Source organism: Peromyscus leucopus, chromosome 1, assembly GCF_004664715.2.
Source record: "Peromyscus leucopus breed LL Stock chromosome 1, UCI_PerLeu_2.1, whole genome shotgun sequence".
Taxonomy (NCBI): Eukaryota; Metazoa; Chordata; class Mammalia; order Rodentia; family Cricetidae; genus Peromyscus; species Peromyscus leucopus.
The window spans coordinates 100,944,701-101,088,879 of record NC_051063.1 but is presented as its reverse complement, the minus strand read 5'-3'; the positions used below and the strand labels follow the sequence as shown (position 1 = coordinate 101,088,879).

At 36.6% G+C, this 144,179-nt stretch overlaps 12 protein-coding genes and 1 pseudogene across 12 annotated transcripts; 6 read left to right on the top strand and 7 right to left on the bottom strand.

Moving 5' to 3' along the window:
- The first annotated feature begins 5,028 nt into the window (after positions 1-5,028).
- On the top strand, positions 5,029-5,982 carry LOC114706608 (olfactory receptor 51I1-like). The gene has a single exon (XM_028889079.1). It carries the CDS (start codon positions 5,029-5,031, stop codon positions 5,980-5,982), a length of 954 nt encoding a protein of 317 aa, XP_028744912.1.
- A 13,140-nt stretch (positions 5,983-19,122) lies between these two features.
- Positions 19,123-20,064, top strand: LOC114706590 (olfactory receptor 51I1-like). Its single transcript, XM_028889045.1, has one exon. It carries the CDS (start codon positions 19,123-19,125, stop codon positions 20,062-20,064), a length of 942 nt encoding a protein of 313 aa, XP_028744878.1.
- A 2,646-nt stretch (positions 20,065-22,710) lies between these two features.
- On the bottom strand, positions 22,711-23,664 carry LOC114706587 (olfactory receptor 51G2-like). The gene has a single exon (XM_028889041.1). It carries the CDS (start codon positions 23,662-23,664, stop codon positions 22,711-22,713), a length of 954 nt encoding a protein of 317 aa, XP_028744874.1.
- A 16,083-nt stretch (positions 23,665-39,747) lies between these two features.
- On the top strand, positions 39,748-40,713 carry LOC114706665 (olfactory receptor 52Z1-like). Its single transcript, XM_028889155.1, has one exon. The coding sequence runs from the start codon at positions 39,748-39,750 to the stop codon at positions 40,711-40,713; it is 966 nt and encodes a 321-aa protein (XP_028744988.1).
- An 8,581-nt stretch (positions 40,714-49,294) lies between these two features.
- On the top strand, positions 49,295-50,251 carry LOC114706674 (olfactory receptor 52Z1-like). The gene has a single exon (XM_028889165.1). It carries the CDS (start codon positions 49,295-49,297, stop codon positions 50,249-50,251), a length of 957 nt encoding a protein of 318 aa, XP_028744998.1.
- Positions 50,252-62,294: 12,043 nt separating this feature from the next.
- On the bottom strand, positions 62,295-63,236 carry LOC114706714 (olfactory receptor 51V1-like). Its single transcript, XM_028889204.1, has one exon. It carries the CDS (start codon positions 63,234-63,236, stop codon positions 62,295-62,297), a length of 942 nt encoding a protein of 313 aa, XP_028745037.1.
- A 1,168-nt stretch (positions 63,237-64,404) lies between these two features.
- LOC114706611 lies at positions 64,405-65,209 on the top strand (annotated as a pseudogene).
- A 14,874-nt stretch (positions 65,210-80,083) lies between these two features.
- On the bottom strand, positions 80,084-81,028 carry LOC114706576 (olfactory receptor 51V1-like). The gene has a single exon (XM_028889030.1). It carries the CDS (start codon positions 81,026-81,028, stop codon positions 80,084-80,086), a length of 945 nt encoding a protein of 314 aa, XP_028744863.1.
- Positions 81,029-92,044: 11,016 nt separating this feature from the next.
- On the bottom strand, positions 92,045-92,998 carry LOC114706575 (putative olfactory receptor 52P1). Its single transcript, XM_028889029.1, has one exon. It carries the CDS (start codon positions 92,996-92,998, stop codon positions 92,045-92,047), a length of 954 nt encoding a protein of 317 aa, XP_028744862.1.
- A 14,833-nt stretch (positions 92,999-107,831) lies between these two features.
- Positions 107,832-108,888, bottom strand: LOC114706700 (olfactory receptor 51B6-like). The gene has a single exon (XM_028889189.1). It carries the CDS (start codon positions 108,848-108,850, stop codon positions 107,876-107,878), a length of 975 nt encoding a protein of 324 aa, XP_028745022.1. The 5' UTR covers positions 108,851-108,888; the 3' UTR covers positions 107,832-107,875.
- Positions 108,889-119,219: 10,331 nt separating this feature from the next.
- Positions 119,220-120,170, top strand: LOC114706693 (olfactory receptor 52A5-like). The gene has a single exon (XM_028889183.1). The coding sequence runs from the start codon at positions 119,220-119,222 to the stop codon at positions 120,168-120,170; it is 951 nt and encodes a 316-aa protein (XP_028745016.1).
- A 6,409-nt stretch (positions 120,171-126,579) lies between these two features.
- On the bottom strand, positions 126,580-127,529 carry LOC114706579 (olfactory receptor 52A1-like). Its single transcript, XM_028889032.1, is given in 2 exon segments — positions 126,580-126,725; positions 126,728-127,529. Coding segments are annotated over 2 exon segments (948 nt in total).
- Positions 127,530-134,867: 7,338 nt separating this feature from the next.
- LOC114706698 (olfactory receptor 51G2-like) lies at positions 134,868-137,608 on the bottom strand. Its single transcript, XM_028889188.1, has 2 exons — positions 137,595-137,608; positions 134,868-136,216 (listed from the first exon to the last, which is right to left on the bottom strand). The coding sequence occupies exon 2, from the start codon at positions 136,141-136,143 to the stop codon at positions 135,184-135,186; it is 960 nt and encodes a 319-aa protein (XP_028745021.1). The 5' UTR covers positions 136,144-136,216; positions 137,595-137,608; the 3' UTR covers positions 134,868-135,183.
- Positions 137,609-144,179: the final 6,571 nt, after the last annotated feature.

Here is a 144,179-nt window from a genome sequence, read left to right as displayed (position 1 = left end):
CATTCACCCTCATTTATCTTCCTTCTATGCCCAAAGCCCATCCTCACCTCCCCTGTTCCAGATTCCTTCCTAGATTTATGACTTCTGGTTTGTTTTGTGGCCTGTTTGCGTTTGACTAGGGCCATCTGTGTGACTTTCTCATTGTATCTATGTATTAGAGGCTGGTAGGGGCCCCACTGGACACACTACTAAAGGCATTGTCTCCACTCCCCCTGAATCTCTCAGTAGCAAAGAGTACAGCTAACCCCACACTGATCCACATAAGAACCTGCCAGTGAACAGTCAGCCAGGCATAGATAGAGGATGGGCTCAAGGTACAATCAACTATTGTTATTATTATTAATTTTAGTTTTAGGATTATAATTAAATTGTTTCCTCTTTGTCTTCTCTTCCTCCAGTCCCTCCCATATACCCCTTCTTACAACATTTCAAATTCATGGCCTCTTTTTCATCAAATGTTACACGCACATATGCATATGTACATACACATAAAAATACATAAAAATTACCCTTATGTATAATTTATACTTTTGGATAACCAGCTGGTGTGCTCTTTATGTTAGTAGAAACTTGACTTAAAAACTTAAGTAGAGCCAGGTGGTGGTGGGACACGCCTTTAATCCCAGCACTCGGGAGGCAGAGGCAGGTGGATCTCTCTGAGTTTGAGGCCAGCGTGGTTTACTGAGAATTTCCAAAACAGCCAAGAGTATTTTCCCGAGAAAACCTGTCTTGAAAAACAAACTTAAATGGAAAAGAGTAAGTGCAATGGTATTTGGGTTACTGAATTTTTTAAGAACACAGATAATAAACACAGATAAAAGTGATTTAATGTTGGATGAGATCACTGAAGAGTATATGCCAGATGTTTCTGTGATAATGTCATGGGCTATTGAAAGAAAAAGCTGAGGAGAGAATAAGTGGAGGTATTTTTTCACATTTGCACAAAACTCAAAAGTAAAATTTTAAGTAAATATGGTTTCAGGCTTATTTAGTTATTTCAAACTAAAATAACAGATCAACTATCTAAGGCTTCTCATTAGGAGAAATTCTAAAAATCAAATAGAAAATGAAACTTGTAAGTCAACAAGGTGATTTAAAGTAGTATATTTAATATCAAATATATTACATTCAAGACATTATTCTATGTTACTCTTAGGGAAGAGAAATAGGTATGTGTGCTTCAAAAATCACATGAAGTAGCCACGTATTTTGACATTGGAGAGCATAGGCTCACGTATTTTTAGCAAGATTTCTCCTAAGTGAGTCTCTTACCTATTCAAAAGTTCATTACTTCCTAGAAGCTTGACCACATCTAGGTATATACAGCACCTTAACACGTTTTCACATCAACTTGCCCTTCATATAATAAAGGAAGAAATGGACCAGATCTTCAGGTTCTAATGAATGATACTTCTCCATCTCCCCAGTACAGCCGAATACTAAGACAGGCTCTATAAGAAAAGCAGTCTCCTTCTCAGATCCCCTGGGACAGAAAATAAATTTGAGGGTTTTTTTCTTTTTTTGCCTCAGATAGTTAGGAATTCCCTGAACTTTTAAAATCTCAGTAGAGCTTGTCAGGTACCTGAGAGACCCTTTTGCTAGTCTATAAATCAGTACTAAACCCTTGAGGTAAGACTCTTCCTCTCCACTTTTGAGTGAAGAGCTTCCTGTCTCAAGGAGGAGAGCCCTGCAACAGATCCAGCTGAACAAGAGGAGGCTGGATGCTTCACGGTGAGTGAAGTATTCTGGGAAGAAGCGATAGCAGCTACTGAACTCCGAGGAAGTTCACTCAAACCATGCTGTACAAAATAACCACTGCTTATTTTAATTTAGAACCTAACATTTCAAAAAATGTCATCAGGAATTTGTTTCCCATGATAAAAATGATCAAAGCAGGGGTTGTGTTGTTCAGTTAGAAAGTATTTGGCTTGGAAATTATATTAGAGAATTTTATGTTTGAATGAATAACAATTAAGAATTAAATTATCGATTAGTTGTATTTTCTATGTACTATTTATTATATTTGCCAATAGTTTAGTTAAGAGTCAGTGCTATGAGTGCATACTGTGTTTAAAAAGCTGAATGGACTGTGTGGTTTTTGTTTTGTTTGATAATTTTTCTGGGAGTCAGTTTTTCATGAATATGCCCTTCAAGCGTGCATAAGAATTATATAAACCAATCATCCATTTCATGTGGTGCTTTAGAGAACATGGCATGCTTAGAAAGATGCCTCCCATGCAGCAGTTAACCCAGAGAAAGCCCTTTTTCTTTAATATAAATATTTCACTCATGCTTCCTAATGACCTGTTCTTTTATTTGCAAATTCCAAGATATTCAAATATTCAAATTGTAACCAAGACTATTCCAAGCCAGATAATAATTACCAGTTTAAAAAGAAGACTCAGGATTTCCAGACTTGACAGTCCATTTCAGCCTTGCGTACGTGCTTCTGTTTAATCATTTTCATGAGTTAGTAATTTGCCTCTATCAGGTGAATTCTCACTCAAAACATGTGTGAGAACCTGTGTGATACTATAGTTAGACTTCGATGAGGAATATCTGTATAGCTCTATAAATAATATATTATTCAATATCTACATATCCTTATCCCTTAGGTTTATTGACACAAACTATCAATAGAAATTATTTAGTCTATGTGTCTATAGGAACTCCAGTATTACATGTAGTAAAAATGTTGCAACTTTACCACTGAAATATGGAGATGGACCATTTACATTAACATTGTCTTTCAACCATTATATATTTAAGCTAAAATTAATGACTAGAAAGTGGATAAAATATATGAGCTTATTTTTGTACTTTACTCTCAAAAATATAAATGATTCATAAAGATGATTTATATATTTTATGTATTCTAATATGTATTGTATGAATACATATAGTTACATATGTATGCACATATGTCTATATATATAATCTGACTCATGTACACAATTTACATTTTGCAGTATTATGCAGCATTTTAATGAGTTCATATATATGTATACATTTATAGTTTTAATTATATCTTATATTTAATTATATGAAGATTTTATTGATTTAGAAAATTAAGATAGAACTTTATGTATGCATATAATTTACCTGGATACGTTGTGTTAAAGTGAATTCTGTGACAGAACAGAAAGGATTGCTAACTGATTAACTTTTAGGCAGTGCGCTATATTCTTTTCCTCTATTATTTCATAGAATTAATCCACGCAGCAACATTGAAATATAGTACTTTTGTTATAAACTTAACTAATAGAAATAAACAGAATTTGTTGAAATCATTTTACTAAGTTCAATCATTTGAATTAAGTCAGATTTATATACATTTATAAAAGTCTCATTGATAATAATCCCTCATATATTTCAGGAAATATGTCAAAAAAAAAACCCAAAAAGTTGTGAAAGCAAATGTTTGAATATGAGTGGGTAGTGAGAAAAACATAATCAAAATTCTAAACCTTAAGAGTGTTAGCTATAGAACTAAAAGTTGTTCATTCTATGTCAGGTGATTAGAAGATGTTCTTTGGAGGGGATAAAATTGTGTTTATTTAAATGTTAATAAAATTTAATCAGAATTTCACTCAATGGGTTTGAAAGACACAAGAAAGAGTAGATGGCCCAGTCACAGCATTGGGCTTGAGAGAATGGATAAATTCACAAACTGATAAACAGATATAAATTTAGATTTTATGAGCAACGAGTTTATCAGTATTAATCTCTACTGAAGTAATTTATTCTTTCATTTCTGATTTCAAGCCTATATGAGTCAAATAACAATATTCTCATTCTAAAAATAGGGACATCAGCACAAAGAAATAACCAAAGACAAACCCTCCCATGCATTGTAGATCATGATTCAAGTCCATTATGATTCTTCCTGACTTCTTATCCTCATAACCACAAAGCAAGTTTAATCAGGCATTTCATGTGTGATTATATCACTCATTTTTCTGAAGAAAATACAAAAAAAATCTATACATATTTAGACGAGTTAAAATAACTAAAAACTATATATTGTACAATATGTGTCCAAAGAGATCTTTGAGTATGGAAAGCATTAGAGAATACATGCAAAGATTTAGGACTTTGAATAGAGTAAACATTACAAAATAATTTTTAAACAAAAATGTTGATGAGGTCACAGAGCTCTGTTAGTTTACTCACTATGGTGAGGGGCAATCTACAAGGGTCTAATAGCTGAGAGTGTAATACACAAAAGCCCAAGGTTTGTCCTTGACATAAAAAAGTTTACTCTACTGAGAGTCTAGCAATTTTACAAACATGACAAGCATTTCCTTTAAGAATCAGTTAAAGGACGGGATTATGGAAGAAAGTACATACATCTTCCTAAAGGCTCACTAGTGGTGTACGTGTATAGTCAGCCACATTCCTTACAATCAGTCACTCTCAGTCTCTGATCAGCTGTCCTTGAATTTGATGCTTTATTTCTTCATGGATATTAGATCATGCAGCATTCCTATTTTGTTTTTCTCTTTTTTTTCATATGACATAGTGAGCAATTCCTATTGTGTCTTTCAGTGATTTCTTCCTTTTGAAATTTAAATTATATGGATCTCTTGTTTATTTATTCATTTAACAATAAATGTATAATCATTTTCTTCTCATTTTTGGCTATCATAAATAGTGCATAGGAATAATTCTATATAAGTCTTTCATGAACATGTATTTTCAATTCTATTAAAGAAATTCAAAGTAATGCAACCACTGTCATGTTCAGGTCATTATAAATCTGTATTTTACTTTAAAAGAAACTGTCAAATAATTTTCCAGAGAGGCTGTGCAATTTTACATCCCATCAGCACTTTCTAAAAATTCCAGTTGTCCCACAATCTCTGCCTAAAATTTGATGACCTAGTTTGAAATCTCCATGCCTCAATTTTGCTGTTCCATGTATAAAATTATCATTTTACTTACTACTCAGTTTTGAAGTTCTCTGGCTTGATTTCTCTTTTACAGGTCTGTGAGTGTCCTGGATTGCAATCCCACCTACAGTTCACCATGACAGGTTTGAATAATACTCCGATTTGGCCCACTTTTTCCTTCATTGGTATCCCTGGTCTAGAGGCTGCACATATGTGGATCTCTATCCCTTTCTGTCTCCTGTACCTGATAGCACTTGGGGGCAATGTTCTTCTCCTCCTTCTAGTTAGAGCAGAGCAAAACCTTCATGAACCCCAGTTTTACTTTTTGGCTATGCTAGCCCTCACTGATCTAGGCCTTTCATTGTCAACCATGCCTAGTGTCTTGGCCATATTCTGGTTTGACATCCATGACGTTGGTCTGGATGCCTGTCTGACTCAAATGTTCTTTATTCACACTCTCTCCTCCGTAGAATCAGGTGTTCTGGTGGCCATGGCTTTTGACCGCTTAGTTGCTATCTGTGCTCCACTAAACTATACAAGGATCCTGACCCACCACGCTGTTGTCTGCCTCAGTGGTGCTGCCTTCATACGGGGAGCCACGCTATTGGCTCCTCTGCCTTTTTTCCTCAGGACATTTCCTTTCTGTGGAACCAACATCCTATCACACTCCTACTGTTACTACCCAGATATGCTGAACTTGGCTTGTGGGGATGTCACATTCAGCAGTGTCTATGGGTTGGTCTGTGTAGTCTGCACCTTTGCGGTGGATGTGATCTTCATCGTAGTCTCATACATGAAGATCTTGGGCACTGTGATGAAATTGGGGATCCAAGATCGAAACTGGAAATCCCTGCAAACCTGTGCCTGTCACCTCTGCACGGTGCTGGTATTTTATTTACCACTCATCAGCCTTGCCGTACTGCATCGTTACACCCAGGAGACTTCTCCACTTCTCTACACCACCATGAGCAACGCCTACCTCCTCATGACCCCACTGCTAAACCCTCTGGTTTATAGTCTCAAATCCAAGCAGATCCAAGCTGCCCTGCGTAAGCGATTTGGGGTACAACGTGTTGTTGCTGGGGAATGAGAATTTTCTATATATGAGAAACTGCAATGATCTTTAAAATATTACCTGAGCTTTATCATGTGCCAAATTGTATTTTGGGCACCATGAATTCTAACACTAAAAAGTACTTATTCCCCTAAGTAAGGAAAGTATGGTGGAGAAGATGGGCAGAAAGCTTTAAAAACAGCACAAATTATGATTGTGTTTGCTGATGGATGGTGGTTGTTTGATAGTAATGAGGACGAATCAGTAGGAATCCAAGTTCAAAATTACTGGTTGTGGACTAACTGAAATAATTCTACCATGGCTGAGAAGTTGATGGATCAAGCTCTGTGTGGTATATAACCCATGGAAGTCTGGTTACATAGAGAAACCAAGATATCACATAATTCTTGATTTCAATGTTACTTAAGACATTAAAAATAAAAATATATGACTATATATTAAATATTAATTGATGTTCTCAAAGTTCTAGTGATCACTAAAACTATATAAATGTACTGTCTGAAAAGGAATTTTAAGAAGCCTAAGTAGTGGTTAGTCTTATTCATTAAGAATTGATATTTTACTCAGACCTTGTTCTGTTTTCAATTGCATGTTGAAGGTAGGCATTGGAATCTTGACTTCCAAAATAGAGATGTATCTCTTCTCTAACATTCCAGAGGGGATAAATGAATTAGCTGTTAAAGTTAGAGGTGTGTGTAAATGAAGAATTATTATTCATAGGTCAAGGTTAGAGGCACAGGAGGAAGAGAAAGTCAATTGTCTCTGATGATAAATAAGCATGCAGCAGAACAGAAAAGATCTGAATCTGCATGAAGAAAGTTTTAGGGCTGACCATGTGTATAGGTCGGCCCTGAAAACATACATACAAGTAACACTGAGGAGGTCGTATTTAGGAATATATATTATATAATATGCATATATGCATGTAACAATCATTAGTTAAAAAAAAAGGTCATGAATTTGAAAGCTAGCAAGGAGGGCTAAAGAGGAAAATTTGGAGGGAAAAAAGGGAAGGTGAAATTATTAATTATATTATAATCTGAAAAATAAAAGGAGTAATAAAAATGAAGAGAAAAATTTAAATGAGTTTCTAAATGATAGCTGAAGTCATTGATCATGAAATTTTTAATATCTGTTTGACACATTAGTGTGTATCAGAAAAAGAAGACATAATTGTCATACAGCTTCCACTCTAGTACTAAAATTAGGACAAAACTTGTAACGAAACAATTAGTGGGGCCTGAGCTTGGTTTGACTTGGTATATGAAGAGGGGGGAGGAGTGAGAACTGGGCCAAGAGCTTCTTGGATGATAGAAAATAAAATATTGAAGGATTGGTATTGTTCCCAATTCCAAAGGCATTCACTCTATTAGACATTTACTGGCTAGAGGGGGTGTTTTGACAAGCAGTAGGTGTGGCCTTTTTTCTGAGAAAGAGATCATTTGAAGAGCATAAGAACCACAAATGAAAGGAAATTCTCTCTCAAACAACTTTACCATTTCAACGTTCAATTATGATGCTTCTCTACATAATGCATCCTTCTCTACATGCTGCATCTTTCTCTACATGCTGCATCCTTCTCTACGTGGTGCATCCTTCTCTACTTGATGAATCTGAATCCTTCTCACCAGAAGCTTCTTGGCTCTGACTTCCCCAAGCAAAAGCATAGAGATCTGCAACAAGATATCAGTAGTCACCCAGTGTTTGAAGACAAGAGACAAATTTTCTTTTGGAATTTCTCACTTGTTTGTAGAATGTGTGTGATATCTCTACCATCAATATTGTATCAAATGCATTTCTGGTATATCATCACAAAGATTTAAACTTGAATATGAATTCATGTTTTACGCTAGACTTATTCAGTGCCAGACATGTTCCTTTCTGTTTGGAGTGTGATAAAGAAAAGATACAAAGCAACCTCTTGTATTCACTTTTCCCTGTGATTTGAAAGCTATTCTCAGATTAAATAATGAAAATATGACAATAAAACAAAGTGGAAGTAGATATGGGAGGTGATTCAGAAAGAAGAAAAGGCCTAGTAGTAATGAATCATTAGCGCTCCTTATCTTTGGATTCACAATGATATTGTAAATGTCTAACACATTTTTTTAACTTACAAAAAAAGTAATAAGGCAGCTTGAGGGCATGTTATGTTTAGGTGAAATGGACAATTGATCTAATTTTATTTTACAATATGGCAGATTTATTCATATTTCATCTCATTCACTACAAGGGCATTGTTTTCCCAATTCAGCTGACCCTAAGAATTGACATGACCCTTAGAATGGTTGTGCTTAGAACATAAGAGGAGAGCAAAGAAAAATGAGAGGGACAGATAACAAAGAAGGAATCATAATCACTACATCAATAAATTAGATTTGTGAATAAATGTCTGTATTATGTGATTAACAATAGATAGAGGAGTGGTATTTGGCTCTGGCCCAGGGCAATTCAATTGTAGGTGGCATTATTATGAGCACTGAATATGATGCCTGACTCTGATCTGCAATTACAGTATTGAACAGGAAAAAGGTATTTGACATACACAATTACAACATATATAAAGCTAACTCTGAAACTGTTTGAAATAGATATATTTTATGAAAAAAACCAATGTAACTGTGAAAATAAAGCATATTTTTACCTGGAAAAATCACTATTATTATCTTGTACCTTCAATATTTCACCACATGACTAGCATAAAGAGTTATTATTTGATCTTTATTATTAAATTCTAACATGACCTTTGTCTTACTATATTTTGACTTAGAATTGTTAATCTCCATTGAGTTTTTACTATGTATCAGGTAGTGTTATAGAGACACTGGATAAGAACCTGAAAAATGATTGGGCCTTAAAATTGCTTGGCACTCTTCCAGTGGACCCTAGTTCAGTTCCCCAAACCAACATTCAGTAGCTCACAACCACTTGTAACTCAATCTTGAGAGGAGTGGATGATTTTTCTGGCTTCCCCTAGGCGTTCACACGCAAGTGGCATACAATCACAGAAGAATGTGTACGCACATGCATGCACACACACAGGCACATACACACAGAAACACACACAGATGAATAAAAATAAAATAAATCTTAAAAATAAAAATTCATTGTATAAATTACCATATTTCTTCTGTCACAATACTTACAGATAGGATGCCACTAGTTAAGTCTCAACTGAGGAAACATTCAGGCACAGCCAGGGCCACAGGTTTTTCTCAACAACATATCATATAAGTTTGGAGACATTTTAAAATTACTCATTATATTCTTGGGTTTTTTTTCATTTCTTTTTTTATTTAAAAAATTTTTTATTCATTTTACATACCAACCACAGATACCCTCTCATGCCTCCCCTCTCCGTTCCCCTCCCCACATCTCTCCCCCATCTACCCATCATTCCCTCCTCCAAAAGGGCAAGTTTATTGTGGTGGTGCACACCGGTAGGATTTGCTGAAGGAGGCAGAGGCAAGAGGATCACAAGTTCGAGGCTAGCCTGGGCTACACATTTCTTTCTCCTCACCTCTTACTTACTCTTGTTTTTACTAAATGTGATATGCAATTTAGTATATTCTAAAGAAAACCAGTACCTGCTATCTAGATGACACGATATATATATATATATATATATATATATATATATATATATATATATATATATACACACACACACACATACATATATATATACACATACATACACACACACACACACACACACACACACACACACACACACACATATATATATATATATATATATATACACACACACACTAACTTATTGCACTTTCTTATTAAATCTGTATGTTAGAAAAGCTTAAATCAGGATGGGTTTACAATAAGAGCTCAGCCGGGTGGTGGCGGAGGCAGGCGGATCTTTCTGAGTTCAAGGCCAGCCTGGTCTACAAACTGAGATCCAGGAAAGGTGCAAAGCTATACAGATAAACCCTGTCTCAGAAAAAAAAAAGAAAAAAAAGAGCTCTAAAATACATCACATAAACTTTGAAAAATAAACCCTATTTCCTAACATTTGGAGTATTTCCTCTAAAAACGTTATTGCATTTCTCAAATTTCCCAACAGTAGTATGTCTTAACAATATAAATAATTCATTTTAGTCAAATTTGAGCCATATAGCTGTACACAAGGAATTCTCACACACACACACACACACACACACACACACACACACACACACACACAACACTATTTTAAATGGGTCATAGGGATTGAACATCAGTTCCAGGAATGACAAACAGGTTAGTTTTGGTCATTTATTTTAAACAGGAAGGAAATCTAATTTCTAAAAGAAGTATAGTAATGCCATACAGATAAATACTCTGCCCGCAAGGAAAGTACTTCAGCACACTGGCCAGAAGTGAATGAAAGACCTTTACTCCTTACTCCTCTGTTTTCAACATCCTTGCTACCTTTCATCCTACCCTAAATGCAAACAGTTTACAAAGCACACTCTTCAACTCTTGTTTTCGTGCTTTGAAGCCTTGTGTTGAATGCATTGTGACAGGGGTGAAGAAAGGATCAATACTGGGCACACATCTCCATTGTGCACAATTTGCCGGGGAGACAAAAAAATGGAAGGCCAAGTTAGTAGTATTTATTAATATGAATTTCCCTGGTATCATCTCAAGGCTGAGGAGGATCTACAGGTGTCTTAGAGAGTGAGACTTTGTTCCCCATGGCAAAGATAGGAGGCAAGATATGTTTTCCCTTTGTAAATGTGTATCTTGCCTGCTTGTAGGCAGAGGGCAGAAAGCATCCCTGCTTATCCCCCTCTCTTCTTTTCCTTTCCTCCTCTGTCTGATACAGTCTTGCTTTGTTGTCCAGCCTGCCTCCTTCTCTGCAATGCTGAGATTTCTAGTATGAACCATCATTTCTAACCACTCCCATGCCTTTCTTAAGAAAAGAAAACAGAATTTAGCTAAGAGACTCACTGACTTTTTAAACTTAGTTTGTGTTCTTACATCCCAACTGCAGTTTCCCCACCCAGTACCTACCCCTCCTGCCACCCCCAACCCCATCCACTCCTCCTCTGTTTATCTTCAGAAAAGAGCAGGTCTCCCATGTATATCAGCCAGACATGGCTTATCGAGTTGCAGTGAGATTAGGCACCTCCTCTCTTATTAAGGTATGACAAGGCAATCCAGTAAGCAGAAAGGGTCCCAAAAGCAGGCAACAGAGTCAGAGACAGCCCCAGCTCCCACTGTTAGGAGTCCCCCAAGAAGACCAAGTTACACAACTGTCACATATATGCAGAGTACATAGGTCAGTTCCATGCAGGCTCTCTGGTTGTTGGTTCAGTCTCTGTGAGCCCCTATGAGCCCAGGTTAGTTGATTCTATGGGTTTTCTTGTGGTGTCCTTGACCCCAGTGGTTCCTACAATCCTTCCTTGCCCTCTTCCATAGGATTCCCCGAACTCTGTCAAATGTTTAACTGTAGGTCGCTGCATCTATTTCCATCAGTTGCTGGGTGAAGTCTCTCTGGTAACAATTGGGCTAGGCACCCATCTTTGTGTAGAGCAGAATCGTTTCATTGACTTTCATAACAACATAGTACTAGATTTGTGAAAAGATACAGCAGATAAGTTGTTTTATATATTTATTGAGCTTTAAATTTATTGTGTTTTAGGTAATCTTATATTTCTACATTTTCCCAAAACTGACAGAACTTAAAATGTTTCTTGTCAGAGACCATCGCAAAAAAAGTCTTAAAGAATATTTATGTTTAAGGAATACTCACTTTGTATATGATTTAGCAATCATATTGCAAGCATTTATTAAAATACTTTTAAGAGCCCTATTTCTCAAATATTTGTTGAACTTTTATCATCACCTTTATACATCTTTGATAAATAAAAATTAATGAAATTTTTTTGGTTTTTCGAGACAGGGTTTCTCTGTGTAGCTTTGCGCCTTTCCTGGAACTCGCTTTAGAGACCAGGCTGGCCTCGAACTCACAGAGATCCACTTGCCTCTGCCTCCCAAGTGCTGGGATTAAAGGCGTGCGCCACCACCGTGTATCATTATATATTTGTATTAGTAACTTCATTTTTAAAAAATAAGTATTTGTAGCCAGAATGGTGATGGCACACACCTTTAGTCCCAGCACTCAGGAGGCAGAGGCTGGCAGATCTCTGTGAGTTCGAGGCCAGCCTGGTCTACAAAGTGAGTTCCAGGAAAGGCGCAAAGCTACACAGAGAAATCCTGTCTTGAAAAACCAAAAAGAAAAAGAAAAAGAAAAAAAGAAAGAAAGAAAAAAGAAAAGAAAAGAAGAAAAAAGGATTTGTTTTCATTTTATGATGAGTGTTTTGTCTGCATTTACATATATACACTATATGAGTTTCTTTTTCTACAGTAGCCAGAAGAGGGCATCCAATACCCTAAAATTGGAGATACAGATGGTCGTGAGGCATCACATAGATGCTGAGAACCAAACCTAGATCCTCTACATGTACAGCACATGTCCTTAATGTACCAAGCTCTGCTGACTCCCCATGGGAAGCCTTACCTTCTTGTAGGAGGGAATGGGAGTGTGGGTTAGAGGAGGAGGCTAGAGGGGTGAGAGAAGGGAAGAGGGGAATATGAAACCATATCAACATTTTTCAAAGAAAATCTGGGAAATAGTATACTCTAGAATAAAAAACAAGTTTGAGAAACCTCATAGGTCACATTCTTTTTAAAAACTAATTTTGTTTATTTTACATCCTAACCTCAGTTTCCCCTCCCTCCTCTCCTTCCAGTCTTTTCTCCTATCTTCCCTTTGCCCCTCCCCCAACAATCCACTCCTTTATTTCTGTTCTGGAAGGGACAGACCTACCATGGATATCAACAAAACATGACATATCAAATTGTAGTAAGACTAAACACCTCCCCATGTATTAAGACTGGGAAAGCCGGGCGGTGGTGGCACACGCCTTTAATCCAGCACTCGAGAGGCAGAGGCAGGCGGATCTCTGTGAGTTCGAGGCCAGCCTGGGCTTCCAAGTGAGTCCCAGGAAAGGCACAAAGCTACACAGAGAAACCCTGTCTCGAAAAACCAAAAAAAAAAAAAAAAAAAAAAAAAAAAAGACTGGGAAAGGTGACCCAGCTGGATGACTAGGGTCCCAAACTTCTTAACTGTTAATAGGTTGGGAATCCCTCATGGGTATAGAGCTTACCAAGGATGCCCAAGGCACTGGATTGATCACCAGTAGCATTGCAAAACAAGACAAATGAATAGCTCTACAACTAAGATAGCTCAAAATGTAACATGATTGATGTTTTCAGATGTTGTTCTTTGACAGGAAGTTATGACAGAGATCAGCAGAAAGATGAATTTAATTCTGATGTTTCATGCTTCAATCTACTGGAAAGGACAAAATTATCATGTAACTAATTTAATCAATAAAAGGAAGCAAATTAATTAAAATAAAATAATAACAGCTAAAGAAATACTGTGAGGTGTTGATTTTATTGAAAAATTTCTACTCATAATTTCATTATGAATGTACTTTGTATAGTTTCAAGGAATTATTTTCAGTGTATGATTATCTTCATTTTCTTAACTGTATCAAAAACAAAATGCCTTAAAATACAATATTTTATAAAAGAAAATCTTCTAAAAGTTTTGTTGTTTTAAAATTCACAATTAAGTCTTGGCTGTTAACTCTTGGTATTAAACTAACAGTCCTCTTTTTTTCTACATGGATATTGTGTTTTATCAGCAAGATTTGTTGAAAAGATCAGAACTTGACCATTTTGTTATATTTCTTAAATTATTAAGTTTATTTGGTTATTTATTTTTTCTGTGTATGTGGAAGTCAGAGGATAACATGCAGAACTTGGTTTTCTCCTTCCAGCATGTGGGTCTCAGAAATGGAATTCACTTCTTCAGGCTCTCAAGGAACTGTTTTTATCAGCTAAGCTATCTTGCCCTTCTGCATTCAATTATCTTGAATCCCACTTTTCAGAAAGGAAGTTATATATCTCTTTGTATATAAACCAATTAATCTGTTCCAATGGTCTATGTTATGCTACTATCTCTCTGTTTCAACTGAAAAGCCACATTAGAAAAATCACATACTTGAAGATTTTTCTAAGCTTATAATTTTTCTGATGAACTACAGTACAGATACTTTATAAGATTTATCAATTAATTGATAGTCTGTTTTGATCCCCAATTAATGATTGAAAATTGATACTTACTTTTCATGACTCATCTCTAGAGACAAGTCATATTTTAACCTTGATGGTCTTCTTTCCTATCATTACTAATAAAATTAAAGTCTTTTGATTTTAAATGTTTTCTTCCTCTTAATTCAATAGTCTCAGAATATCATTAGTTTGTTTTATTTGATAATCCTGTTGTTGATCATCCTTAAAAACTCTTGTCTCACATTATCATTTATTCTGAACATTGGTAGAAAAAGTAGGAACAGTGTGTGTATTCATATGCATATTTTATTAATGAATAAAGTGGTAAGTGGAGAGAGAAAGAGAGAAGAAGGAAGAGAGAAGTTGCCATGTAATACCCTTGGGAACATCTGCCAAAGAAATAAATACTCCATTGACAGTTCAGACAGACCTACAATGCCAGCTTCACTCAACATCTGCAGCCATAGTCACTGAGGTAAACCTAAACCCTGGAGTGCATGGGACTCTGGATATGGATGGATAATAGGCAATAAGAAAATGTAATATAAATGTAATGGTCAGAATTTTTTTTCCTTTACACCAAAGATCTCTTTTACATTAAGGCATAGCATTGTTGTATTGGTCTTAGTCTATTCTGAGTAATATTTATATGCTAATATAGGGAATAACTTACATATTAATGAACAAAAATCACTAAGCGCATTATGAGAATTTGATGTTGTACCAATGATTAAAAAAACCACACTGAAACTATTCAAAATATAGGTGGAGATCTTTTGCTTTTAGTCATGTAAGCAAACACATCCTAGTCGTGGTTCTTCCTCGGGGAATTAAAATAAGCTTAAAATGTATCTTTTCATCTAGTTTTCCCCTCTTGAGTCATTTTCTAAAGACCAAAAAGAATGCATTTACAAAAATGAAAATGAGTTCACATCACTGACTTTAAAACCTTTGGTAACTGAAAAGCTCATTATAATATTGTCTTTGTAAAGTTTATGCAGCGCTGTCATTACCATCTTAGCATTCTCTTCCTCCCATGAGCCACTCTCTTCCTCTCAGTTGAATTCTCTTTCAGCTTATTTCTCACACACATCAGAGATCAGTCTCTTGGCCCTTGGTTTCTCACCTCTTTTCTCTATGTATGGTCCTTATGACTTCTATTATTGTTCTCCTTCACACACTTGCATCAATATCTTCAGCTCTTAGCATACTTTAAGACAACAATCACATGTGCCTAGTGTTCTCATCTGTGTAAATGGTTATACAGTGTTCAAGTTTTTCTTAAGTGTAATTCTTTCTTCAAAGATTTTGAAACCTTTTATGATAAAGTTGAGAATAGGTTGTTTGGTTCACCTCTAAAATATTAATATGATTATACAGTGTGTGTTATGGCAAGTTTAAAAATTAGTATGAATTACACTGCAAGCAAAAATGTTTTATAGGTATATCCTACCACCATAGAAAAGTGCCTCGAAATGCTCTGTTCACGAAACATATAATCAGCTACTGAATTAATGAATCAATGGATTCCAAAAGACAGCAGCCGATTTGAAAGTGCCCTTGAGGGAAGTTAGCTTTAGCCTGCCATTCAATATGAAGTCTCTCCTACATAGTTTCTTTAATATTCCAGTGGAGGAGACATCAACCTCCCTCCTTCCATTCTACATGTGTCTAGGTAAGTAGACAGGAGAGGACATACGGGAAGAAAGGAAAGTGAAAAATATGTCAGTTGGTAGCCATCCTCAGTGAACAGAATTTTAATGACTCCAACTCTGACTCTATTTTCTCTTGTGCTCACCAGTTTTCTGTATTCCTATCTGAACTTGGGAACTCAGTGGTTCTGTGAAACAAAAACTTATGTTTTAATGGAAAATTTGCCATAAATATTAGACAGGTGCTTTTTATCTCTTATCTATTTCTGTTTGCCTTTGTTGTAAAAAAGTGTAGAATTTACTCTTTAAATGAACGGACACTTTCTTTTTTGACATTTTAGTGTATGTTTAATTAATTTTCACGTATTATAAGTGTGAAGGAAAAATTGACATTTATTTACAGATAAAGAAGAGATTAAAACAGAGACAAAAATTTACATATAGACAATTTTCTTTATTTGAGATCTCTATAAAGTTATTTTAAAATATATTTAGTATTCTTGTATTTGAAGTCATACATTTTATTTACCCAGATCAATATTTTTGAGTAGTAAGAAAGTTACCTAGTTAAAATTGTGCTGGCTTTTTAAAAATAACATTATATAATTATTTTTTTCTTATTAATATTTCTTGGATTATTTCCGAATTTATTTTCTTTTTCTCTTTCTTTCCAAATGACTTTTTAAAAATGATAAATAGAGTTTTCTCTCAAAAAAATACCTCCTAACCACAGTTTCCCCTCCTTCCACTCTTTCCAGCTCCTACCCCCATCCCCCAGCTCCTAGCCCTCTATACTCCCACCCCTTTACCCCCATCTCTTCTCTCCCCTAGATCCACTCACCTTCTGTCTCCTTTAGAAAAGAGCAGGGCTCCAAGACACAACCAAACAGGACAAAACAAAATACAATAAGACAAGGCAAAATCTGTCACATCAAAGCAGAACAAGGCAGCAGAACAGGAGAGTCCCAGGAGCAGGCAAAAGAGTCGGGGACACTCCCACTCCCACTGTTAGGAGTCCCACAAAAGCACCAAGCTAACGACCACAACATGCACACAGATGACTTGGTGCCGACCCATGTGAGTCCAGTGCTTCAGTCTCTGTGAGCCTATATGTGCACTGTTTAGTTGATTTAGTGCCTTTTTTAAAAATCATGTTCGTTTATTGTTTAATTTAAAAAAGCAATAATTCAAGATCAATTAAACTTCTGATATGCAGTGATATATTTAATTAATGTAAGCTAGATATCATTAATTGCAGCTAGGATAATGACTAGAGATTACTAGATGGACAGATCACAAAGACATTTAAAACATCTAACTGTGTATGTAGAGAGTGGATTTAGTTTCAGAGATTCTAAATTCAAAGTTGTCTGGAGGTAATGTTAGAGCACTGGCTCTCAACCTTCCTAATGCTGTGACCCTTTAATGCAGTTATGTTGTGGTGACCCCCAATCATAAAATTATTTTCATTGATACTTCATAATTGTAATTTTGCTGCTGTTACTAATCATAATGTAAATATTTTTTGCAATAGAAGTTTGTCAAAGGGGTCATGACCCACAGGTTGATAACCAAGATGTTAGAGATTAAAATAAAAATATGTATTGGAAAGCATCTAGAATCAAAAACTAAATGTAATTAATTATGAATGAAGAAATGATTGATACTAACAGTAGTTGTTTCTTAATGCCCATAGAAAAAGAGACAGTTAAAAGTATAGAAGAATAATTCATTAAAATAGAAATATTTCAAAAGCCTTTAATTTTTTATGGAAATCAAGAAAGATAAATTCTCACAAAGAAAATATTTTAGATGGTCAAATATTTTTGAAGACCAAAGAAGGGAAATATATTACTAAGTGACATAGCCTATTTTTAAGCTTCTAATTCTTTATCAAAATAATTATTAGAAATTATCATCTAATTATTGTAAATAATACTAACATGTTTTAAAATTATATTTCTACCATAGAAAAAAAAGGCAGACTAATAAAGATAAAATGGCACATGTTAAATGATTATATATTTACTTTATGTAAAAATTTAAAATAAACAAAAATATAAATATATACATTAAAATTATTTTAAATACTATAGGTATATATATTCTGATGCATTTAAGTATATTTACATATCATTTAAATAACACTAACAAAGACAAAGAATCAGTGTGTGCTTGGAATGGGAATTTGGGTCCAAGATGAAGGAATTTTTATCTATATTCTAGAATGTAAATAATTTGAGCTGTGTAAAAAGAACTTGGGTATTTCACTGAAGAGGAGAGTTGAACAAGGGGTCAGAATGAAATGGTTAGAGTTACACTCCAGCATTGGTTGAATGAATTGGGAAATGATTATCATTCATTGGCAACAGTGAGAACCTCTTCTAAGTGTGAAATCGGAGTACAGTATACAATGCCAGTATATATACTTGTTTATAAGTAGAAATTTTTCCTTTCCAAAAGTGTCACAATGAGTATATCTCAAGACACAAATATGAGTTCACATACACGTGTGTGTGAGGGGTTGATGTTTGTTTTCAACTCAGATTTTGTCTCCAATCGTAAGAAGATAGAAGCACTGGGTACTCTGCTACCCAAGGTAACCTTTTCTGCTTTTATAATTGTGTGTGTAATCGTGAACATATATGTTCATGCCACTGTGCACAAGTATACAGACAGAATATTAAAGTTGACATAATATGTCCTGCTTTATCACTCTCCACCATATTCCCGTGAGACAAGTTCTCTCACAAAACCTGAAGATTGGCTTGTAGCCAGTAAGTCCCATTGGCTTGCCTTCTCTCTCTGATCCCATAATGCTGAGGTTACAGAAACCTGCCACTATGCTTTGCTTTTTTCATAGTTCTGGGTATTTGTAATTAGGTCCTTATGTTAGCACAAGGAGGACTCTTAGCTATGGAGCTATTACTCCAACACCATGTCTGTTTGTTTTTTCATGCTAGGACGTTGAAGGAATTATTTTGTAGAGTACTTCTACTTGTGTTTGCTGTCTCACAGATTTTATCCTAAGTTCTTGGATCCAGCTGGCTTGGGGATGGGCTGAACACAAAATTCACTGTTCATTTTCACTGCCATCTTAACTGACTCATTTCTGTATGGAGATCAGTAATGAAGGATTGCATATCCTCAAGGCAGTCTGCGGAGAACATTTGTTGCTTGGTATAATTATTAAATTCATCTTACTCCCAATAAGCTCCTTATCGTTAGACTGTATCCTTCACAGATGACATCTCGAGTGTTCATTAGAACTTCCTGAATTTGACATCTAACTTTTGCTTCCTTCTAGGGTTCAATGTCAAAGGAACTGTTTGCACAGTGATTTTCACAGTCGCCCATGTCTGAATTCAATACCACATTTCAACCTTCTCTCTTCATCCTTACTGGTCTCAGAGGGCTGGTGGGTGCCCGTCTGTGGCTAGGACCACTCCTAAGTCTGATGTACATCACTACAATGGCAGGGAACTGTACTGTAATTTACTTAGTGAGGACTGAACGGAGTCTGCAGGAGCCTCAGTACCATTTTTTGTCTATGTTGGCTGGGGCTGACATTGTATTGTCTGTCTCCACACTTTTCTCTGTGTTAAAAGTCTTTATCTTTGACCTCTATGAAATTGCATTTGATAGTTGCCTTGCTCAGCTCTTCTTCATCCATACATCCTCTTCCATGGGCTCAGGAATTCTGTTGGCTATGGCTTTTGACCGTTTTGTGGCCATCAGTCACCCCCTGCAATACACCACAATACTTACCAACTCACGAGTCATCAAGATGGGACTGGCTGCCTTTCTGAGGGGTGTAGCACTCATGACTCCATTGCCTATTCTGCTCAAGAGGCTACCATTCTGCAAGGGTCAGATGCTGTCTTATTCCTACTGTATCCACCCAGATGTCATGAAACTAGCTTGTGGCCAAGTCAAAATCAATATTTTCTATGGGCTTGTTTTAGTTATATTTTCCTTTGGGGTAGACTTTCTGCTCATAGCCATTTCTTATGCTCTGATATTTCAAGCAGTCATGGGAATTGCTTCCAGAGAAGGTCAGATGAAGGCACTCAACACTTGTTTGTCTCATGTATTTATTGTCTTTATTTACTATGGCCCTTTGCTGGCAATAACAGTAATGCATCGAATCAGCCACAGAAGTTCTCCAGTAGCACACGCAGTCCTAGGAAATATCTACCTCTTTATGCCCCCAATGCTCAACCCAATTGTGTATAGCCTGAAGACCAAGCAGATTCGTTCTGCCCTGAGAAAGTCTTTGAAAATCCACATAAAATGAACAGTTCAGAAAGTTAATGCAGACAGTTTCAGTGAAGGAAATTACAATTCTCAATTACACAGTTAACATGATTGCTTATTTTGTTGTATTTTTACATCCGGGATGTGTATATAGATATGAAATTGAGATGAAATATTGAAATTATAGCTTTTATGAATAAAGACATTGTATTTGTATACTCAAAAAATTTGTTTTCTCCTACATGTCTTAGTGTATGATTTGATAGACTTCACAAACTAAACAGTAAAAAAACAACAAAAAAAAAACTGTTCTTAGATATTTCAGGTTAGCCTCTATTCATAGATAAGTTCACTATATTTTTATAGTTGCAAATGAGGGTTATAATTAAAAGAATTTTAAAATTCAGAAATTTCAAAAATCCCTAGTCCCGTTCTTGTGCTTTCGGCTTTGTTTTCTTTCCTAGTGGTTTTGCTCTATTTTTTTAAACTAAAATATCCCCCTTCTTTCTTGCACTGTCTCCCTGAGAACAACATTTACAGCCATCTTCTAGACCATTTTGACTCCCTCTGCTATAGAGTGTGTGGGGCATAGCAGTCAGTTAGAAAATTGTTTTGCTTTTTTCCCCCTCAAATACTCCCACATCTGCATCCACATCCTTTAGAAGAAAAAAAAAAGATTATTCTGCTTTCCTCTGTTTTACACCATTGCTGACTAGTTTTGTATCTCTGATTTGCTCCACATTTACAGAACACCCATATAGTCATTTTCAGAAGCTTGTTTCTGATCTTCAGATGGGCGTACACACATGGATATGCTCTTGGTAGCCATAGTCTTCAAATCCATGAAAACCAAATTAAATTCATGAACTTCTTCAAATGCATTTTTCCTCTCAAATTCCCTCTGTACACAAGTGATGACTATATTTTTTATGTTTCCAGAGTAAAAAAAATTAATGCTGTTATCTCTACATATCTTTTTAATTTCTTCTTCATTAATGTCATTACATCTCCTAAATTTATTTTAAATGCTTTTACTTTTCTACATCTCAGTATTAGCTCCACTAATTTAAGCATTCTAGATGCTCTTCTTTATGTAATGTGGAGTGAATTCTAAACATCTAACCTTACCTGGAGTTTAAACTGACATTTATTGTGTTATATAAAAGTGTTTTTAAACAAATATAATTGTGCTAAATATTTATTTCCAAATTACTGACACAATACATGTTTGTTTTGACAAGTTTAACCAAATCTGTATGTGAAGCTCTCTATGATCCAACCTGCCTATCATTTCTTTCATACTCTAATCTTACCAAATAATCTTAGTTTCTCAGCACAGTAAATTTATTCAAGACTTTTTTTTGTCTGCTTCTGTTTATGGCTGATAGTACAGTTTTTTTCTTTCCCTAATAAAGTACTTAATCATACTTTAAGAATTGAACTAAGATAGTTAGAATTCTGTAGCTGCCAAGAATTCAATCAAAATGTCAATGAGTAGAATTTCATTGTTCATCCAGTGTCCCTTAAATTGACATAGCCATTTAATATTTAGCCCTTGATTATTTGTATCTGATGCTCTTTCTAGGTAGATACTATTACAGAATTTAACTGAATCAAAGGACACTCAGCTAATTTTCACTGGAAAATGACCCACTTGTTATTTGGGAAATTAATATACCAGACATCAGGATTTTCTATGATGTGTTAAATGATGCTCTAAGTTTTGGGAAACCATTTTACTTTGGTTTTCCTTATATTCTTGGATCATGTGTATGATGTGTGAGAGAAAACTAAAAAGGAGAAGGATATTTACAAAATATAACCAAAAATAATAACAAAATACTCTATACTAGACTTCAAATATAAAACTCTTAACAATAGTCAAGTACTGAATAATTTCAAAATATGAACATGGAACGATTTCCTAAAATACCATCAGGATAACTGTATTATGGGAGTGCTGTTATAGTGAGAGCATTTTCCATACAAGCAAAATACTACAATGGCCTGGAATAGTAACCTTAGTAAAAATAGCATATAAATCAACTTTATTTATTAATTAAGTAAATAAATATAAAAGCTGATGGATGTTCAGGGGTCCACTATTTTATTGACCTTCATCATGCTTCCTCCAGAGGACTTCTATTATTATACTCTAATTCCTCCAAGTATAACATTATATTTTATGTACCACTCATTGTTCTGGCCCTAATTCACAGGTCTCACTCTCACATCTCATAATTTGCTGCTGTTTTTGATTCTTTAGATTGATAATTTAAAATTTAAAAGAACAATTTTATTTGCAATGTTTCATATTAAAATTTAAAAATAAAAAACAAACACTTTCCCCATTATGTTAGCTAAGCTTGTTTTTTTCTTCCAAATATGAGTAGCATCTACTTGGTTTTCATATCCCTTTAAATTTTGTCTAGCTCATGAGTTTTATTAAAAGAAGTAACCAAAATAAATATATACATATCTCACACTGAATCATTTACTCTCATTTCACAAAGTAGTAGATCAATATTTCTTTTTCAGGGTTAATCAAAGTACTACCTTCTTCTTAGAAGACAAGAATATCACAGTTCTCACAATATTATACTTTGAAATAAAATCATGTTTCTGAGAAGCAGGTAGATGACAGGGCAGAAAAGTAAGGCATCTCTTTCTTTAAGGCTGTATGTGACTATTTGAGCAAATTTCTTCTATCTTTGAATACTTTACACACTGCAGACCTTATCTGTTTGGTTTTTAAGCTATAAACCAAGGGGTTCAGAACAGGAGTCAAGAAGAGGAAGAGATTAGCCATGGTGACATGGAGGAGAGGAGATGTAAATGTACCAAACCTGTGAATTAGGGCCAGAACAATGAGTGGTACATAAAATATAAAAACAGTGAAGATGTGGGAGACACAGGTGTTGAGCGCCTTTAGTTGACCATCACCTGAGGCAATACCCAACACTGTTTTCAAAATCAAGATGTAAGAAATGACAATAAATACAGAGTCAACTCCAAAGGAACAGAGGACTAGAGACAATCCATATATGATATTGACCTTGACAGGACCACAGGCCAGCTTCATAATATCAGGATGGTAGCAGTAGCAATGGGATAGAATGACACCTTTACAGAAGGGCAACCGCTTGAGCAGAATGGGTAAAGGTACCATTAACATCACACCCCTAACAACAGCTGCAAGTCCCATTCTGATAATCCGAGAAGGTGTTAAAACCACAGTATAGTGTAATGGATTACGAATAGCTACAAACCGATCAAAAGCCATGGCCAATAGAATGGCTGACTCCATGGATGAGAAGGTATGGATGAAGAACATTTGTGTCAAGCAAGAGTGGAACTCAATTTCTCTGTGATTCAGGAGGAAGACATTCAATACCGTAGGCAGAGTTGATACAGACAGACCCATGTCTGTAGCTGCCAGCATAGATAGGAAGATGTACTGAGGCTCATGCAGGATGGAGGTGGTTTTGATAATAAAGAGGATGGTGCAGTTTCCTAGAAGGGCAATTAGGTACATGACACATAGTGGGATAGAGAACCATATCTGAACATCTTCTAGTCCAGGGATGCCTGTCAGAAGAAGGGTGGGTGGCTGGAACCAGCTACTGTTTGTAATCTTCATAAAGGTATATCTTATCCAACCTATGTTAGCTTCCAAAGGTTTCTATTATAAGACAAAAATGGTAAATTTTAAGACAAGAGATAATTCATAATATTCCTCTGGGTCAACATTAACTCTGACATGTTTATATGAAAAAAATCAGGCTTCTAAACCTATCTGAATAGCTGTTTGCAGCTTGGAAAATAAATAACTGCTATTGAATGTAGGAAATAGTAGGATTCCCTTGACTTAGCATACTCAAGCTAATAATACTGATCAAGCATAAGTGAAAATTAAGGACATAATTTATGTGTGTCTCAATGGTGAAAACAAAGTATTCTCAAAATCTTAATTTGGTGTTATTTAATTATGTTTCTGTCTGCTCTGTTTGCACTGAACTTATCAGAACTCTCAAAATAGTCCTTGTACTTTCTCACATATCAGCATCATAGTTAGCAACACTCAAGGATCTGGGAACATTATTTTTCTGATATTTGTTTTGCAGAAATAAAATGCAGGGTTATTTTAATAACTGTTATAATACCTAAGTCATCTGGCCAACGTCCTTTACTGACCCTCATTCTTCCAATGAACTTCTATGTCATTTGATATTTTCTTCTAGAATGATAGGTTTATTATTTCAAAAGAGGAAGTTGATCAAAATATGAGAAAGTAATGAAATAACTGAAACAGTGATTGTTAGTTTTCTTAGCCAGTGCTAGAACAGGATTGGACACCAACAAATAGTTTCTTAGAAAAAATGGAAACATGTGTTTGCCAAAATACAAATAATATATTAGTGAACAAATAATAACACTTTAGTATTTCAAATCAGCATCATCAACAGAAAAGATGTTATTTTATATCTTTATTTTTAAAGACATGGGAACAGATACTATCTCTTATTAGGTGAATTATATTTAGATTATGTACTCATAATTTCCACTTTCCATATAGGAAAAAAACAGAAAATATTGATGTAAGTACAATTGAATATGAAGACAGGATAAAAAGAGAAGTGAAAAACTATTAAATAAAAAACTATCTTTTAAAAAAGCCTAGAATCCAAATACAGTGCTTTTTATAAAATTACACTAAATATAACTATGGCCGAATATTTTAAAGAGCACCTGAGGATCAAATAAATAGAAAGAAATAAGGCATTCTTTCTCAGAGAAAAGGGCATAGGAAAGAGACCTAGGGTAGCTGGGGGATGGCTTGGCCAGTGAAGTGCTTCTTGTGCAAGCTTCAGCCTGGGTCCCTATCAAAAGCTGGATATACAGAGTGTGTCTGTAAACCAAGTGCTGGGAATAGAGACATGACAGGCAGATCCCAGGAGCTCATTGGCCAAACAGTTTAGTGAATCAGAAAGTTTCAGGGACAGTGGGAATAACGAGGAGAGAGACTAAAAAACTGAACTGGTCTCCAAAAGCTGTCACACATACACCAACATGTACACATGTAGACACTGACTACACACATGCACCAGACAGGGAGAGAGACAGATAGACAGACAGACAGACACAGAGACAGAGAGGGAGAGAGGGAGAAAACAAATACACATGCAAAGATTGGGACAAGAAACTTCATTTTTCCCTTAAGAAGATCAGAATTCTGTACTATTTTAGAAATATACAAATGTAAAAACATCACAGACGTTATTTTTTAAAAGTGTAAATATGTCTTTGAAGAGAGGTTTCTTGGTGAGTCATGATATGTACCCACTGCTATCTAGACCTCTATTACATTGTCCTGCATCTGATGGCTCTGGTGCCTTTACATAGTTTTATGGCATCAAGAACTGGTAATGGGTTTTGCAAAGCCTGTCTGTTCTTATGATACAGTTAAAAGGAACATGTGTAGCCCCAGAGAAATAGACTCCCTGAGGACCTAAGACACTAAGAACAAGGTTATCTTAATGCAATTTTCTGATTGGCTTACCTAGCCTGCAAGATTAACTTAAGTAAATGTTTTTAAAGGCACAGTACATACTGGACTGGAGTATCCAATCATGCGACAAACCAACCATGCTCAACCATTCATCCCACTGAGTCTTACCACACTAAAACAAAGAACATTCTTACAAACCACACAACACTCCTATATTAAACCAACACAAATGCATGTAACCACATACCTGCAGGTTCCTACATAAATGTATAATAGTCTCTCCCTTTGTTTTAACTTTCTTCCTGAATATGTTGGAATTTACTGTCTGTATTTCCCTTTCTTTCCTGTGCTTAGTATTGACCAGATCTCAAACACTACTAGATATTAAGATCACCATCCACACCCTTGCAAGGTTTAGTGTAAAACTCACTATATGCTTAGTCTGTATCATAGCTTATTTCATTTTTTGCTATTGTTCACAGACATGTCACTGGTCCTTTTCCATGAAAGTATGTTTAATTTCAACTGATTTGAATAGATTTTCATTATTTTGGAGTCTGATCACATTGGATGATTTAACACACTAGACATAGCTTACTCATTCTTACATTAGACTTTTTGTTACCTTTTGATTATGGCAACAAACAACACTGTGCCTTAGCTCTACTGACAGTAATTAAATCAATTTAATGTTTAGTTTCCATTCAGCCTTCTACTGAAATATCCCTAGATATTTTGGATCATGAGAATTACTCTAGCCATTAAATTCCCACCAAATATCTAGTGTCGCCCCTATAATTAACATTTAGCACATTTGATTTTATTTTTTCCTTTTTTTGTCACCTAAATAGATTTTCTTACTTAATTTACTTAGTGTCATTAATACTGACATTATATACTCCCAATAGTTTTGTGAAGAGAGCCATGTTTTTTTTTATGGATACAAGTTACATAGTGAATATTGCTTAAATAAATAAACTAATTAATTAAAAATTGTACATTCCTACTTATCATATGTATATTAGCACCCAGGAGACATAAATTCACTGGTAACACAAAATCCATTTTAAGTTCTAGTGTAGAAAAATGTTTGGGGGAATCATAAGTTGGCAGGGAGCATTAAAACTGAAGAGTAAGTTACAGTAGACTAAAATAAGGAAAAAGCGATTGTCATCTGAAAGGTCAACTTACTCAGTTTCTGACTTCCAGGTGTCCTGGTGTCAGAAAATAACTTTATGATGGATTTCTCAGATTAGCCAAAACATTATTCTTCAATTTGTACTTGAGGATTCAAAGTCATTTCACCATTTCAACTTTCCGATGGCTATGACTGACTCATTGTAGCTTCCTCAAATCCTTTTGTAGCATCATCTCCTTTCCCCAGTCTTCTTTCAAGTCCCCAAGCAAGAACTTAATCTGCTGTTTCTTTTGTATGACTTCCATCATTTGAATCCTTACCTACTGCAATGTTTTTTCTCAGTTCTTCTATTAGGCATCTCTGTTTTCACCATTGCCAATCTCTCTTTCCTCTCATTTACTAATGATTGCAAGTTTTATTTTAAAATGGAGCAAAACTTCAGTTAGGAAAATCCTGAACAGAAGGCCTCATTTCTGCTGTGCTAATAAAAACACCATGGGAACACTATACCATAAAACCTGAACTCTCAGATTGGCTAACTAGTTCAGAAACACATTTCTCTTCCCTTTCCAGCTTACCCACCTGGGCATGAGTGAAGGATGTGTGGATTATTAAGGAGATAGGCAAAGCCTCTACTAAGGGAGGCTTTAGCTGCTTGGCATGAGAGTTATTTACTACAATACATGGAGAAATAGACAGAAGGTACCAGAGGGAGGCTATCAAAATATTCCCATGAGAAAGTGGCTTCTCCATGCCACACATGAGATGACACAAAACCAATTACTTGGAACTGAGGCCTTCCTAACTTTTCTCAATATCTCAGAGTCTTTATATTTTGTCACACACTCAGTGATGGAACCCTACTGTCTATTGCTAACATGCCACAGGCTTTACATTATAGGTGATGATTTTCTCACAAGTGATATTTTGGTGTCTAACCTTACTTTGAATAATTTTTTAAGTGGATAATCTTTAAATATATTTGTTTCATTCTTCCTAAGAAAATAAAGGTTACAATCACTGTAACAATTCATCAGTATCATATTCTTTCACAACAGTGAGATGCTATATATTCTTGATAGGTCTATGTCCATTTACACTGAGCTAATGGTCTCATTATAAGTATTGTTTTTCTCTTCTTTTCTTCCCATAAAATTATTAACAATTTTCCAATTCATATCTGTCTATCTATCTATCTATCTATCTATCTATCTATCTATCTGTCTGTCTATCATCTATCTATGCAACTAACTCCAAAACATTGGTATATAGGTGTATACTTCTTATGGTTGTAAGGTTTTTATTCTCTTTTCAAAGTTGTATTATTTACTTCCTACATAATACTAAACTATAAATATAAAAGGCTATGAAAAATACATCCCAGACACAAAACCTTCGACCTACAGTCTGTCCTGCCTGCAAGATGTGCTGGGGCAATGGTGGTGCAAAACTTGTGAAAGTAGTCAACCAATGTTTGGTTTAACTTGAGACTCAAAGGCTGAGGGGCCCCCAACTGGATCAGGCCCTCTGAATAGGTGAGACAGTTGATTGGCTTGATCAGTTTGGGAGGCATCTAGGCAGTGGTACCAGGTCCTGGGCTCATTGCATGAGTTAGCTGTTTGAAGCCTGGGACTTATACAGGGAGACTTGGCTCAATCTGGTAGGAGGGGACTGGACCTGCCTGGACTGAGTCTATCAGGTCGATCTCAGTCCTCAGGGGTGGCCTTCATCTGGAGGTGGTGGGAATGGGGGGTGGGCTGGGGGGAAGGGGAGGGGGGCAGGAAGTGGGAGAACAAGGGAATCTGTGGTTGTTATGTAGAACTGAATAGTATTGTAAAATAAAAGAAAAAAATAAACAGGAAAAACAAAACAAAACAAAACAAAAAAAAACCTTGAGACTCGAGCCACCAGAGGGAGCCCATGTCCAACACTGCCTGGATGGCTAGGAACCAGAGACCCAGAGACCTAGTGTAGAACCAAGCACGACAGAGGGAAAAAAGTCAAAGGGCCTTGTCCAGTAGTCGTCATCAGAGAGTTTCCTTTGGCAGTAACGGGAGTGTGTTCAGAGACCCAAAGACAGGCATTATGTGGAAAGAGTGTCAAAACTGGAGGTGTCCATTGAGTACCTCCACTCAGAGATCCCAGAACCTCATGGAAGAGGGGGTAGAAAGATTGTAGTGGTCAGAGGGGATGGAGGACACCAGGAGAACATGGCCCAACAAATCCACTAAGCAGGGCTCACATGGGCACACAGAGACTGAAGCAGCATGCACAGGGCCTGCATGGGTCTACAGCACAAGGATTTCTGCATATATGTTATAGCTGTTAGCTTGGTGTTTTTATGGGACTCTGAGTAGTGCAAGCAGATGTATCTCTGACTCTATTGCCTGCTACTGGGACTCTCTTACTCCTTTTGGGTTGCCTTCTGCAGCCTTGATTTGAGGGCTTTTGCCTTATCTTATTGTATCTTGTTTTGTTGTATTTGGCTGTGGTCTCCTGGAAGCCTGCCCTTTTCTGAGGGGAGAGAGATGGGGAGTGGATTTGGTGGAAAGGGAAGGAGAAAGGGGAGGTGAAATTGTGGTCGGGATGTATAAGAAACAATTTTCAATTAAAAATTTCAAATAAAAAATACACTTGAATGAAGAATAATGAATGGATGGAATACTTTACACTTGCCCAAAAATAGAGTAAAGGGGATTTCATTTATCTTCTTACCTAAGACAACAGTGATAGAATTATGAGACAACCATCCCTTAACAACAAAGGTTAACAGTAAATTCTTTAAATTGATGCTGGTGTGGTTATTAAAGATGAACCAGTAAATCTGTCACTTATACATCACATGCACCCATGACTGTCCATGGAATCCTCTGTCTTAACATTCCTGTTTACAAGTAGAGGCTGAGAAGATTAAAGAAAAGCATCACTTGTGAAGTTTAGAGACCAAGTCAGGTGTATGGACTTTGTGTTGAATGTACTTGTCAGTTTATTAGCACAAACACTGCTCTTTCCACACAAAGATGCTATCAATTTTTGTGCAATTGTTCCAATGTATCCAAGGTATAGGAACATGAATACGAATTAAACATTAACTTGTTAATTTTCAAGACATCTGTTACTGTAATTTTGTAGAAATCTGAAACTTGCATTTGGGAACAGGTATTAATGAAGTTATTGCATTAAATGTGTTTTCTGAAAATGTGAAGTTGTTTTAATACCAAATAATCTTGTGGCATCAGGCAAAACAACCTGTTTGCAATCTATAAACTTATATTTTAGGAGCAAATAGTGTCTAGTGAAGAAGTCTTGATCTATTCTTAAAATAATTCAGTCTATCTTTGCCTCTTCTAGCTTTCATGTTGTTTAAAAGACTATAATTTAAATTAAAAATCTAAGTTACTGTTCCGTATTACCATCAACTGTAAAAGTCTGTAAGTGTGCTTATACATATTCATGTATTGTTATCTAATCCCTGTCAAATCAACATCCTTACTTTGACCTATGCTTCTATTTCAGGTACCTGTTTCAGTGATTACTGAATCTTGACCATTTAGCATAAGGAAAACCTAATAATAATCTATTTAATGTTATACAATTTAACAGTATTTCATAAACATAATATACTTGACATGTTACAACTTTAAAATGTGGTTTTATTATTGTATTAAAGAACTATTTCCAATTATATTCATTACTCTAAATTTTTACTGTCAACTGTGTTAGCTTGTCCAAACAATGTTATTTGGCACAGAAACCCATACTTACTTTAAAGCTAGGTTATGAGCTATTTGTGATGATGAATTATTTTACTCAAGCTTTGATGTCAGTAATTAAGCAATAGAAAAATAACATCTTTGTAAGTGTGTTGCTCAGATTTAACAAAGACAGTATTAGCATACTCTGAAAGTGAAACACTGTTGTGGAAAAATGTTTGACTAACATACACAAGAAACCGGTTTTGCCCCCACCCCATGCCATATGGCCAGGATGGACAGAACTCAACCAAATGCACCAACCAGGAATTGCCCAGTGGTTAGGCAGTATAATGATTTTTTTGTGATAAGGAAGCATGGCCCAGCCCAGTGTCATGGCCACCTGAGGGGGACAAGGAGACCCACAAACGGGCCTCAGAATATCCGCCCTGGGCTCCAAGGAAAAAAACCTAGGCCTGCCTGGTACCTTGAAGCACCAGCCAGATGGACACTATCAGAGTGAGCAAAGGCATGGCATGGTGTGTTAAGGGAGAGAGAGAGAGAGAGAGAGAGAGAGAGAGAGAGAGAGAGAGAGAGAGAGAGAGAGAGACGGTTCAGGTCCTGTGGACAGAAACATATTTGAAGAGACTAGATAGAGGAATGGAGCAGGCTGAGATGGTGTGGGAGGTGATCCCTTGACCAGGGACAACACATGGAAAAGCAAGCTCTGAACTTTGAGAGCACAGGTGAGCCAGCCCTGAGGATGGTAGCCTGGGAAACCTAGCCCCACAACCTCATCTACCACATGGGCTGGGGAGAGATGCCCTCACTCCCCCCACCCACTACTGCTGGCCCATCAATGCCTGGGAAAGGCAAGAGAGTTGGCCCTGTGGTCTTAGTAGGGGGAGAGCTGTCCCTGACCCCCCACCAACTGCACCTCTCCAGGGCAGCACAATGGAGCCAACTCTGTTAGTGGAGTGTGGGTGAACCAGCCCCGAAATTGTGAAGCTGGAGAGCTGTCTCCATTTCTCATCTGTCTTGTGACAGCATGGGCAAGGGAAAGATGCCTCCCCCAACCTCCCATGCTCATCAATGACTGAGGCAGATGGGAGTGCTGTCCCTGACCCCGAAACAACTGCAACACTCAGGAGAGCAGGCCCTGTACCTTGCCAGGGCAGCACAATAGAGCCAAACCTGTTAGCAGAGGTTTGGGTGAGCTAGCCCCGAAGTTGTGAGCATGGGAGAACTGTCACCATTACTCATCTGTCTTGTGGTGGCATGGGTAGTGGAGAGGAGAGTTGCTCTACTCCACACCCATCAACACTTGAGGTAGATGGGAGAGCTGGCCTTGTGGTCATAAGAACAGGAGTGCTGTCCCCCACCAGCTGCAATACTCAGGAGAGCAGGCTCGGCCTATTGCCTGGGCAACGCAATAGAGCCAATCCTGTTGTGAGTGAGCCAGCCCTGAAGTAGATAGCAAGGGAGAGCTGTCCTCATCACCCATCTGTCCAGTAGCAGCATGGGTAAGAAAGAGTTGCCATACACACTTACTTATCAATGCCTGCTGAGGCAGGTGTGAGAACTGGCCCTGTGGTCATAAAAGCAGGAGAGCTGCCCCTGCCACCCACCCCACCACCAGCAGCAGCAGCAATACTTGGGAGAGCAGGCTCTACACTTTATCTAGGTAACACAATAGTGCCAACCTTGTCGGTGGAGGTGTGGGGAAGCCATCACCAAAGTTGTAGGCATGGGAGAGCTGTTCCCACTACTCATTTGTCATGTGGAGGTATAGGAGGGTGAGAGGATGCCCCTCTTACCTCTTGCCCCTTACCACCTGCTACAGAGGACAAAACTGACCCCCTCCTTTACCAGCTGCAGCACTCAGGAAATGAGCCCTGCCCATCCCCTAGGCAGCACAGCAGAGCTGCCCAGTGTTTGGAGGTAAAGGTGACCCAGGCCAGATGTTATGAGCAAAGGAGAGCTGTCCCCATTACTCATCTGAGATATGGTGGCATGGGCAAAAGAGAGATGCCCTTTCCCCCATTCCTCATCCATCAACACTTTAGACAGGTAGAGGAGCTAGCCCTGGGGTCATAAGAGCAGGGGGGCTGTTCCTGCCCCTCAATGGCTGCAGCACTCAGAAGAGTGGCCTCTGCACCTCATCTGGGAAACACAGTAGAGCTGGCCCCGATGGTGTAGGTGGGGGAGAACTTCCCTGGAGGGTGTGAAAGCAGGAAAACTAGTCCCACTCCTCGCTCATTGCTGCAAGGCTGAATTAGCTGGGACAATGCTGGAGAGTTCACCCTGGTGGTGAGAACAGGGGAAAACTGGCGGGTGGACCAACCCTCCAGCTGCTCATGCTTAGAATCAGAGTTATAAATTGGCCTGCCCCAATATCTACCCCATCTATGATCTGCTAGAGCACATGAAGGGGCCTGACCTACAGACCCAAAGCTGCAGGATCTCCACATCACAGGGCAACAGCAAGATATCCAAGAGGAGTCCTAGTGAGGGCCCAGCATCAATAGTGTAGTAGAAACCAGAGGCCTTGAACCAGACCAGTGACTCTGCAATGAACACTTGCAAGTAAAGATATATAGACAAAAGTGTTTACTTTGTGACTCACTGTGTTACCCTGTAGCTTTCATGATGAGGCTTTTGATTTTTCCCTTTTGTTCTCTTAAATTTTGTTTCAGTTGGGGAGGGGCGGTTCATTGCCAGAGGGTGGGTATGAAGGGACAGGGAAATGAATGGGATCAAGATACATGATGTAAATGAGACATAGAATAAATGACATAAAGTAAAAAACAAGAGAGAGAGAAACTCATTTTGAGACTCAAAGAAAACAGTACTAAATTGTACCTTATTTCACCTCCATAGATTGTGAGCTAATATTCAAGATAAATCAAATCCTAAGGTGACAGCTGGTAAGATTGATCAGTGGCAAAGATGAATCTCTGCTCTTCCTGGGGCCCCAAGTCTAGTCCCTATGACCTGCATCAAAATTCTCACAGTCATTTTTAACTCCACTCTTAAGGCATCCTCTTTAGGCTTCCTAGGATCTTGAGCATATGGCATATGCTCACACATATACACATACATATACATAAAAAATTAAAATCAATTTTATAAATAAAAAAACAAATTTTAAATGAATTACATATAAATCCCTAAGGAGCACATTGACAGAGTAAAATGTAGGTTTATGTACCCTGACAACCACATTCTTACAGTGTCCATTTTTTAAAAAATTATTTCTGCCAAAACAGCCATAGTGTATGTTTCTGGGTGTAATAGGGTTTTGCTAAACCCTCAGAATTGTCTCAGAGAGATAATCTTCCTAGAAATTTGGTTATTTAATTTAATGGATCTTTAGGTTAGGTGCTTTGTTTTTGTTTTTCTTACCTAAGGACCTGGGCCTCAGAAGACCACAGGCATTTATTGGGATCCCTCAATTCTACTGAGTCTTAAGTCTCTCAGGATTGAGAAACTTATACCAGCGTCTGTGTGAGCAGTAGGATGGAATTAATGAGAAACAACTCACCTTGCTGACCACTAGGGAGTCTGTAGCTGCAGAGTAGAGGAGGCAACAACAGCCACCATTAGAAGTTAGAGAATTCATAGTGCTGGCTGCAGATGGTGTCCTCTAGTGTAAGATTATAGACAGTCCTCAGTCCTCAGAAAGGGATGGTGACAATTTCCCAACTATTCTTGTCTCAGGTATGGCACTTGTTCAGACAGTGGCTTTAGCTGTTTTAAGGTTGAGAATGGAAGCAAGTGTCACACTCATGAAATGTGTTATACTGATGGTTGTAACTGAACACCTGAAACAGTAGGGTATTACTGTTTCAGTCCTATAAGTGTTTATTGACAAATAGATTATATATTTTGATAGGTAATTACCATGATGGTGAATTTCTCCAGAATGTAAATTATGGGTTTTCCTAAAGTAGGAATATTTTTCCTAAACTAGGAATATTTATTTTCCCTAAAGTAGGAATAAGCCAAAAAAGAATAGTGGGTATTTTCACCCCAATATAGTCAGTGACAAGTTAGGGTTCCTGTAAGTGAAGAAAAATCCATGTGATGGTTTAAGAGTCTACCTCAGAGGTGTCGCTGTCTTTTCAAATATTAAAGGCACCAGAAATGTGCCTTGTGTTATCCAAACCAGAAATGAAAGAACACCTTCACTAATGAAGCATTAGTGGAGTAGGTGAGAACATCTGATTCTCAAAACAAGAGCTGAATTTGCTGGAGGATCTCATGGTAAGTTTCATTTACTGGTTTGTTTAGTTCCTCATTACATGCTTGATGTGGCACTATGTATTGATTTTCACATTGGTTAAACTTTTGAACAAAGTGGACAAGATGAAATAAGACATAACTCAGAAGTAAAGCATATGGGAGTGATGTAGTTAGGAATGAGGAAAAAAAATAACTTGACTCTTAACAAAAATTAGCGTGAGTCTAACAAATCTATGAGCAACAGACTGCATAGGGACCTTAGTATTTTTATGAATTTCACATTGTCTCAAAGGAAGAAAAACCAACCCAGGCCAATCCTCTCTTTCAAAAGAATGTTTCCTAATGTTATTTGATTTCCAGTGGCTGATTTTTTTCTTTGTTTGAGTGGCTATCCTCTTGGCAGTCGCCAACCACGGTGACTTTGTGCCATCACATATTCAACATCTCCATCCCCTTGCAATGTGACTGGACCTGACCCCCACTAACCCTTTGAAATTTCAATAAACACTGGTAGATGACCTAAGATTTTTATTTCAAGTTTTATTCTCAACACAAAAATTGACACATCATATTGACTAGCCATGAGTCTAATAATAATAACAATGTAATGGTGGAAAAACTTCACAATAGCTCTGCAAGTCAGAGCTATGAGAACTCAATGGGAAGATGACGTATTTGCATCAAGGAGGCCAGGATTAAAGACAGCTTAACGGGGTGTTGTTGTGTAAACAGCAAATGATGGGGTGTGTTAAAAAAAAGGTGAGCTGAGTTCCTGCTTTATTATATACAGGTTGTGTGACCTAAGCAAGTTGCTTAGCCTGTTCATATCTCATTTTTATGTGTGGTATATTAACCATACCAGTAGTCATATTTATATGCTAGTATGATGTTTAAAAGATATTTTATGAGCATTAAACTACAAAATTACAGGACAAAACTGATGTGAAGGTCTTAAAATATTTAGTTAAACAACATAAACAACACAAGTTATTAAAAGGTAGATAGAATAGTCTGGACAGTTAGAAACTGTCACTGTTCCTACCTAAACTATGCACCAGAGATACAATAGAGGTGCCCATACAGTCTGTTTTGTTATGTTTTTAATTTTTTTTTAATATAAAAGAATGAGCTACAATATGATCAAAAACCACAGCCTGGTGTTTTTGGTCTTTGAGCTCCACGAATTGGATTTTATACATATTTTAAATAGAATGATGTATAAGCTGGTTTTACTTCAGCTGTTATAGACATAGAGGTCGGAGGAAGGCATGTCTCAGCCAAGATCATGGTTGATTGGGGAGAGCTGAAGCTAGAGCTCAAAGGCATTCAGTTGTCTTTCTATGCATATCAATTCATCAGTTCATTGATTTATTTTCTTTCTAGATACAAACTACTTGCCTATTACATAAAGATAAAAATACAACTTAAGCAACAGGCACTTTATATAGTATGTATATATCTAGTATATATATAAATCTTAAGAAGATTGTTTTCTAATGAGACATATAGAGGATGGATCCAGACATCAAGAGAGGTGTAAATGAACCAGGAGGAAGATAGAGGGAGTGGAAGCCATAGTCATTATACACTGTATGAAAAAAATGCAATTTCAGTAAGAAATAGCCACTATACATATATATGCATTCTTAATACATACATATGTATTTCTTGTTATTTTTTTTTAAATTTATTCATTTTACATACCAACCACAGATACCCTTCTCATTTCTCCTCCTGCACCCCCACCCACACCTAACCTCCACCCAACCCACTCCTCCTCCCCTCTTCCAAACAGTTAAGTTCTTCCATGGGGAGACAGCAAGCTGCCTCAACTGAATGTCATTTTTTTAAGAGCCGGCTGACTACCTGTTTCCTGTTTGTATTTTTCCAATGTGCTTCATGGTCTCTGTATAAGATGGAGGAATTCTCCAAGAATAGTTCTAGGGTGATTTCTGAACCTTCAAAACCACAATGATTTTGCTCAGGATAAAAAAAAAAATGATAGGATAAAATCTGGCATGTGGGTTGGTTTCTATTATCTCTATCTGGTACGATACCTGAATCAGTTATAGAAATGATTACTTAGTGAGTAACTGTGTGAGAGACACTGTTCTTACTCCCTCACAATTGTTACCCTCACTGAACCACATATCAGCGCAATGACAGACATACCCGTTGTCACCACCTCACGTGAATACACTCATATACACAGATGAGATTTTGAAGGCTGGAATTAGAGTGAAGTCAGAGTCTAAGACCCAAGCTCTTAACCTGTTTTTTAATATTCTTTGCCATGTAATACATGTTGTGCAAATAATGTGAATTCCATAAGTATCTGCTAAATAGCAATTCATATAGGAAGCTAATTAACTTATATAACCTTAAAAGTTTAACTATCAATATTGTTATGAAAATGACAGTATATAAAACACAAAGGTGCTTTTGTTAATCAACAAAATTAACAGGAACCAAACTATTCTTTTAAAAGTACAGCTTACCTACACAGAGAAACCCTGTTGTGAAAAAAAGAAAAAACAAAAAATGTACAACTTACTCCTTTAAATTCTTGATTCACCTCTATGTTAATTAATGGCATCACTACATTTTTCCAAATTGTGTCAAAATAATTTATAAGCTTTGTTCAACACACATTAATCTGCTGCAAAGAAATCTCTATTTTATGCATTTGCATATACACACATCTACCAAAACAGTTTTGATGGCAACGCCATGGTTCTGTTTAGGTTTGGTGTCTTGAGCCATCCCTTATTGCTAATGGGAAGTAATAGCAGTGATTCTATTTTTCTCTTCTTCAACTGGAACAACTTTTTACTCAACAAAAATTTGTTATTCTATATGCTGAAAACACAGAAAAGAACAAAAATAAGCACATAGTCCCTTTGAAAACATTGCTTTGAAATGATAAAACATTATTTGTCTTGTATCATAATTTATTATTGTATTTCCTCAGGTTTAATAAATCATTCTTAGCATCAAGGTTTTAACCAAAAGCCATACACTCTGCCTTCCATCTGAAGCTTAAAGTTACAACCTATGTGTCCAATCCTATGTCTCATTTTGCTTAGCCCTTAGTGTGTTAGATGGCTTGAAATGTGTGCAGTTATATGTATTTTTTCTGAGCTTTTTATATGACTTCCTTGTTCTTCCCAAGGACAAGCTTTTCCTTTGTAACTCAAAAGTGTCTCTGATAAACAGATTTAATGACAATATTTTCATGAATCTTTAATCTGCTTCTTTATAAACATAGTATCTATTATGTTAATGACACATTGAATATCTTCAACTGTTTCTATCCTGAAAGATGGTTGTTTGTCCATGCTTTGAGTTCTCTGAAAGATATGAAATCTTTCTAATTGAATATATGTATGATCTATATCTGTTTATCTCTTCAACATAGTACCATAGTAGAGTGAATTTTAATTCTTTGATATGTTTACAATTCAGTAATTTAATTTCTATGAGCCTTTTCTCCATTATCATTGAAATTTGTTTATATAATGAATAAAGAAAAGAAGCCTGAAATATAAAGAGAAACTAGAAGGCATGTGTGAACAAGGGTCAAGAAAAGGTGAGGATAGAGGGAAGAAGATAACTCTGTGTGTGAAAGAGTATGCATGCTGACTTCTAATAGTGAAACATAAGTGCTCACTCAGCTCAGCATTGGTTACAGGTGTGTCCAAATCATTATCCACAAGTTGCAGATAGCCATGCACAGCTATGATTCTGGGCCAGTTGACACTCATAATATACTTAAACCACTATGAGAGCGTTCTGTGTGTGATTTTATTGTAACTTAGTTACATAGTTCTTAAGCATGAACTTTGTAGATCACAATGTGATCCAGAGAAGACAAAATGTCAGGTGCCTGGTTCAATTGGAGCATTGTGCTCTGCAGTCCTGCCAGACAACAAACCTTGATTCAGTAACAAACACAAAACTAGTATAGCATTATTCAAAACAAGGATTACTCATTTATTTATTTAAGAAATTTTTCCTCATTTTATATACCAACCACAGATCCCCCTCTCTACTTCCAGCTCCCCCTCAGCCTCCCATCCATTGCCCCCATCCTCTCTTCCAAAAAGGTAAGGCCTCCCATGAGGAGTCAGCAAAGCCTGGTATACTCAGTTGAGGCAGGACCAAGCCGCTCTTCCCTCCATCAAGGCTGAGCAAGGTGCTCCACCAAAGGCAACAGGCTCCAAAAAGCCAGCTCATGCACCAGGGATGGATCCTGATCCTACTGACAGGGGCCCCTCAAACAGACCAAGCTACACAACTGTCTCCCGTATGCAGAGGACCTAGTCCAGTCCCATGCAGGCTCCACAGCTGTTGGTCTAGTTTGTGAGTTCCCCCAAGCTTGATTCAGTTGTCTCTGTGGATTCCCCCACTACGATCTTGACCACCTCCCTTGCTTACAGAATCCCTCTTCACTTTCTTCAACTGGACTCCTGGAGCTCAGCCTGGTGCTTGACTGTGGTTCTCTGCATCTGCTTCCATCAGTTACTGGATGAAGGCTCTATGATGACAGTTAGGGTGGACTACCCACATTTTTATATCCTTAGTTTGTTAAATAAACTACTTAAGTAAGGAAAAGGCAATTCTTTCACTAAAAGTTTTACATTAAAATAGTACATAGGTAATGGGTAACACTTACTCAATAGCCATGAGCTCCGCAAAGACAACAGGTGTCTGACCACTACATCTCTAGAACTTGAAGAAGAGAATTGTGTTTGAACATCATAAATGAACAATATGGGAAATGAAAAATGATAGGCAAAGCCTGCCAAAGCCTCCTAGGTCTGAAGCAAAAGAAGTAAATACAAGGCATTTAATGGTGTAGTCTCAATTTCAAGCCACCTTAAAGTTTGCCACTATAATTAACATTTTTACGTTTTCCAATCAACAAAGCTTTATAAAACTTTGGTTACTTTGCTGTTAAAGAAGTCTGTACATACCTGAATTGCAAGAGATTAACATTTTCATAAAATAATCTTAGCCAACTGTGAGTGTTCACATTTAATCTAATAAATTAACCATGATTCTTTCTTCTTGTTTTTGTTTTTGTTTTGTTGTTGCTGTTTTGCCTTGGCAGGTTCAGAACTAGTGGGCAAAATAAGCATGACAACATTTTCAACCACTTTAAATCACACCAATCTCAGAGACATCTGGTACACCATGATTGGGATTCCAGGACTAGAAGATGCACACATATGGATCTCTATCCCTATCTGTTCAATGTACATAGTGGCCATTGCAGGCAATGCACTGCTGTTATTCCTGATTATCACTGAACGCAGCCTTCATGAACCCATGTACCTTTTCCTCTCCATGTTGGCCCTGGCTGATATCTTTCTGTCCACAGTCACAACACCAAAAATGTTAGCTATCTTCTGGTTCCAAGCTGGAGGCATTTCCTTTGCTAGCTGTGTGTCTCAGATGTTTTTCCTCCACTTTATCTTTGTGGCAGAGTCTGCCATACTGCTGGCTATGGCATTTGACCGTTATGTGGCCATCTGCTATCCACTAAGATATACCAATATTCTAACCCCATCTGTCATCAGCAAAATGGGTATTGCATCTGTGACTAGAAGCTTCTTCATCTGCTTCCCCCTGATCTTCCTTGTTTATCGGCTCACCTACTGTGGGAGGAACATCATTCGGCACTCATACTGTGAACACATGGGCATTGCCAGGTTGGCCTGTGATAGCATCAAAGTCAACATTTACTATGGGGTGATAGTGGCTCTGTTTTCCACCTGCCTAGATGTGGTACTGATCATTGTATCATATGTCCTTATACTTTGTGCTGTGTTTAGAATTCCTTCTCGAGATGCCCAACTCAAGGCTCTGGGTACATGTGGCTCCCATGTCTGTGTTATTCTCCTGTTCTACACACCAGCCTTTTTTTCTTTCTTTGCTCATCGTTTTGGGGGTCACAGTATACCACTGCATGTGCACATTCTCCTTGCTAACCTCTATGTGGTAGTACCACCCACAGTCAATCCCATCATTTATGGTGTGAAGACTAAGCAAATTCAGGAGAGGGTTATCCAAATCTTTTCTTTAGGCAAGACATTTTGTTGACATAAACCAAGCAGCTTGGTTCAGTGCTTTATAATTTTCCCACGAACTATAGAACTCAAGAATATCTGAAGTTACAATAGGAATATTAAATCAAGAGAGTATTAGTGAAGGCCATCATGGCAATTTTGAGCAATCAAGAGTGAATTCTACTCGGCATATATTTTGTTCAGAACAATACTAGAACAAGGACACATTATTTTATGTACTATTTTTCATCTTTGTTACATCATACATATTCATAATAGTTCAAAAACTTTCAATTTTATGTTAACACATAAAACAGGAAAATAAATGGCATGGCCCTTGTTTATAAACCAAACAAATGGAGACAGAATCTTGTATAATTTTTCATTTCAGCCCACTTTTCTAAAACTGGGAAGTGAAGAGTGCTGCATGTCCAAGACGTTATTCCTGTGCAGTTATCATACTAGATTGGTCACTGAGCATTTGGGTTCCAAGTTCAAGTTTTGTATTAAAGATGTCTGATTTTGGTCAAAGGTAGTCTTCTTTCATTGTTGCACATACATCTCCAATTTGCACTGATAGATGGATAGATAGACAGACAGGAATGTCCTACAGAAAACTCCTAAAGTAGTGCCATGTATAATATGAAAATAATAATTTTGTCTATTATTATTATCAATTGAAAAATGAGTATGAATCTGATAATCCTAGAAATTTAATTCCTTTTATTGCATTTATTCTTTCACATAAGATAATCCTGGAGCACGCAAATGCTAAGAATCTTCACTGTATGTACAGGACAAGGACTAAGAGAGGGAGATCTTAACCACATTAGGACAGGTATTAATTACAACAGTTGAAATAGAATGTCCCTAATTTTCTCTGTGAATAAATGTGAAGGTGGCAGCTATCCATCTTGGCCATTATGTGAAGAAGGCACTGTAAACTTCAGAATTTTCATAAGGTAATAATTACAATTAGTACTAAAAATAACAAGTATATATCAGACATAAAGTATGATGGGATATTAGAGAACATTTAAAAATGATAAGTAATTGAACACAGAGGAGTCTTATGTATTCACTTGTATAAATACATTAGCAAATTCATAGCCCATGTGTACATGTTCACAGCATTGAAAATAAATATGAACTAAAAATATAAATGTTCATGCTGAATTTGTTAAAATACAATCCAACTATAGCATAGTAAAACCGTTACAATATAAATTACAGCAAAGTGTGCACAAGGAAATAAAATTATTACATTACATAAAAATAATATATAAATACATAAAAATAATATTTTATTTCCAGAAAAACAAGAAAATGGAGATAAAATAAGGTATATGTAGGAATGTATATATACATCTGAAACAATGTTTATCTTATTTGCATAAAATAAGGAAGAATAAGTACATTTTCATTGCTAATTTAAAATTTTTAAGGGAATATTTTAGTGAAAAACAAGTTTAAGCTCTATAAATTCTCTCCTTCACATAATAGATACATAGTGTTAATATTACCTTATCCCACTAGTCTGTAGATATTCCTGTTGTTTTCCTTCATATATTAGAATCTTACCTACACTTATTGTCATACGTCTCATTCTTGTCAAATATCTAATCACCTAATAAATCATTGAAGATTTTTATTTGCTGGGGTTTTTGTATACAAAAATTATGTTTTAATTATTTAATTGGAATTGTTCCTCATTGAAAAGATGATAATTTAGGACTTCTGATTTTTGTGAAAAATAGACAGAGAATGCCCCTTTGAGCCATACTTAGTGTGATGTTGTTGTCAATGATGAGAAAAGAAAATGTATATATTTCTACAGAATTCTTAATTCTTATTTAACAACTGTTTTTTCAAAATTCAAGATTTATGCATCCAAAATACTATTGGACTCTAGACTGACAGCTGGGGATCCTGTATGGGACCTAACTAGGACTTCTGCAAGTAGGTGACAGTTTTGTAGCCTGGTCTGTTTGTGGAGCCCCTGACAATGGGACCAGGATCTATCCTTGGTGCATTAGCTGGCTTTTGAAGCCCATTCCATATGGTGGGATGCCTTCCTCAGCCTTGATGCAGGTGGGGGCGCAGGGGAGTTAGTCCTGCCTCAAGTGAATGTGCCAGGCCTTGTTGACTCCCCATGGGAGGCCTTACCCTTTCTAAGGTGTGGATGGGAGTGGATTGGGAGAAGTGGGGGGCAGCAGGAAGGGGAACTGTGGTTGGCATGTAAAATGAATAGAAAAAAAATTAAAAAAAAAATACTTTCCTAAGTGTCTGGATGAAAGCACTTCCTAGATTTTACCTTTTAGAGGCTGGGAATAAAGTCTGAAATTGGTTAGTTTTAGAAACAATAATCTCTGCCCACCAGTATCATTGCTGAAGATCTAAGAAGACAAATAACTATTCTAAGAATGGGAGAGGGAGTTGTTCAAAAAAAGGAATCTACACTACATTGTGCTGTTTTTTAGGATACCAATTTCTTGCGTGTGTATAAGAAAATTACCTGCAAATAAAATATCTACCATTCCACAGTTTAAGAAGAAAAATGTCCAGCTCTATAAGACCTGGATAAGTGAGTTTTCTCAACCAAATTGAAATATTTTATAACTTACAAGACACACAATAGTTTGCAGAAACATCACAGGTGAGATTTTTAAAAGATCCTAGAAAAGAGAAATACTTAGGAAATAACAATCCTTGACTAGCTTTCCTCTGTTCATTCACAATGAATATTACAAGAACATACTTTAGATTAACCTGTTTCTAGGTCATTCTGTAATAATAGTCACATTGTGGCTTGCTAGTGCAGGTAGGATTTTTGTGTTAATTCCTGAAAACTACATCTGAATAATAGTCTTTTTATAAAACTAATCCACCATTTAGTCTTTCTTTTTTGTGTTTTTGTTTGTTTGGATTTTGGTTTTTGTATGGTTGGTTAGGTATTTAGGCTTAATTAAGGATCCAGAGTTCATAAGACCATGGTAATTTTCCTAGATACCACAATTCTACTGAGGGCATGCTTATTGGGAATAACAGTGCTATATAACCTGTATCTGGATGAGTTCATGTACCTAAATCCAGGAAAAACAACCTATCTCACATAGCATCAGAGAGAACAGTTGCCAAGTTAAAACAAAGGTAAGCACATCTACAATATCACATTAGAGAGTTGATGATGACTTCTTTGTGTCAAGTTTCAAGTTAAATACACTCCTGATTCCTAAGAAAAGAAATGGCACTTTTTTTTCAGTCGTGCCTGCTCATGCTATGGCATTTCTTCAAGAAAGTTCCTTTAGCTGCACCAGTGTAAGGAATGGGAGCATGTCTCACCCTCATGAAATGATATCTAGTATAGATAGTGATGACGGAACACCTGGCCAGACTCTGTTCTTTCAATCAAATGAAATTTTCATTGAAATATGGTTTTTTGTAACATAAAATATCCATAACAGAAAGATCTCCAAGACTGTAATGATGAGTTGTTTCCAAAATGGGAAAACGGGGAGAGAAAAAGTAGGAGCCTTCCACTTCAACCATAGTCAATTATAGTCTGGGTTTGGTGTAAATAAAGAGAGGTATCTGATTCTACAAGACTTTGATTTTATTTATTACATTCAGTTTCTTGATTTAAAACTTCAGATTCTTTTGAAATTTAAAAGGAAATGGGTTATCTTCCCCCTTCAACAAAAATAAAAACAAAAGGCACAAAAGGAGTTCTGGTGAAGTGAGAAAGCCTGATTCTCCAGACAGGAAGAGCTGAATTTCCAAGAGACTTTCATGATGGTTTTTATTCATTGTGTTGATTTGTTTTGCCTTTATTCACTTGTTTTTGGCACATTGTATTCATTTTAAAGCAGCATAGAATTGTGATGATAGTTGGAAAGATATAATATGACATGAAATCAAAGCAACTGGCATAGAAGTGTAATTAGCAATAACATAACATAGGAGGAGAAAATTTAAGTGCAAAATTTCATTCTTAAAAAAATAGAAGATCAAGAGTGATAGATGGATGTGGCTTTCACTATGAGGTGGGTGAGTAGTTCATAAAATGAGTTTCTTATGATTATCGATGACCTTTCCTCTCAAAGTTGCAGTAGGCTGTTACTTTGAGTGAGTGAAGCAGTAACCTAGAGAGGAGGAGAAGTGATGTAAATTACCATAGAGTCATAGGGATTCCGGATGTCACTCAGATCAGCATGAAATGACTGGAGTTGAGAAATAGAGCCTGAAGTAAGAACTCTGAGAATCATGTTATCTCTGCTAATTACATCAGCATCCAATTTAATTAACAGTATCTAAGATACCCTCCAGGATCAATTCATTCCTACAAACCCAATAATAGTGTCATTGTAGCATTTTAACACACATTCATTTAAATGTAGGGTTCCTAGAACATTTAAGAGGAAATTACTGGAGTGAGGACAAGAGCTGAAGCTCTGAAGAAGGAGGTTTGACTATAAATGAGAGTAAACAGAGGTGAGAACAGAACCCCTTACCTAACCAGTATCAAATCCATAGGGCAAAATGTTTTCTTAACCAAAGATACATTTTCATTTGACTTCTGGCATTACTACCATCTTGAAGAATCATTGGCTCATCTGCCCACATATCCTTATTCTGCTAGATAACTGTACTCTTCCTGTGGTAAAATTCTGTCTATCTGCTGGGTTGGTCGTTGGTCCTGGATTATTGGTTACATACCAAGTTACCATTTCAGAAAAAAAAAAAACTATCTTTTTTATCATCTCGTAGTTCCCTCATTTCTAATGGATAATTGTTTGTACTACACAACACTTTTTTCTCAACTAGGTCTCTTTTAGAATAATTGGATTATTTGGTTTTTATTTATGTATGTAAAACTTTTATGTGATATATTTTATAGTAGTTTATAAACTACTTTATTCTTTACCCTCCCCAAACTATTCCTAGATCCTTTCCATTTCTCTATCCATCAAAATTCACATTCTCTCTCTCTCTCTCTCTCTCTCTCTCTCTCTCTCTCTCTCTCTCTCTCTCTCTCTCAAAAACAAAACACAACATGAAAATCAAACAAATACATTAAGGTTAAAAAAAACACAAACACACACCTAAAGAAAATGAAGTCCAAAACTAACTAAACTGAAAGCACATCCAGAAATACATGTAGTTTGTTTTGTATTGGCCAACTTCTAGAAAGAGTCCTGCCCTAAAGTATGGTTGACATACCTAGTGTCACTCTTTTGGAGAAAACTGATTTCCCCATTCACAGCAGATAAATGCCAAATAGTTTCTTGGTTATGCCTAGAACTTTGTGTCCATTTCTAAGTTCTGGTATTTTCTCTGATTTGAACCCATACATGTTTGTGCATCTTATCATAGTCTCTATGAGTTCATATGTGCCATCAGTCCTGTTGTATCTGGAAGATACAGTTTTCTTGGAGTCATCCACAACCTCTAGTTCTTACAATCTTTACAACTTCTCTTTCTCATAGACTCATGAGCCTTGAAGGGACGGTTTTATAAAGGCATATTATTTAGGCCTGAGTACTCAAAGTTTCTTACACTCAGAACATTGTTCAGTTGTGGGTCTCTGTGTTAATTATCATCAACTGAAAAAAGAAGCTTCTCTGATGTACTGATCTACGGATATAGCAACATGTCATTAAGAGTCATTTTATTGCCATGTTACTTTAACAGAATAATAGCAGTACATTTTCCCCTAGGGTCCATAACCTATCTAGTTTCAATTTCTTGGATACTTCAAAAATGTCAAATATGGGTCCCATCTCATGGAGTGTGCCTTAATCCAATCAAATAAGTTTGGTTACTCCCATAACATGTGTGCCACTATCGCACCAGTATATCTTGCAGGCAGGTCACTGTTGCTGGTCATAGGATATTCTAGCTGGGTGCTATTCATGATTAGCTTTATAACTATAGTAGCATGCATAGTATTATCAGCAGCATGAAAACTAGTCAGTAGGGGTGATGCTTCCAGCTGGACACCAGCTTAATTTCTCTATGTTAGATGACATAAGTGAGCGTGTTTTCAGCAAAAAGGTATTGCTGTTAGGTTATAAAGGATGATCAACAGCCTTGGTAATAGCCTGTGAGAGTTAGGGGTTAGTTTATCAGACCTCTTTGGCAACAGATCAATAAGATGTAGCCCATTCTGTCACTGGAGTCCTACTTGGTGTCATAAGATGTCTTGTTGGGGCACTGTCTACCCCATTATATGATGATTTTGTTTAAATTTCTTTCATATATGTATGCATTTTAGGAAGTCTCTACAGTAATATGACTATGTCTTTTCTAGATGCCTTTAGTGTCAGTTGTCTTTCCCCATATTCTCTCCTTTACCCTGTACTGACATCCTCCTCTCTACTTAATTCTCCTAATGTAGTTTCTTTGTTATAAAAAGGACATTGTTGTATTTTCCCTTCCATGGAAGATTCCCTCCTACACCCTCATCCCTTACTAATGATCTAAAGTCTCTGTTATTCTAATAAAACACACATATCTAAAGATTTAAAAAGATAATATCCACATATAAGAGAAAACATGCAATGTTTGTCTTTTGCAGTCTGAGTTATGTCCCTCGGGATAAGTGATTCTAGCTTTATCCATTTACTTGGAAATTTCATTTTTCTAAGCAGCTGAATAATAATATAATGCTATGTAAATGTAGTAATTTTCATTATCTATTTATCAGTTGAGGGACATCTAGACTATTTGTAATCTGGCTATCATGAATAGAACAGCAATGAACATGGATGAACAAATATCTTGTAATAAGATGCAGAATTTGTTGGATATGTGCCCAAAAGTAGTATAGCTGGAACTTGTGGTGGACAATTTTCAGCTATTTTTCATGTGAGGATTAGAACAAATAAGTACTGACTTTTATTTTATTACAAAGATGTTTCAAATGTAGTATTTCAAAAAATCTCGTACATGCACCTTAACCAGTTCCCTGTGTTTCATTTTGTTTTAGTTAAGGAAGCAGGTTACCCACATTTATTGAACTGTTTTTCATAATGGTATACTTTTAATTTAAAAAAAGTCTGTTAAGATCCTTCCTTCAAATTCTTCATCACCTAATTCTTCTGACATAGACCAATCTGAGAGCTTCATCTCTTTTGCATTTAAAAGAAAAGTTCCCAACAATCCTTAATCCTTCATGTTATATTTTGTCTTTATTTAAATGATTATCTTCTCACTACCACCAGTCATGGTGACTTATTGTCATGTATTCAATATTTCCAACACTTTGCAGTGCAACGGAACTTGACCATTATTAATCCTTTGAAAGTTTTATAAACACTGGCCATGGTTTATTATTTTCCTCTCATTTTATTTTTGATACAATAATTTGAAAGATAAATCTAATAATGATAGATTATGATGGCAATGATGATGATAGCAATGTAATAACAAAAGTACGAGCAGAAACACTACAAGGCAGAACTGTGAGAATATATTAGGAAAGCACAATAGTAATGGCATCGGGGAAACCAGAGGTAAATATAATTAAGGGAGGCTTCTCTTTCCAGGGCATTATGAATGTTTAAAACAGCCTTCTGAATTCATCCACTTATTTCTTTTTAGAAACAAAATATTTCTCTGCTATTTCTCAATAAAAATACATTTATGTTTATCTTTATAATTCCTGAAATTCTCACTTCACTTCTTATATTGGTTAATGGTATTACTACTTTTTACAGATGGCTTATGTCAAGATAATTTATAGCCTTTCTTTCATGACTGATTTACCTAACACAAAAATCCCTTCTTTATCTTTCATCAGAAATAGAAATAAAGAAGAAAATACTAATATTTAAACACAATTTGGGAGATTTAATGGGAGAAAAAGAATCAGTGTAGATGGGACATTGGGGGAGGAAAGTGGTACTTAGAAAATAAGAAAATAGCATAAACTGAACTAGTTCTAAAGAAATGCTCATGCTGCATAGTGTTGTTTAAGCTAAAACAAATGTGGACTGTGATCATGTAAAACAAGAAGATAGTTCCAGGTTTACACTTAGTAAATACAAGGCTGTGCAAAGTGAAGATTTTATCTATTTCTATTATTTTCTAAAAATGCGTTGCTAGAATAAGGAAAAACACAATAACTTTATGGCAGTGTTTACATTAGAGTGCAGAGATGACAGTTAGCATGGACCTTAGCAGTATTGTGTTTCTAGGAAGACAATAAGAAGTATCCAAACCACTACAATTCTGGAACTTCAGTAAAGAGTATTTTGATAAAGAATCAAGAAATGAACAACTGAACAAAACCAGCTATGGTATGCAAAACCTTTTACCCATCCATGGATTTGTATGTTTGATCTTAAACATATAAGTTTAACATGGTTTCTAAACATTTAAAGTTTGTTTCTATTCATTATAATCATCATTTTTGTCAAACCCTTTTAAGTTTTTATTTTCCTGTTAATGAGCTTTACCTGGCTAGCAATTACTGAATCATATGTGTCAACCCATTGTTAATGTATAAGTTTTACAAAGTGATATTTCATGATAATCTAATAAAAATAACCATATTTTTTGTAATTTATATTTTTCTTCAGTCCCAAGCTCCAGTATCTGAGGACAGAGAAGAGATGGCAATGTCTTCAAATCACACCAACCTCAGAGACATCTGGTACACCATGATTGGGATTCCAGGACTAGAATATGCACACATTTGGCTCTCTATCCCCATTTGTTTAATGTATATAGTGGCCCTTGCAGGCAATACCCTATTAATATTCCTGATCTCCACTGATCACAGTCTTTATGAACCGATGTACCTTTTCCTCTCTATGTTGGCCCTGGCTGATATCATTCTATCCACAGTGACCACACCAAAGGTTCTTGCTATCTTCTGGTTTCGAGCTGGAGGCATTTCTTTTGCTAGCTGTGTGTCTCAGATGTTTTTTCTCCACTTTATGTTTGTGACAGAGTCTGCCATACTTCTGGCTATGGCATTTGACCGTTATGTGGCCATCTGCTTTCCACTAAGGTACACCACCATTTTAACCCCGTCAGTCATTGGCAGAATGGGCCTGGCATCTGTGACTAGAAGCTTCCTCATCTGTTTCCCCTTGGTCTTTCTTGTTTATCGGCTCACCTACTGTGGGAGAAACATCATTCGGCACTCATACTGTGAACACATGGGCATTGCTAGGTTGGCCTGTGACAACATCAAAGTCAATATTTACTATGGAATGACTGTACCTTTATTTTCCATAGGCTTGGACATTGTGCTTATCATCATCTCTTACACCCTTATACTTCATTCAGTATTTAGAATTCCTTCTCGAGATGCCCGACTCAAGGCTCTGGGTACATGCGGCTCCCATGTCTGTGTCATCCTTCTGTTCTATACACCTTCTCTCTTTACCTTTTTTGCTCACCGTTTTGGGGGCAACAGCATACCACGTCACATGCACATTCTCTTTGCTAATCTCTATGTGGTGGTACCTCCTACCCTCAACCCCATCATTTATGGAGTGAAGACGAAGCAAATTCAAGAGAGGATTTTCCAGATGTTTTCTTTCAGTAAGGCATATTTTTGATGTAAACAGAGAAGTGTGATCTTATTGTTTTTTCCCCTAGAAATTACATAACTGAAGAGCATCTGAAGTTTCTCCTGAAATCTTATGTTGTGGCAGCATTAAAAGTGAGAATGACAATAATGCTGAAGTAAAAGAGACAGTGTTGAGTTCTTATTGATTTTTTTGTCTCTTGTTTAGAATAAAGTAGTCTGAGGACAGCTTAATTTCTGTTTCATATTCAGGTTACTTGTAATATCCCCAGAAGAACTAAGAATAAGGTCCATATTCACAAACCAAGCAATTGAAAAGCAAAAGTCAATTTTTAATCTGCCAGATATTCACCCTCTGTTTTTATAAAATAGGTAAATATAATAATACAATACTTCATAGAACGTTTAAGTACCACACTAGCAGTGTGGCTTAGTCCCTGAGCATTTATGCTCTGAGTTCAAGATTAGAATTTAGATGTTCAATTTTGGTCATGACTATTAGTCCTCATGGGCTCTTAAATATTTAGCTTCAAAAGTGTCAAGCATAAAATGAAAATATCTATGTATTATTTTCTTATCAGTTGAAAACTAGCCTATATCTCATGAATACTGGATTTTCCAGACAGAAAGAAACCTGTGTTTCTCTCCCTTTCTCAGGTAATCCTAGAGCAATATTGAAATCTTTAAGAATAAGAACACTTTGCAATAGAAAGAATCCAACCTCATTAATATGTGTGTGTTAATTAAACTATTGAAAATAGTTGAAATTATTTCTCCCTAAATAAATAAAAAAACAACAGTTTCCTTCTAGGTCATTATACTTGGTGATATAGACAGAATTCCCACCATCAGGAATATTTACAGTTAGTAATATTGGTAACAGGTATCCCTTAGGAAGTAAGTGCAATGATAGGATGTCACAGCACATAAAAATAAAGTGAATAAATATAGAGTGATCTCCACTATTCACTCAAATACACATGTAAATCACTAATGTGTATGCATGTTCACAGCACTGAAAGTGAAGGTGACCTAAAGAATAATATCATGAGTGCGCTGGATCTGTTTGTTAAGATGTTTCTTAAAACTGTAATGTAGTAGGACTGTCACAGAACTTGGACTTAAACACTTCTATGGAGATGAAGCTTTAAGTCTTTTAGAAAGAAATGAGGTAATGTAGAATGATACATGTTATATGATCTCAAATACATAGAGGCACCAACTCAGACTCATATAGTCCCATATATGTGTTGTATTTATATAAAGTTAAAGAACAAATAAAATGTCATGTATATTATAGAACTGTATAAGAAAATGTTTTAGCTAAGATAAATTTAAAACTTAATACTCTATCAATTTTCTCTTTTACAAGAAAGATACATTACACTAAATATTGTTTCATGATAAATATTCCAGTTTTCTTTATACAGTATAACCTTAAAGACAATTGTTATAATGTTAGATAATCTTTACTAGATATCCAATTACCATAAATTATACATGATTTATATTTGCTTACTTTCATTGTACCTTGAAAATATATTTAAATATATTTGGTTGTAGTTTTTCATCACTTACAGGAGTATTTTAGGACTTCCCTTTTGTGAAAGCATTAAAAGAGTATGGTGGTGGCTGTTTGATAATATCTATCAAATATCTACCAGGTAGCTGTTAGCAATGGCAAGGAAAATATATACACAGCTGTAGAATTATTAGATAACAATGTATATTTTTCAAAATTCAAAACATACATATTCAAAACATTTGCCTAACTCTACAAATGAAATGTGTGCCTATTGAAGTCTGTCAATAAAGCTCACATCTACTAATAAATTCCTTGGAGTTGATAAAAATTAGAAAGAATAAAACTTCTATGGTCATCACTATCTCTGCTGAGAATTTAAAAAAGACCTATACATTGAGAATGTAAGAATGGAGAAATCTGGCTGTTCCAGAAGAGGAATCTACACAGTATCTCAGTTGTCAGAATCCTAATTCCTTGTATGTGTATGAGCAAATGACTAGAGGGCCAAGATACAAAACACCCCACGGTATGAGAAGAAAAAGGCCCAGAGCTCAGCATGACCTGAATAAGTGATTTTTTTCTCAGCCAAATTGAAACATTTTATAATTCACAAGGGATGCAATGGAGTTTATAGAAAAAAATGAGGCTCTTATGGGAAGTAATTAAATTAATTGTTCTCTGACTATGTATGACAAACCTTAAAAGTAGTATCTTAAGAGTCAATGTATTTCTAGTTGTTTTAATCCCAACATAAGAATAAAAGATAAGAAATTCAAGGAGTAAAGTAAAAAGCTATGAGTTGGCAACACTTAAGCACTTGAGACTGAGATCAGCATCCTGCAGTTTGAGCTGGGCAGAATCCACAGGGTCCCCTCTACATGTAGTTGTAATAAAGTTACTGCTGAACACATTCTGCACTCACTGGTCAGCCCTGAGGTATCACTGGAGGGCAGTGTCAGGACGCCCTCCTTAGCCCTTCCCCAAGGACACCTTCCAGAACCAAAAAAGATGAACTTGGAACTTCTAAGCTATGCATTAAAAGTTGAGATAGACCTAAGTGAGTAGATAGTGTGACAATTTGATTCCTACCAGCAAAACATGTGACTTAAGTTAAAATAAAACTCTTTCAAATATAGTTGTAGAGAGAAATTCAGCTTTCATTCCCATTGAGCACAAATTTCTATTAGAATCTGGGGCAGTGACTTATGTTCATTTGTTAAAAGTGAACCATAAAAAAAAACCAAACAAACAATTATGCTAGCACAGGGCATACTCACCATGCTCTGTGCAGTGTTCTGTATGAGCATTCCTGTATATAGCACATGTTAAACTTGCCATGCTCCATGCAGTGTCTGAGCATTCCTGGCTGCACTGAGCACAACAGCAGATTCAAGCAAAAGGATCAATGTCTAAGCTTATGACAAAATTAGTCATGTGGATTTTTGAGTTGAAGTTAAATAATATTACTGCAATATTATTCCTTTGCAGAGTTATGCATGCCCGAAGATTGAGTTTATCCCTGTCCATACGTGCATGAAGTATGAAGTGTCGGTTTTCATGAAATAAACTCTCTTTCAAGCTAAATCAAATTTCTGAGTATAGAAAGTTGCCTGTGTTCATCTTACACTGCCTTTCTTGAATGTATTAGAAATGTTTTGTTCAGTCCTTGGTTTTCACTTAAAGCTTTCATTACACTGAATATTGAGAAGAAGACAAAATAGTATTGATTATACTTTGGTTCTGTGAATCAGGAAACAAAATCAATGCTGAACTTCTGTATGTTATGTTTTCTGCCCAATCATAATAAGATACTGTCATTGACTTACTTTTAACCTTGGCTCTTCGAATATATATTTATTACATAGAGTTGCATTAAGGGATTAGTAAAGTCCAATTCATCTATGCAGCTGTTATGTCTTGACTCCAAAGTTCTTCACCTTTATCTTGACATTTCTTTTCTGCAGGCATTGAACTTTAGTGTGAATGTCACTTACCATTTCATAAGAAATCAAATCTACACTGTTCTACTGCAAGGGAACATAACTATTACTATAAAGAAAACTCTCCATTGTATTCTTAAATCAATTTTATAGTATCTTGTTTACTGCAGAAGTCCATCATACTGACGTTTTTATTAAACATTCTCCTTGGATTTTCAGATATAGGAAAAATCATTGTGAGTACTTGAGTCTTACCTGGACTGACACTCTGCGATGTGTTATACTTCATCCTTATTGTATGCATCCTAAATGTAGACAGAGAGGTCTTCAACTCAAAGATAAAAAGGATAAGACATTGAGATTCTAAGATTTCTCTATACCTAAGTAAACTTGATATAGCTTTCCAATTATCTCATCCTATCCCATTCGTCATGGAGAAAAGAATCCAGGCATGTTTCAGACATGTGTATTTGACCTTGGTATATGAAAAAAAATATCCATTGCCATTATACACTCCTAAGGTTAAATGAGCCTGAAGGATATACTTTTATTTGTGAGGGTATTTTTGAAGCAAACAATTTGATTTTAAAAATGCAGCAGAACAATCTCTGTATGTCCACATGTCCCTTGGTCCTTTTGTGCCTGGAGAGTACTGTTTCCTTTGAGTCATCTCTCACCTTTCTGCCTCCTCTTACAATCTTTCGGCCTCCTCTTCCACATTGCTCCCTGAGCCATACACAGAGGGTTTGATGAAGACATTTCATTTAAGTCTAGATGCTACAAAGTCTCTCAGTCCCTGCAGAATGTCCAGTTGTGGGTTTCTGGGTTAGTTCCCATCTACTACAAGAAGCTACTTTGATGATGGCTGAACAAGGCACCGATCTGTGAGTATAGCACAGTGCCATTAGGAGTCAATTTATTACTATGTTTTTGTTTTTAGAAGAATGATAGTATTTGGTTTTCCTCTAGGGCCCTGGTATATCCAGTCTCAGGTTCTTGACTACCCTAAAAAATGCAAAACAATAGTGCTCAAAAGGTTTGCACAAAGTCAAGCCAGACAAAATTCCGGCACAGAGGATGGGGTTTGGGGATACAAAGTCCTGCTCATACAATGGATCTATGAGAATCTGATTGCTGCTGGAAGAGAAAAATTCAGTGACATCCCTGGTATATTGACCAATGCCAGGGCAAGCCCTACACCCAGGAGTGGTTGGTCAATACCAAGTGGACCAAGTGGACTCTATGAGTATCTTTGTTTTGTGTGTGTGTGTGTTTGTGTGTGTGTGTGTGTGTGTGTGTGTGTGTGTGTGTGAGAGAGAGAGAGAGAGAGAGAGAGAGAGAGAGAGAGAGAGAGAGAGAGAGAGAACACAAAAAGAAATTGAATCAGTAGCGAGGCAGGGGTGATCTCAGAAGAGAACTGAATCAGTAGCGAGGCGGGGGTGATCTCAGAAGAGTTGGGAGAGAAGAATGAATATAAACAAAATGTACAAAATCGTGAAGAAATAAATAAAATCATTATTTAAACATTTAAATAAAAAACCCATGAAGTCTAAATATGTATAGACTGATTATAAGGATTGGGAGAGCAAAAGTACTTACATGTTTAGTGTCTGAAACATTATGCATGAATAATATTTACAATGTTTAGGCCTCTACTCTTTGTGTTCAAGTATAGAACTTCTATAATGTGTTATTACTTATTTCACTTTAAGAACAAGGAAAAGTGAGATAAGATAGTCTACCATGCAATGTATTCCTAAAGGATCTGTTGCCAGGTGATGGGGGTGCATGCCTTTAATCCCAGTATTTGGGAGGCAGAGGCAGGCAGGTCTCTATGAGTTTGAGGCCAGCCTGATATACAAAGTGAGTCCCAGGACAGCTGGGGCTACAAAGAGAAACCCTGTCTTGAAAACCAAAACAAACAACAAAAAACAAGCAAACATACAAAAAAAAAAAAAGAATTTGTCCACTGATGTACTATTACCTGGCTGCCTCTTCAGTACCCTGACACCACCAGCTGGTGGACTACATCATCATCCATGCATGGCCTGGATGGAAGAATTTGGATTTCTGAAGGCAAATCACACTTGAACACCATAAAGAATGAGGGGCAGAGTTAGTGGCAAAAGGAATAGATAACTCTATGATGATCATGTGGGACACTGAAGAAAGGAGTATGAGTGACTTATCAAAGCCACAAAATGTGGAACAATGGTACAGTGCAGCTGCCATACAATGAGGAATTAGTCAGCCAGATTCTGTCTATGCTTAAGATTTCTCAAACAAATCCTCCTACTTATATGTACTACTATTGAGCCTTCTAAGTATGTATGTTGACCTCTGTGGAGAAAATCATTAAATTACATGAAAAAAAAATTCCTTCGACAAGTTGTCCAATAAATTCAAAATACACTTCTCAGCTTTATAAGAACAATGAATTGTTTATCTGCATACACAGAGCACAGCAGCTTCTGGGGACTTGTTCCAATTAATATAGAGGTTGTGGATCATGAATCTGAAAACATGAATTTGCTAATTGGTAAAGTACGTTTAGTTAGAGCATTCTTCTACAATGGAGAAACCAGGATGACAAAAAAAAAATGATCCTTATGGGAAGATTTTTCATTCAATATTTGTTTAATTCCAGAATCTAATTTTAAGAAATTTTAGCATTTTATTTGTATAAGCCAATAGATTTAATACCCAAATTTATTTGGATTTCAGATTTTTAAAAGATTTGGTCAAGAGGCTTTGGTTCACTTTCCTTTCAGTTGTGTTTGGAATCTATAATTGAACACATTTTTTCCTAAAATTTAATTGTTTACAGACTGATTAGAAATGCTAACAATTTAAAATTAGGAAACATCCAAGTTGTTCTATATGTCTTCACTCATTGGAGTAGAGTTAATCTTTACTTAATCTTGCTTAAGCATTCTCATGTATATTTATGCTATCCCTGTCAAATTCAGGCACTTTTCATAAATCTGTGGTTCTGGATCAAGCATGATACACTGTTGTCTCTTCATTATCTAGCATAAGTAAAATGCATCAATGATAATCCATATTATAATGTTTGATTAGGTTTCACATATAGGAAATAATATACTGAACTCTTTCAAATTTCAAAGAAGTGGTATTGTTACTATACTAAAGAACTAGTTTCTATTATATTGATCATCCTCAATTTCAACTGATGCCAGTGTTACCTTGCACAAACAATATTCAGCAAAGTGGTCTGCATAGTTTTCAGTTTGTTTACTTGTCGTTTGTGCAGGTGAAATATGTGCCACAAATTTCTGAGTTTAGATGCCATTACCTATTTTATGGAAAAATAATTACACTGGATGTTTTAAAAAAAGTGACATATGGGAATATGTTTTAAACTAAGATGTGCTAAGGCCATTCAGATTGATAGTATAGGCTGTTTTTCCTACATAGTTGTTCTTATACTAAATTGTGGACAGGTCAAGTGTTAGGTAGGTCTGTATATAGGTATAAGTTGACTCAAATTTAACACAGGAAAAATCTTCAAAATTCCTGGATGATGAATATATGTGTGCTCAGTGGCACAGCACTTGCCTGTATGCACTAAACTCTCAGGTTGATTTTCACATGACAAAGGAAACAGATGATGATAAATTGCACATTATTTTCACCTCCATGGGTTATTACTTTTTCCAGAGGCTGCAAATTATTCAGTTGTTGATTTCTAATATTATAAAATAATCACATTTGCACAAAAATCATATATGTTGTAAGTGGCAACTGCAACATTTTCTGGCCTTTCTTTGTTCTTTCTGTTAGAGCCATCAGAGTGTGGGTAGTTGCCTTTGATAGAGATTTTGTTATCCTGTCCATGATATTCTTCTCACACTAGTTAAACACTCAGTGTGCCTTCTTCAGTTTTCAGTTAGTTTGTTCATTTGCTTGATTGTTTTGTTTTAATTAATATTTGAAAGTAATTGGCTTTCCTTTCCTGTTTCTAGAGTCCTGCTGTCTTTAGTTACTACTGCAGTAAAAGCTGGAACTGGGGTAGTTAGATAAACTGATGTTGAAAGCAGAAAGAAAGGAAACCCAGAAGAATCTGTCATGAAAAGAGAAAAAGAGGCACATGTAGAAAGGTAATAGAGACAATATATTAGTTTCTCAGGTTCAGCTGAGCATTTTATTGTCATTGCTTACATTGTTGGGCTATGAAAAGATAGACATCCAACGTGCATCAAAGATACAGATTCAGTAACATTCGATTTTCTGCTTAACTATCTGAAGAAAATCCCCTGGTATGCCATATCAACCATGGCAGAGAGGCAATGGAGTGCTGATGCCCATATAAAATGGCCAGTCTGAGAAAGGGTAAAATAAGCCTGCATTTCTTCAAAAGTGTAAGGAGCCTACAGGAAACTCAGAAGGCATGACAAGATCCCACTCCTGAATTTGCAAGGCTCTGAAGACTTTGAGCAGGAGTATATTTATGCAATGCTCCTGATATAAATGTCAGAGTCTGAGAAGTAAGAGAAAATGGGTTTCAAAGCTTGAGAAGTAAGGATGAAAGTTATTAATGAGTCACTAAATACAGGAGAAAAAAAATCTATTGAAGTTCAATGAAGGTCACAGAAAGTTCCATTCCTCAAGGAAAAAAGCAAGGTGTAAATGTCAGCTAGGTAACCTAGGCAGCATCACACTGAAGAAGCAGGCTTCCCCAGCCCTCTCACAAGATCCTAGAAGGTAGGTCATCTTTGATTTTGGTGCTTATGACAAGAGATGCACATGGGTGTGTTTTAAAGAGACCTGTGGAGGAAAGGAATACTTTAGCACAAATTATGAACTTCCACTGGGCAGAAAGGTTATTTGGTTAGTTTAGATTATTATTGTAACTTGTTATGCTGTGTTTGATTGGGAGGCCTGCTCTTTTCTGAAGGTAAACAGAGAAGGAGTGGACCTGGGCAAGAGAGGAAATAGGTGAAGGGGAACCAGGAGGAGTAGAGGGAGGGAAACTGCAGTCAGGAAGTAATGTATGACAGAAGAATAAATTAAAAAAAAATAAATCCTTTACGTATAAAAGCATGGCTAACTCTTAGAGGGAAAGTTGGAGTTTTAAACAATTTCATTTAAACAGAATAATGAAGAATAGTTAGTACTATGAAAGAAAGTAACAGAAAGTTCTTCCCAGAAAACTTTAGATAATAAAGTGAAAACATTACTACAGCAGAATTGGTTGTGTTGTAATGTGCTATGGGATGGTCTGTATGGCAAATGTGTTGCTCTGATTGGTCAATAAATAAAACACTGATTGGCCAGTGGCTAGGCAGGATGTATAGGCGGGACTAACAGAGAGGAGAAAAGAAAGAACAGGAAGGCAGACGGACAAGCAGCATGTGAAGATGCCAGTAAGCCATGAGCCACGTGGCAAGGTATAGATTTATGGAAATGGATTAATTTAAGCTATAAAAATAGTTAGCAAGAAGCCTGCCATGGCCATACAGTTTGTAAGCAATATAAGTCTCTGTGTTTACTTCGTTGGGTCTGAGCAGCTGTGGGACTGGCGGGTGACAAAGATTTGTCCTGACTGTGGGCAAGGCAGGAAAACTCTAGCTACAGTAATGTATGCTAAAATATAATTGTCCCAAATTGTTTTCTGTTCACAAGTTTCTGAACAACTTTAAAATTCTTACTTGTAACATGAAAAACATTAAAAGGTACAAGAGTAATAAGGAAATAGCTATGCAGTAAAATACAATATCAACTGTAGCAGAAATGTTAATTTCAGAGCAAATTGTCTCATCATTATTTTTGAGTAACTTTAAACTACTTTTCTTAATGGTTTTATATAGAGATGTTGAGATTTATGATTTACTATCCTTAGCATTGCTCTGAAGATTAAGGCTAAGAATTATAAGTTATGTTTCTAAGAAGTCTGTTTTGTACATTTTATTACAAAGAATGTAATTGTCTTCTTTTATGAGGCTGTTTTCAATAATATTTGTAAAGCTATAAATATTTAAAATCAGAGCTTTCAGTTAATAAGAGATTGTCATAACTATCTGCTGCAAGTCACAAAAAAATATAAGAAGTAGGAATTCAGCTGATTATCACAAAGCTATACCTAGAGGAGTTAAGAACTCTTCCAGAGGATGAGGCCAAGGCTCAAGAAGTCTTGGTAATATTAGCTTTTGATTATTAGCTGTCTCCTTTTATGAATTCCTCATGTGCTATTGTAGCTTTTCCATCATTTACTGGGTACCATTTCCCCTCTCCGAATGGAATTTTTAGATAACCTTCTGTGCTGACAACTATGCACAGTCAGAACCACAGTTCAAGCCTCCCTGTAATTATTGTCATTGGCAGCATCCGGCCAGGACCATCTACAGATGGATGAAAGTATCTTATCAAAGATGCCTCTGTACTCTGTAAGAACAAACTTAAGCACCCAGATTATCTGTTTGAGAAGGCCTGGTGGATGTGATAATTAAGTTTAACTTTCTCCCTTTCCAAAGTCTTATCTAGTTTTAGATCTACCTTTAACTATTAATTCAAAACTAAAGGGTTTCTACTTACAGGTACGTGAAGCTGACTCAGGCTGCCCAGTCATGGAATGCACACCCCCGCCCTGCCAGAAAACCAGCAGAAACCAAGATAGCTTGGACAGATAAGGGGCCAAAGGAAAGTAAGGCAGTTTTATTTTCACTTGTCACTGATAGACTCCTAACACTAACTAACCACTTCTAAGAATATAGTTGAGTACATAAAAATCCCCTTGCTCAGATATTAACCGAATTTAGCCCTCAGTTTATTCTATTCCCCATTAGTCACTTTCCTTTTGGGTTGCAGGTGATGGCTGACAACTACTGTTCTTTTGTGTGGATCTTATTGCCTCTCCTTTTGACCCTGAGGGAATTCAAGGCTGGTGACCTTGCCTTAGCCAGAGCATTGCCATTGCATGGATATATAATTGTAAACCTCAGAGACTAAAAGGACAATTTTACTGGAAAGCTAGATGAAGAACTAGAAGGATAAGATGGAAGATGAGGAAGAGCCAGATGGCGCAGAACTAAGATGAAGGAATTAAGAATTTTGTGTACGTAGATTTATTAGAGTATCTCTCCAATTAATCCACCACCAGTTGCGTCTTTTCTGGAACGCTGGGTGAAGGCTATTGAGGGGCTGGATCCCAATAGCTTTTGTTAACTATCTGAGGAACATTGTTGTAAGTGAAATAAAGGATGAAGAAAAAGCTAAACTGGTATTATGTAATTTACGTGACCTTATTAACACTGAAACTGTAAGCTAGAAATAAGTGTGGCTGTGAATTTGAGGGAGTGCAATCACATGTGGGAAACTCTGATACGGCTATGGTAATAGGTTCATGGTGGTAAATAGTTTCCAACATACTCATCAAGTTTTATATCTACATTTTATAATAATAAGGTTCTTTGTGATTGTACCTCAATAATTGTGCTTTAAATTATTGGATGAATGTTGAACATACCAGTTTATAATGTTTTTATTGTAAATAATATGAATATCTTAAGGAAGGTTACATTAACAAAGGGATGTTACCTACCTTATATGTGGTTCATTTTGGTGTTTGTCAACTTCTGCTTATTGTTCAATGTTTTATAGCAACTGTCAGACCAGTTTGAACTAAAAGAAGCCCACAAGGGAGGCAGGAAAGCACGGTCATGTGACTTGAAAATAAACAAAGCATAAAATATATCCAACTCTTTTCATACAATGCACCCTAAAATTTGATGTGGCTGGTTGAAAGTCCATTTAAAGAATAAAGAATAATATCTACCTCAGAGTTTTTAAGGAGATGTTAAGTTAGTAGGTAATTTCTGTTACATAGTCACAGCAATGTTGTAACTATTACTGGAGATTTAAGAAAGAGAAAATATGAATCAAAGAATATTTTTGCATGATTTATATGGTCTTCCTATGTTAGTCTTTATTCATATGGTCATGAGTATCTCTGTTACCATCTATAGGGTGGTGACCTGTGAAGTTGTGGAGTGTTGGACAGCACAGCAATGAAATTGCTTCTTTTGTTTATTTAACAACGGTTAAGTGACTAAACAGTCCAGTTTCACAGGCTGCTCATTTACTATGTGCTAAGTGGCTGAAATAATTGGGATTTCATTTATTCCATTAATATGTTGCTTAGATGAACAAAAATAGATTAAGATAGTGACTGATCTATAATAATCATCAAAGGCTATAAACCAAAAAATATCAGTTTCCTAATGAATGTAAAAGGAAGTACACATGTGCAAGTGACCACATAAGATATGGAATTTATGAGTAAATCAACTTGATACATAAAGAAAAGTTGAAGTAATATAAATGTTTAGTTCAAGTTTTAAAAGTTAAAAACAGGTTAAAAAGATGATTCTGAGTGTATTTCCTTTGCATATTCTAGTTTGTGAAGTTAACTACAGCGCTATCAAAGTCATTTTCACTGGCTTAAAAACAGCTATGAGAAAAGGAAAGGAGAAAATTTACAACATGTAAAACATCATTAAACAGCAGTTAACACAGTTACTTACTGAACTTCACCCTTTGTAAATCTTCAAGTTGACTTTCAAATATATATTCACAGCAGATTTAAGATCCTAGGTTCCCTTCAGGAACAATCTCTGAATCCTTGCTCGTATCTGTTGAGTCTTGATACTGTAGATAATGGGGTTCATCAAGGGTGGGAAAAGGATGTAGATGTTGCCCATGAGGACATGAACCAGTGGAGAGAGGTGCTTCCCAAAGCGGTGAACCATGGTCAGACCAATGATGGGGATGTAGAAAACCAAAACAGCAGAGATGTGAGATACACAAGTCTGCAAGGACTTGATTCTCTCCTCCTGGGAAGCAATGGATAGAACTGTGTGCAGAATCATAATATATGACATTAATATGAGTACTGAATCCAGCAACAGGTTGCTAATTACCAAGGCTAGACCATAGATGCTATTGAAACGGATGTCTCCACAGGCCATTCGAATTAAGTCTTGGTGCAGGCAGAAAGAGTGAGAGAGGAAATGAGGCCGGCAATAATTTAAGAACTTCAGGCGGATGATGACTGGAGGAATGAGCATAGAGCTCCTACATAAGATGGCCACTCCAATTTTCACTATTTTGTCATTGGTTAGGATAGAGGAATAGCGTAGAGGGTTGCAAATGGCAATGTAGCGGTCAAAGGACATGGCAAGGAGGACAGAGGACTCCATGAAGGACAAACCATGAATGAAATAAGACTGTGCAATGCAGGCATCAAGGCTGATCTCTTGAATGAAGCCCCAAAGGATACCCAGGACTGTGTTGATAGTGGACAGCCCCATGCACAGATCTGTGAGGGCTAACATGGCCAGGAAATAGAACATGGGCTGGTGCAGGCTTGGCTCAGTCCGGATCACATGCAACACCATGCAGTTTCCCAGGAACACTGTCATATAGATGATGGAGATGGGGACAGAGATCCAGAGGTAATAAATCTCTAAACCAGGGAAACCAGTCAAAGAAAACCCAGAGCTACTGGAGTTTATGACAGAGAAAGCAGACATTGTTAGGAGATTGAAAATATCTTTGGAAAGATTTTGTCAATCACATGAATTTCCAATGCTATAATTTTTAGTAATGTCTACCAGCTGTTTGGGGGAAAACAAAATATGATATAATTTCCCTAAATAGCAAGATACATACATGGTCCTTTGTTGTTTATCATCAGAAAAACCTGTTGTCTCAACACAGACCTTTCAGTGCTCCTGTTGAGGGAAGCCAAGAAGCCTGGGAGTTTTATGCATGATCAGCAACACCCATGGGCTCATGGGATTTAGATCATGGGAGAGTCTGTTGGGAGTCTGCTCAGTCCTAAAATAGGACAGTGCTCTGTCACTCATTTGTTCTTACCCTAGGAGAATTCTTCTCTCTGGTGTGACATCTGGGTTAAAGATATAAGCCACCATCACCAAGCCAATATTTTTAAATAGTAATAAATTTTTAAATCTTACATTAACCTGGGTTGGTTTTATCCTCAGGATAAAGCTCACTATCTAGATAGTACCTTTGAGAGAGGACAGCTTTTAAATACAATAACAGTGAAAACTAACAATCAAGTATATTATTTATATAGTCTCTTAACAGAGATCCAGTCAAAATATCAGTGACTAGTGTAATGTTTTTTTCAGCTATAAAACTGAGTTACTATGATCATAAAGTTGATAGATTTTGAGAGAAAATCCCATGGTTTTCTGTGAAGCTTTTTCCATATACCAGTGGACCCTTCTTGTGATGTTTTATTCATGTTTATAACATAAAAATAATTCTATAGGGTGCAGGCATCTGTCAGGATAGTGTGACTCTTCCTTGCATTATAAACTCTTTTGTTTTGGTTGAATTTGTATTTACTCCTATCCAAATAAAATGAACAACAGAAGTCTATCTGTGATACTGAACAACTATATCAATGAGAGTACTGCCATAATATTTGATTATAAAGTCTTATCATATTTTCTGGATCAGACATCCTTATAAATTATGAATCATTATATATTTATTCTGATTTTAAATAGAATACCCCAAATACTCTTGTTCTCTGCCTGTTGCCTTCGGCTCAGGATGTAAAGTTCTCTGCCAGTGCCCCAGCCTATCTGCTTCCCACTGTGATAATCATGGACTACCCTCTGAAACTGACCTTATTTCTGAGAAGTGCCATAGATTGAAAAAGTGAAAATGAGGGTAGCAGGAGCTGCAAAGTTGGTGGTGGCTGCCGCAGTATTTGTATTGACATTTTATGTTATTTCTCAAGTATTTGAAATTAAAATGGATGCAAGCTTAGGAAATCTATTTGCTCAATCTGTGCTGGACCCAGCCACTCGCTCTACGAAGCCTCCCAGGTACAAATGTGGAATCTCAAAAGCATGCCCTGAGAAGCATTTTGCTTTTAAAATGGCCAGTGGAGCTGCCAATGTCTTGGGGCCCAAGATCTGCCTAGAAAACAACGATTTGATGAGTGGTGTTAAGAACAATGTTGGAAGAGGAATAAATGTTGCCTTGGTAAATGGAAAAACGGGAGGTGCTAGACACCAAATATTTTGACATGCGGGGAGGAGATGTGGCACCGTTCATTGAGTTTCTGAAGAACATACCAGATGGAACAGTCGTGTTAATGGCAACATACGACAGTGGAGCAACCAAACTTACTGATGAGGCGTGAAGGCTCATTGCTGAGCTGGGTAGTATGTCCATCACCAGCCTTGATTTTCAAGATAACTGAGTCTTCTGTGGTGGGAAGGGCATTAAGACAAAAAGCCCCTTTGAACAGCACATAAAGAACAATAAGGATACAAACAAGTACGAAGGATGGCCTGAGGTGGTCGAGATGGAAGGATGCATCCCCCAGAAGCAAGACTGAAGGGAGTGTGGAGAGGAGAGGAACGCACTTTGACCCTGAAGGAGAGCTGGGAAGCAGCCGCTCTGTGTACATATTTTAGTAGCATGCGGCCAGCCAGGGTGTGCATGAGCCAGATCGTCTCTATCGATTCCAGGATTATTTATTGCTAACATAAATGGCTACCTTTGTAAATAGTCCTCATACTGAACAAATCGCTGAGCTATTTTTTTAAGCACAGTTCCCTAAAAGTGCAATGTTTAGACTTGAGTGGCAATTTTAATTCTAAAAGCATATTCAGTGGGTAATGCCTATCATATGTAAAGGCATTGATTTCTATTCTGGTTGCTGTAAAACTATCATGGAAAAACACATGACTTTTAGGGAGGAAATTTTGTTCGTACATATGTCTCTGTATAAATACCTGGCATGTGATGACAGTATCCTTTAAATTAAAGAGATTTTTGGCTAGTTGTATGTGTAATGTTATCTTACAGTCTGACTTCCAGTGTACTTCTTTTCGTAGTCTTTATTTTTTCCTTCCAAGGAAACCAAGAAATAAAATATTTCACATGAAAATTTTTATCAGATTTGTGAAAAGCACAACAATTTTTTTAATACATTGAAAATGAACATTAATGTAGGTGTCATTTTGGGTTCATCTTCTAGAGTTTGTGTTAGTGTGAATTATATGATTTTGTATAAGCTATTTAGAGTAACCCTAGAGGGTGGGAGAGGACCGGAGAACCAGGTAAAGTCCCTTCCTCAACCTCATCAGGTCATCCAAGACAGCTGGGCTAGCACAGTTTGGGTGATGAAGACATTGGTCTGCTTTGCCACCTTCATTGACCACGTGGTCTTAGAAGAGGAATTCTTTGTTATCATAGCTTTGATTTGTAAACCAAGAAATTCTGTTACTTCCAACTTCATAATAACAACCGTTGCCTGCAATTGTAGCAGAATATTTGAAAAGTCCTAATTACTTTATTAGGACACTAAATGCCTATCATATGCGACATATATGGAATAGCTTAAAATGCATCATAACCAAAAGTAGTTCTCATGCTACCTGTCATGGGATGAGGCAACACTTCAAATTGAAACCTAAAATGTAGGTGGTTCGTATAAAAATCAAAAAGCAGTATTTGCTATTTCGTTAAAAGCTGGAAGCAGTTCAGATACTTCTTGAATATTACTGACCTTGTGGTACCGTTTCTTCCCACAAACTGAATGTAGTAGTTCATAAGAGACATATCTTCTGTGTTCAGACAAGTTTTGTACACTTTTAAGAGTTCTGGTGCTTCTATATCCATATCCATATAACTCATATCCAGCATGTATGTCTTGACATGTAAAATATTTCCCTTGATTTTGTAAGCCGTTTTACACTTTCAGGGGATTGAAAAATAAATGTTGCAATTTTTTTAAATAAAAAAAGAATACCCCAAATACATTTGTAATGATGTCTACAAATTCCTCAAAGAATTAATAGTATTTTTATCCATTTGTTCCATAAATTTCACTTAATTGTTATTATCAGTAAAGAAATTTAGATCTCAAAGAGTTATTTTTACTTCCATTTTTCTGCAGTGGTATTCACAACAGCAATGACATGAAAGTACCAGGTTTTCACTACAGAGAAATTGGTAAAGAAAATAATGTATCCCAGCAAATTTAATGTTATCCAGGCTTAGAATAGAAAATATTGCCCTGTGTGTCATCGTGAATGAAACAATTAATTCATTGTGCTAAGTTGAGTAAGCCAGGTAAAGAAAGATAAATGTTTCTTGCTATCATTTAAATTTTGAATTGTATAATATTTACTTTTGGAGAAAGGAGATTAAAGTGGCTGTGGATGGAGGTTGTAGAATAAAGAAATTTGAAAAATGTTTTAGAAGTTAAAACTTTTGAGCAATGTGTAACATACTAGCTATAGTTATTAAAATGTATATTATACAATAAAAATTACATGAGAGTCAAGGCACACACCCATGCACACACATATACATGCACAAGCACAATCACACATAAATACAAATGGTAACTATGTACATAATTAATAAGTTCCTTTCTTAACAGTTTTGACACATTCTGCCCCAAGTGAAACACATATATAACTATCAGCAAGTAAAAATCTGAGGGGGGAAAAACAGACCATGATGTCATTTGTTAAATTATTTTTAGCCCTTCTGATTGGGGTAAGTGAAATCTGAAAGTAGTTTCAGTTTGTCTTTCTCTGATAGCTGAGGTTACTGAAAAATAAATATATATGAATATATAAGAATCCTGGAATGCAATAAATCCATGGGAGTCCGCTTAAGGAGTATTAGGGAAATTTATTAGGGTATATTGAGGAAATACACTCACGAATAGAGAATGGAATAGACAGCTGAAGTTATCCTCTGATTTGACTGGGAGCGAATCCACCTGGCAGTTCGATCATACCAGGAAGCAGGCAGCAAGGAGAAGGGGCTCATGAGCCTTCTCCCTTTTCTTTTAAGAGGTCACATACAAGGGCAAGAAGCTCCACCTCCTTCAGGCCCTATAGGCCAAGGTCATAGGCAGAGCAAATACCACCACATTTCCCCTTTTTGTCTAAATAAGAAGGTTCTAAACTTAATGCAAACTATATACAATAAGAATAATTATCAAGCATTGTCCAGGAAAAACAAGGGGTAATAACATAAACAAAAATGGAACTACAGCCAACAAGAACAACATCAAACAAGAAAGACATACCAAATGTCCAGAAATGTCCAGATCAATGGCAAATTACCGAGATTACCCCAATAGCTGTCCTATCCTGAAGTTTTTAACTCTAGTACTTAATATGTTCTAGCTAAGATACAAGAAGATTGTAACTGTAACTATCTAGTCTTCAACTCCATCAAAGACCTGAGAAGGGACATAATAATACCTGAGACAATGGAAAATGCAAGCAAGCAATTTCTAAAATTCTTCCAAGAATAGACAGAGACAGTCAGCAGCCTAGACAGTCACTTAAAGTTTCTCAGCATCTTTGGGCATCCAATTTTGCTACAGGCCTAGAATATCTGACAGACCATTTTCAGAATCAGGAATTTTGAAAGGCCATCTTACCTTTCAAAGGTAAGTAGTCACTTTTCCTTGTATCCTGCTCATCCAAAAAGGACAGCATTCATACTGTCAGCAGTCAAGGCAAGGGCAGTTCTTTGCCCAGCAGGCCATTTTGTGCCAAGAAGAAGACAAACTTCCAAATGGAAATGTCTTAGAAGCCCAACATTCTCTCGGGATCAGATCTGTGCTGTCAGGAGCAATCATGTCTCACATCAACAGAATTCTAAGTTATCAAAACATTTAAATATCATATTCTCTAGGCCTATGAAGTGTTTGAAGATTATGTATCCATATAACATATGTTTCTGTAATTCTGGAGAGCCCAACTAACATAACTACAGAAATGACAAGCATCAGTGACTATAGTTCTGTAAGTCTTATCTACCTAAATAAACTAAGGGCTAAGTTTACACATTAACAAGGTAAACAGTCTGTAAGCAGTTGTACCATATAAGGACAGTGACCTCAAAATTGTGACAATACACAAAATATCTTAAACAGAGGTAGAAATATATAGTGCAATATGCAATATGACAACAGTACCCTTAATATGTATCAATATACAAAATATCCTAAACAGAAGTAGAATGTACATACAGTATGACAAATATAATTTTCTATTTCAAACAGTAGAAATATATATATATATATATAACATAACAAATATAGTTTTGTATTTGTATAAATATATAAATTATCTTAAATAGGAACATAAGAATAGTTTACATTTGTATCAAATATACAAGAATCTGTATCAGTGCAAATTATCCAAGGCTGATAATGTGCTAAATCAGTAGTAGATATAATAATCTACCTTAATATACTATACCTATCCATTCCCTTTTTTCTTTTCTAAAGAAGAATACTGAGTCTAAATTTTATTGTTCCACTCCTAACCCTATAACCATCCATCCATAACCCTGAGAAAAATGAAACCTTTGGAAGGGGGTGTTGTTTTCTTAGAATTGCTCCCAGCCATTTAGGGGGAAATGGTATCTCTGTGGGTCCTGTAAGAAAGCTTAGATAGCTAGGTCTCAATAGGACTAGCTGTAGAGTCTGCAGCCAGTCTCAGATTAATGGGTCTGAGATTCTGGCTAGAAGTGTAGTATGACAGACCATCTCATCTTGGAACTATCCTGAAGAATTCAGTCCAAGGTTGATCATTGGGTAATTTTCTTAAGTACTATGGTAACTTCCTGGACAGAATAGACTCATTGTTTTGGGGCCTGATCTTCCTTCTGGAGACTTCAGATATTGCTATTGCAAAGAATTATTTTTCACTGTGGAAAATTTAAACACTATTAATATCAAAATAGAAAGTCTGAATTTATGCTGGGTTGAGAAGGGATTCTCAGACAGCAAGGACAAGTGTGGAAAGAAATAGAATCTTGACAACAATGGTCCCTAGATTATTGGTTTTCTTCTATCTCACACCAGTTGACTCATCCAATATAAGACAGAATCTCCTAATTTTTCTTTCAGCAATGTACTTGGGCTTAGAGAAAGAGAGAGTCACATTCCAACTCCAAAGCTAGCTTGATTTATAATTGAATCAGGACCACAACTCTTCTAGAGTTAAAGAGACATTGATGTTAGGCAGTGAAATATTACCCTGTAGAGTATACTCGTACCAATAGATCCTTCCTTTATGCAGTAGACATTTAGCTGTCCAAGGCCTTATGAATTCTTGAAGATGGGTATTTCTACTGTCCTGTAAAGACAAAAAACAGAACCCTGCACTGACCCTTGTTTGTTAAATTTTTCTACAACTTGTAGAGTTGTCACATTGGTAGATAAGCTTTTACTTCTCCTCCTCAAGAGGTTTCTCCTGTTTGAAGCAAATCTTTATTAATTTTGTTGGTATCCATAGCTTTTCTTCTCCTGCAGAAACAAAAGCAAAACCCCTTCCCCAACGTAGGATATATCCTGTTGTCCATTCCAAGGTCAACACATCTTTGAAGTAAACTGGTTGGTTTAGCTCAGGAGTCTTTTCTATTGTCCAGTGTCTCTCCACAGCTGTTGTCCCTTTCTCACCAGCATTGAGAAAATTCAAGGTTAATAAAGCATTATGTAATCTATTTCTAGGGGTCATTGTTACCTCTTTCTGTTTATTTAGCATACCCTTTAAAGTTCAATTGGATCTTTTTATGACTGCTTGGCCTGTGGGATTGTGTAGTATACCTGTAATATGCTTTATATTGTAATAAACAAAAAAAGGTCTCATTTTATTTGAGACATATGCTGGAGCATTGTCAGTCTTAGTTTGTACAGGTATTTCCATGATGACCAGAACTTCTAATAGGTGTGTAATTACAGAGTTAGCCTTTTCAGAACTCATAGGACTTGTCCATTGAAATCCTGAATAGGTGTCAAAGGTATGGTATACATATTCTAATCTTCCATGTTGAAACACATCCATCTGTTAATTCTGCACTGCCAGGAATAAATTCAATACTGAACTTAAATATTTCTTAGTGTTTCCTGTTCTAAGTACTTTGTATATTGTAGATGCCAATCCTCTTTCAGGCATGCAGTTGGCAAATACTTTTCCCATTATGTTGGCTGGCTTCTAACTTGAATGATGATGCCCTCTGCTGTACAGAAATGTTTTAGTTATGTGAAACCACATTTGTCAATTGTTAGTCTTTGGGCAGTGGGGTTTACTTTCAGTTCAAAATTTGATAAGTCAAATGGGACAATTGAACATTTCCTTATAAAATGAGTTTTGTGCTAGGTGATTTTGTCCCACAGTTCACTAAAGAAAGGTTGAAGCACACTTGGAGTGAGTTAAGCTATGCTGCTGTGGTTATGTAGGTCAGAATGATTAAGACATTTTACAAAATAATAGTTTGAGCTTACAATGAATTCATTGGGCAAAACTGACCTCATCAAAAGTCAGGAAGCATCTGTGCTCAGATGACCCTGGCTCTCCCATCCCTATTTTGTTGTTGTTATATGACTTTCTAATAGAAATGAAGATTCAATTCAGTACATACAAAAAGATTACTTATTTTCTAATTTTTCTTCAATTGTCTTTTTTCCTTTTATTGAAAATAAATTTTATGCCTCACATAATATATCTTGATTTCAGTTTCCCCTTCCTCTACTCCTCCCAGTTTCCTCCATTTCCCCTCTCATCCAGATCCATTCCCTTTCTGTCTCTCATTAGAAAACAGACTTCTAAAGAAAAATAATAAAATAAAATAGGATGAAACAAAAACTATCAAATCAGAATTGCACAAAATGAACAAACAGAAGGAAAAGAGCCCAAAGAAGGCATAAGAATCAGAAACCCACTGGTTTACACACTTAGGAATCCCATAAAACACTAAACTGGAAGCCATAATATATATGCAAAGGACCTTAGGGTAAAAAGAGAGAAGCAAAAAATATATAAATGAAATTTATTTTAAAATTTAAAATTAATAAGTTAATTTTTGGAAAGGGAGAAAGCCCTGATGCAGAATTCTGAGACGAGGAATCACCAACGATGCCACTGAGTCAGTTTGCTGTTGCCCATCTACTGTTGCTCATGCAGCCTACTGTTAAGAGTAGTTTGTTTCCCTAGTGAGACTGTTTTGGAGAAAACTTAACTTTCCTGAAGACTATGGATGTTGAAGACTTCTTTAAGGCCTTCCCAGCCATTTGTTTTTCCTCTTTTGAGAATTCTCTGATTAAACCTGATCTTTTGTGTATAGTAAGAGTTCTAGTTTTGTGTTATTATGGGATTTCTGTGTGTGAAGGTGTGTGTCTCCATGGATATATGTGTTTCTTGCACACTTTTCCATTGACTGTCTTGTCTTATTTGTTTGGTTTTTCCTATTTAGGTTTGTGTGTTTGGGTTTTAGCTTATTTTATTTTTTTAGATACCTGTTTATTTTCTAATGAGAGAAAAGGAAAAACTGTGGATTTGGATGGAAGGGAAGGTGGGAAGATCTTGGAGGAGTTGAAAGAGGGGAAATTTTTATCAGAATATATTATATTAAAAATTATTTTCAATATTTTGAGTTCCTTATATATTCTGGATATCAGCCCTCTGTCAGATGTGGGATTGGTGAAGACCTTTTCCCATTCTGTAGACTGTCGCTTTGCCTTGTTGACCATATCCTTTGCTCTACAAAAGCTTCTCAGTTTCAAGAGGTCCCATTGATTAATTGTTTCTCTCAACGTCTGTGCTACTGGTGTTATATTTAGGAAGTGATTTCCTATGCCAATGCATTCAAGACTACTTCCTACCTTCTCTTCTAGCAGGTTCAGAGTAGTTGGATTTATGTTGAGGTCCTTGATCCACTTGGACTTAAGTTTTGTGCACGGTGACAGATACGGATCTATTTGCAGCCTTCTACATGTTGATATCCAGTTATGCCAGCACCATTTGTTGAAGATGCTTTCTTTTTTCCATTGTATACTTTTGGCTTCTTTGTCAAAAATTATATGTTCATAGGTGTGCAGATTAATGTCAGGGTCTTCAATTCAATTCTATTGGTCCACATGTCGGTTTTTATGCCAATACCAAGCTGTTTTTATTACTGTAGCTCTATAGTAGAGCTTGAAGTCAGGGATCATGATATCTCCAAAATGCCCAACAGTCCAATTAGGAAAAGGGCTTTAGAACTAAACAGAGAACTCTCAACAGAGGAAATTCAAATGGCTGAAAGACATTTAAGGAATTGCTCAACATCCCTAATCATCAGGGAAATGCAAATCAAAACAACTCTGAGATACCACCTTACGCCTGTCAGAATGGCTAAGATCAAAAACACTGAAGACAGCTTATGTTGGAGAGGATGTGGAGCTAGGGGAACTCTCCTCCACTGCTGGTGGGAATGCAAGCTTGTACAACCACTTTGGAAATCAATATGGTGCTTTCTTAGAAAATTGGGAATCAATCTCCCCCAAGATCCAGCTATACCACTCTTGGGCATATATCCAAGGAATACTCAATCATACCATAAGAGCACTTGCTCAGCTATATTCATATCAGCATTGTTTGACATAGCCAAAACCTAGAAACAACCTAGATGCCCTTCAACTGAAGAATGGATAAATAAAATGTAGTACATATACACAGTGGAATACTACTCAGCACAGAAAAACAATGACATCATGAGGTTTGCAGGCAAATGGATGGATCTAGAAAAAATCATCCTGAGTGAGGTGACCCAGACTCAGAAAGACAAATATGGTATGTACTCACTCATAGGAGGATACTAGATGTGGAACAAGGATGACTGGACTGCTACTCACATCACCAGGGAGGCTATCTGGAAAACAGGACCCCAAGAAAGACACTGCAATGACAGAGAAATGGCTGAGATCTACATGAACAGCCTGGACATGAGTGGGGGTAATGAAGGGCGAGGGTCGAGGGAAAGAGAGCTTGGGGAAGCGGGAGATCCCAGCTGGATCAAGAACAGAGAGGGAGAACAAGGAATAGGAGACCATGATAAATGAAGACCACATGAGAATAGGAAGAAGCAAAGTGCTAGAGAGGCCCACAGGAATCCACAAAGATACCCCCACAATAGACTACTGGCAATGGTCGTGAGACAGCCAGAACTGACCTACTCTGGTGATGGGATGGCCAAATACCCTAATTGCCATGCTATAAACCCCATCCAATGACTGAGGGATCTGGATGCAGAGATCCATGACTAGGCCCCGGGTGGAGCTCTGGGAGTCTAATTAGCAAAGAAAGAGGAGGGTTTATATGAGTGAGAATTGTTGAAACCAAGGTTGAATAAAGCACAGGGGCAAATAGCCAAACAAATGGAAACACATGAACTATGAACCAATGGCTGAGGGGCCCCCAACTGGATCAGGCCCTCTGAATGGGTGAGACAGTTGATTGGCTTGATCTGTTTGGGAGGCATCCAGGCAGTGGGACTGGTTCCTGTGCTCATTGCATGAGTTGGCTGTTTCAAACCTGGGGCTTATGCAGGGTTGCTTGGCTCCACCTGGGAGGAGGGGACTGGACCTGCCTGGACTGAGTCTACCAGGTTGATCTCAGTCCTAGGGGGAGGCTTTGCCCTGGAAGAGGTGGGAAAGGGGGTGGGGCTGGGGGGGAAGGGGAGAGGGGCGGGAGGGGGAAGAACAAGGGAATCCATGGCTGATATGTAGAACTGGATTGTATTGTAAAATAAAATAAAAGAAAAAGAAAAAAATTATTTTCAATAAAAGAATGAGAGTCCTCAAAATTAATAAAATAAAATAAGACCAAAGGGGTCAATCAGAATACTCAAGCAACTTAGGTTTTTTCCAAAGCTGTTGGTTGCTCTCCACAAACTGAGGGCAAGATTCTATTGCTGAAAACAACATCCACACAAATCACTGAAAATGGAGAAGTTGAGCTGGTGCCAAACTAGAGCCTTCACCCCTACTGTACTCTTCATGGTACTGGGATGCTACCAAAGTAGAAAGGTAAACACCAACCCAACTTACAAACCCTTCAGTCTACAATGGTGACCTGCTTACAACATGTGCTGGTGGAATAGTGGCACAAAGCTTGGGAGAATAACTAACTAATATATGCCTGATATAAGGCCCACTCCATGATATGAACCCATACCTGACACTACTGTTCCGCTAAAGGAATGTGGCAATAAAATGTCTCCTAATGACATTCCGCAATACTCAAAATCGATGTCTTAATCAGCCTTCCTCAGAGAAGATTGCTCCTACGGTAGATGAGAACAAATACAGAAACCCACAGCTGGACAATGTGCAGAGAAAGAGACATTGAAACCGTCAGTTTTAAATAGTATATCTCCATCAAATGTGTCCCCTCAGGATTCAGGGAACCCTGGGGAAGATGAGGTAGAAAGACTGTAAGAGCCAGAGTGGGTAGAGGACACCGAGGAAACAAAACCTCCTAAACATAGTAAGATTGATGTGCACATATACTCACAGAGACTGTGGCAGCATAATAGGGCCTTCATGTTTCTGGGCCAGAAGGGGTCCCAGCATTGAAATGGAAGTGAACACAAGCCCTCAGTCCTAAACCAGAAACCATCTACAATTACTAAGAGCTTGCAAAGGAAAAATTATTTTTTCTCTAACAAAGCCTTACTAGGTATACAAACCATCATTAAGAATAGACTCCACACCCAGGCAACACAAAATAAACTCAATAGCATTATTAGAGACCCTTTTTCTTATAATGATTTGTCAGGGCTTCTTTTTTTTTTCAGTTATGAGTCTTAATGCTTGTAGTACTGGGGTCCTAATGCTTTCAGTTTTCTTTTTAATCTCCTTCATATGTACAGGCACATTCTACCAAACCTTCCAGATCTAAAGGAACAGTTGCAAATGATCATAAACCAATTCCTCACTCTAGGAGAAAAGAACTTTCCTGTTTTGATTTCCATTAAGGAAGGACAGGTTTTACCTCAGGAATGTGGCTATCAGGAGGAAAATATAAATATATTAGGAGAGAGCAAAACATAAGAGGAAGACACTCAGGCAGTCCTCAAGGTCTGAATCAGAAGTCCTAAGCCTAAGGGCGCTGACTCAGGATGTTCCACCTTAGTGGCTGATTCTCAGGCCCTCCGTGCTTACCCTGACTGGGATCCCTGACTTGTACTATCAGGATCAGAATTCTTATTGGACCCTTCCATTCTTGGTTGTTATCAAAGCTGAGAGAATGTGAACTATTATTTGAGTTACAAAGGTATTTTGGCTTAGAGATATTCTTGATGTCATCTTCAGGGTCTTGATTTCAATTACATGATTTTGGGTCTAATTGAAATTGTCATTGTATAAAAATGCATCAACACAATGTCTCCTGAGAGGAAGCTAACAGCAAGAGATAGTAACACTCTTTTCCCAAATGGATGTCTGAGGATCTGTCCCATACATGTACTCCCAAGATATGCTGGAGCAGTGATGGAGTAAAAGGATCATCTAGCATGCTGTGTCAAAGAAAAAGGACAAGAATCTCTGGTAGTCTCCTCTTTCACAAGATATAAAGGGACCATACAGTCCATCACAGCACTTAGACAAAACACAGATCATGGCAATAGCTTCCTCTGAAGTTGCCAATAGTAGCTATTGTTTATGCAGACATTGAGAAATGACTCTTTAAACAAGGGTGCTGAACACAAATGTCAGAGAGGAGAAGGTAAGTCAGGTTTCAGGGTTTTAGAATAATAAGACCTGAGAATATGTCTCTGAGTCAAACCAAGAGAAAACAACCAGATGAAATCATGAAGAAAGAAAAAAACTCTAAAGATGTGAGATGAGATTCTCCTGTTGGAGTCCATCAACATAAAACTTAGTCAAAAGACTCCCTTTTGCTCCACCAAACCTCACAGACTCAACAACTCACGTTTTACTGACAGTGATGAAGAATGAGCATGAGTGCAGTAGGCTGAGACCCACAGAGGGAAGCAATCCTCTAGCGTAGATAGCCAACTTCTGATTGAGGGAGAAGTAATTTGCCTAGTGTCAGTTATGCTACAGCAAACAGATTGCTTCCTTTCTATTCAGTTGCATTAACTGAACTTTAAGTAGGTCAGCAGTGTAGACAACAATTGGCAGGAAACACAGCAAAGGAAACTCCACAATAGAAAACAGAAATGTCTACATTTTATGTTTGAATATTAAGTGAACACATTACTGTTGAAGACTCTTGTATAACTTGGCTGAGTAAAGAAAGATCCAATAAATAGTGTTTTATATGAACATATACATTTGCATCAATATACTACTTGAAATTCTTCCTATTATACTGAATACCTGTTAAGTATTTGTAAACATGTTACTTTGAAAACAAATTAACGCCCTAATGTTTATTAGCATTTACAATCCATTTATTTCCATCTCTTCCAGAAATTAAATACTTATGAATCATCCCAGAGAATTTCTCATTGAGTATATGATAAGGAGCTTGGTATACAGTGGGAATGTGATAAATATTAGCTAATGGCAATTTTAAAGGGAATTTTGTTAATAATTAGTGTCGCGTCCACCTCGACCAGCAAGGAAGACGCAACACCAGGCTCTTCTCCAAGCAGTTTATTCAGGAACCTTGAAACAACCTTCTGACTTCTGACCCCAGGAAAAGCCAACCCACAACCTAAATAGCTTCTGGTCAGCCAACCCCAATCTGCCACGTGGGTACTGCGGATAGGTCCAGGTGCGTGGAAGCAAGCCAAATCCTCAGCCTTAGCCAAATAAGGAGTTGTTTATCACAGAGAGCACTCACCGTCGGGAGGGTGGAAGGCGGAAGCCAGTGCCATCTTTGAGGCGCGGCTGCACGCAGTTCTCTACATATTAGGATGGTAGTTGTAGTATTCATAATAGAAAAGATACGAAAATCAGAATAAGCTCACATTGAATCCTGTGGATCTACCTCTCCAAATATATGAATATATAGGGGGAAAATTAAAGCATATCTTTATTGAAATCACATTTCACAGCAAGAATAAATGCATCCTAAACCCGTTGGCCACAATATGGGAAGAAATTTACTAGTAAAACTCATCATGAATTAAAACAAACTCTTCTACTAATATAATTGTCAGCACATTATGAGTTCACATTCTGATTTATATAATGGCCATAAATGTTATGTAAGTCAATGCCAATGATTCATGCTGGCTGTGGTTAAAAAGTAGGAGGAAGTATTTGTAAAATGCAAATTGTCTACAAAAGATGAATTCATTAGTCAAGTTTCAGGTCATGACAGTCCTCCTTTGTGAGTGTACTTCTTTACTTTTAAACACAATCACTATGGCCCTGAGGACTTAGGTTCTATTCAAGGAAAACAGTCTCTGGATTCTTATTCGTATCTGTTGAGTCTTGATACTGTATATAATGGGGTTTATCAAGGGTGGGAAATCAAATATAGATTGGCATGTGAACGGAAATGGTTTTTCTTTACTAGCACAATGGAATATTAAGAGAAAATTGAATTTTTAAAACATGAAACAATAAACGGGAATATTAAGAAAAATCTCAAAGTGCAATTGAATAAAAAATAATTTATGTAAATAAAGACAGCTAGTCTGATTACATTTATATGGTGATTCAAAATGAGAAATCCACAGGATAGAAATGAGATACCTGTTGGTCAGAAACTTGAGTTTGTGGAAGCTAATGAACCAAAATCACCTGCAAGGAGGTTTATAACACTAGTATAATGTACTATATTTTCATTTTTGTAGTGGCTACATCACTATAAGTATCTTTCAAAGTTCACCACAATATGAATTCCATCGAACAAGGATGAATTACTGTTGATGATTATGCCACAATAAACACACCACTAAAGATCAGTTAAATTAAGTACAATCTGTTAATAATATTTGAATGAAATTTACACAAGTAGGGTCTTTTGTAACTTTTCTTTTATATACCATATATTTTATTTATTTGTTTGTTTGCTTGTTTATTTGAATATTATTGTATTATAAGAGTGTTTGCTTACATATATATAAGGGTACCACATACATGGATGGTGCCCACGGAGGCCAGAATATAACATTGGAAGCTCAAGAACTGGAGTTAAAAGATGTGAGGCATTGTGTCAGTGAGGAAAGAAAACCCAGGTCAGCTGCAAGTGTGGCAAGTACTCTTAACTTCTGAGCCATCTCTCCAGTGTCTTTTCTAGATATTTTACATTGGTCAACTATACATTTAACAATTCTTTTAGACAAGGACAATGGAAGTTAGGAAATAACCAGGATTTGCCTGATAATAAAACAATGCATGTGAAACTCATCACAAAATATTCCCTAAAATCTGACATTTTTTCATTCCTTTGGTATTTCAAAATCAAATTATACAAAATAAAATGCTATCTATATCAAAACACTGCTGGATATATTACATTAGAAACATATAAATACTTTAAGAGTATATACATCAGAACATTGAGATGTATATACTAAGTTAATATCTTATAAACATTTAAATGAAAAATAATCAGGGCACTTGATTGAAATATACAAATTTTAAATGAAATGAGACAAAGATATGAATTAAAGATAAATTCTTTCATGTCATTCAAATCTTCCTCCTTTCACAGTCACTATTATGTCACTATTACATACTGGTAAATATGATAATTACAAATGTCTATCTGTTCTACTCTGCTACTTACTATAATTTAAGCATGGGCTGATATTTCCGGCCTTCTTACTATTCGTATGATAGATTGAGGCAGATATGTGAATGGAGACACATCAACCGCAAGGTATTTATTGGGTTTTTTGTGTTATATATCAGCTGATTAAAATGGCCATTCTCTCAAAATGGAGAGATGGCTCAGCTATGAACAGGCATGTCCAGCTACTTACAACCTACTGTAACTCCAGCTTCGGGGAGACCTGATGATGCTGGTGTCAGCAGGCACCTGTACTCATGTGAGCATATCCTTACCACACAAATATACATAATTAAAAATAACATAAATGTTATTTTAACATCCCAACCTCTTCATGACACTCACTCATTACAATGTCATTTGAATAAACTGTGAAGCAGAGATTACACATGCTAAATGAGTATGTTCATTGGAGTAGTAAGAGTGAAAAAAAGATAATTTAGTAATTTCATAAAGTCATATATTCATAAAAATTTACTTTTCACTGAATAGCAAGAATAAATGCATCCTAAACCCACTGGCCACAATATGGGAAGAAATTTACTAGTAAAACTCATCATGAATTAAAACAAACTCTTCTACTAATATAATTGTCAGCACATTATGAGTTCACATTCTGATTTATATAATGGCTATAAATGTTATGTAAGTAAATGCCAATGATTCATGCTGGCTGTGGTAAAAAGTAGGAGGAAGTATCTGTAAAATGTAAATTGTCAACAAAAGATGAATTCATTAGTCAAGTTTCAGGTCATGACAGTCCTCCTTTGTGAATGTACTTCTTTACTTTTAAACACAATCACTATGGCCCTGAGGACTTAGGTTCTATTCAAGGAAAACAGTCTCTGGATTCTTATTCGTATCTGTTGAGTCTTGATACTGTATATAATGGGGTTTATCAAGGGTGGGAAAAGGATGTAGATGCTGCCCATGAGGACATGAACCAGTGGAGAGAGGTGCTTCCCAAAGCGGTGAACCATGGTCAGACCAATGATGGGGATGTAGAAAACCAAAACAGCAGAGATGTGAGATACACAAGTCTGCAAGGACTTGATTCTCTCCTCCTGGGAAGCAATGGATAGAACTGTGCATAGGATCATCACATAGGAGGCAAGAATGAGCACAGCATCCAACAATAGGGTGCAAATTACCAGAACCAGAGCATAGAAGCTGTTGAAGCAGATATCTGAACATGCCATTCGAATTAAGTCTTGGTGCAGGCAGAAAGAGTGAGAGAGGAAATGAGGCCGGCAGTAATTTAAGAACTTCAGGCGGATGATGACTGGAGGAATGAGCATAGAACTCCTACATAAGATGGCCACTCCAATTTTCACTATTTTGTCATTGGTTAGGATAGAGGAATAGCGTAGAGGGTTGCAAATGGCAATGTAGCGGTCAAAGGACATGGCAAGAAGGACAGAGGACTCCATGCAGGACAAACCATGAATGAAATAAGACTGTGCAATGCAGGCATCAAGGCTGATCTCTTGAATGAAGCCCCAAAGGATACCCAGGACTGTGTTGATAGTGGACAGCCCCATGCACAGATCTGTGAGGGCTAACATGGCCAGGAAATAGAACATGGGCTGGTGCAGGCTTGGCTCAGTCCGGATCACATGCAACACCATGCAGTTTCCCAGGAACACTGTCACATAGATGATGGAAAAGGGGACAGAGATCCAGAGGTAATAAATCTCTAAACCAGGGAAACCAGTCAAAGAAAACCCAGAGCAACTGGAGTTTGTGACAGAGAAAGCAGACATTGTTAGGAGATTGAAAATATCTTTGGAAAGATTTTGTCAATCACATGAATTTCCAATGCTATAATTTTTAGTAATGTCTACCAGTTGTTTGGAGGAAAACAAAATATGATATAATTTCCCTAAATAGCAAGATACATACATGGTCCTTTGTTGTTTATCATCAGAAAAACCTGTTATCTCAACACAGACCTTTCAGTGCTCCTGTTGAGGGATGCCAGGAAGCCTGGGAGTTTTATGCATGATCAGCAACACCCATGGGCTCATGGGATTTAGATCATGAGAGTCTGCTGGGAGTCTGCTCAGTCCTAAAATAGGACAGTGCTCTGTCACTCATTTGTTCTGACCCTCAGGAGAATTCTCCTCTCTAGTGTGACATCTGGGCCTTTCCCTTCTTCCAAGGTTCAAATAACCATGACAGACCTGGACTGTTTAAACTAATGTATCTTTTAATAACATAAACAATTATATATCAGAAGTTAGAAGTATTAATAGAAATTGAATTTTTTGGCATGTACTATCATTATCAGATTTTTAAACTACTCATCAATGTAAAATTTACTTCACTTTTTTTCTCTATTTTTATGTAACTCTTCTCTGAATGAGTTTTTTTTTGCCTTTTCTGAATATCATGGTATTTTTCATTTGATAATTTTTCACATATAGGAGAGCATAATTGGCCCAAATTATAAACTGTATATTTTGAGGCAAATATTTAGCTGTGTCTTTATTATTTGTTTGTGGACAAAATACATATATTCATAAAATAATGCAATCAAAATAGAAAACAAAACAACAACAACAATGAAAACACTAGTTTGTTCCTGGCCTTCTGCATATATTTGTCTCCCATATTAACTACAGAGAAGAGCATGCATGCATACAATTATTTGGTTGTTCATGTTTATGAGTTAGCATACATGCTATTTTTCACTATGAATTCTACTAAATCATTGCAATTAGAAAAATAATTTAAGGTTTCAAAGTAAATAGAATCTCGCTAGAAGAAAAGATTTCTATGTTTGTGAAATTAAAAACTTTCTCAAGAGTTTAATGATTGAAATTTTTTGAACTAGTTCAACAGTGTGTGTGTGTGTGTGTCTGTGTGTGTGTGTGTGTGTCTGTGTGTGTGTGTGTGTGTGTGTGTGTGTGTGTGTCTGTGTGTGTGTTTGAGACAGGGTTTCTCTCTATGTAACTCTGACTTTTCTGGAACTCATTCTGTATTTCAGGCTGGCCTCAAACTTTCAAAGATCCACCTGCTTCTGCCTCCAAGTGCTGGGATTAAAGATGTAAGCCACCATCACCCAGCTAATATTTTTAAATAGTAAGAAATTTTACATTCACCTGTGTTGGTTTTACCCTCATGATAAATCTCAACTTCTAAATAAAATAAAAATGAAAACTAACCCTCAAGTATATTTATGTATTCTCTCAACAGAGATCCAGTTAAAATATCAGTGAAAAATGCAATGTTTTTTTCAGCTATAAATCTAAGTTATTATGCTTGTAAAATTAGACAGTCTAAAAGAAGCCAAAATTACTCAATGGAAAAAAGGAAGCATCTTTAACAAATGGTGTTGGCTTAACTGGGTGTTGGCATGTAGAAGAATGCAAATAGATCCATATCTATTGTCCTGAACAAAACTCAAGTCCAAGTGGATCAAGGATCTCAACATAAAACCAGTTACATTGTTTCTGATAGAAGAGAAAGTGGGAAGTAGCCTTGAATGCATTGGCAGAGGAGACTAATTCCTGAATATAGCACCAGTAGCACAGACACTGAGATCAACAATTAATAAATGAGACAACTTGAAAGTGAAAAGCTTCTGTAAGGCAAAGGACACTGTCAATACAAAAAAATAAAAAATGCAGTCTATAGAATGGGTAAAGGTCTTCAACAACTCCACACCCGACAGAGGCCTGATTTCCAAAATACATAAAGAACTCAAGAAACTAGACATTGAAATACCAAATGATCCAATTTAAAAATGGAGTACAGATTTAACCAGAGAATTCTCAACAAAAAAAATCTCAAGTGGCTAAAATACACTTGAATTGTTCAATATCCTCAGTCATCAGGGAAATACAAATCAAAACAACTCTGAGGTACCATCTTACACCTGTCAGAATGGCTAAGATTGAAAACACTAATGACAGCTTATATTGGAGTGGATGTGGTGAGAGAATACACTTGGACAGCCAATTCAGAAGTAGATATGGTGGTTTCTCAGAAGAATGGCAATCAATCTACCCCAAGACCCAGCTATACTAATCTTGGCCATATACCCAAAGGATGCTCAACTAAGTTCATAACAGCATTATTTACAATAGTTGGAACCTGGAACAACCTAGATGCCCCTTAACTGAAGAATGGATAAGGAAAACTTGGTATATTTATACAATGGAGTAATTACTCGGCTGTAAAAAACAATGACATCATGAAATTTGCAGGCAAATGAACAGAATTAGAAAAAAAATCATCTTGAGTGAGGTAACTCAGACCTAGAAAGACAAACATGGTATGTACTCACTCATCAGTGGATATTAGCTGTACTATAAAGGACAACTACAATCCACAGCCCCAGAGAGGCTAGGTAACAATGAAGGCCCAAAGAGGGATTTGTGAATTTCCCTGGGAAGGGGAAACAGAAGATAACGTCTGTGTAAACTGGGAGCTGGGACAAGGGAGAATGGGTGGACAAGAGTAGGGTAGGTTGGGGGCTGGATGGAGCGGGAGAGTAGTGAAAGAGATGTCTTGATTGGGATGGAGGAATTTCAGGGTTGGGAGAAACCTAGTGCCAGCTAGAGTCTCAATAATCCACAAGAATGACCCCAGCTAAGATTTCTAGCCATAGTGGAGCAGGTGCTTGAACTGGCCTTTGCCAGTAATCAGATTGGGTAACCTCCCTAATTGTCATCAGAGATGCCTTCATCCAGTAACTGATGGAAATAGATGCAAAGATCCACAGCCAAGCACTATGCCAAGCTCCTGAGTTCCTGCTGAAGAAAGGGAGGAGAGATTGTAAGACCAGGGAAGTCAAGGTCCTGACAGGAGAACCCACAAAGACCGCTGATCTGAGCTCATGGACTCTAGACCAACAGCTAGGGAGCCTGTTTTGGACCAACCTAGGCCCTCTCTCTGTGTATATGTGACAGTTGTGTAGCTTGGTCTGTTTGTGGGGCTCCTAGCAGTGAGATCAGGACCTGTTCCTGGCACTTGAGCTGGCTTTTGGGAATCTATTCCCCATGCTGGGTTGCCTTGCCTAGCCTTTATATGGGGCAGTTGGGTGGGGTGGGGTGGAAGGTGGAGGTAGGGGTTGGGGGGTCAGGGGTGGGAGGCTTGGTTCTGCCCCAAGAAGATAAGCCATGCTTTGTTTATGTCCATGGGAGGTCTGCCCCTTTTTGAATGGAGAAGGAGGAGAAGTGGATTGGAAGTGAGGTAGAGGGGTTGTAGGGGACAGGAGGGAAAGGGAGGATAGGAGGGAGGGGAAACTGTGGTTGGTATGTAAAATAAATGAAAATTTTAATTAATAACAAAAGAGATATAGTAGACAAAAATTACAAGGATTTCCCAAATTATTTTGCTATAATAAAAGTAGAGCAAACATATGTTGCACAATTAAGAAACAAAACAAAAGATATGCTCTTAGCTTGCCTATTTAATTAAGATAGAATAAAAACACACAACCAAGACAGGTCTGTATCTTAGTTTAAGCTTGCTTCAAACATTTCTACCTGTTTTTAATAATTAGCCTACACACACATGCATATAAATAATTCTATACTAGTTGGAGAATTTGTTCTTTTAGAATTTTAGAAATTTGTTCTGTGCCTCATTATGTTAATATTTGGGGAGCTGTCATCTGTTTATGGGGATCACAAACACACAACCTTGAGGAGGTGGTGCTCAGTGTCCAGTTTTCACCTTTGGACCATCTTTCCTTGACAGGGCTGGCTCTCACCATGCCTAAATCTTTTCCTTTTAAGTATTAGTTTTATCAAATGTCCTATCATCTTGCCACAACTTTGTTTAAAACATTGAACATGATTTTGACTTTCTTACTAAAAATGTGGCTTCCTCTAAAAATTTTTTAGATAGTCTAAAGTATGAGAAAAAATTGCACCATTTTCTGTGAAGCTTTTTCCATACATCAGTGGAAGCATGAATCTTTCCTTCTTGTGATGTTTTATTCATGTTCCTAACAGAAATGTAATTCTATAGGGTACAGGCATCTGTCAGGACAGCGTTTCTTTTCCATACATTGTAAACTCTTTTGTTTTGATGGAGTTTGTTTTTATTTCTACCCAAATAAAATGAACTACAGAAGTGTATCTGTTAACGCTGAACAACTATATCAATTCGAGTAATACCATAATATTTGATTTTATGGTCTTATCATATATTGTGGGTCAGACATCTTTAGAAAAATATTAATCATTTTATATTTGTATTAATTTTAAATAGAATACCCCAAATACATTTGTAATGATGTCTATAAATTCCTCAACAAATTATCAATATGTCTATCAATTTGTTCCATAAATTCCACTTCTTTTTTTTTTTTTTTTTTTTGTTTTTTGAGACAGGGTTTCTCTGTGTAGCTTTGTGCCTTTACTGGATCTCTCTCTATAGCCCAGGCTGGCTTCGAACTCACAGAGATCCACCTGGATCTGCCTCCCGAGTGCTGGGATTAAAGGAGTGCGCCACCAGCGCCCGGCAAATTCCACTTCTTAATTGACATTGGCAGTAAAGAAATTTAGATCTCAAAAAGTTATTTTTACTTCCATTTTTCTACAGTGGTATTCACAACAGCAATGACCTAAAAGTACCAGGTTTTCACTACAGAGAAATTGATAAAGAAAATAATGTATCCGAACAAATTTAATGTTATCCAGGCTTAGAATAGAAAATATTACCCTGTGTGTCATTGTGAATGACACAGAATTCATTGTGTTAAGTTGAGTAAACCAGGTAAAGAAAGATTAATGTTCCTTGGTATCATTTAAATTTTGAATTGTACAATATTTAATTGGGGGAAAGGAGGTTAAAGTGACTGTGAATGGAGGTTGTAGAATAAAGAAAATTGAAAAAATGTTTTTAAAAGTTAATACTTTCAAGCAATGTGTAACAGCCCAGCTATAGTTATTAAAATGTATATTATACAATGAAAATTACATGAGAGTCAAGTTACACACACACACACACACACACACACACACACACACACACACACACAAAGCACACACAAAGCACACATAAGTATAAATGGTAACTATGTACATAATTGACCAAGAGGATGTGAAATGAGTGGGCAACTTTCCTCCCTGGTACTACAGATGAGCACTTCACTCTCCTCAAGTCTTAAATGATCCCTAAGGAAATAGACTGGTTGAAGGAACACACCTGTTTTTGTTTTTGTTTTTTTGTTGTTTTTTTTGTTTTGTTTTTTTATGGAATCTCAGAAAGAGATAGGAGGCAATCTCAGGGGAATATGAACTTTTTGTTGACCATATCACAGTGCTTTCCTCTTGCCTGAATCATAAATCTATATAATTACTCTATTTCTGTTATACAACTGAAAAAGTTGTACTAATATGATTATAAACATATATACACATATATTAACACCAATTAATATAAAAAGAGAGCTGAATTTGATAAATATGAAGGAGGGATCTATGACAGTGTTTGGAGGGAGAAAAGAGAAGGGGAATTATGTTGTTGTGTTATAATCTCAAAAAACGAAAGAAATAGTTTTAAAGAGAAAACATAAGAATGTGGAATGATATTCTAAGAGGTTTTTCAAAAACCAAGAACATTGGTTTAATACTAATGCATTAACACAGCTACACCTTGTTTTAATGTTATTCAAAATCCCCGTTATAAATATCTATAATGTTCAGTAAAGAAAAACAGTCTGTAGATGAAATTCTAAACAGTCTTGTTAAATAAGAAACACAGAGCCAAATACAGAGTTAAAAGCCCAAGAGATCAGAGTACTAACAAATAGCCTTTAGCTTACCACTCGCTGCCGCCTTTCCCCTGAGAGAGAGAGAGAGAGAGAGAGAGAGAGAGAGAGAGAGAGAGAGAGAGAGAGAGAGACCTTCTTCTGTGTGACCTTTTTATTACCTTTCTGTTCTGCCTTCCTAATGGCTCTAAACCCAACCACATGACTTTCTCGCCACTTCCTGCCTATACAGACCAGGTCTCTAAGGTTGGTACTAGGATTAAAGGTTTGGGTTACCATGCTTGGCTGTGTCCTTGACCACACAGAGACTCTGCCTGCCATGTGATCAAATTAAGGGCATGTGCCACCACTGCCAGACTTCTGCTAATGGCTCGCTTTTCCCTCTGATCTCCAGGCAACTTTATTTATTAACATACAAATAAAACCACATTTCAGCACAAATAAAATATCACCATACACAAGACCTTGGGTTAGGTCCTCAGCTCCCCCCACCAAAAAAAAATCCATTTTACCCTAAACATGTCCACTCAGAGTTGTTTGTTGTTGTTGTATTTAGGTACAGGGAGCAATAAACAATTTTTTATGGTTTCAATTTTAACTCATATGAGATTTTAAAGTTAAAATACACTTCTGCTCAGCAAGGTAGAGTTAGATTTGTTTACAATTGTTTTGACTGTTCATACTTGAGGTCATTAATATAATTGCTTTACAAATGTTCTATTTCTGTTAGTTTTCAATAAAAACTAACAAGTTTCCCCTTTCCTTGATTTAATGACTCCTTTGCCCACTTTATTGATTTACTATAGCTTTGTTGCTTAATGATGTTAACCTGAATATAATACATATGCAACTTACCACAGTCTACCTTTAAGTGATATTATGATACAACACCAGTAGGAGTCTCTCATTTTTCAGGCCTTTGTGTTTTTGTGTGTGGAGTTTACATTTTAAACTCCAAGATAATTTGTTATTTATAATTTAATATTTAATTGTTCAAATAGTTAATTTAAATAAAAATAAAATATTACATATAATAAAAATTATTATTGATGACTGAGTCCAGAATCTTGTATATTCCAGCCAAGTTTTAAACCACAGCTGTTTTTCAGCCTTCTTATTCTTTTATATGTTTTTATTTATTTATTTTTTTTTAGTAAATTTATTTTACAACATCATTTAGTTCAACATAATAGCCACAGATTCCCCTGTTCTCCCACTCTCGCCCCCCTCCCCCTCCCCCCACCCCACCCCCATTCCCACCTCCTCCAGATCAAGGTCTCCCCCCAGGACAGGGATCGACCTGGTAGACTCAGTCCAGCCAGGTCCAGTCCCCCGCTCCCAGACCGAGCCAAGCGTCCCTGCATAGGTCCCAGGATTCAAACAGCCAACTCATGCAACGAGCCCAGGACCCGGTACCAACACACAGCTGCCTCCCAAACAGATCAAGCCAAATGACTGTCTCACCCGTTCAGGGAGCCTGATCCAGTTGGGGGCCCCTCAGCCTTTGGTTCATAGATCCTGTGCTTCCATTCATTTGGTTATTTGTCCCTGTGCTTTATCCAACCTTGGCTTCAACAATTCTCACTCATATAAACCCTCTTCTTTCTCACTAATTAGATTCCCAGTGCTCCGCCAGGGGCCCAGCCGTGGATGTCTGCATCCAGATTCCTCAGACCTTCCTTGGATGGGGTTTATGGCACAACTAACAGGGTGTCTGGCCATCCCATCACCAGAGTAGGTCAGTTCCTGCTGTCTCTAGACCATTGCCAGCAGTCTTTTGTGGGGGTATCTTTGTGGATCTCCGTGGGCCTCCCTAGCTCTCTGCTTCCTCCCCTTCTCATGTGGTCTTCATTTACCATGGTCTCCTATTCCTTGTTCTCCCTCTCTTTTCTTGATCCAGCTAGGATCTCCCACTCTCTTTCCCTCGACCGTTGCCCTTCATTGTTCCCACTCATGACGAGGCTGTTCATGTAGATCTCATCCATTTCTCCGTGTCTTTTTTGGGGTCTCATTTTCCAGGTAGCCTCACTGGTGATGTGAGTAGCAGTCCAGTCATCCTTGTTCCACATCTAGCATCTTCCTATGAGTGAGTACATATCATATTTGTCTTTCTGAGTCTGGGTCACCTCACTCAGGATGATTTTTTCTAGATTGATCCATTTGTCTGCAAACCGTATGATGTCATTGTTTTTCTCTGCTGAGTAGTATTCCATTGTGTATATGTGCCACAATTTATTTATCCATTCTTCAGTTGAAGGGCATCTAGGTTGTTTCCAGGTTTTGGCTATTACAAACAATGCTGATATGAACATAGCTGAGCAAGTGCTCTTGTGGTATGATTGAGCATTTCTCGGGTATATGCCCAAAAGTGGTATAGCTGGATCTTGGGGGAGATTGATTCCCAATTTTCTAAGAAAGCGCCATATTGATTTCCAAAGTGGTTGTACAAGCTTGCATTCCCACCAGCAGTGGAGGAGAGTTCCCCTAGTTCCACAACCTCTCCAGCATAAAGTGTCTTCAGTGTTTTTGATCTTAGCCACTCTGACAGGCGTAAGGTGGTATCTCAGAGTTGTTTTGATTTGCATTTCCCTGATGATTAGGGATATGTGAATGCTCGTGTATCTAACTGTATGTCCCAGTGTATCACAGGACATATGAGGACATCAGAAGACAGCCTTGGGTGTCAGTCCTTTCCTAGCACTTTGTTTAAGACAGGGTCTCTTGTTGCTTACCACTGCATGTATCAGGCTAGTTGGCCTGCAAGATTCTAGAGATTTTCCCATCTCCATCTTCCATCTTGCCATAGGAGTATTCAAAAGAGAAACTTACAGAACTTATCCTCACACTGTGTAGTAAACATTTTGTCTATGCAGCCACCCCCTCACACCCTCCACTTTTTACTTTTTTTTTAGATATTTGAGAAATTAATACAGTGTACTTTTATCATATTTGCCATCTTCCCCCAACTCCTTGCAAATCCATACCCTACTTCATTCTCACTCAATGAAATGCCCTTTCTCATTTTGAATCCATCAATTACAGTTTATGCTATGCCTACATTCTTGTATAATGGCCTTCAACCAGAGAGTGATCAACCTATAAGGACCACACCTCTATGAAGACTGACTCTTCCTCTCCGAGAAGCTATTAATTGCAAATCACCCCTTGGCTAAGAATTAATGCACATTTTTAAATAATAACTCTTATCTTCTTTTAAGAATTTATATTTACTCATTTTATTTTATGTATGAGTGTTTTGCCTGCAGGTATTTATATGCATGACAGGTGCTTGATGACCACAGAGGTCCAAAGAGAGTATCAGATTCTCTGGCACTGGACTAATTAATGGCTGTGTGTCACTATGCAGATGTGAGGAATCAAATGTAGATCTCTACAAGATCACCAAGTGTTCTTAACTGCTGAGTCAACACTCCAGACCCTCTTTTAACTGTTAAGATGCCCAGGCTAACATTGAATTCACAAGCCCAGGTTGACTTTTGACCTGTTATCCTTTTATTACATATTCCAAATAGCTACACGATAAGTCATGTTTCATAGGTTATATTATGCTACATTTATCATACATTCTTTTAAATTTGTTGTTACATTTTGAGATTAGCATGTATAATTAATTGTGACTAATTACTATAATGCAAGGTGGTAGAGCTTTCATCAATATCACATCTGTCTTAAATAAGACAAAATGTTATTGAGGGAAAGCAGAACTTCTTTCATTGATTATTTTTATCATGTTGGTTCAAAGTTTTGAATTGGAAAAATAGGCAAGTTCTTTAATGGATGAAGAACTAAGTTTGGTGGTAAATGCACAAAAAGTGTATCCTTCTACACTAGGATATATGTGTTGTTCATTTCTGTGTTTCACAAGAATTTTATAAAAACATTTAAAAAATAAAACTGGAGTTTTAAAAAAAAGTGGGTTCTTCATATAGAATACACAGCTTTTACTGGGTTTTACACACTGAAAAATCTATCATGTCAAGTATATTTAGACAATTCACAGTCACTGTTTTTATTCTTCTAGTTGAATAATTACCACAATATTTGAAGCAAGTTTCTACACACACACTTATTAATTTTCCTCATCTATTTTTGTATTTTATAGATTTAGTTGCACATTTTAAGCATTTTAGTATTTTTCCATTTATATCCTTTTAAAATATTTTATGGTTGCCCTGGAGTTATCAATATGCAAATAAAAAAAATCATCATTATCCATTGTAAATATCAGTACACTGTAGCTCAGGCAGAGGGGAACCATATGATAGAGATCCTCTTTCTAATCCTTTACAAATTTATAATGATAATTCTTCATATTCTTGTCTTATTACTTACAACCTTATGATTAAGATTGCTTTGAATGATGTATTGCACACTAAATAAAGAATAAGAAAAAACAAACATTTTACATCTAATTAGTTTATTTTTATTTCATTTCTCACTAAACATGGATTCATATTTTTGACATCTCCATTTTTCTTACATCAGAAATCTGTTTATAATATTTGTGCAGCAAAACATTAAGCCTCAGGTCAGATGGTCTCCAACCATTTCGACCTGACTTTGGTATTTCTGTGTTTCTGGTCTGTACATTTTCATGGAAGTAATTTGAAACATATTTTTTTTCTAATAAATTGAAGAAACATCATCATTAGCTTTAGATATTTTTCAAATTGATTTTCAGGCTTTAAGGATAGGAGTCATGATTTCAATACATACTATATGATGGAAATAAAATAGCACAATGAATATACTCTTCAGGAAAGTCTTCCTACATACCTGAATATTACTACAGAGAAGTTCAGATATAGAGTATGAGAAGTACATAGTTATAAATATATAAGATAAAAATGTGAAATAAATGATACAGTTCTACAAAGAGTTTGTCTAAAATAATACATTATAAAATATAGCATCTTAAAATGTCTATTAGAAGTATTAGTTAAGTCAGAATAAAATGTTGAAACCAGAAATTAACTATTGTTATTGTTCACAAAACAAAATCTGCTAAAATCAGTTTTATGGTAATGTTTTACTTTTCAGAAAGTTTCTTGTGTGTAAAGAAAAGATCTATCACTCGATCCCTTATCTGTTTGGTCTTGACACCGTACACCACTGGATTAACAGCAGAAGGTACTAAGAGGTACACGCTTGCAACAATGATGTGAACACTTGGAGGTACCTTCTTGCCAATACGGTGAGTTAGGAAACTAAACAGTGCAGGTGTATAGGAGACAAGCATCGTGCAGACATGTGCAGCACAAGTGCCCAGGGCTTTAGAGCGGGCATTCTGGGAAGATAGTCGGAACACTGCCTGGAGGATTTTTACATAAGATGTAGCTATGAGTCCTAGGTCCACTGTTATTACTGAAAGGGCCACTGAGATTCCATATGCTCTGTTAATGAGAGTGTTGGCACTGGCCAACTTCACCACAGCCATGTGTTCACAGTAGGCATGATGGATGATGTATTTTGTGTTATAGGGCAGCCTCTTAATGAGAAGAGGACATGGCAAAACCATGAGCACACCTCTGATCAGGCCAACTAGACCGAGTTTAGTCACCATAGATGTTGTCAGGATTGATGCATAATGAAGGGGAATACAAATGGCCACAAAGCGATCAAATGCCATGGTTACTAGGATGGCTGACTCCATGATGCAAAGTGTATGGATAAAATACATTTGTGTTAGACAGACATCAAAGTCAATCCAATGTGCATCAAACCAGAAGATGCCAAGCATCTTCAGAGCTGCAGAAGAGGCAAGACACATGTCATTCGTTGCCAGCATGCAAAGGAAGAAATACATAGGCTGGTGGAGACTGGGCTCTAGCTTGATAGTAGCAATGATTATGCTGTTCCCCAGCAAGGTCAGAACAAAGAGGAGACAAACAGGGATGCCAATCCAGCAGTGAAAGTTTTGTAACCCAGGAATACCAACCAAGAAGAAAGATGCAATCTGTTGACGTGTAGCATTGACTGCCATGATAAAACCCAGTGGGCTGTATGTGTAGCAGAAAATACCAAGAGTAATACTCTATAAACAGAAAAGGGCATTGTAAATTCTTCCTTGATCCAGAGTCACTTGAAAATAATTTCCCAGGACTGAATAAACCAAGCCTCTGAAAATGCTAAGGTAGATGCCTTCATGCTTTAAGATTCAGCCTTTCAATCTGAAAGGAAATGCATTTATTCATTACTTTTTGAGTTTCAAGACTTACTTCAATTTTACTCATTTTCCTTCTGCAGTAGTGGATCAGTAATAAACTTTTATATCTTGGTTACTGCTGGTGATTTTCTTCCCAAGAAACTAAATAAAATGCAGAAAATGATGTGAAAATGCTCACAAATAGATCTTACTTACATGTGTGAGGACATTCTATCATTTTAAATTTATAATTTTATCCTAGTGTAACTAAATATTTAGACATTCCAATAGGATCTGATGAGAACAAAGAATATAAAATTCTAGACATAAATCCTTTATCACTCTTCAAAAATAAAGTCAAGCAAATTTCATCATATTGCCAACAGGAAAACCATATATTTCCAATTCAAAATTGTGTGACCCTTCAGAGTATAAAATAAAAAAAAAAAATACCATGAGCATAACAAGTTGATGGAAAAGGGCTTAAAAACACAAATGAGAAAAATAAAAGCTGGCTAGTCCTTTCAAAATTGATTTTCCTGGAATGATTACTGATTTTCTACCATTAGGTCATAGACAACCTTCCTTGTGTAAGGCAGATAGATCTTCCACACGCTGTCATGTGAAACTGTCAAATGTGGGAAATTTCATGGATGTTTGTAAACTAACAATGGCCTCGTGTTATATCTATTTAAGAAGATTAAGTTCTTAAAAAGATAGTTTGAGCTGGACAGTGATCTCTGTGAGTTCAAGGCCAGTCTGGTCTACAGAGTGAGTTCCAGGACATCCAGAGCTACACAGAGAAACCCTGTCTCGACCAAAAAAAAATGGCTTGGTGAATATAAGCACAAAAAATGAAGACATAGAAAGATACATAGTCAAATATTCAAAATTGTTGCTTGTAAGGCCATGATTTAGCAATAAGCCCAGTCAGCCTGTAGAGCCACAAATGTGTAGATGAGCCCTTCTTCTAATTCGAGTGCCCACCCTGTCTAGTGACTAGAAGGCTGAAAGACTCATCAATTCAGGGTTTCATCTCAGCAGCAAGCACAGATTCTTAGGCTTCTCCTCTCACAGTGTTCTTTAGCTTATAACAGTCATCCTGAATCATTCTTCTTGGAATTAGTTTCAACCTAGATACAAAACTGTGGAGTATTACCTGCACTCTTCATAACAGAGTTTTATTCACATAATGCTCTGGAAAGTCTTCCTTGCCTAAACGTTTGAAGAGGACTTATGAGGAGACAAGCTGTGTTACCGTACATATCTTTAAAAACTTCCACTCTGGGGTGATGCAAATGTGTTTCTAAAATGTTCTTACTAAAGAAGTAAGACTGTTTCCAGTTTGGGGAATAAATCATGGTTTAAATTTAAATAATAATTTAGAGCCAAAATTACCACTGAAGCTTAAAGCCCAGGGGATAAGAAATTAAAGCAAAAATATATAAATGTGAAACTTTCAATTACAGATGGGTTTTCTATATTTACCAAACATTTGCTATTTATGAGTCCCTCCAATGACTTGCCTTGGGAAAGGCATTAACCGAAGATCCATACTTGATCTGATTCTGGAAGACTTAAACTCATAAAAGGCTGATTGGAGCTTAGAGGATATCATGCTAAGCAGGAAGTTGTGACTGTAAGATCACCTAGAATTTAGAATAGAAAATTTTCTAAAGAGTATAAATATAATTCTTTCTTTTCATTAAAATCTAATCATTTGATTCTGGTAAGTTCACTTTCATGAAGACAGCATGGCTGCCTTATACCTAGAAAAAGAGGAAAATTGACTTCTTCTAAGAAAAGCTTCTTGGCAGAGCTCAAAAAGCACAGACATGCAGCTCACACTAGGAGAGTGATCTGCTTACCCCATTGGCCCATGAACATTATATATCTCCCTCCCAGGCTTACTGTGAATGGAATCCCCTGCAGTATAATTTTCAGCACATAGACAGTTGTCAGGACTACTCTGACCTCTAACATCTATTGACACAATTTTCTTCATTTTAAACTCAAAACATACTGGATTGCTTCATAGAGCCTGAGTAGTGACATTGTTTCTAAATCTCTGGGCACAGTCCATAGCCTGGAACTCTTGTGTTGAGAGCAGCTAATTCATGTGGAACATTGTAGCACTTTGATGCAGCTTTCCTTTAATGTACTGCCTATTTTATTTTAATGTGTCATGATAACACACATAAAGATATGCAAAGCTGGATTAATTTTAATTCGTACATTTTATCAATCATAGATAACTTTTTGATTCTGCTAGTGGTCATAACTTAGTGTCTGGTGTCAGTATTTTTCATTAGGAATTACATGCTAAGGCATGCACAAAAATCCACTAAAGGCACAGTAAATACTTACAAATCAGAACTTGTATCATCTTCTTCAGTTTCAGAAGAATTAAGTGATTTTTTTCCATCCTACATCTGAATTACCTATTGTTCCACAGGTAATGATTTATTCAAAGGTATTTCCAATCTCCATTCACTTCAATTTCCTCCACGGACTGGCTCTTGTCCAAATTATTTCTACAATGATTTACACAGCTAGAAATAATCCTGCAACAAAAATTGTCAATATTCTTCCTGAGCAATAAAACATTCCATAATATTTGTTTCCTTGCTACCAAATCAAAATAATCAAATTCCCATTTGCTTCATCTAGATATGCAATGCCAGTGGAATCTGTATGGATCCGCCTTTCCCATTTGATTTTATTTCCTTATCTTTAATGTTGTCTTATGTTTTGTGAGACCAGGGAATAATTATTTCCTCCACAGGAGAACATATGATCAAGTTAGTGTCTAGGGCTGATAATGTATTATCCCAATACTCAGGAGGCCCCTCAGATTCAGAGTAGGTGCCCTCCTTGGGGGATGTAACAGTAAAGTGAAACGAGGATTGGGACAGCTTGAAACACACAGCAATGCAAATGTTCCTCAATATTGCTTTGTTAACCCTGCGCACTCCAAGCTCTGGTGTAATTTGTGAATTTGTCCTTTCCAGAGCAAATCTTTGGTGTCTGTACAGTCAAATCTTAAAACTTAAAGGTCAAACAAATATATCATTTGGGGAACTCTGTGATATCACTAGGAATAGGTCAAGGTAATTATGTAAACTTTACTTTTACTCTATATCTTATGCTGTCTAGGAATTTCATATATAGGGTGTTCTAAGAAGATTCAGACCCCTGTTCCTTTAAATCTTCCTCTATACTCAACCACTTTCCCCTACCAACTCCATGTGCTTTGTTTTAATACTGGAGGAGTCCGTTTAATGCTCTCTGCATGTGCATTAATGTAAGACAATCTTTTAGAACATGGCTTTTTTTAGATCACATCTCTGAAGGAAACTCACTCTTCCTCAGAGTTGGTACTGCTTGGGCCTCTCTCATGCACACTGGTGGGTAGGTCTTACACACACAGTCCCAGCCACTATGAGTTCATATATCCGGTGGTCTTTTTATTCCCAACAAAAAAGATTTTGCTGATGGTGATGGTGCCTACTACCTTACAGTTTTTCCTCCCTCTCTTCCGTGATGATGCCTCGGCCTTTGAAAATGAATGTAATATAGATACTCCAACTAAAGCTAAGCAGAGTGCACAGTCTCTTATTCACTACATCTTGAATAGTCACTGGGTTTTTTAGTAATTGCCATGTACTGCAAATTGAAGCTTCTCTAGTGAGGGTTGAGTGATACACTGATATTTAGTTAAAAAGACAAGAAAGAAGGCAGCATTTTTACTATATCCACTTAGCATAATTATAATATTATATTCTCTCTTATGAGTTATACATCCATGGGGCTGTTGGCACAGTTAATGGTGCCAGGCACAAATTCTATATTAAATTCAATCCAAAGGTGGTTGGCTACTGCCATAACATTTGTGCTATTATTGCACAATTGAGCATATCTTGCCAGGCAGGTCTTATCATAGTCTTCAGGGTTCATATCCTCATAAGACTTTTGTTTATTTTTACCCCATAGTATCATAAAGAGAAACTTCTGGCTCTAAAAAAGCTATCCAGCGGGGGGAAATGCCTCCAGGTAGAACTAGTTTGATTTCTCTGTGTCCTATGTCTATGGCTCATATACTTGATGTCTTCATGGAAGGATCTCACTGTCAAGGTTTGGAGGGTAACCAAGAGCAATGGCAATAGCCTGTAGTATTTGAAGAGGTCCATGGGATCCCTTTGACCAACAACTCAAACATAGGTATCACATACCTGGAAATAGGCTTTTATTTGATAGAATATCGTATCTGGGGAAAGCATTGTAACATTATTATCAGGTAGTTTCTAAAACTCCACCCAACCCTCACAGTTTTACAGTTTCAGATCTTACATTTATGGCTATAATGCATTTGAATTGCTTCTTGTGTGTGATGTATGATATGGGTCCTATTTGAAAATCTAGATACCTGAAGAAAATCAGCATTTTATTTGGAAAACTATATCTGTCCACTTACAGGAATTCATGCTTGGACAGTTTTTTAGAGGTTGTATTGATGGCAGACTATTTTCTTAGAATAATCATTATGTTTCCAAAACTTGGAGTTTCAAGATGATCTCAGTCTCTTTCTATCCTTAATATCTTCTTGAAAGTGAATTACTCAGGCATTTACTTTAAACAAAATTAACTTTCTCACAACTCCTTTCCTTCTTTCTAACCTCATGCCACCAATTTCTGCCTCTCTTACACTCTTCACTCTTATTTCTGCTACTCTGATCTCCTTAGACTGTATATTAGTTGGAATGCATAACAAACAGCCTGGTCTATTCTGATGGGCAGTCTCCAGTAGAATTAATCATCACAATTTCTCATTATAAGCTTCAATGAATATAATTTCTACCTTTCCAAAGCCATGTGTAGATTATCTGAGCTACAGACCAAATAAATTCTTATCTTCATGCCAATTATCTTTATTCTCAGAATCCTGTCTTCAACATCTGACAGAGTTTTAAATGACGCTGTAGATAAAAGTGGGAAACAGCTTTCCCCTTTCTAATTCACTTTGGCAGCAGATCCATGAGTCCCTGTCTTTGTGATATTGAGATCCTCAGAATCTGAAGTGCCTTCTCCTCTATCTTCGACTGTTTTGATTTCTAGATTTGTCCCCACCCCAATCTTAGACTGTTCTAATTGGGCATCTTTTCTTTATGTTAATTTGCACTTCTGATCAGTACAGTACTTTCCATTGATGTTTTTATTTAATATATTGATGAGTAAGTGATCAATATAATTAAACACAGATAAATAGGAAACCAGATCGTAAATCTGGAAATATGGATTTAAAAAAGGAAGAGATATGCTCTCACATAGTCTTGAGATTTGAGGGAGATAATTTCTTCTATTTCTTTTTTTTTAATTTCTTCTATTTCTTTGGAGTTTCAACTTTATTTTTCCTAAAATATGTCCCTTAGTGGGGAATGGAAAAATAGAATTAGATTTTTGCTTCATCTAAGCATCTTTAAAAGGGAAATATTCACAGACTAAGTTCTAAGGATTTTAGTTCTGGAGACATGAGTTATGTCATATATCCCATGACATCTTAAATGACATGTTACTAACTTTCCCTATATACCCTCCAATATATCAATGCCTGCTCTTCAGTCTGCTGTCCAAATCCCTTTTACCTGTACTAAGCTTACAGTCTAAGTTCCATTGGAGACACTTACTGACCTGGTCATTCATCTTTTGCTCATAGGTGCCACTGATATGACTATGGAATGTATTGAGGTAAACACTGTTTCATCAGGTCATACACAAAATTAAACAACAAAGAATTCTTCTTTCAAGAGTTTCTCCCTAAGGTCCAATTCTGCTTCTTCTAGCCTCTTTCTCTACTGCCTTGAGGATTTGGTACTTTGAAATAATAGCTGCCAAGTTTTTCTCCTACATGTTGGTTTAAAGACTATCTTTTTTTTTTTTTTTTTTTTTTTTTTTTTTTTTTTTTTTTTTTTTTTTTTTTTTTTTTTTTTTTTTTCCTTGCTCACAGTGAGCATTTAATAATTGGTTGCTCTTCTGCACAGTTTTCTAAACCTGATCCTCAGTCTTTCCTTCTTTTGTCCCCTTCCATCTCTCTCTCCCTATTCCTACCCTTTCTTCTCCTTCTCTTGTCCTCCTTCACCTTCTCCACATCACTCCCCTCCTCCTGCTGACCCTTCCTCCCTCTTTCACACCCCACCCCTTGCCACTGACTCCTCTGTTCATGACATTGATTGTTTTTTTTTTTTCTTTCTTTTTTTTGTGATATATATTTTTTATTTTACAATACCATTCAATTCTACATATCAGCCATGGGTTCCCCTATTCTCCCCCCTCCCACGCCCTCCCCTTACCCCCAGCCCACCCTCCATTCCCACCTCCTCCAGGACAAGTCCTCCCCGAGGACTGTGATCAACTTGGTAGACTCAGTCCAGGGAGGTCCAGTCCCTTCCTCCCAGACTAAGCCAAGTGTCCCTGCATAAGTTCCTGGTTTCAAACAGCCAATTCATGCATTGAGCACAGGACTTGGTCCCACTGCCTAGATGCCTCCCAAACTGATCAAGCCAATCAACTGTCTCACCTATTCAGAGGGCCTGATCCAGCTGGGAGCCCTCAGCCTTTGGTTCATAGTTCATGTGTTTCTATTCATTTGGCTATTTTTTTTCAATAATTGAGTAAAACTGAAATTTATTATAAGCCACAGTCGTCCTAGGGACCTCCATGCTATATATATATATATATAGCCTTTATGGTTCTATGGGTTGTGGTCTGATTGTTCATTTTATATCTAGAATCCACCAATGAGTGAGTACATACCATAACTGTCTTTCTGGGTTTGGGTTACCTCACTCAGGATGATTTTTTCTAGTTCCATCCATTTGCCTGCAAATTTCATGCTTTCATTGTTTTTCTCTGCTGAGTAGTACTCCATTGTGTATATGTACCACATTTTTTTTCATCCATTCTTCCGTTGATGGGCATCTAGGCTGTTTCCAGGTTCTGGCTATTACAAATAGTGCTGCTATGAACATAGATGAGCATGTATCTTTATGGTATGTATCAGCATTCTTTGGGTATATGCCCAAGAGTGGTATGGCTGGGTCTTGAGGTAGTTCGATTCCTAATTTTCTGAGAAACCGCCATACTGATTTCCACAGTGGTTGTACAAGTTTACATTCCCACCAACAGTGGAGGAGTGTTCCCTTTGCTCCACATCCTCTCCAACATTGGTTGTCATTGGTGTTTTTGATCTTAGCCATTCTAACAGGTGTAAGGTGGTATCTCAGAGTCGTTTTGATTTGCATTTCTCTGATGATTAAGGATGTTGAGCATTTCTTTAAATGTCTTTCAGCCATTTGTAGTTCTTGTTTTGTGAATTCTCTGTTTAGCTCTTTAGCCCATTTTTTAATTGGACTGTTCAGTGCTTTGATGTCTAGTTTCTTGAGTTCTTTATATATTGTGGAGATCAATCCTCTGTCAGATGTGGGATTGGTGAAGATCTTTTCCCAATCTGTTGGCTGTCTTTTTGTCTTATTGACTGTGTCTTTTGCCCTGCAAAAGCTTCTCAGTTTTGAGAGGTCCCATTTATTAATGGTTGTGCTCAGGGTCTGTGCTGTCGGTGTTTTATTTAGGAAATGGTCTCCAGTGCCAATGCGTTCAAGAGTGCTTCCTATTTTCTTTTCTATTAAGTTTAGTGTAACTGGATTTATGTTTAGGTCTTTGATCCACTTGGACTTGAGTTTTGTGCATGGTGACAGATATGGATCTATTTGTAATCTTTTACATATTGACATCCAGTTATGCCAGCACCATTTGTTGAAGATACTTTCTTTGTTCCATTGTATAGTTTTGGCTCCTTTGTCAAAAACCAGGTGTTCATATGTGCATGGATTAATGTTAAAGACTATCTTTACCAACAGGAAAATATTTAATTTTCAATGTCATGTAGAGTTAGGAAAGACAACAAAGGGTAGATGACTTTTTAGGTCCAGACTTCTAGAGAATTTCTAGGACCTTGGAGCCCCTTATCTCCAGTCAAGCAGAGGTGAACACAGGGTCATAGAAAATTTCATTTTAAAAGTTTCATTATACTGGGCCTACCTGTTTTGTCACACAAGACAAGGCTTCACAAGGAATATCTGAAACCATGTCATATTTTTTGTCTTGGACATTTTCTCATTCTGTTGTTTTTATTTTGTTGTATTTACCAATAAAGAATCTGGAGTCAGATAGTGGTAGGAAAATCTGCTAGATCAGGGAAGCTGATAAGCAACTAGTTGACCTTTTTGTGCTAGAGACCCAGCAAGCAAGTCTCTCTACTTGTCCCAAGCCAAAAAGACACACAAATCTATGAGTTTCTTCTTACCCCTTCCTACGCATCTCTCTATCCAACCTCCTGGGTCCTTTGTGCTCTCTATGGTTAGTTTTTATCAGTCTGTGGATATGTCCCCTAATCCAAGGTTAATTTTATTAACACAGTTTCAGAATTTCACAGTGCATTCAAATATCCCTCAACACCATTCTGTCTCTTCAGTATAAGGAACAACAAAAGGAAATAGAGGCATTTTGGCTGTTGTCAGTCATATGTATTTTTAGACATATCAATTTATAGACATTACATAAATGCCATTATCCTGCCCAGGAGTGTGATGTGCCTATTCAGGCAACACAAATTGGATTCGGTAGGTTTGAAAGAATGGTGTATGCATATGTGTGTTCAAAAAAAAATTAATGAAAAAAGAGGCCATGAATTGGAATTTGGAAAAGAGGAAGGAAAGGAATATAGAAGGGTTTGGAGGGAGGAAAGTTAATGGGAAAATTATGTAATAATATTATAATTTCAAAAAATTAAAGAAATAATTTTAAGTAAAATAAATGAAAAAGAGAACAAAAAGTTGGACTAGTAGGAAATAGCAAGTATGTCTGGTTAGACTTTGGTGGTCAAAACACCAAAATATATCATATGAAATTCTCAAAGCATCAATAAAAATATTTAAAAATACTATTCTTTTAATATTCTTAATAGAAACAGTCTTCAATGTCATTGTATATAAAAAAATAAAAGTACAGATTTTTTCATTTGATGTGGGATAGATAGATCCACTGAATTTATTCTAAGAAAATAAATATCTTTTTTTAAAGTTTTGGTTTTTATTTTAATTTTTGAAATATTTTCATAATTTTATATTAGAATTATATCAATTACATCTCCCTTTTCTTCCCCAAAAGCTCCTGTATATCCCTCACTCTCTTTCAAATTGAAGGGCTCTTTTTCTTTAATGTTGTTATATGTGTATACATATATTCCTAAATATATTAATGTAACCTCCTCAGTCCATATAATGTTACTTATATGCATGTTTTCAGAGCTGAGCATTTGGTATTGGATAAGCAATCAGTATATACTTCTCTGGAGAAGACCATTTCTCCATCTTTCAGCATTCCTTACTTGTTTGAAGGTTTGAGGGCTCATGATCTCCTCCACCTCTCCACATTAGCATCTCTTTTTGAGTCATCCATGTTCAGGTATGTTTAGGCAGCCATATTGGTGAGATGTCATGGGTGCAGCTTTTGACACTTTTAGAAAACTCAATGAATGTCACAACAAACTTTCTGTTCCTCTGGCTCTTAAAATCTCTCCCTCCTCTTTTCCGCTGGGATCCCTGAGACTTAGGAGTAAGAGTCATGTTGCAGATGTATCAGTTAGGACTCTGCTCCACAACTCTGAATTTTGATCTTGTATAGTTTTCTCTTATGGTCTCCTACTGTTGTTGTAAAGAGACGTTTCCTTGATGAGGAATGAAAACTACACATATCTGTGGGTATAAAAGTATATATTTAGAATGTAGTTAGGGGTTATGCTGGTTTAGAAAGGTCATGGTTGGAAGTTCTCCTCCATGATCCATGGCTTTACTAGTCCTGGTGAGTTGGCTAAGTTTCCAATACCTGAAATAGTTTCCTGCCTGTTGAATGGGTCTTAAGTCCAAGTAGAGAGCTGTCATTTTCCATCAAGGTATTCACGTCACTGCCGCATCCTTAGAGTTACAGTGCTGTGCTGGTCATTGCTATGGCTCATGAGCACATTAGAAGAACAACAGTGGCTACTTCCAGCCTTTGGAAATTTACCCAGTACCTTCCAGTATGATTAAAGTTTTCCCTGAGGGAAGAGGATTTTTGGGGGGATAGCTTTCCATGTATCCCAGATGTACCTCAAACTTGCTATGTAGATGAGGATGATCTTGAACTCCTGGTCCTCCTGCTTTCACATCTCAAGTGGTGGGAATGCAGATGTGCAGTACCATATCAAGTTTTATAAGATGATGAGGATTGAAGCGAGGGCATATACATGCTGGGAAAGCACTCGCCTTACTGAGGTTTATCTTAGCCAGGATAATTTTCATGTTATTGATGATGCTACAATTTAGATTGTCCATATCTTAGAAAACATTTAAAATAAAATAAAAGAGACAAAGTCAGAATAATCAAGAATGCACACAGATATCCAGGCCTCTTCAAATTTCAACCATCAATTTACTCAAAATGGTACTTTTATTAAATAAAATCTTATCTGGAAAATCTTGTAATATGGTAATTAGAACCATGTTAGCTTGCCCTGTATAAAGAATAAACTAGAATAAAAGGAAAAATACAACTTTTACACAAAAATACAAACATATATCCAAGTTATACAAGCAAACATAAAACAAGAAGTAATTCATTAACGGACTGATCAGATATGATATTTGTTTTTATCATTTGGTTGGTTTGTTGGTTGGTGTCTTATTTAGTGTTACTATTTCTGGGGTTAAAACACCATAACCAAAGCAACATGGGGAGGAAAGAGTTTATTCACTTACTCTTCCACATCACTGTTTATCATTGAAAGAAGTTAGGACAGGAGCTTAAACAGGGTAGGAACCTTGAGGCAGGAGCTGATGCAGAAGTCATTGAGGGATGATGCTTATTGGTTTTTTCAGCCTGTCTTCTTATAGAACCCGGGATCACAATGTCAGGGATGACACCACTCACAATGAGCTGGGCACTTCCCCATCAAACACTAAGAAAAGGCCTTACAGCCAGATACTATGGAACATTTTCTCAACTGAAGCACTTCCTTTCAGATAACTCCAGCTTGTGAAAGGATGGCATAAAACTAGTCATCACAGTTACTGTTGTTCAGATTTTTTCTCTAAGTTATTCATAAATTCCAGAAGTTCTGCAAAATTATCACCATTTTGTGACATGGCCAGGATAACAGAGTCCAGAGATAGGGTGCAGAGATACAAAGAGAATTGAATGACTCAGCACTCAATGTTACAGTATGATGCTAGTATTTTTTCTTAATTCTTTTCTTTCTTTATTAAGAAATTTTTTATTCATTTTACATACCAACCACAGATAATCCTCTCATCCCTCCTCTTGCTCCCCACAGCCTTCCCCCCAATCCACCACCCATACCCTCCTCCGAAAAGGTAAGGCCTCCCAAGGGGAGTCAACAAAGCCTGGTACATTCAGTTAAGCCATACCAAGCCCCTCCCCTGCCTTCATCCAGTAACTGATAGAAGCAGATGCAGAGATCCACAGCCAAGCACCAGGCTGAGCTCCAGGAGTCCAATCGAAGAGAGAGAAGAGGAATTCTACGAGCAATGGGTATCAAGATAATGATAGGGAAATGTACAGAGACAACCAAACCAAAATAGTAGGAACTCATGAACTTTAGACCAACAGCTGTAAAACCTTCATGGGATTGGACTAGGCCCTCTGCATATGGGAGACAGTTGTGTAGCTTGATCTATTTAAAGGGCCCCTGACAATAGGATCAAGATCTATCCCTGGTACATGAGCTGGCTTTTTGGAGCCCATGATGCCATTACTTTATGTTGCTAATAAGAGTATGCTTGGTAACTTTTTTAAAAAAAAATCATTTTGAATCACAGTTACAGGTTCCTTTATATGTTTTTAATTGAAATATAATTACAGAACTTCCTTCCTTTCCTGCCTCTAGAACCGCCCAGCTACCTTCCCTCAACCGCATCCCATGTCCCTCACTCTCTAGTTGATTGTCTCTCTTTCTTTGTCTATATTTGTTGGGCATATGCGCATATTCACAGACACACAAATACATGCTCTAATTTGTATATATTTGAAAATTGTTTTTGTCCTGTTGAGTCCTTTTTTGTTGTTTGTGTCTATATGGTTTCAAGGCTGACCAATCTGCACTGGACAAACAACAGTGGAGTTCAACCCTAAGAGAGGCTAATTCTCCTTCCACCAGAAGTTGTTAATTGCCTGTAGTTTGCTGTCTAGGTATGTTGTAGATGTAATTCTGAATGGTTTTATTAAATAAGAAACACAGAGCCGAATGCAGAGTTAAAAGCCGAGATCAGAGAGCAGTAGCCAAAAGCTGAAACCACCTTCTTACTACCCGATGCCGCTGTGGTCCTTCCCCTGAGAAAGAGACCTACTTCCTGTGTGTCTATCTTTTTATTGACTTTCTGTTCTGCCTTCTCATTGGTTGTAAACACAACCACATGACCTCCTCATCACTGCCTGTCTATACAGACCTCCAGGTCTCTATGGTTGGTATTGAGATTATTAAAGGTGTGTGTCTCCATACTGTATCCTTGAACACACAGAGATCTGCCTGTCATGTGATTGGGATTACAGGCATGTGCTACCACTGCCAGACTTCTGCTAAATGGCTTGATATTAGCTCTGACCCCCAGGCAACTTAATTTATTAACATATAAATAAAATCACATTTCAGCACAAATAAAATATCACCATAGTATGTGATCCTGCAAAAATTTCTCCTTCCATGTTAATTGTAGACAAATTTCTAAATGGTCTTATTAAATAAAAAACATGGAGCCAAATATAGGGGTGAAAGCCTTAAAGAAAAATCAGGGAAATAGGGAAAGCCACAGCTAACCTTACCTCACCAACTTGGCAGCTTCCAAATGTGAGTTACTTCCTGTCTACCCACGCCTTTATTGCCTTGCTGTTCTGCCCTCTTATTGGCTCCCTTAGGCCAGCTACCTCACTTCCTCTTCCTACACCACTCTGTCACTTTCTGTCTGTCTGTATAGACCTCCAAGTCTCTATGGTTGGTACTGGGATTAAAGGCATGTGTCACCACACTTGGCTCTGTTCCCTAGTGTGGCCTTGAACACACAGAAATCCTGCCTGCTAAATTAAAAGATTAAGGGTGTGTGCTACTGCTGCCTGACTTCTTTGTTTACTTAAAATGGCTTATTTCCTCTGATCTCCAGGCAAGCTTTATTTATTAAAGCACAAATAAAATATCACCACAGATAATATGTCCATTTATATATCTATTGCTTATATCTTGTTTATACAGCCATTTCTATGGGAGATTTTCACAAAAACTTCTGGTATTCTTGTATTTCTGGTGTTCTCTAGCCATAAATGTGCAAGCTGTGATGTAGATTTATCCACTGGGGCTGAGCGCTCTACAAACTCTTGATATCTTCATTGTGTCCAGTTGTGGTTTTCTATGATGGTCTTCATTTGCTGTAAAGTACGAGCTTCTTTGATGATGGGTGGTAACTACACTTATATCAGAGGATTTCAAGCTAGCAATCACAGAGGAGAGAATACATGTTGTTTATCGTTCTGGGTCTGTGTTAGCTCACTAACTATAATCTTTCCAAGGTCCATTCATTTACCTTCAATTTCCATGATTTCATTTTATTTACAGCTGAATAGTATTCACCACTATGTGTATGTACCACATTTTCACTATGATTTCATCTATTGTAGAATATTTAGGGTTTTTTTTCATTACCAGGATATTGTGACTAGGGTAGCTACGAATAAAACTGAGCAAGCATTTGTCCTTCAAGATGCCTTAGAATCACAACCACCCTTTACTTATGCTTAAAGAGAGATCAAAATCAACTTTAAAAGGAATTTGGAGTCAGAAAAGAACATTTATCTTTCAGTTACAAGCATTGATTCTACCCTCTCCCTTCCTTTCCATCCTAGAAAACGACCAGCCATATCAAGGCTGAAACTCTATGTATTAAGATCTTTTATCTAGTATTATATGTGCTGTTCTCCACAAGAGACTTTTTATACCTCTTTACTAAGTAAAAATGCCCCACTTTAACTCAGCAGTGTCTGGAACTAAACTTAAAGAGATAATGGTTATCTGTATTAGAACTATATTTCTGTCTTAAATTTCTATTGTTGGTTTTATTATTTTATAAATGTTTGTTTATCAAAATATTAACTAAGCAGACTTTCATGCACATCCTTTTCCTAGAGTAACCACTGTGAATTGAGAACTATGTATAGCTCATTTCATTCAGTGCAAGTTTCTAGAAACAGCAACTAGTTCCATTTGAAAAAAATACCCAAAAAAAACCTTAGCCATAGATACATGAAGGCCAATATGAGAAGCTCATACTGAAGATTATGATTTTGATCCAAATATTTGTATACTGTAGTTTCAAAGACTATATATGAATGTTCATGTCAGGTACCGTAAGCTGGCCAAACCAAATGGGTTACCATAGTACAACACTTAAGACCAAAGTAGGATCTTTACATAGTGCTTAGTATTGTGAATATATTATGTCACATCAAATCAGTAATAAACAACAATCAAGTAGGTTTCTATTAAATATTTTTCTTTGTTTCTCCTGCATGAAGGTTTGCCAGCTTGTTCAAATTTCAGTAGTTGTTCTCAGAAAATGATCAGAATCGTGTTCTAGAATAAGGCAGGGAGAATAAGCGAAACAAACCACTCTGAATCTGTTTGGTCTTAATGCTGAAGATGACAGGGTTCATAAAAGGGGGGAAAAGAAAGCAGATATAGCTCATTGTGATGTGGACCACATGAGGAATATTCTTTCCAAACCTGTGAATAAATGTCAGGCCAACCACAGTCACATAGAAGACCAGGATGCAACAGATATGGGAGACACATGTGTTGAGGGCCTTAGCCCGCTCGTCTGTAGAGGCAATGTCCATGACAGTCTTAAGAATCAAAATGTAGGAGAAACAAATAATCAGAAAATCCAAAAGTCCCATACCAAATACCACCACAACTGGATAGAGACGATTGAATGTGATGTCGGCACAGGCTAGCTTGATGACATCTTGGTGTAGACAGAAAGCGTGAGAGAGTACATGGGATCGACAATAGGGAAACCAATGCAGGCGAATGATTATTGGCATGATTGATAGACCAGCCCTTGTCAATACACCTATGCCAATCTGTATTACTCTAGTATCTGTAAGGATGGTGGTATATCTTAGTGGGTTGCGAATGGCAACAAAACGGTCATAAGCCATGGCAAGCAAGACCCCTGACTCCACAATAGAGAGAGTGTGGATAAAGTACGCCTGAGAGAAGCAGGCTCCATGACCAATCTCCCTGTAATTAAACCACAGTACACCCAGAACTGTGGGCATTGTGGTCAATGTTACTCCAAGGTCTGTGGCTGCCAGCATACATAAGAAATAGTACATGGGCTCATGGAGGTTGTGGTCATCCTTAATGAGAAAAAGAAGGGTGCCGTTGCCAAGCAATATGGAGATATAGGCCACCAGCATTGGGAGAGAGATCAGGTGATGGGCTTTCTCCAGACCTGGGAAGCCAGTGAGCAGGAATGGGCAGGTGGAGACATTGAGCCAAATTGCAGGCATTGCAGAGGAAAATTTCCACATTATTTGATAAAAATTAGTTCTTTGGGGTTTTCTCTTTGAAGATGTTACCAGCTATGTGGATGTTCAAGGTCCTGCTTTCCAACAACAAAGGTAATTCAATCATTCCTGGGAGCCTTCTAGGTATGAGAAAACAGTATGTAAAGAACAGCTCTGTACACTATTCAGAGTTCACTATAAGACTGCTGGAGTGTACGCTAGAGATAAGCTATATATAAAGAGTACATCTTATATGAAGCCTTTGTTAATCCTATACTCCAAACAAAATGAAGGAAGCAATCACTATAATTGAGTAGTGTTCTGACAAGGTTGGTGCTTACACAATATTTTTCATGATATTCTTCATCTTGCCTGTGGGTATTGAGAATCGATCTAAAGATTTCCCAGAACAATTGAGACCTAGAAAGTCAGAAAGCACTTAATCATTGTTTGAAAATCAACTATGGATATCTGAGCCCAAAATAGTATAAGCATATAAACAAATACCAAAAAAAAAAGTTAAATATAGGGATTGAAGTATTTGTTGTATCTATAAGGATTATCCAATTGATAATATTATAGAGATTGGAAGAGACTTTAAAATGACATAAAACTGACCTTTATGTATGTGTCTCCAAAACTAATAAACCTTTCTTTTTTAGCAGTGTAATGCTCTAGCTCCTGGTAAACTCTCAAAAATTCAGAATTTCATTATATATTTAATAATATATATTTCATTATATATATATTCATGTTTCATAATTTCATAATACATATGCAATAAAAAGAGACTATGATAATTGCTTGAAGGCACTATTTGGTAATGCCAGATATATGACTGTGACATATCACCTATTTAGAGAAACAAAAATAAAAATTGATTAGATACACTCACATGGATTTTTTATCATTTGAAATCCATACATGCATACTGATAATGATTTAAAGGCTCTGAAGTCAGATGTGATTTAATTATACCAAAAAAGGTTTGGGACTCAGACTTCTAAGGTAACATTGGATACAAGCAGTCATCTTCCAGCATCATCCAGAGAAAATATGGCCATATTCTTTTACATTTGGTGTGGACTATTCATCTCACATGCTGTATAAGCTATATTTTAGTGTACTTTTAAACATTACTCACATGACCCACTTTCATATTGAAAATGTGTCTCCAAGATCACGGGGCTTCACTCTTCAAGATCTGGTTGCCATTACACCACTGTTGTTTTCTAACAGTACTGAACCCTAGGGAGCCTCTTAAGATTTGCAGCTGTCATTTATAAAAAGGCGCTAATGATTTCTGTCTTCATCTTGCTTTTAACACTAAGTATAAGAATAAATTACGAGAGAATGCCCTCCTCACTTTGAAGCTTTCATTATTACAAAAATTGCAGTTGACACACATCTGTATTATTCACTCTGAGATTTGTCAAGTGATCATATTTTCTTATGAAACCTATAGGGAAAAAAAAGATAATACAGGGAGGTTTTTCTTTAAGCAAACATACTACACTGTACTTAGTTGAGCAGCAGATGTTATTCGGGGCAAGGAGAGATAAAGTTGAGGAGTGGTGAGTGAGAAATTCTGACATTTCTGAAGATGACACTGATCCCGGGACTGGGAGAAGCAGGGGAAAGCAACCTTTTTCAACGTGTGAGAAAAGTAGAGACAGATAATTTTAGAGAAGAAAAATCACAGGCTTAGAAAAATGGTAGTCAGAAAAATTAAAAGTTTATACAGGAAGGAAAAAGGAAAGAGAAACACAATTCATCTCATTGACCTTCTGGCTTGTTGTCACACTCTGCTTTGCATTTACCTTTAGTATTGTTTTTGGTATTGGTATTATTATTATTATTATTAACATTACTAATAATAATAATAATAATTGAGAATTTAATATATGTACCTAATGAAATATACATTCCTCATTATCCTCAGTAACTTTCCCTATGCCCTGACCAAAATCTCCCTGCCCTAACTTGATGTCTTCTTCTTTATATATACATTGGCATAAGTTACTCCTAAAGAAGCTAGCCTGCAGAGGTGTAGGAGGGGCTTTAGGACCCATGATCATCACCCATAGGTTCTTGGCCAACAATACTGTTGTTTTTCTCTTATTGAAGAGTCAGATGCCTGTTTCCCGTTTTGCCCTGCCCTGGTGCCTGTAAGACCTCAAAGAAAAAATTCATTACAGAGCCTCACTAACCTGAGATCTTGACCTTGTCTGTTCTTCAATGACATTGTCAGGAGCTTCAGATATTCAGCTTTGAGAAGACTTTGGTCATAACACATTTTTTTCAGACATCCACAAAAGCCTGGCTAGTAAGAGCATTTATCTCCAAAGCGTCTCCTCAGGGATCAGTTGTAATTTAGGTTGCTCATTGCCCCTCCTTCTTTGTTGCTTTTCCCTTTCTTCCTCTGTCTGTCTCCTTCCATGCTCCCTCCCTTTTGTGTACTCTGAACCTTGGGATTATGGTATCTTTATCATCAGTCTCCATGTCTTTTGTTTATATTCTAGCTTTCACTTGAGCCTGTTGACAAGATGGTAATTTAACTCTATTAACATATGGAAACCTAAACACACTGGTTAGGAATCTAGACTGCAACCAAGTTTTGGGAAATATATATTTTCTACTGTCTTTAAGAAATCTCAGTCCTCCACCTAAAAGGGGATATATGTGTAAACTAGATAGAGAACAAGGGAATGGTTGAAGTAAGAGTCCCCAGGTAATAATACCCTATCCAGATATTCGTGTTATTGTTAATCAACCAAGCTTACACTTTCACTGATGGCTATTCAATCATTGTAATGTTTTCCTGTTACAGGTTGAGTTCTTCAAAAACAAATGCTAATGGCATGGTTTGCAACAAAAAGCTTATTATAGGAAAAATATATAGTAAAATGAAAATGTGTGGAATTGATAAGAAGAAATATTACAGAGGCATAGGTTGAATGGCCAGGCCTTTAAAACTCCTCCTCAATTAGTAAGCAGATGAGATCTTCTGGCATCAGGAGTGCATAATATTGAGAGCACAATGGCTCTCTGCAGCTTAGTAGCATCCAGTACGGATGAAGAGGTGGAGACTGGATGATGCTGATCCCTGATACGAGAGCCCACAGAGGGGTGTGTGTGTGTGTGTGTGTGTGTGTGTGTGTGTGTGTGTGTGTGTGTAAATCTATTAAGGGTGTGATGGGGAAACAGACTCACTAATACAAAGCAAGGTAGACATGCTGCTTATCTGCTGCTGATCCAGCTTTTGTTCTCCTCAAGGCAGAAGGGGACCAATGCAAGCTGCTTTCCACAGCCTGTCTGGGTCTCCTCACCCTAAGAGAGATCGCGGTCCCCTCTATCTCCCCTTTTAAGCGGTCACCTACTCAGACAAGAAGCCATGCCCCAATGCTTGCACCCCAAAGCTATTGGCAGAATGAATTCCCACAACAGATTCCACTGCCAAGACTGTGCAAGAAGTCTTTCCTTGAAAAGAAATCTGGACAGTATATTCTGATATCATCAGTAGCATCCTGTTGATATCCTACATATCTGAGAATTGTGTATCACATCAGAATCCCAACATTTAAGGGATAGAGCAGAAGGATCGCAAGTTTAGGACCAATTTGGAATATGCAAGCAAGTGCTTGGCTATCCAGCGATGAGCTACATAGAGGGATTAGAGATGGCTCAGCAGTTAAGAATGCCTACTGTTCTTCCATAATCCTCAGTTTCAGCTCCCAGCATCCATGTAGTATTTATAAACTGTCTGTAGCTCCAGATCCTAGACGATTTATATTCACATCCGCAACCTAACTTACGTCCCTGCCTTTCACAAATCAATCAACAATTATAATGTATACAATAATATGTGGATGGTTCACTGGTTCCCTCCAATTGGATGTCACAGGAACATATGCTTGAGTCTGTATTAAACAAGTGATCAAAATGTGTTTTAAACTCAAAATCATTAATTGACGTTTCAATTCAAAGACCAATTTAAAAAAAATAATACTACAAACAAAAAAAATTCTTCATATTTAAATAGAGTCTAGTATTAAAAAAATCACTTCCTACTATGGAATTTATTGTATCATAATATTGTATGAGAAAATAATGGTATATTAAATAATATTTTCAGTTAGTAAGAAACTTGAAAATATACACTTATATAAACATATAATTTAAAATTGCTATTGCATAGCAGCAACAAATCAATACTTGGAAAATGAAATTGTAGCTTTATTACAAAATATAATAACTGACAAATAGTTTACCTAAAGCCAAATTACTCAACTTGTATTTTTTAACTTATTTATAACATTGACATTTATGATTAACTCCTCAGGTGTGCTTGAAGTAAAATTTATTACCTGGTTATTCAGAGGTACAATAAATTAATCACTTTTCTTCTTGTTTGGCCAAAACCAGACATGAAGCAACATAAGGGTGAAGGGACTCATTTTGGCTTACAGGTTAAAGGTACAGTCCAGTTCTGGTGCTTGGGTGCAAAAACTTGCTTGGATCTGGGTAGTTTGGGAAACAAAGAAAAGGAACAGCACATTCCACTGTCTTTATAATCTAGGACCTTAACTCATGGGCTGTTGCTGTCACATTCACAGTGAGTCTTCTCATCTCAGGAGAACCTCACTGATGATGATCTAAAGGAAACGCCCAGAAGGGTGCTTCCTAATCGAGTTTATTCTTAATCTAGTCAAGTTGACAGTGAAGAGTCTATGACTTACAAAAATTGGTACAAATAATTTTTGGACTTCAACACACAAATGAAGTTCCATGGGAAAATACTCAAATGATTGAAATGGTGGGATAATTGAAAATGCTTCTAATGGACCAACAAGATGGCTCAGTAGATAAAGGTGCTTTCTATTAAGCATGATAAGCTGAGTTTTCTCACTCAGACCCACAGGATGTAAGGAAAGAACTGATTCTCCAAAGTTGTCCTCTGTCCAATATGCTTATGCTATGGCATATGCGTATGCATGCATTTATACATTTGGTGTTTATCTGTGAGTGTTTGAGGGATAGATAGATAGATAGATAGATAGATAGATAGATAGATAGATAGATAGATAGATAGATAGATAGACAGAGCCTATTAGTGTTCCAGAAATCACAAAGTAAGCCACAACCTGGGTATCTGCTTGTCTCCACTACTCAGCTGTAGAATTTATCACTATTCCATTATTTTTATTTATGTGGGATCAAACTCAGGTTTTCATGCTTGCAAGAATATCACTTTACTGAATGAGCTACCTCTCAGTACCAAACATTTATATCTTAAAGAAAACAAGTACTAAATCTCAAAAAGATACCTGTACTTACATGTTTATAGGACCACCTCACAGTAGTAAAGGTCTAGAAACTACTGTACATTAGCATTTTCATGGATGATGAAAATTGTGGTGTACTTCAAATGGAACACTGCTGAATCCTAAAAGATTTGGAAATCCTGGTATTGGTGAAAACATGTATGAAGGAGTCTGAAATCCCGATATTGGTGAAAGAGAGTTTGTTATGCTAAGTGGAATAAGTTAGAAAAAAAACATCTGTTCTGTGGTATCACTTTTATTTGGAAGATGGTAGAATGATTATCACCAGGACTGATGAATGAGAAACAAGGGAAGATATGGATAATAGATTTTGTTATCTAATATATATATAACATAGTGACTATTTTATAATATGAGATTCTTGGCCAGTCTTTAATATTACACAAAATGTTCTATTGTCTTGTCCTTTGGCAAATACCTGAGAATCTTGGCAAGTATGCAGTCAGATCTGGTACCTCAGGGTATTGTTACTGCTTTAGGATCCAATAGCCATAATATAATGAAAAGCCCTCACTTTGTGATAAAGGTCAGTTGACCCTACACACTAGTGGAAATTGATGCAGAAATTTGAGTCTTAAGATGTCACTATAGTAGTAATTGATAGCTGCCAAAAGAGAGAGAGTTGGTTTTCTTTATGGTTGTGGCCCCATGGATGGGCACACACCTAAGAGTAATGGTCAGAACCAAAGGGATTATATGGGATTTAAGAGATTAAATAAATGAAGACACAAAATTGAATGGATATGGAATTGTGGTGGTGTATTTACTTGAGAAAGAATGGGGGAGATGAATAAATACAACCAAAATACAATATATAAGACTCTCAAAGAATTAATAAAAATATTTTTAAAAAATAAAGAAATCACACTTCATATTTGTCTCTTTAAATGCAGTAGTTTATTAAAATGGAGGAAAACTATTCTTTGACTTCTGTGATTTTTTTAAATTTAATTTAATTTTATTTTACAATATAATTTAATTCTACATATCAGCTACACATTCCCTTGTTCTCCCCCCTGCCGCTCCCTTCCCCTTCCCCCCAGGACACCCTCCATTCTCATCTCCTCCAGGGCAAAGACTCCCTTGAGGATTGAGATCAACTTGAATGGAAACACATGAACTATGAACCAATGGCTGAGGGGCCCCCAACTGGATCAGGCCCTCTGAATAGGTGAGAATTCTGTGATTTTGTTCATTCTTCATTTGTAAAATTTCTCCCCTTTCCAACTACAGTGTTCTTACTCCACACAAAATCTCAACCATGGGAGGCCTTACCTTGTCGGAGGAGAGAATGGGGGATGGGTTTAAGGGGAAAAGGACAGGGGGTGGGAGGAGGGAAGAGAGGAGGATCTGTGGTTGGTATGTAAAATGAATACAAATTTCTTAATGAACATTTTAAAAGTCTCAACCATACATTTTCTCAGTTGATATCATTACTTATGATTAGTGAGAAAAATAAATGTATTTACATGTGATGAGAATGGAAAACTCTGTAGAACATACCCCACTCAGTCACCCCTTCCTTCAACAGTGAAACTGAGCACCCCTACATCTTCTGTTACATTCCTGTCTTAGAGGCTCTAGTGCAGACACTCTGACATGAGTCATCCATAGTCATGTGATGTCTGTGGAAAGTTACAGTCGCAAAGAGTTTCAAAATCAAGAAGCTTATTGTTGCTACATAGGAAAACAAGACCCAAAGAATGGATAATAAGGTGTGTATTGACCTCTCAAATTACACAGAGGTAAATACACATCTCTAAATGTACAGATTGATGAGAGTCCTTTGACAATCATAAATACAGAAATTATATATATATATATGTTAATTACCTGTTCATTGGGGCTTTGCCTTTAATAAAGATTGTAATAGCTGCAGAGATTCATCTTCATACCTGATTAATTTTAAATAGATAATAATAACAATTATTTTGTAGGAAATATTTCTTCAGAAATTAGAATTAACTGTCTATATATTAAACCCTTTTCCTATGTAGAAAAATAAAGGCTATATTCCCCACTATTTTATGCATCAGAATACCACAACTAACATACTTTTAAATATACATGTTGGTGATAATATAAAATATAATGTACATTATAGATTACAAGGAATGAAAAAAAAAAAAAAAAAAAAAAAAAACCAAAAAAAAAAAAAAAGAATTATGATTCAAGGAAAAGCTGTTGTGAAAACAGTTTGGTATTTATGCAGTGAAAAATGTCTCTATGACATGAGCCAGCTCATATGGAAAAGATCATTGATTATAAGTATTTGAGGTTGCCTAACATCTGTTAGTCAAAGCCAACAACCACCAGAAATGATTTCTAAAAGTGGTGGGTGGTAATCTTTGGAAAATAGAAAGAGCTTGGCTCTGTAACTCAGTGGTATTTACACAGCTGTTGTTGAATTCACTCAGTTTTATGAAGTTAAATTGAGATTTCCTGAATGTATTGATACATTATTAGATACAGTATTAGAAATTGATCCAACTTCTCCCTTGTGTTGATGTATTAACTCTTAGGAGTCATTTAAACCATAAATAAGTACTTTCTTTGTTTTTTTTAATGTCATTTCTAGAACTGTCTTTGTCAACTCAAGTGTTGAGATAGATGCTTACTATTCAAAACCTATATGAACATTACTGGAGTCACTTGGATTAAGAGGGGAGTACTTGTGGACCATTACAATACTTCATATGTTCAGGTCCTGTATAAGTACTAAGACAGAGATTGGCTAACATTTTGGGCTTGTAAGATTATTTGGTCACTCATCCATTCATTGAGAATTGTACCATACCTCCTGTCTTTTTTTATGCTGACCATGTATCTTGTTCTTTAGTTGCTTTTGAAAAGCTACACTGGTATTAATATGTGAACTCAAACAAAGAAGTTAGAAAATTAAACATGTTTGTGTTCCCATGGGTGCCTCTGAACTTCCAAAAGAAACACTCAGGTAATGTGTGAAGAGACTATGGGAATTGCACCTGTACATATGAGGTGACTTCTAATTATATTTGAGCTCAGAGCACACATTATCTAAAGGAAGTAAAGGTTTTTAGAGCATTTGATCTAGATATGAAGAATGTTAAAATAAAATGCTGATTTTCTCTTGATCTAGTAGATACTCTTCCTGTCTTTTCTTCTAGTCTTTCACGGACACAGGTATGTAAGTTACTTTTGGTCATCATAGGAGCAGCAAGTGGTAATAAAAACCCATGAAGCTTACACATCAATAAACTTCTTCATGATTTATTATTCATTCAGCACTTATTGAAACAGTATATATATATATTATTTATTAAATGGGTAAATGCTTCTTGACAAGGACATAACAAAGTAGATACTTTGCTGAGAGCTGCTGGTAGTAATGGCTTTACCAGAGGCCATGGGAATATACAGTAGGTGACAACTAGTGTTCAACAGGTCGACCTACCAGATGAATAATTCTCTGTAGGTGAGCCCCACTTGGCAAAGTCTGTGGAGTCACTGGCTGGGGAAACCAGTTGTTTTCTGTCTGTAACTTTCTCATGTGTCACCACTTACCTCCCTAAAAAGAACAGCTGTGGGGTTCTTTCCACAGGCCATTAGTTGTGTTTTCTATCTTTGGGCACACATATAACTGTGGATAGCCAGAAAGATGGTTTCTGTTTAAGCTGTATAATTCTGAGGAATAGAAATAATACCAGAATAATTGTCTTTACTGACACAGGAAAGTAACAATATTCTCAGTCTCAAAGACAGTTAATTTTAGATTTCAGAACAAATTCAAAATAGACTAAGCTGCCTCTGAAGAAAATACACAGTCAAGATTCCAGTATTACTAAATCAAGGTCAGGCTTGAAGCAACTTTGATAGACATAACCCTCTGTAATAAATGACGTTTTGCATGTAGTCCCAGCCTTAGTATAATGTTACAGGCTCTAGGGTCAGCCAACTGTTTACTTCCTGCCTGGGAACTCTCACCAACTTAGAGCTACATGTATAGCCAAGCATTATTGACTGGCCGGTCAGCACAACCTTCCTAGCCTGAGAAAAACTGTGTGACTTATCATGTGTTATGTGAATGGGTTGGATCCTGAAAATGTAACATACATTGTTGTTCAGAGTTTGACTGTGAGAGGAGCAATGTGAAGGAACTGTGGAAAGAGCTGGGCAGAGGTGAGAGTGTGTGTGTGCTAAGTGATACATGTATCTGTGTGGAGACAGAGAGAATTGAAACTAAAGGGAACTGGAACTAGAGAGAACTAGAACCAAAAATTTAGAATAGAGAGACCTAGGAGAGAGTGAGTGACTATGAGAGTAAATGAGTAAAGAGTGAATGAATGATGCAGTAATGTGTGAAGAAATGTAGCAGAATAGATAAATATATAGCTGTATGTAAAGAGATTTAGCTGTGTGGAAACAGATTTTCGGAGGAAGAGATTTTTTTAAGATGAAGTGAAAGTTACCATCAGAAAGGGTGCGTGTTTCCTTATTTACCTGTCAAATAGATAGAAACTTATTTCTAAATACCCTCAGATAAAAGAGTTTCCTAAAGCCTTCACTACTTTGAGGTCTTCTATTCACAAACCTGGTGCAGTTCTGGGGAGCTGACCTCCCCGGACAACTATAATATTCAATTATTTAAATATCAAAGAAGATATTTATCATAGAAAACCAAACCTCACTTGTAATTGAATATTTTTCATAGGTAATCAGAGATATGTCTCCTTTCTATAATACAGTTAATAAGCTTCTATTTGGAGTGTTTGTGTGTCTGTTATGTATGTTTCTGATAAGACAGACATGGGAAGAGAAGAAAGTGAGAGACATGATAGAAAACTGAACTCTGAAATAAATTATTCACACCTAGAAAAGATATGTAGACATTCTTGGATGTGCATAAAGGGATCTCATCAGTAAAAGTCTATATCTGAAAACTGCCATGTGAAATCTCATTCAGTCTCTGATTGTGTGAATGTAGGTGAGAACTGAAAACAGAAGAAATATTCCCAGCACATGCTGCCAGTCTAATTGAGAAGCCATATGCCTGCAGCCCCTAAGGCAGCATGATCCATCTCAATAGCACCATCTTCAGGCCCTCAATGCTGACTCTGACTGGGATTCCTGGCTTGGAGTCTGTGCAGTTCTGGATTGGGATTCCTTTCTGTGCCATGTACATCATCGCTCTTTTTGGGAATTCTCTGCTCCTAGTTGTCATCAAAGTTGAGCGAAGCCTCCATGAACCCATGTATCTCTTCCTAGCAATGCTTGGAGCAACAGACATTGCTCTCAGTACTTGCATCTTACCCAAAATGCTAGGAATATTCTGGTTTCACCTTCCAAACATATACTTTGATGCCTGCCTCTTGCAGATGTGGCTAATTCACACGTTCCAGTCAATTGAGTCAGGCATTTTGATTGCCATGGCAATGGACAGATACGTGGCGATCTGTGATCCTCTAAGACATGCATCGATTTTTACACAGAGACTCCTCACTCAGATAGGAATAGGAGTCACACTCAGAGGTGCCCTCTTTGTAGCTCCGTGTCTCGTTCTCATCAAATGCAGGTTGAAATTCTACTGGACCACAGTTGTATCTCATTCATACTGTGAGCACATGGCCATCGTAAAGCTGGCAGCAGAAGATACTCGTGTCAACAAGATCTACGGTCTCTTTGTGGCTTTCAGTATACTTGGACTGGACATAATTTTCATCACACTCTCCTACATTAGAATATTTGTAACTGTCTTCAAGCTGCCTCAAAAGGAAGCAAGACTCAAAGCTTTTAACACATGCATTGCCCACATTTGTGTCTTCTTGGAGTTTTATCTCCTGGCCTTCTTCTCTTTCTTTACACATCGATTTGGCTCCCACATTCCATCCTACATTCACATTCTCCTGTCTAACCTTTATCTACTTGTTCCACCTTTACTTAATCCTATCGTTTATGGGGTGAAGACCAAACAGATTCGAGATCAAGTGTCCAAAATTTTCTTCTGTAAATATCCTTCTTGATTTTTCACTTATTTACTTTTGTTTCAAACAGCAAATCTCATTCAAAACCCTTTGATTTTACTTGTGATTCCTTTCCCACTCCCCGTGTGCGTGTGTGTGTGTGTGTGTGTGTGTGTGTGTGTGTGTGTGTGTGTCTACGTGCATATGCATGTGAAAACCAGAGGTCAAGATACAGTTCACCTTGTTACCTTGGCTTTTTGTTGTTGTTGTTGTTGTTTTGCATTTTATTTGTTTGTTTAAGAGTGACCCCTGATGTCCTGTGGTGCACAATTAGACTGTTCTGGCAGGGAGGAGAACCCAAAGGTTCCACTAGTCTTCATTTACTTTTCCAGCCTTGAACTAAAGCATGTGCCATCACACGCAGCTTTTAACACAGGTTCTGGGGCTTTAATTCATGTTTGAGCAGCAAGCACTTAACCAACTGAGCTTTCTTGGAAACCCCAAACCTTTGTTCCTGATGAGTGTTTAAGTTCCCTGTGAACAGGTACTAAGTTTTAGTTTAAGTTTGCTCTAATTACTTGAAAAAGCCTTGACTGCTTTTTAGTTAATTCTCTTTCTGTTATTATTGTAATTGAAACATGATGCTAATTATATTTAATATTAATTTACTATAAAAGACAGTTATATTTATGTATAAATTGAACTCTTAATGATAAACGCTTTTCAAAAAATAACTCTACCTGCTAACATTTTAAATTCTACTTAACAATATAAAGTGACATTGATACCATTATGAACTTCTTTTGAACATATTTAAATTATATTATAATTGAATATAATCTCCTGTTTTATAACTTTTAATCACACTCAGAATCACTATAAGGATGTTTAAATGTAGCTCATTATTTGTGTCCTTGTGAATTGAGTACTAATTTGACAATGAAATTTTAATATATGCATTTAGTTGTACTTTCTTCTTTTCAAGATCGTATCTGATGTAGTTTCTGACAATATACATACAACAAAATTATTAATATAAGATTAAAACCCAGTAGGAAAATCAAGATCAAACACAAAGTGAGTAAATGTGATCAGCAATTAATAAGTTAGTTTTGTGCAAAGATTTTTATATAGAGGTAAAATAAATAGTAATGATAGGAAACATATTAATAGTCCACAGATAAAATAGGAGGTCCTCAAATTCACATATTTGTCTGTTTATATTTGTGATTTATTCATTGTTTTACATTTCTGTAGATCTAGTATCTGGAGAAATTACCTCACTTCATAAATGAGAAGGAGGTTGTGTAAGTGATTTTTAGATTGTTTTCCTTAAAATGAGTTGTTGCAAATATTTTTGCACACAACAGAATAATGGTTTTTGGAAATACTCTAAATATCTGGCTTAAATGTAAAAGACAAGAACAGACAGATCAAGGATGATGATCTAAGAATACAGCCAACTAATAGCAAATGGAGTATTTAATACGTGAGCTAGAGCCTCCCTCATTCTGTATTATACTTCCTTGTTACAATATGTTTAAATTGCACTTTTGATATTACCTAGTATCATTATGATTACTTACATTCAAAATGATTAATAAAAAATATGTGGTTTCAGACTCCTCTATACAAAATGTAGAGATTTTGTGAAATAGGAGATGATGAATTTCGACTGTCCTTTTGATCTATTATTTCATTGTATTTTTTAAAGATTTATTCATTTTATTTTATGTATGTGAATGTTTTGCCTGTAGGTATATTTGTGTGCCATGTTAGTACTTGGTGCCCCATAGAGATCAGAATAGGGTATCAGATCCCCTAGAACTGGAGTTACAGACAGTTTTGAGCCACCATGTGGGTACTGGGATTTGAACCCAGGTCTTCTAGAAGAGTAGAAAGTGCACTTAACCACTGAACCATCTCCAGCCCTGAAGACTATTTTTCTTTTCTTTTTATTAAGAAAATTTTTTATTCATTTTACATACCAATCAAAGATCCCCCTCTTCCCTCTTCCTGCCCTTCCAACCTCCTCATCCCTACCCATGCCCCATTCCTTCCTACGGGAAGGTAAGGCCTACCATGAGGAGGTACATTCAGTAGAGACAGGTCCAAGCCCTTGCCCCTGCCTCAAGGCTGTGTGAGGTAGGACTATTTTTCTTATGTGCAGTCATGACCATCTGGCCTTTATTTATTTACTTATTTATTTATAGTTTTATTTAGATTTATTATTCATTTCAGAATTACCATTAACCTGCCTTTAAGTCCAATAAAATCCAGTGGCTTCAATAGTGCCAAAAACTATTTCCTACTTGGGTATCTATTGTTCATTTGCAGGCATTGTTCTCTTAAGGAAATGTTTTCAGATGCTTACATTCCACTCACTCTCATGTGGTATATCGTCTCCTACATGAATTCCTTACCCTGACATGTTATTAGTGAAATAATCTTATTCTCTAAGACTAGATGGTTAGTTTCTTTAAATCATTCTTTTATTTTATGAGTATCTGTGCTTTGCTTGCATGTATTTCTGTGCACCACATGCATGCCTGGTGTCCACAGAGGCCAGGAGCAGGGGTCAGAGCAGCTGGAACCAGGATTACAGTTAGTTGATAGCCACTATAGGCAAATTGGGACTTGAACACAAGTCCTCTGCAAGAGCAGCCAGTGCTCTTAAGCACTCAGCCATTTCTCCAGCCACCTATATTTTTATTTTTGCTGTCATTTCTCCTAGGGTGTTTCATTTGGGGCTTTGTTTTGTTCTTCAAGATTCATTGTCTTCCACAGTGTTGTCAAGCTATGTTGTACCAACATGTGTGTGCAGTTTTGTGATTTGAACAAATATCCAAGTGAATAAAATATTGGAACTCAGTTCCACATACTTTTCTCATGTGAGTGTCCCTCAGTAATGCTTTGGATTACCTCTGTCATGCTTGTTTCAGTGTTTGTACTTGGTATCCCTGAAATCAGAAGCTTACAGGATTGAAGTCCATAGATAAAATCTACCTGTGTTGTTGACAAAATGAACGTTTAAGAAAATTGAATTCTTCACAAATCCACTTGATAGTTGTAAACTGAGTATGGGAAATTAGCCAGCAATTCATCTCTGTATCTCATGCTGTTAGGTCCTGAGGAAACCCAGGACAAATGGCTAACTGAGGTACCTACTAACTTTTCAAAGTGGACACTGGCTGCCAGAGTCACCAGCTTCTCCCAGCACTGCAAGTACCTGTTACAGTGGACTTTTCTCAGCACTTCTCATCCTAGCCCCTACCCTAATCTTCTCCCATCTCTGAGCTTCCCTTCCCTCCCCCAGCTTCCCTTCCCCATAGAATCCAGGCATTTCAGCCACACACTCTCTTGGCTCTCCTCTTGGTTCTCTTTGCTTTCTTGGTCTTCTTTTGTCTCCCTCTCACTTCTCTTCCTCTCTCATTCTCCCTCCCTCCTCCTTCATGGTCTGGTCTGTGTGTGTGGTGGGCACTTCTGTATCTATGGCTGTGGAATTGTGGACTCCCAAGCTTCCTGTCCTTTTTGAGCAGCGATTCTTTCACAGCTTCACAAATAACATGCCTCATCCTCCTCTGCCATGCAGCCAACACCATTGTGAGCAAGAAACCTGAACTCTGAATCCTTTGTCAAAGTCCACTTCAGTGACCTTAAATTTACTGTATGGACTACTTTTAATTTTAGGCCTCCATATTATGCACACTTTAATGTCTGTATTATTCTTCTCTAGTTACTTAGGAATGGTCTTTAGGCTGGGGAAAGATCTGTTTCATCTATGGAATTCTATTGCTGCAGAGCAGCCTCAGATGTCTCGGTGCAGGCCTCACTGTCCCATTCACAATCCTTTCATGACTTACACTGTCAGCATTACAGTAAAGGTTTTTAACAACTCTCCTGCTCCAACTCATGCAGAGGTTCAAGCTGTGTCGTGGGTCTGTGCTAAGAGCTCTTACACTAACATAAAAACTGCACCAAGTTCTTCACCTGAATTCTGAGTGTATCCCCAAGGACTGTGCAGTGGCTATATTTACCTACTAGAGCGGTGTTTCTTAGGGATTTTCTACATGCTAAACTTTTTCTCTCAAGTACTTTTTCATCTACCATCATGTAGGTATATATAGGAAGTTTACTAATCAAACATTAATGTAATAAATCATAAATTTATTTTAACACAATTTTCTAGATTCATATAAATTTACTAGATATTAAAGACTAAGGCAGAATTATATACTATTAAGAAGAAATTAATACTATTAATTAATTAGTATATTAATACATACTATTAAGTATATTACATACACTTGATTAGCTTTGCATTAAACATTAAAATATAGCTGAATAACTGATACTGAAAGATATAAAATATCATCAGTGCTTTTCAGAACTGATCTATATCTTGATTTTATGATCATAAGTATGGAAAATGCTGCTTCACATAAATATGTAGCACAAAATGGCAAAAATGTGTTTAGCATCGTTTCAGAAATTGTTAGAAATTTGGTTCTAATTTAAAAGCCAAATCATTGAACAGTTTCTTATGAAACTCACGTCAGTCATTCAAACACTATTTCTAACATCAAAATGTTTAGGGCTGGAGAGATGGGTCAGCGACCAAATCAAGCAGCTCAGAGGCACTGTAGCCCAAACCCCAGGGAATATGATCCTATCTTCTAGCCTCCACAGGCCCCCACATCTGTGTACATGCATACATACAAACACAAAAATAAAAATAAATCTTTTAAAAGGGTATTTTAAAATATTATCGCAATACATTCAAATACACACTAGTTAATTTCTGAACAATGATGTTAGGAAACTATTAAAGTCCCTATTTTCTGTAATTAAATCATGGTATTTATATAAAAGGAGAAAATTTTTCATACAATCCATTACATACAAAGATCTCAATTCTCAACCTAGGTGTTTCAGGCAACCTTTGTTGCCATGGTATGACTGCATGCACAGTACGAATTGCACATTGCATGGTATGACTGCATGCACAGTATGAATTGCACATGCTTGGTGTTCAGAACAAAAGCTTCACTGTTCACTCAGTGAAACATAGGAAGACGCTACCAGAAACTCCTTAGGTTCATCATTCATTTAATTTAGATTTCTTATTTGGTCATTGCAGATTCAGAAACGTTTTACTGTTGTCAAATATTTCACAATCCTCCACATTGATATGCTACCCTAAATGATACAATGACACTCAATTTAAGAATCTGTGAACTAAGCCTGGCAGTGGTGGTGCACGCCTTTAATCCCAATACCAAGAGGCAGAGGTAGACAGATCTATGTGATTTCCAGGCCAGCCTGGTCTACAGAGCAAGTTCCAGGACAGCCAGAGCGACACAGAGAAACCTTGTATTGAAAAAAAAAATCTGAACTAAAGCAAAGCCTTTTTATGTTGGTTCCTTTTTTCTTAATGTTTATACTGTTCTCATTTCTAAAATTAAGTTAGTAACTTGTTCCTGTTTATGCACTTAAGTGGCATTGTTTCCTATATTTGTCATATTGATGGGCCATTTGTCAGTTCTTATTTCTTCTAAGAATTTCTAAAATGTCTTAACTATCATATTTAATTTGCATATCAATTCTGTCAGTCTATGACATGGTAGGACTTTCATCTGCTATCTCATCACATTGTTATCTACATATTGCCTCAATACCACTAGTTCCTTGATCAGTGCCCTATATATTAAATAATAAAAAATGAAATCAGTATTTCACCTGTAGCTTTTCTGAAGGACTCTCTTCACATAGATTTGAATCTTTGAGCTATATTAATTTCCACATCTCAGAAGAATTGTTCTTATAGGGCAAGAATTCTACTTCAGATCAATACATACTGACTGTGATTCCGTTTCCTCTTCTCACATTTTGGAGTGGCAATTTGCCATGTAACCTCATTTTTCTGATGAATGGAGAAAGGTTATTGAAGATATTTTACAAGTTTTAATATACTAGAATCAAAACTACAATTATTACATTTATTTTACTTTGAAATATGACACTAAATATACTTAAATACATCTCTATTTGTAAACAGAGAAATAGACAAGAAGATAGATGACAATGGATAAATGTGTGCTTATATTAAACCAGACTATAGCTGGGCTTGGTGTCACATGCCTTAAATTCCAGCACTTTAGAAGCAGAGGCAAATGGATCTCTGCAAGTTGAAGGCCAGTCCTGTCTACATAGCAAATCTCTGTCTCAAAAAGAAAAAAGAAAAGAAGAAACCAGAACTGTGAAATTTGAAGATTCTCAATAAAATGTTAAATAATTTTATCAGCAGTTTTATGAAATTAAATATTGAAGATAATACAGAAATATGATATCATATATGTAATATAATATCTTCTATTAAATAGTATTTTGAGGACAGAGTGGCAACTAAGGCTAATGCACTATTACTGTGAAAAACACATTCTTCCAACAAAAGTTGTATCAATATGGTTTAGTATTCAGAAATTTTCTTCTTAAGAAAGAAAAGGCCCATCACTCGATCACGAATCTGTTTGGTCTTAACACCATACACCAAGGGATTGACTGTAGGGGACACCAGCAGGTACAGGACTGCAAAGATTATATGGACACTTGGGGCACATTCTTGCCAAAACGATGAGTTAGGAAGCTGAACAATGCAGGTGTATAGAAGGCAAGAATGGTGCAGACATGGGCAGCACAGGTGCCCAGGGCTTTAGAGCGGGCATTCTGGGAAGAGAGCCTGAACACTGCCTGGAGAATTTTTATATAAGATGTGGCTATGAGCCCAAGGTCAAATACTGCCACTGAAAAGGCCACTAAGATTCCATATATTCTGTTCACATAGGTGTTAGCACTAGCCACCTTCACCACAGCCATGTGCTCACAATAAGCATGATGGATGACATATTTGGTATAGTACAGCAGCTTTTTAATGAGAAGGGGACATGGCATAATCATAAGCATAGCTCGGCTTAGGCCAACTAGACCTATCTTAATCACCATGGGTGTTGTCAGGATCGATGCATAATGCAGTGGGATGCAAATGGCCACAAAGCGATCAAAAGCCATGGCCACTAGGATGGCTGACTCCATGATGCAAAGTGTATGGATAAAAAACATTTGTGTTAGACAGACATCAAAATCAATCCAATGGGCATCAAACCAGAAGATGCCAAGCATCTTCAGAGCTGCAGAGCAGGTCAGACACATGTCATTCATTGCCAGCATGCAAAGGAAGAAATACATAGGCTGGTGGAGACTTGGCTCTAACTTGACTGTAGTAATGATTATGCTGTTCCCCAGCAAGGTCAGGACAAAGAGGAGACAGACAGGGATGCCAATCCAGCAGTGAAAGTTTTCCAACCCAGGAATACCAACCAGGAAGAAAGATGAAATGTGATGTGTAGCATTGCCTTCCATGGTTAACCTAGGGATGCTGCACATTTAATAATACAGTAATGCCCAAAAAATGCCCAGCAGGAAGAAAATAGGATTGTTAGGTGAATTTTAAATGTCTTCATTGGATAATCTAGAGTCACTGTATAAAACCCACCTTGAAGATATGACTGTTTTCCACACCTTTGTTAATTCTCAGAAAAAAAAAAAATCTACCTTTAGTGGCACTGGATCTGCATTTAGAGGCACAGGATCTGCATTTGCAAAGGAAAATATCACATTTACTTAGGAATTTTTTTTTCCGATTTTTAACATGTAATTAAATCCTATTACAGATATTTCATCTGCTGTTACATGGGCAGTTAATAGAATAACCACAAGCATAAACATGAATATATACAAACACCATCTGCAGACATTTCAAGAAATCACTTATCATAGAATACTGTTACCCTTAGAAAGCCTAGCTGCATTGCTGAAATTCAAAAAAAGAATCTAATAAGAATAAAGCAAATCCAATCATAGAAACTAAGTGCTTCACAATGCATCAAAGGTGAATTTATATATCTTTTGGGTTGTCAAAAGTGAACACTATACAGATTTAAACATCTTTTACTTCATTCTCCACCTCAGAGCTGGTCGATGCTTCATCGTATAAATAGAAAGAACATTCCACGAGCAGAGGAGGCTGGTTTGGGGTGAGAAAATGAAGAAAGAGAAGAATAAAAATTATATTGGTTATTTCAAAGTTGTTTTCCTTTTAAGGTGGAGACAGGAAGACAAATCAGTAAAGAAATTAGACACAAGTTGGCATTAGGTCATCACATGCTGCTTTTTTATAATGACTAACGCCAATTGCAAGAGTCTTATTTGGAAATTGTGACTGTTATTTTGTTAATTAGTTCTTTTAAAAAAGCATTTAGTAAATTTATTGTATTCTCTGTAGTGTACACACATGTGCCACAACACACATGTGGAGATCAGAAGACAACTTTTAGCAGTCTTTTCTCTAGTGCATGCCCCGGATATTGAACACAGGTCACCTGGTTTAATGATTAGGCACCTTTCCCCACTGAGCCATCTAAGCGGCACTAATTTATTGAAGGTCTCTTATCCACCTAGTTTTGCATTCATTTTGGTGACTTGGGAGTTTATCATAAGCAATACCATGGTGATTTTCAGTCATGGCTTAGAGCATAGGAAGATCAAAATTTCTGATAATGAGCTACAAACATTTTTACTTAACAATATTAACTCCATATGATGATCTCCTGATGGACAAGTTACCATAAAAATATAACATGAAGAAGCAATCATTTTGTGCAGTAAGATGTTCTTGAATTATAGACAACTTTAGTTGTTGATGATGATGATGATGATGATGATGATGATGATAATAATAATAATCCAGTTTCCTTGCTGAGCTACAGCCTTCCTCCAGCTCTGGCATTCCTCTTTTCTAGTGACACTGGGAATCAAAGACTCAGCATTTTAGAGTGTTGCTTTCAGCAACAAGACTACCTGTTTAGGACTCTTCTCCTGACTGTATTCTGAAGTTTTTAACATAGCCGTCTGTGATTCTCAGAGTCTAGTTCCCACCTACCACTCAAATGATGGAATATGAACTAAAAGTCTCCATACCACATCTTTTCAAAAATTCCCAATGGGAATTATTCATGCCTGAATGTCCAAATAATAGCTTCATGAGGAAAAAATGGCATGGTCTCTGCATTCTGTGCTTAATCATCTACTGCTCAGAACCAATGTAAATTATTTCCTGAGGTATTTTTTATGAGGAATTAAAATTTTTTTCGGGGACTTATCAAAAACATCAAAAAAAAACTTAGAAAATACTTTTTCATCATAATAGGGAAAACTTTTAGTTTTTAGAATTACCACACAGCTGATGAAGCTTGGAGCAATACATAAAGATAAGAAATTAAAGCAAGATACAAATCTTGAGTTCCCAAGTTACAATATGTTACACTGTTTTTACTAAACCATTTCTATGTGTCAGCCCTCATATGACAGTCCTCTGGGAGAGCTGTTAAGCCGTAGTCAACTCTCCTCCTTGCCTCTGGGAGAATCAAACATGCATGGGGCTAATGGAAGCTGGCAGAACATGATAAGCAGAATCACAGTGCTTTGTGATGTAAGAAGGAAATGAGCTCACCTAGAAATATAGCCATAAAACGTAGCAAGTAAACTTTGCCAAAGTATAAATAAGCAAACATATCCTCGGCAAATCCATCGTTACAATAAGGAAAATGTTCTTTCTGATAATGTTACCTACAAGACACAATGCTTGCAATCTATTTTTTAAGTGATTTCCTAAGTTTCTTTACAGACTGCGGATATGATCTGCTTGTACCATCCCTTCTCCTCCTAGGATAGTCACCTAGAGTTACTTGCAATGGAATCTGGAGATGTCATTTACTATGGAGGGTCATTCTTAGCATCGGCACCAGGAGTTGCACAGACTGCCCTCACCTCTAGATCTCTGTTCACACAGTTATTCAACTAGTTCCTTTTTTCTGTAATCTTTGTTTATTGAAAATGGATTTTTTTCATAAAATATATTCTGATTACAGTTTCCCCCTCCTCCCACCAACTCCTCCCAGATCCTTCCCACTTATTCACCCACCCAAATCTACACCCTTTCTTTCTCTTTTTCATTAGAATACAAACACAAGAACTACTTTCAAGCCAAGTTCCCAGTTCCCAGATTTATTTGTTTCTCAATCATTGAATCAAATTCCTTACCTGTAACTCTTTCTTTAAGAGAAGACTCAATTAAAAGATAAAAGCATGTTTGTTAGTATAATATGCAAATATAAAATTATATATAATAATATGCATAATATAAAAATATAAAAGACAATACAGCTTTTGAGTCTAACACATGTTTTATCTTAATGTATTATAACAACACATATAAGGATAACCCTAACTGAATTCAGTAAATGTCACATCTGTGCCATCACAGTACATTTTCTTCAGTGGCAGCACCATCTACTAAGAACGATACTTCTCCCTGGGTTTACTTGATGCCAGTATTCCCTCAGCTGCTGCTAACTATTTTTGCTGGAGTTCTTACCTTTTGATTTCTGTCTGTTGTCAGTCTCATTTCTGAGATTTGCACACTAAAAGAATTTACAGAAATCTAACACAGTCACAATAAATTTTCAGGGAAAATCTCTGCACCCAGTCCAATAATAATTCATGGATATTTTATCTTGTATCTAAAGGTTCTTCTTCTCTATAAGTGGCCCATTCATTCACAGTTATTGTCCAAGTACCATTTACTCCAACTGTCTTCTTGGAATATGTTCTTTCTGAATCATTTCTATCCTAAGTTACTTAGCTGAAATAGTCTTGTAGCAAACTAACAAGGCCCTTCTATGAACAATATAATATTAAATATACTCCACTTCCCTAATAAATCAAATTATTAAACTATGTACTGCCATTTATGTGTGTACAGTTCTTCCTTTCCTATCTTGCTTTTTCTTCACCTTGAATACTGCTTCAATGTCTATGATGCAGATGATATGAAAAAATAACTGTTTTATCATTCAGTGCGGACTTTGAGTCAGCTTGGTGGCCATGGTTGCTTTGTAATACAGTAGTCCACTTCCCAGGAGGCCCCTCAGATTTGGAGATCTGATGGTCCCTTAGAGACAGAAGATCAAAAGAAACCAGAAATGGAACAGAGGAAAACACATAATAGCACAATGTCCCTCTGCACTGCCATGATAACTCTGTGAATTCCACAAAGCTAATAGGTTATTAGTGAACATCATTCCCCAAGACTGGATTTACACTTTTGTGTCACTTCTCCCAGGAAGAGGACTGAGTGTCCTCTTTGGCTTTGGCTGCTTCTTTTAAGGTCTAGAGAGATGGCTCAGTTAACTAAAAACACTTGCTGCTCTTGCAATGGACCTGGGTTCAGTTAATAGCACCCACACGGAGGCTCACAACCACCTGTGACTCCAGTTACAGAGATACAACATCCTTTTCAGGCTTCTTTGGGCCCCGGGCATGAATGCAGTATGTTGACATACATGCAGGCAGAACCTTCATACACATAATAAAGAAAAATAAGTTTTACTAAAAGATGGATACACTTAAAACTATGCTATATGAAGATACAAATGTCATTTTTAAATTAAACCGAATGTTTAGTGACTTAGTAAACTATCATGGTATTACAGACTTTTTTCACATAAGTCTTTTGTATCTCTTTCACTTGTTTTGGTGTCCCATGTGATATTATTGAGATATGAATTTTTAAGGAGAACTTGGGTAGGGAAATACATAAATAAAATCCACTCATTTTAATTCCTATACAATTACACTTTGGCAGTTGCAAATTGGGAATGAACATTGACCTAATCAACTTCATATCTCTAATGTTGGTACAGAAAGAATATTTTTTGGAAACATTAAACAATAAAATTCTATTTACAGTTTATTTTCATTCTTATGTTACCTAAGTAACTAATGAAGGACAGAAATGATGAGCTGAGTTAAGTGAAATAGAAAGCTATTGCAAGTGGAAGATATGAATATCAATAGAAAAATAAAACCTGCAGTTTGGGCTTAGAATGAAGATGTTGACGACTACTCAAGGTTTTCAAATGATCTCAGAAATATTATGTATGTATTGTGTGTGGCTGAGTGTGTCGGCTTCTCTGTGGTTGTCTTTCTGAGCTGCTCATTCTCTGACATGGACTATGAGCAAAGAAAGGGAGGCCTGGGACAGAGTCAAACACAGGCAGTGTTTGCTGTTATTGTAAGTAGCATTTTTCAAACACCAGCTCTTAGTTGGTCTTAAAAATCTCCTTATTTTTAATGAATCTAATAATGCTAACTATAGATATGGGCGCTTTACCACACAGAATTATTTAACAACTTGATTAAATTAGTTTCTTAAGTATGATGAAGATAATAATAATACCTACTCTTAAAGCACATAATTGTGATTTTTATATCTACAAATATTTCTCTCACACATATCTTTCAACTTGCTTATCATACACATTGCTGCACATAGCAACTAAAATAAGCTCTACTTCATGAAAGTTTTCAGAGGATTGTTTCACACTACAGTGTCAACACAAAACCATTTACATAGAAATGGTTGGAATATACAAAAGCTAAGGCTTTGGGGGATGAAGTCCTCAGTGGAAAAGCTGGTAGTTATGTTAGCTCTTGCAATTAGTTATATTGATGGTTAGTTAGTTATGTTACTGGGCTTTGGAAAACACAGAGATTTCATGTCTATACATATGTAAAGAAAACAGTGCAGTTATGTGCAAACATTTGGACATGAAAGCAAACAATTAGCCTTGTACATTTCCCAACACTGATATGGAAATTGAGTTCATCTGCTTTCATTTCACAATGCATACTCTTTAGAAACAGTTCCATGTTGCTCAGTTAAAGTGCGATATGATTTAAAGATTTAACATACAGAATGTTATATAAATGTTAATAGATAAGCTTAGAAGAGACATATATCCTAAAATTAACAGGGTATTCCAGACCTATACAGGATCAGAAACATGCAGTTCTAATGTAGAACAAAGGAAATAATAATTCCACCAAGATCATGAAACTCTGAGTATTTTAAGATTTCCATTTGTCATTATTGATGATGTTGTACCATCCTATGGTGAAGTAATTTCCATATGCACAGTTTCTCTGTATTCAGTGTGCTCAATATACATATTTTTAAAATAAATTTGCCTTTGATGTTATCACTTGTATGGTGACAATAAAATATTATTGATGAATGTATGATGCTCATATTCTTTGTAAATGTGATTCTTAAAGGAGCTGGAGAGATGGCTAGGCGTTAAGAGTACTTACTGTTCTTACAGAGGACCCAGGTTTGATTTCCAGAACACTGATGGTGGCTAAAACTATCTATCTGTAAATCCAGTTCCAGGGAATCCTATACCATCTTTCGGCCTTGGTAGGCACAAGTCACTCATGTTGTGTATATGCATGCATGCAGGTAAACACTCATACACATCAAATAAAAATAAATCTTTAAAAATATCTTAATGAAGTCAATTTGACTTTAAACATGTATCATATTACAAAATGAATCATTACATTTTATAATTGTATCTCTTGCTTTATTTCATATTCCTTTTGTCAAGATGATTGTATTGTAAGATGGAGTAATAAACAGGCAAAAGATAAGAATAAATAAATTGAACAAATGAGGGGGAAAAAGAAGAAATAGGATAAACAGATACAATCAAACCAAAATTAAAGTACAAACAATAGTTTATGGCTTTTTCAGGATGACATCAGATGCTTACAATTTGAAGATTTTAATTTTAAATTATTAAAATGGATTTTATTTTTTAATATAATCTCCTGACAACCATATATATTAAAATGAAAATACAAATGAGTTATTCTTTTTTCAATGTCTAATTTTTTTCTTTTTCATTTTACATACAGCAACTTTAAGTCCTCATAACAAGCATAGTTCAACTGCCACAATTCCTATTTAACAGTTAGGAAAATGTATGTGAAAACACATCATCTATTTTTGAGACCTATCAGTATAGGGGACACAGACACTCTGAAGTCTTAACTTATCTTTCCATCTGATGTTTGCTTGATTGCATTCATGTTGTTGCTAGTGCAGCACATGATCTAAGAAAGCCCAATTAATCTTAAAAGTATTATTATCCCATTCTATGCATGACCACAGACTAACTTCAAAACTATAATGAATAATGGCTTTCTACATTGAAAAGAGGTCTAGATGAATATCAGAAAACCTAGGTTATCTGCTTCCTGCTAACACAACTTCTAAGGTCTTACACTTCAGTTACCACCATTTTTTAAAATATTTTCATTAGTAGTTATTATTTTAATATTAATTAAACTAATATTATTATATAAATTATTATTATGACATTTAATTCAATGGAATATAACATTAGTTTCACATGATCACATAACAATCAGAAAATTGTCAAGAAATTACTCTTTGCTTTCTTTAACATTGAAATTATTAGGCTGGGGGATAGCTCGCTGGTAGAAGAGTTTGTATGCATGCAACAGGGCCCTGACTTGGTCTCAGGCATGACAAAAAAAAAACCCACAAAGATTAAGTTACAAAAATTTGAGGCTGTCCCTTTATAGTCCCTCCTCGGATAGCATCAATTTGAAATTGATGCTAAAGAACATTAGTATTGGTCTACTCTAAGCTATGGTATATTCTCATTTCTAAATAACAATTCACCAACTTTAAACACATTTACACAGATAATAATTATCTTTATAGAAGATTAAGATATCTTAAAACTTCATGATACATGTTATATAATACCAAAAGTAATATGAAGTCATTATATTCATGGATAAATCATCCTGAACAAAGTTTGTGATGGAGGTGGCAGAGAATAAATGGGAATGATTACCAATACACTACTCTGCAACATATCCATAACTGAAGATTTATGAAACAAATATGAAGACAGGCTTTCTAGACACAGTGGACATCAGCATGCTATGTCACAGCCTCTTTGTGGTGTTTTGTTGACTTGTTTCTGCTTTTTATCTAGTCTTTTGTTGACTACTCAGAAGCAGACAGTTTACCAGGATTCACATCGCAAGTACTGATGCCTTTCTTACCTTGATGACATGCCTACATTGTGATAGAACTGATTTTGGGAGAACAAATCAGATGGAGGATTCCTTGGCGGATCTGCTTGGTCTTCACACTGTATATGATGGGGTTAAGCACTGGTGGAACCAATAAGTAAATATGAGCCATGAAGATGTGAATGAGGGGAGAGGAATGCTTGGCAAAACGATGGACAATAGATAATCCTATCATGGGCACATATAGAATGAGCACAGCACAGATGTGAGATGCACATGTGTTGAGTGCCTTAAGCCTACCCTCACGGGATGCAATTTTTAACACTGAGTGAAGGATAAAAACATAAGATACAAAAATGCCCAGGGAGTCCATGCCCCACAGCAAAGTAATGAGGACTAGCCCATATATGACATTGAATTTGATGTCAGCACAGGCAAGGCGGATCATGTCTTGGTGCAGACAATAGGAATGAGAAAGAACATGGGAGCGGCAGAAGGGAAAGAATGCTAGACGGGCCATAAGTGGAATTATCAAAATAGAACTCCTGAGCAGAGCTGCAGTTCCAATCTTGGCAATAAGTTTTGGGGTGAGAATGGTAGCATATCTCAGGGGGTGGCAGATGGCCACATACCGGTCAAGGGCCATGGCCAGGAGTACAGATGATTCAGTGAAGGAAAAGGTATGAATCAGAAACATTTGGACCACACAGATATTGAACTGGATCTCTCTTGAAATGGACCACAACACTCTAAAAAGTGAAATCATTGTGGGCAGGGACATGGCCATGTCAGTGAGTGAAAGCATAGCCAGGAAGTAATACATGGGCTCATGGAGTCTGGGGTCTGTCCGTACAATGTGCAGGATCATGCAGTTGCCTGTTATTCCAACAAGGTAAAGGAAGCAGAATGGGATGGAAATCCAGTGGTGAAATTCTTCATAGCCAGGGATGCCTGTGAGGTAGAATGTGGAGGACACGATGCTGCTGGAGTTTGAGGTTGCCATTGGGCTGACTGTTAGAGCACAATCCAATTTCACAGTTATTCTTTAATGAGTGAGGCATTGACAAGACCAAGATCTGTGTCGGGGAAGAACAATGAATAAGAGCAACAACAACAACAACAAAAACTTTCAGTGCTTATGTACACTCACTCTTCAATCCATTCTATATTCTACTTCATCATCTCCATTTCATTGTTAGTTAATATTAAAGTAAGATATCTCCTTACTGCCCTCAAGACCTTCCCTTCAGCTTCACAAAGGCAAGCCCATTAAAGGTCCCACTTATCTTGAGAAGGAAAAAAGAGATCTTAAGAAAAGTGGGAAACCAAGAGGGTAGTAGAATACAATAATATGACAACAGATTTAACTAGGAATTAACTGGGGAAAGAATGTGAATCACCTTGGAGATAAGAAACTCATCACCTTGCAAAGTAATCTAAAATGAACAATTAAAAAATGTGATTGGTATGTAAAGTGAATAAAAAAATTCCTTAATAAAAAATTAATTTATTTTTAAAAAAATCACCACACATAAGAAAAAATAGGATATATCAATTTCATATCTTTGTCACACAGTGACGACCCAACCATATCAAGATAGGAATCACCTTTTAATATTTTTCTGTAAGGTGAAGCTCCTCTGATACTGTGGGCTATGTGATGTGCTTTATATTCAATCCAGTGTCAGTTCTGAAAGGAAAAGCTTCCCCATGTAGGGTGCAAATAAAATTATAGGAAATTAATCAAGCTATGAGTATATGCTTCCACAAGAGCATTCTGAAGTTCCCACCTTTATACAACATTTAATAGTGATGGTTACTGATGCTATCTTACAACCCTTCATACGATAGCTCTGCTTTATTTTGACTGTCTAACTTCTAGTGCTTCTGATCATACAATTTCAAACTCATCCACATAGGCATAGCATGGTTTCCAGCATTTTCCTAAAAAATGGAGGTTGGAGTTTTTAGGGTTACCTTATAAATTTGAAAGTCTAGGAAACTTGAAAAGTGGGTTTAAGACTCTGAGATGTAAAAACACATTGAAAAGTGGGTTGGAGTAGGAGTTTTAAGGTTGTCTGCTGGAATTTTAACCTCATTCTGAAATTCCTCCTCTGTTATATCTTCAACAACCATTTGCTTCATGTAGACAAGTGCGTGGACAGATGCCACCTGAAGTGGAAGTCTGGCCTGTTTGTGAAATTTTTCTAGTTTAAGTTGGATGATACAAGAATACAGGAGAGAGAGAGAGAGAGAGAGAGAGAGAGAGAGAGAGAGAGAGAGAGAGAGAGAGAGAGAGAGAGAGAGAGAGAGAGAACTTTTTACTTGCTGAGCTCTCTTGGTCCTTCTCTTCTCTTCAGTCTTCTGATGTCTGTTCTTCTCTCTTTTGCCTCTCAACAGCCCTTCTGTGTTTTTTTTTATCCTCCCTTTTATATTTCCCCTGATCTCACGCACTTTGTAGAAGAGTTATTCTCACCATGAGTGAACGATCTGACTCTGAAAGCAAGCAGAATGAATTTAAGGTTTCCTGTAGTCCTTAGAGAGGAATCAGGATACATTAAGGAAAGAGGTTGTAGCCCTGTCAGTGCCAACATTTCAATTTGTGGTGTGTTCCAATTCCTTTCTGCACTCCTATCAACAAGATCACAGCAGGATGTCACAATTTGAGCATAATGGATAATGAACTCTCTAGAGATTTTTAAATATTTGTTATCTCTGTGTCTGGAAAAAAACTGATGTAATACAGCATGTAATGAGATATGGGTTTGCATTTAGAATATGAGACAACAAATAAAAGCTTCAAGTGTGGTCTAGGCTATGGAAGAGTACAGAGTCTATAGCTAAGAACTATAGGCACCTAAATTTCAGTTTTATGTAGTAACAGGTCTAAAATGACTCATTCTTTGGGATGTCTTCTTGAAAATCATTTAGTAGGCAATACATCCAATTTCATACCTGAAATCTGATTCTCCAAAATGGTACTTTTCTTAATATTTCATTGATTTCTACCAAGGAAAATAGATTAAGTATTTTTAGTCTAGCACTATATAACAACATTTGTTGAATTAATAACTCATTCATGAATATACTACAATGAAAGAAATAATAATTATTTATCCTACCTCTGCCAAATTGTCTGGTAATTTTGGCCCATAAGTTCAATCTTGAATGTCTTACCAGGTTGGAGAATACAGTGGTGTTTACTTACAGAGGTACAATAGGACACTAACTAGACCACACTGAATAACAGTGGACACAAATGGAAACAGCATGATTGATTTAGTTCCAACATCCATCACTGTATGTCTGACTATAATGGAATATGTTGATCTCTAGAGTTTGACTTGAGAAACTCAATGATTGAAAACAAAGAGAACAAAGGAGAATATATTGTTGGGGCACTTACTGTCCTGAGATCCCATCCATCCCACACTGGCTCATAGTGTCTTCATTTCCCTACAAAAAAAGAAAAAGAATGTTTATGTTAGGTCACCTTCTCCACATGGACCCTGACCTCTGATGTAGTCTTTCTGTTGCCACTTCAAGACAAGCATTGGCAAGCAAGCTCCCATTTAGTAATATAATACTCCTAACTGAAACTCAACAACTTGCTGTGATCCCAGCATCAAATTCTCCATACACAAATGTGAGCATGATGTAATACTTTGATTTTCTATTCTCTATTTCATTTTTTTTAAACCAGTATGCTCTGTTTTTTCACCTTCTATTAATTTGGAGTTTGGTTGGTCTTTTTCAACTAGCTTCTTAAGATACTTTGATAGGTTGGTTCTTTAATAGTTTTTTTTTGTTTATTTTCATGTAACCATCGATTTTATAATCTTCCCTCTTAGAATTGTTTGTGATATAGCTCCATTAGTCTTGATATGCTGTGTGAAGGAAAATTTTTTTTTTTACTTTCTTCCTTGACCTAATGGTTGCTCATTGTTTGTACATATCTTATAGTTCTCAGATGCTTTTGTCCTTGTTATTGATTTGGGATCTTATGGAATTATAATCAGGAAAGTTGTGTGACATAGTTTAATTTTTTTTAATTTTCTGTGACTTGTTTAGAATCTATCACATGATCTGTTCTGCAGAATCTCCCTCATGTTGTTGAGAAGAATGCGTGTTCTGCAGTTGTTGGGTATAATCGGTAAGATTTCTATCAAGTACAATTGGAAGTGTGAAATATTAACTTTATTTTGCTGTTGAGTGTTTGACTGATATCAACGTGATATTATAATACCATCACATTGAAAAGAAGGTGTTAATTCTTCTATTAATTAGTACATTGTACATTGTCAGTCCAGTCTTTTTATGTCTCTTTTTTTTTTGTTTGTTTGTTTTTTTGTTTTTTTCGAGACAGGGTTTCTCTGTGTAGCTTTGCACCTTTCCTGGGACTCACTTGGTAGCCCAGGCTAGCCTTGAACTCACAGAGATCTGCCTGGCTCTGCCTCTTGAGTGCTGGGATTAAAGGCGTGCGTCACCACCGCCCGGCTCTTTATGTCTCTTAATGTTTATTTATTTAATGCTCAGATATTGAATGCATAAATATTTAGATTTTTTCTCAGCTGTATTAATCCCTTTATCATTATGTAGTGAAATTCTTGTCTCCTTTTACTGCTTTTTATTTATACTTCACTTTATCTAATAAATTTATGGCTATTTATGCTTTGTGCTGTATTCCATTCTCCTGGAATATCTTATTTCACCTCATTCAAATTAAGTCTATACAAACCCTTAAAAACTTGTTTCTCACAATCAATATGTAGTTATTAAGTCTATTCTATCACTCTTATCCTTTTTTTGTTTGTTTGTTTTTGTTTTTGTTTTTGTTTTCCGAGACAGGGTCTTTCTGTGTGGTTTTGGCACCTGTTCTGGATCTTGCTCTGTAGACCAGGCTGGCCTGGAACTCACAGAGATCCACCTGGCTCTGCCTCCCAAATTCTGTGATTAAAGGCGTGCACCACCACCACTGGGCTCCATTGCTCTATCTTTTAAATATGAATTTTAATTAGTTTACAAATACTATGTCATTGATGTAAGAGGTTTACTAAAACAGTGTTCATACTTATCTTCTAGTTTTATTACAATTGAGTTCTCACTTCTTACTCTCACACAATGTTTATTTCTGATCTAGGGTTTCATTTTGGTGGTGTGCTTCACCTTCTATATTATTTTTGGTTCATATTTTATGGATTTATGCTTTGTAGTAACCATAAAGGCTGAAAATTAAAGTACCTTTGGATGGTAAGAAGCTATTTTGAAATAAGATAAATTTAAACATTGATTTAGAGATACAAAAAGAAACTCAAAAGAAATAAATATACCAGTAAAACATTGACTTGTCTTCAATTCTTCCACGTAGTTTGATTTTTTTATCTATAACTTTACATCTTTCTGTACTTTCCGTCTCATATCAATGTTCTTTGTTTGAAATTATTTTGCTTTTTTCTTTTCACACTCCATATGTAAATGGTTTATTTAACATGTTCACTTTAGAGCATTCTAAATTTTCCTACATAGCTACTTTTTGGGATGAGTTTTTTAGCACTGGCATTTACTATTTTACCACTTGTATCTCTTCAAACAGTTTTTTAAGAAATCCCTTGGCCATGTTGTTCAAAAGATCTGATGGTATTAAGTACACTCAACTTTGTCAGCTAAATTCACTTTTTAATCCTGATAGGCTGTTTGGCTGGATGTTATCATTTTGTTATTTTCTTCAGTGCATGTTTATCTGACCTGTAGGGTTTCGTTTTAGTAGTCACAGACCAATTGAGATACCCTTGTGTGTTTTTCATTCATTCTCTCTTGCTGCCTTGAGATTAATTCCTTTATCTCTAACCTTGGACAAATTGGTAAAATTATATCTTGAGGTAGACTTGATGTACTTGGTTTTGACTGACAGACATGAGTGTCTGTTTCTGATTCTGGGAATACAGAATTTTCTGTTGTTATCTATTTAAATACACTTTCTGTTGCTTTGGTATTCTCTGATCCTTCTTAAATTCCAGCAGCTTGAATACTTATCCTATTAATACTGTCCCAATTTTTTTCATTCTTTTATTTTGCTGCTCTAGAATTTCAAATTGACCATATCTGATCTCACTAATTCTTTCATATGTCTAGCACATTTATAATATTTGATGATGCCTCCCTTCCTAATTCTAATTTCATTTAGTATGGTTTCCAGCTCGAGAATATGAGTTCAGTTTTGTAAATTACTTCTATCTCTCATTTTTCTGAGAAAGTATTATATTTTGTTCTGTGTTTTCTTGAAATATGTTTAGCTTCTTTAAAACAATCTGTTTAAATTTCTGTATGAGTTGAGTTTCTATAAGGTCATATTCTGTAATTTCATCTGTTCTTATTTTGCACTTTTTCCCTTCACTTTCCTTCACCCAAACACTCCCATATACCCCTTCTTGTTCTCTTTCAAATTCATGGCCTCTTTGATATTAATTGTTGTTATATATATATATATATATATATATATATATATATATATAACATATATATATTCCTAACTATAACCTTTTCAGTCTGTGTATATGTATGTTTTTTCAGGGATGTCCATGGGTTATTAGATAGCAAGACATCATAAACATGAGCTGAAAAAGGAAAGCAATGATAGACTTGCCAAAGTAGATGGAGGAAAGACCACAATGCCACCTTATTTGTTATTTAAAGAAGATCTTAGTTATCTGAAAGTTCTTGGAACTTGGCATATCATGCTGTATGTTATTGATGATTTCTAGATGCTTATCCCAGTTTTCATAGTTTGACTTTCTTAGTATTGCATCCTTCCAAGAATTTGAAACAGTGAAACAGTTTATTTTCCCCCAGCCTATGTGACATGCTGTCTTTTCAGTGAGTCTGCTCTTTTTTTTCCTTTTATTTTATTTTACAATACCATTCAGTTCTACATAACAGCAACAGATTCCCTTGTTCTCCCCCTTCCTGCCCCCTCCCCTTCCCCCAGCCCACCCCCCATTCCCACCTCCTCCAGGGCAAAGCCTCCCCCTCCCCCGAGGACTGAGATCAACCTGGTAGACTCAGTCCAGGCAGGTCCAGTTCCCTCCTCCCAGATTGAGCCAAGCGTCCCTGCATAAGTCCCAGGTTTCAAACAGCTAACTCATGCAACGAGCCCAGGACCTGGTACCACTGCCTAGATGCCTCCCAAACAGATCAAGCCAATCAACTGTCTCACCTATTCAGAGGGCCTGATCCAGCTGGGGGCCCCTCAGCCTTTGGTTCATAGTTCATGTGTTTCCATTCGTTTGGCTCTTTGTCCCTGTGTTTTATCCAACCTTGGTTTCATCAATTCGCACTCATATAAATCCCCCTTTTTCTTGCTAATTAGACTCTTAATATGCAGTTGTTTTACCTCTAGAGTGTGCTCTAAGACTAGGGTTGTCCCAAAGCAAGTGTGTTGTTCTATTTGGACCGACCTGAGAGAGTATCTCACAAGGTGGCTCCACCACAAGAAGCCTAGGCCTAATTGTAAGATATAAACAGATTTCTTGTCCATGGTAATTGGCCTCTTCTCATGGACCACAGGCCCTATGCTTACCACGAAGAATCAGTTTGAGATATGCAATGACTTGACAGCCACTTCATTTCCTAGGGAAAAAAAAGACAATGATTTCCCTGTATTGTAATGTTTGTGTTTGGGGTAGAAATAGAGTGGGCAGTATCATTGGAAGAAATAATGCAATCATAGATGACACACATGTCCAGAGTCCACCAAAACAGCAGAATGCCAATACAGGACCAAGGCCTACAGAGCTCTAGTCTGCTGCTGTACTGGACCCAGGTCACCATGCATAAATGATGAAAGCCAGGTAAAATCTGATTATCTTGAATCAAGGATTAACAGATGTCACCAAGACATGTATAGTGTTTGGTTTCTGGAAACTGGAACTCTTGGATGCATAAACTATTCCTACATAAAGTTAGAATACATACAGACTTAGGTTTACTTTCTTGTCCTAATGGGTGGAGGAAAAAAAAGCAATTTTAGCAAGATAGAACATACTAATAAACACACATAAGGAAATTTTTGATTAGGTATGGAAATGCAAAATTTTGCTTAAGAGTTGTATGCTACTGGTTCCAACAAAATAAAGGTATTTATATACTTGATGTACACATCAATTATATTTCTGAAAAGCTGACTACATTTACCATATGTACAACACATGAAATAATTATATTTAAAATATGTGTTTTAAGAAACTAGTACAGATAACCAAGTGAACAATGGGGAATAATCTTTAATTGCAGAAAAATACTAGCTAATTAGAATATATACATAGAATCAAATAGTATCTGATGTTGTAAAAATGACAAATAAGATCAAAGAATTTCCTTACTATATAGAAATCACCTGGTCAAAATTGCAATCTGCACCTTTAAGCATTAGTAAAGATGCCAAGCAGCACAAGCACCTTGCATCTTTCTGGTGATTTTAGTTCATAGAAGTGTATCAATATTGCAGAATTTCAGTGGCTAATGAATTGGTCATTTGATTCTTAGATGCAGAGATCAACATTCTGAGTACATGAACGCTATAGAATATTCCTTTACACTGTGTGAAGATATGTCACTGTGGTTGATTTAATAAAAAAAAACTAAACTGCCAACAGCTTGGCAAGAGGTATAGCAGAGTCTTGTGGACAGAGAGAGCTCTGGGAAGAAGAGCAGAGTTGCCAGCCAGGTAGAGAGGAAGCAGGATGGGCAATACAGAGTGAAGGTAACTGAGCCACATAAAATAATGTAGATTAAAACATATGGGTTAATTTAAGTTATAAGAACTAGTTAGGAACAAGCATAAGCCACACTTTCATAATTAATGATCAGTCTCCATGTCATATTTTGTGAGCTGGCCCAAAGAAAAATCTGCCTACAAATGGCATCCAATATGGGGGTTCAAATATACAAACATAGCACCTGAGAAAGCTAAGAAAAGTTCTAGACAAGGAGCTAGATGTGGCTTTCTAGTCCTGCAGCTTCTCAGGTGAACTGGTGCTCTGC

Excerpts from the sequence above, each read along its gene's own strand:
- LOC114706608 (XM_028889079.1), top strand. The coding sequence starts at position 5,029 with ATGACAGGTTTGAATAATACTCCGATTTGGCCCACTTTTTCCTTCATT.
- LOC114706590 (XM_028889045.1), top strand. The coding sequence starts at position 19,123 with ATGTCTGAATTCAATACCACATTTCAACCTTCTCTCTTCATCCTTACT.
- LOC114706587 (XM_028889041.1), bottom strand. The coding sequence starts at position 23,664 with ATGAAGATTACAAACAGTAGCTGGTTCCAGCCACCCACCCTTCTTCTG.
- LOC114706665 (XM_028889155.1), top strand. The coding sequence starts at position 39,748 with ATGACAACATTTTCAACCACTTTAAATCACACCAATCTCAGAGACATC.
- LOC114706674 (XM_028889165.1), top strand. The coding sequence starts at position 49,295 with ATGGCAATGTCTTCAAATCACACCAACCTCAGAGACATCTGGTACACC.
- LOC114706714 (XM_028889204.1), bottom strand. The coding sequence starts at position 63,236 with ATGTCTGCTTTCTCTGTCATAAACTCCAGTAGCTCTGGGTTTTCTTTG.
- LOC114706576 (XM_028889030.1), bottom strand. The coding sequence starts at position 81,028 with ATGTCTGCTTTCTCTGTCACAAACTCCAGTTGCTCTGGGTTTTCTTTG.
- LOC114706575 (XM_028889029.1), bottom strand. The coding sequence starts at position 92,998 with ATGGCAGTCAATGCTACACGTCAACAGATTGCATCTTTCTTCTTGGTT.
- LOC114706700 (XM_028889189.1), bottom strand. The coding sequence starts at position 108,850 with ATGTGGAAATTTTCCTCTGCAATGCCTGCAATTTGGCTCAATGTCTCC.
- LOC114706693 (XM_028889183.1), top strand. The coding sequence starts at position 119,220 with ATGATCCATCTCAATAGCACCATCTTCAGGCCCTCAATGCTGACTCTG.
- LOC114706698 (XM_028889188.1), bottom strand. The coding sequence starts at position 136,143 with ATGGCAACCTCAAACTCCAGCAGCATCGTGTCCTCCACATTCTACCTC.